At 39.1% G+C, this 144,179-nt stretch overlaps 5 protein-coding genes across 5 annotated transcripts; 4 read left to right on the top strand and 1 right to left on the bottom strand.

Annotated features, from left to right (window-relative positions):
- The first annotated feature begins 13,082 nt into the window (after window positions 1-13,082).
- FRG1 (FSHD region gene 1) lies at window positions 13,083-20,415 on the top strand. The gene is made up of 9 exons (XM_054383052.1): window positions 13,083-13,198; window positions 13,508-13,575; window positions 15,595-15,717; window positions 16,690-16,747; window positions 16,902-17,016; window positions 17,406-17,510; window positions 18,244-18,335; window positions 19,348-19,458; window positions 20,323-20,415. The coding sequence occupies exons 1-9, from the start codon at window positions 13,137-13,139 to the stop codon at window positions 20,357-20,359; spliced, it is 771 nt and encodes a 256-aa protein (XP_054239027.1). The 5' UTR covers window positions 13,083-13,136; the 3' UTR covers window positions 20,360-20,415.
- Window positions 20,416-24,891: 4,476 nt separating this feature from the next.
- On the top strand, window positions 24,892-40,672 carry ASAH1 (N-acylsphingosine amidohydrolase 1). Its single transcript, XM_054383031.1, has 14 exons — window positions 24,892-24,987; window positions 28,853-28,899; window positions 29,092-29,182; window positions 31,388-31,474; window positions 32,460-32,538; window positions 33,371-33,445; window positions 34,279-34,324; window positions 35,635-35,779; window positions 37,216-37,270; window positions 37,473-37,554; window positions 38,167-38,298; window positions 38,532-38,655; window positions 39,200-39,256; window positions 39,934-40,672. The coding sequence occupies exons 1-14, from the start codon at window positions 24,910-24,912 to the stop codon at window positions 40,021-40,023; spliced, it is 1,188 nt and encodes a 395-aa protein (XP_054239006.1). The 5' UTR covers window positions 24,892-24,909; the 3' UTR covers window positions 40,024-40,672.
- Window positions 40,673-53,520: 12,848 nt separating this feature from the next.
- On the top strand, window positions 53,521-56,933 carry LOC128968596 (general transcription factor IIE subunit 1-like). Its single transcript, XM_054383149.1, has 4 exons — window positions 53,521-53,968; window positions 55,292-55,493; window positions 55,959-56,179; window positions 56,551-56,933. The coding sequence occupies exons 1-4, from the start codon at window positions 53,521-53,523 to the stop codon at window positions 56,931-56,933; spliced, it is 1,254 nt and encodes a 417-aa protein (XP_054239124.1).
- A 2,233-nt stretch (window positions 56,934-59,166) lies between these two features.
- Window positions 59,167-96,548, bottom strand: PCM1 (pericentriolar material 1). The gene is made up of 38 exons (XM_054383310.1): window positions 96,453-96,548; window positions 95,605-95,850; window positions 94,238-94,510; window positions 93,516-93,686; window positions 93,228-93,344; window positions 89,831-90,008; window positions 89,009-89,118; window positions 88,368-88,584; window positions 86,976-87,159; window positions 86,524-86,700; window positions 85,647-85,804; window positions 85,266-85,477; window positions 84,210-84,361; window positions 83,999-84,128; window positions 83,191-83,325; window positions 81,539-81,729; window positions 80,818-81,015; window positions 79,294-79,516; window positions 79,020-79,165; window positions 77,240-77,430; window positions 76,071-76,254; window positions 75,098-75,453; window positions 74,408-74,566; window positions 72,230-72,402; window positions 72,027-72,155; window positions 71,318-71,438; window positions 70,849-70,986; window positions 70,442-70,575; window positions 69,283-69,417; window positions 68,564-68,761; window positions 66,531-66,590; window positions 64,772-64,910; window positions 63,897-64,042; window positions 62,872-62,947; window positions 61,537-61,787; window positions 61,243-61,335; window positions 61,001-61,124; window positions 59,167-59,421 (listed from the first exon to the last, which is right to left on the bottom strand). Exons 1-38 carry the CDS (start codon window positions 96,546-96,548, stop codon window positions 59,396-59,398), a joined length of 6,147 nt encoding a protein of 2,048 aa, XP_054239285.1. The 3' UTR covers window positions 59,167-59,395.
- Window positions 96,549-110,289: 13,741 nt separating this feature from the next.
- FGL1 (fibrinogen like 1) lies at window positions 110,290-122,145 on the top strand. Its single transcript, XM_054383130.1, has 7 exons — window positions 110,290-110,355; window positions 113,551-113,731; window positions 116,086-116,245; window positions 117,367-117,464; window positions 118,409-118,497; window positions 119,007-119,194; window positions 121,986-122,145. The coding sequence occupies exons 1-7, from the start codon at window positions 110,290-110,292 to the stop codon at window positions 122,143-122,145; spliced, it is 942 nt and encodes a 313-aa protein (XP_054239105.1).
- The last annotated feature ends 22,034 nt before the right edge of the window (window positions 122,146-144,179 follow it).

Here is a 144,179-nt window from a genome sequence, read left to right as displayed (position 1 = left end):
CATAGGTTGGCATTATCCTGTTTAATCATAATGTGATGCACAAAATTATAGAGCTAGAAAGTTAGCTACACCGTAGGCGACAGTCTTCTGCACGATCTTCCAAAATATTTCAGGAAACATTTCTTTGCCTTTACAACTTCTCTTTAGGAGAAAATACAGTCCTACACAAAGACTTCTCTTACTCATAAATATGAGCAATACTAACCCAATCACATGCCATCTTTTTCCTCATTTCTATTTCAGTTTGAAAGGTTTTGCCTGAAGATCCATGTCATTTTTACTTGTATGACTAAAGGGCTGAATCCTCTCCATGTGATGTTCCAGTTAAGTTACTAGTATTTCCCTGGAATATAAACAGCCCCATAAACTATACCTTCATTAGTATTCACATGACTTTGTTTTCCACTTGCTCACTGACTTCAGCATTTTAAGTTTGCCAATACCGTCCCCCAAAGACAAAGCTGGTTTCATTTTGACATGCTGTTTCCATGCCCACTTGTCCATCACATTCTATGGTGATGGACAGGTGGGCATGTGTACACACAAAATACACAACCTCTCATAAAGAAACAATACCATTTGGTGTGTATGAGACACAGTGCCCGAGGCAATGTGATCCCAGAACTAGGGGATCTGTCTCTCAGCCAGACAGACACATCATATTCTCCAAAACTGGCACAGAACTGAGGAAACTGCCTGATTACATTCTCAGGATTGTAACAGATTTAAAAGCCATGCCAAATTAACGTTATAAAATAGAGAGATGTCTATAGCTTTTTTATGGGATATAGGAAGAGATAAAAGGCATAACCTCCGTAGCTTGAATATGCTTCAGGGATGAATGTAGGCACCATACAGCACACAGCCTGTGTACAGAATCTCACTGCCCTTCAGAAGGAGGAGGAAACAGGATCAAATCCTCAAGACATCACTTGACAAGATGGTTACATTGACTTTCTCATGCCAAGAGCAGGCTACAACCCCAGCAGTAGCCAAAACCATGTCACCAGACAGGATTATTCTCTAGCCTCTCTTCTAGTAGGTGCTTTGTGGAGGCATAAGACAGTGCTGTGTATGCAGACAATATGAGCACTCTGTCACTAACATCAAAGGAGGCATTTGAAAGAACAGATGCCTCCAGCTTTTCCTATTTCCACCAGCAAGGAACTCACAGGTTACCTTTAGGAAACCACTTCACCTTCAGATGACTTTCCTCTGAATTGCGCTCCCACACTGACATGCCCCTCTGTGAAGGCATCACTGGTACCAAGACACAGACTTAATCTACCCTGAAGTTCACCACTTCAGAGAAGAGCAGAGCATGGTACAAAAGCTGGTAAATACTCAGGCAGTCAACCTGTTAGAAGCTGTAGTCACGGCAGTAAGTTTGATACAACAAACCCAGGATGAACACAGACAATGTAAATTTGATATCCAGTCTTAAAATGTATCTACCTGCTGGAGGGAGCAGAACTGATCAAATGGATGACTGCTTCTCAATCTAGCATCACATTTGAAGCCATAACTGCTTTTCAGATGTTCTTTCAAAAATACACATCACTAGCACTAAGTCTGGCAAGTCTTGTCACATGCCTCCCTGAGGAGAAGAAATAAGAGATGGCACCTGCAAATATTCTTAGCATCTCTTATCAACAGCCATACCCCAAGAAACAGAGGGAAAAAAGACCCAGCACCTTCAGGTCAAAGGGGTGAGATAGTTGCCAGGGAAAACAAGGAAACAGGTTTCACACAACATCCAGGAACCTGACAGCCCTTTTTCCATCTTCCCCTTTTTAGAGTTGTCACTGTCATTTGGTAAACAAATGCTCTATTTGTATACAGATAAACTGGGTCACACTCCTACAAACCCTTGATTTTTAATAGCTGCATCGCCTTGGACTCATGCTGATTCCACAGGGGGCTTTGTTTCTCATTGCCTTTAACAGTCAGGTCACAATGTGGTCAGTGTGTTTATGTTTGTTGTCTTCCTGTGAGTAATCTGTCTCAGGCCATAACCCAAGCAAGACACAGGAGTACAGTCAGTCTGAACTGACGCTGAAGCCTTCCAGACTGCTGCAGTAAACGACCGTGAACAGTGTTTCAAACAATATCTGAAAATATTATGTGGTTGTGAACTTTGGCTATTATAGACCTCTACCAAGAAGGGCTGTCCTTTACACACTCCATCAGTCCCTGAGAAGATGCCGGACATGCATAAACATCCTCACTTCTTTTTAACATCCCAGTGCAGCAGAGGAGTACTAAAAGATAATAAAGGCTAGCTTGCAGGACTCACTTCTTGCTTCACACCACAAGAATACCAAAACTGGGTTTACACTAAAAATTGTTCCACTTAAACCACATACAGATTCACAGATTGCACTGGGTTGGAGGGGACCCTCAGAGGTCACCCAATCCCCCTGAAGTGAGCAGGGATACCTCTGACTAGACCAGACTGCCCAGGGCCACATCAAGTCTGATCTTAAAATGTCTCCAGGGGCAAGGACTCAAACACATCCCTGGGCAACCTGTTCCAGTATTTCACCACCCTCATTTTCAAGAATTTCCTCCTATGTCCAACCTAAATTTACCCTACTCCAGTTTAGATCCATTGCCCTTTGTCCTGTCACTACAAGCCCTTCTAAACAGTCCTTCCACAGCCTTCCTGTAGGTCCCCTTCAGATACTGAAATGCAGCTATAAGGTCTCCATGGAGCCTTGCCCTCTCCAGGTGTGATGGTTTGAAACTGTTTTTTTAATTTTTCCTTGCAAAGACACACCAGGCTAAACAACTCCAATTCTCTCAGCCTGTCTTTGTAGGAGAGATGCTGCAACACTGATCATCTTTGTGGCCCTCTTCTACAGCTGCTCTAGCAGGTCTATGTATCTCTTGTGTTGGGGGCCCCATAGCTGGGCACAGTACTCCAGGTGAGGTCTCACCAGAGTAGACCTCTCTCAACCTGCTGGCCACACTTCTTTTGATGCAGCCCAGACCTGTTCCTGAATTTCACATCGCTGTTGCGGGGGCAGGGGGGGAATAATTGTTCTTTTCTTTATTCACTCTAACTTCAGCCAGCTGCACTTGCCATCTCTTGCATCCTTTCCTTGGGTGAGGGGGCCTCCACACTTGCTGGGACAGACTGTTTGCCTTGCTTAGAACAGAGGGAATCTCTCTGTTACCAGGGAAAATGAGGTGCATGGCTATTGTGTGCATAGCCTACATATCTGACCACAGATCCACAGACTGCCCATTGCTACCACTGAGGCCCTGTGCAGAAGAGTATTTCTTTTAATTTGAATACTTGTAACTTTCCACTGGATACTGGAGAAAAACACACATCCCATTCATGGATCTACCAGAACTAGATATCTGGCACCTTCTTTTCGTCATATCTATATTGTCATATCTATGACAAATCTGGATACCTCAGTGATGAAACCTGAGCTAGATTTCAGTCATCTGCAGCAAATACAACAACAATGGACTTTGCTAATGCTGAATTATTTCCCTGGAGCCCAACATAACCAGAGCCAAGGATGATTCCTACCCACTACAGGACTAAACAACTGAAGCAGTTCCGGGAGAATTTCAGGTCTTGTGCTCTGGGCAAGTAATAGCAGATCCTCAGACGCATTCCTAAGGACTCCACCTCCTCAACAGACCAAAGAACAGCGCTCTATTAAGAAGTTAATTGTATAAATTACACCCTAGCTATTTCACATACCAGAAATTCTGCCTGGATTATTCCCGAGGACTCTGCTCCAGCCAGCCAAGACTCTGAGATGCACTGAAATACCTTAGCCAGTCTCATAGACCTCACCTTTTAAGATGTAAATCAGATTATGCCTTGTCACAACATAGTTTCATGAAGCTGTGACAGCAAAAAGACAATTTTTATCTTTGACAACTTAGATTTGGAATTTTCAGGAGCAGGAGAGACCGCTTCAGCAAAATAAAGCTTAATTGAGAAAAAGTAGTTCACGCTGCACCTAGACTGTAGGAAAAGCACTGATGCACACCAAGGGTTTGTTGTGGGGAAAACAGCCTGAAAGTAAGTGGTGCATACTGAAATATTCCCTTTCCTTTTCTCAAAGGATCAGAATATTGGAAGATCAGCAGTTTCAACACCCACTCACTCACCTGCTCTGACAGGACACAAGCCAAAAGATGTTGCCAACTCAAAGCACTCATTAGTCAGGCTAAAATAACTCACAATAATGGCTTTTAAAACAGTATTTGGGAGGGGGGAAGGAAAGAAAAGAAAAAAACCCTTGACAACACAATAGATGTGGTCTTTTGTTCTACCTTTCAAACCTTTAAAACCTTACAATCAGGTTTCATGTCTCTTCTTCATAACCATGAGGGACAGGAATTCTGGATTGCATTGTATTTTTTTCAGTGGAAGCTAAAAATCTGACTTTATTCATTTAAGTTACTGAAGCTTTAAAAAATAAAAAGGTCAATCTGTATTAGGATGGTGAATGCTGCCACCTCTGGCTGCCACGTTTCAAAAGAGTTTTCATGTAGTATGCTATGGGTTAGAAATTTTATATCCTAATGTCAAGATGGATGGCTCTAAACTCAGAGTCTGTTTTTTTCTGCTTGTGCTGATTTTAGAAAGCATATGGAAAAATCCCACACAAACTAGATTTACTAGATATGTGATGGGCAAAAATAAAGACAAAAGTACAATGAGGTGCTGATGATATTCCTGATTAAGGTGAAGATGAGAAAGTTCTACATTTGCCTTTTATCTCTTTAACTGCCTCAAAATCTAATACATATTGCCATCATTTGGAGGCCCTCTGGATGAAAGAAAAAAAAATAGGATATTCTGAGTCAAGTACTCACAAGAGTTCAGTGTATTTATTTCTCTTTTGTATTTTGTCCAAGAAAGGGGAAAAAAGTCCCAACAAGCAGAACTACTGTCACTTAGATTTTACACATGTACAAGGAAGTGAATGGACAGAGACAATAAACAGTTCGGAATTCCCTCCAGAGCAAAAACTCTTTTCTATCTTTGCCTATACTATACATATTCTATATCCAATAGTCTACAGGTCTCCCTTCCACCTCCACACACAAAAGCATTGTTTACAAGACATTCACTGCAACTGCATTAGGAAAATTTGCCTTTTTGTGGAAGAGCATCTGCATTCAGGCCAAGTTACACAGAATCAGGAGCTATGGAGGATAAGAGAGAAAAATCACTTAGAACAGCTCTTCAGATTCAAATGGGCAATGAAAACAATCATAGCAGGTAAATGCTTCAATCCTGTTGGGGAAAAAAAAAAAGGTACAAAGAAATTACATGACAATCCTGAGGGAGAGGAAACATAATTTATAAAGTACAGCTTTATGGCCAGGACAGCAGCACCAAAAATGAACACCTTGCCACAAATTCATTCTCCTTTTAAGTCCTGCCAATTCATATCTCATTGAAATTATAAAGGACTCCTGTGTAGTCTCAGAGGACAGGAAGAAAATTATATAGCCCAAAGGGAAGACACACACTCTGGGGGAAGGATGGGGGAGCTTACCCTCTGTAGACCATTTCTCAGAAGGAATGCTGTGAAGGTGAGTACATCCTTCCTAGACTATGCAAAGCAACCTGTTTGCTCCTTACTGACTCACAGGAGAAATACAAAAAGGAAGAAGTCTTTTAGAAACACACAAAAAAAAAAAGGCACTAGTTAGAAACTGTATCTAAATTAAACTTGATTATAAGCTAGCAAGGAACAACCACAACAGTGCTGCACATACATGAAATGGCAGATATTTCCCTATGGATCTTGTGGCTTTCACAATAAGATAAACAAACTCAACCATATGTAACAAGGGAAATGAGGTTCACTGGAGACAAGAAGAAAGTGTGTCCCAGAAAGGGAAACGTCCACATATAAACACATGGCACAAAGCAGGTAACTCACCACAAAAATTCTGCTGTGTTTAATTTATAGTTGAGTTCATATTGGCCATACAGTACCAGTAAATAAGGGAAGGGGGTTTCAATTATATTTGCATCGAACATGTTAGCTGTTTTGCCAGGAAATGTCAAAAATACATCAAATACACTCAAAGAATCAAATTTCCATCCCATAAAAACTGAAATTACAGTACATAGCAATAGGTTGCTGCTTAAGCGCTGGAAGTAATGCAGTTTGATTTTTCACTCATTAGTGTCCAGTGATTTACTAGGAGTTGCTCCTCAGACTCATTTCTGCGTGAGGGTTCTCTCCCATCTCCAGTAAGATTGGAGTTCATATTGCAACCCTTCCCTCCATCAGGAAAGTTATAGATCTTTTTCCTACTTACAGGGAAGTTATATATCTTTTTTCCTACTTACCTAACAACAGTTTCAGAACTCACTAGAGTTCAATTATTGTTGTGACCCTCACCTGTCTGTTAAATTGGAACAAAACTGGCCAGTTAAAATAACAGTGATAAAGAAATAGGGACTAATAGGCAGAAACAAATGTGGTCATATACTTACAAAAAGTTTCCCAAGTACATCAGGATAAAAATCAGGGTAATCAGTGCAAAAGAATGACATGATTTGAAGAAGTACACATGATAAGGCATTTGGGATGACAAGCAGAAATCAGAAGGCCTTGGTCCAAGTAAACACTGTATGTGTTGGTGTCTGCACGAGTTGCCTTTTAATTTCTCTTGCATTCCCTCAGTGTCCAACAGAAAAGGACTTTGGTGTGTGCTCTGTCACTCACTGCCAAATTGTAGAGCAGGGTCTCAATATCTGGAGAAGCAGATACTGAGAAGATCTAGCCAGCCAGAACAACTTAGCCACAGCAACTTTACAGAGAGACAGGAGAGGACAACGAGGCAGGCAGAAGAAGCCGAGAATCCACAACCAACACAGGGTCTCTAAACTAGGGATGTTGAGGACTCAAGGAATCTGAGCTGGGGCTCCATCCAAACCCTGACAGGCTGAGAAACCCCTTCAATTTTCCAAATACTGTAACTACTATACCATAAACTGAGTAGTAGAAATGCCATCTTGAGAATATTTACTTACCTGTGCTAAAAATCTAACACAAAGATAATTTTAGGTCACATTTAAAATTTAGAAGTTATAATAAAAGCATTTTCAGCAGGCAGTATTAAAAAAGCCAAGAATCAAATTAGCTTTTTGTTTACATTTGTCATGTCACTATGGTATGCACCATTGCATCCTGGGGATGCTTCAACACTCTCACACAACTGCCACCGAACTCCTAGTACTCCAGAGAGACATGACAGACAACACAAGAAAGACATAAGCCTGCTGGAGCAGGTGCAGAAGAGGGCCACAAAGATGATCAGAGTCCTGGAGCATCACTCCTACAAAGACAGGATGAAAGAATTGGGGATGTTCGACCTGGAGAAGGCAAGGCTCCATGGAGACCTTATAGCTACATTTCAGTATCTGAAGGGGACCTACAGGAAGACTGGGGAGGGACTGTTTAGAAGGGCTTGTAGTGACAGGACAAGAGGCAATGGATTTAAACTGGACATAGGAGGAAATTCTTAAAAATGAGGGTGGTGAAATACTGAAACAGGTTGCCCAGGGATGTGTTTGAGGCACTGCCCCTGGTGACATTTAAGATTAGACTTGATGTGGCCCTGGGCAGTCCGCTCTAGTTGGAAGTATCCCTGCTCACTGCAAGGGGGCTGGGTGACCTCTGAGGGTCCCCTCCAACTCAATGCAATCTGTGAATCTGTGAGAAATCACTACAACATTTCAGTGCATGTAGTTTGTCCCTCAGGGGAAAAATTAAAATATAGTTGCTCTCATTGTAACTCGCATCAAATTTCACTCCTTCTGTAAATGAGTAAACAAAACCACATCAGTCTTGGCTGTTACATCAATCAGCAGCTTAGATATTTCACAAGGGCACCATACTTATAAATGAAAGCCAACAAAAACCCCATATAAACTATCTGTCAACTCTGCTATCAGCAGAGCTAATTCAAATCTCTCTGGTTTGAGAAGGTACTTTTCTATTTCCCAACATAAATAAACAAGACAGAAGAAAACTCAAGTGCCCAAGTTTTGTTCCATGCTCTTCTAACACTTGGCTATATTCATGGACACTCATTCTCAGCTCTCCATTTTCATCAATCCCGAGTGTCTATAGGAAATGTTGTTTGTAATGATCCCCTTCAAACTTGAATGATGAAAGTGCACATTTTGCAAATGACACCTCAGCCAATCTGCCCCATCTGCATGAGAGACAGCAAATGATTTCACTCTTTAGGCATTCAAAATAAAATGCACATGCGGCAGATTCCAAGCTGGCAGGAAAATCCAGTCATTAAAAAAAGTGATTTGTTTTCTACATTTGCAAACATAAAGGCTCCATTTATTTCCATTGCCATAATGAAAATGAACTGTTAGATTTTTTTTAAACAATCATAGCCAGCACATTTTGGAAATGTTTTAATTTCACAAATACTAACTAGCAAATTAGAGTTTAAATAGCTTTTCTAAAGTGTACCATTTTGGATACAGTAGTCTGATTTACGGCATTGCTTTGCCCTGTGGAAAAACGTTTTACTGTCTTCTATATATACTGCAGTGATGCTTGGTTGTTGCTAGAGTCACTAAATTAAAGAAGACATCTAAACTATGTGAATTTTAAATAAAAACACATTCATTAACAAGAAGATGTATTTTACATTATGGGAGCCTGAAAAAAAAAGTCTAATTTTCTTTTAAAAGTAGAAATGTATGGTCTTTGTCCTTCCCATCTTTCCCTCTTTTTCTTTATAATGGGGAAAACAAAATAGCAAATAAAGAATATAGCAAACATAATTGATACAGCCCCACCCTAAGAAAGCTTATAAACCTGTTTAACTTTGCACAGAATGGGTTGCTTAACTAAACTCCCTGGGACTATTCCCAATGCAAAAATATAAGCATGTGTGTAATTCTTTCCAGGATCACAATATGTGGAGGTGATCTGTAATGAAAATAAAACTGCTGGGTTTTTTTTTCAGTTTTCTTAGCCTGCACTTATCTTTGTGGCTATAGCAACACCTGGTGGACAAATAGCAAAATATAAAGCCCATGCACTTCCATCAATTTTAAAACACAAACTAGTTTTGCTTGGATTTGTTTTTTTTCAAACTTAACAAGAAAAAAACAACTATTCACCTTGGATAATTCTTAATAACTTTAAAGTTATTAAGTATTAAGTAATGCTTGATATCCTTAGACAAAAGTGGTCAAGGCATCTTTCACAGAATCAGAGAATCGGGCTTGACAAAGCCCGAACAAGAGGGCTGGCAAAGCAGAAGAGAAGCAACACCCCAAATACTTCTCTTCCATCCTCCCTAATCCAGATCATCTCCCCACTCCTCATGGGGGCCAAAGGAGTCATGGATTCAAGCCACATGTTTGACTCAAGATATCTTTTAACGTAAGAGCCACGAGGATGCTTAGGGGACTTGAGCATCTCCCCTATGAAGAGAGACTGAGATCCCTGGGGCTATTTAGTCTGGAGAAGAGAAGACTGAGAGAGAGGGGATCTCATCAATGTGTGTACATATATGAGGGGTGGGTGTCAAGTGGAGGGGGCCAGGCTCTTTTCAGTAGTTCACAGTGATAAGACAAGGAACAATGGGTTCAAACTTGAACATAGAAGATTTCACCTCAACATGAGGAGAATCTTCTTTACAGTGAGGGTGACAGAGCACTGCAACAGGCTGCCCAGGGGGGTTGTGGAATCTCCTTCTCCAGAGACTTTCAAAACCCACCTGGATGCGTTCCTGTGCAGACTACCCTAAGTGATCCTGCTCTGGAAGGGGGGTTGGACCTGATGATCTCTTGAGGTCTCTTCCTGTCTTTGATATACTGTGACACTGTGATACTGTGAATCAATAAGGCTGGAAAAGATCTTTAAGATCATCGAGTCCAACCTTAATCCAAGTACCATGACCACTAAACCATGTCCTGAAGCACCACATCTACACACCTCTTGAACACTTCTACCTTCTCCCTTGGCAGCCTGTTCCAACACCTCACCACTCACTCTCTCAGTAAAGAAGTTTTTCCGAATGTCCAATCTAAACCTCCCCTGGCACAACTTAAACCCATTTCCTCTTATCCTGTCACTTGTTACTCGGGAGAAAAGACCAACACCAGTCCCACTCCAACCTCCTTTCAGGTAGTTGGGGGGAGCAATAAGATTTCCCCTTAGCCTTCTCTTCTCCAGACTAAACAAAGACAGCTCCCTCAGCTGCCCCTTGTATGACATGCCCTACAAACCCTTCACCAACCTCGTTTCTCTTCTCTGAACACGCTCCAGGACCTCAATGTCTTTCCTATACTGTGGCACAGTGCTCAAGCTGTGGTCTCATAAGGGCAGAGTACAGGGGCACAATCACTTCTCTACTCCTGCTGGACACACTGGTTTTGATAGAGACCAGGATTCTGGTGGCCTTCTTGGCCACCTGACCACACTGCTGGCTCACGTTTAGCTGGCTATCCACCAGCACCCCCAGATCCTTTCCCACCAAGCTGCTTTCCAGCCACTCTTCCCCAAGCCCATAGTGTTGATTGGGTTTGTTTTGACCAAAGTGCAAGACTCAGCACTCAGTCTTGTTAAACTTCATTCTGTTGCCCTCAGCCCATTGATTTAACCTGTCCATATCTGTCTGTCCAGACCATTGCTTCGTAACATACTGAAATATTACCTTTTCTCTGCCATTCTCCTTTTCAGGCAAGTGCTTCTATACTTTGAAGAGCTGGTCATGCTGCATCAACATACACCGGCCCTCTTCTACTAGAGTATACAAATACCGCACAAAGCTAAGGTTGCACAGTTAGGCAGTCAAACAGTAAGATCTATAACAAATAAAGTTCGGAAGTTAGGGTTAAGACAATAAAAAATGCAGGTAGGTATCTTCTCCTTAGAAACAAAGCCTAAAAAGAAATCAAAATAAAAACCCACTGGAAGACAACTTAACATGAAAGGGTGAAGCTGAGTGATCAGCATGCTGACAGGTGTTCTTTTTGCTTCACTCATTTTCTCTGTGCTTTCTTTTAATTCCTACATAATTGCTCTCTCATTATCCGTATCCCCTTTGCTAAAATTTTTGCTTTATAGGCACATCTGTTTAGAACCAGAAAAAAAAATTATTTAATGATAAAATAAAGCTCAAATACAGCTACATTTCTCAAATTTGCTTGATGCTGAAATTAACTTGAATTAATTTCCAAAGGGCTGGAGATGTGAGAATGTAGAACAAAACAGGAATATGTTAATAAAAATATTTAAACATGGAACAGATCTTGTATTTACCACCAAAAACAAGGAAGCAAGCAAGCTAAGGAACAATCATTCTATTACTGGTTGTAAAATTCTAAGTATCAAAAGGTTTCTAGAAGTCAGGCAATAATCTCTAGAAATACAAAAACTGAAAACAAAATCTACCTGAGGGTGAAGTTTAAATCAGTGGATGGATTGCTAGAGGGATGTCTAGGTATCATGATCTTGTATTTGGAAATCTGGATCTTCTCTGGTCCTTCGCATACAGTAAGATGTGCTGAACCTTCACAACCTAACTAGAGACAAGACTTGGCTAACACAGTATTTCCCTGATTGGAGCTCCATCAGGTGGTCAGCAAGCTGTCCATCACTGCCTGCAGCTTTCTGTACTGCCTATTTTTTCAGCTTTTACTGGAAGAACTAATTGCAGGATGCAAGTTCCTGAGACTGGTACATCAATAAATCAATAAAGCCACATATGGTCTACTACAGCAACACACTGCTTCAAGTTATCCACTTCCCAAACACTGATCAAGGAAATTACTGTCTTTCACTAACAAACTGCAACACTGGCAGGAAAGCAGCGCACCAGAAAAAAAAAATCATATTCTGAATTTACATGCACCAGCAGTTCCATTCAAGCATTGTTTTTGCTGACAAGCCCACACCTCCTTCCAACCACCTTCTCCCCATACCTCCAAAATGGGGGTCTTGCCAAAAACTCCTCAAAGTCCATTACTGTGGCTTTCACTTTACATGGAAGTGTAACCACTCCAGCTTCACAGATGGAGTTAATCATGTTAGACATGTAGACAGAAATCGGAAGCGTTATGGTGCGAAGTGGCACGGTCCTGTGTCTAGACAAAGTATCTGTGGAAAACACCTGCAGTCATCCACAAACTCCTGGGACATTACACGTGAAGAGTTTTATCATTTGGCCATGATTTCAGTGATTGTAAAAGCCTGTGCCATAACCACATACAAGACTCCTTTTACTTGTAGAAGATACCCTTGAGGTGCTGAGAACTTGCAAGCATTGATAGGTAATTACATCAGAAACCAAATGGAAGCAATCCAATGCAAGCACGTCTGCATGTGTACATGTATAACAAGATTTGATAGCGACAGTATCTTTCATTTGACCAGATAATATATTCCTGGCCAGCAGAGCCAGAGAAGTAATTCTGCCACTCTGCTCTGGTGAGACCCCCACCTGGAGCACCGTGTTCAGCCCTGGGGCCCACAGCACGAGAGACATAAGCCTGTTGGAATGGGTCCGGAGGAGGGCCACAAAGATGATCAGAAGGCTGGAGCAAGCCTCCAATGAAGACAGGCTCAGGGTGATGGGGCTGTCCAGCCTGGAGAAGGCAAGGCTCCAGCAAGACCTTGCATTTCACTGTCTGAAAGGGACCTACAGGAAGGGCCGGGAAAGGACTGTTCGTAAGGGCTTGTAGTGATAGGACGAGGGGCAATGGTTTGAAACCAGAGCAGGGCTGATTTAGGTTGAACATAAGAGGAAATTCTTAAAAATGAGGGTGGTGAAATACTGGAACGGGCTGACAGGCTTAAAAGAGGAGGGTGCAGGGACACATGCTTTTAAATGTAACTTTAAACTTTCTTTGTTTTAATTGTACCCATCAAACGCTGTCTCTACGGCCCGCAATATGCGAGCAGAGAAGCCGCCAGCAGACGCTGCCCTCCTGCTGCCCGCCCACAGCGTGTGAGCCTACGTGCCCCTCACAGGAGCAGCGGGCGCATGCTCAGAAAACAGCGGAACGCGGCTGGGCGATGTTTGTCACTCCAGGGCTTCCGTCCGCTCGGCGGGGCGTAGCTGGATGTGTTGTTCTGTTTTTCTGATAGCCCAACATGGCGGAGTACTCCTGCGTTAAGTCCACCAAGCTCGTCCTTAAAGGGGCGAAAGAGAAAAGGTAAGGAGCGCGTTGTTCGCTGCCACCACCTTGGGCTCCCTGCTTCGGTCGCCCTGTTGCCAGTTGGGTGGTGCCTGGAGCTGAGAACTCCGGCTGGGCTTCCCACGATAGAGTCGGGTCAGGCCGGCCGGCCGGCCGGCTGCGATATGCCTGGACATGCCGGTCAGAGCGAGAGCTTTCAGTTTTTCAGCCTCTTCCTCTCGGCCGGTGTCCGTGACCCGCTCCTATAGGTCTTAGGTGCGAGACCGTGTGAGAGAGCTAGCTTTGGAAGGGGCAAGCACGTTCTTACTTTGAACTTTTCCTTTGCAGCAAGAAAAAGCACAAGGAGAAGAAAAGGAAACGGGAAGAGGATGCGGCAGAGCAACTTGATATTGTTGGTGAGCTGCTTTCATAGAATCTTAGAATTGTTTCGGTTGGAAAGGACCTTTAAGATCATCGAGTCCCACCACCTATCTTATTCTACCGGTCTGGTGCTAAACCATGTCTTTTAGCACCGCATCTTTGTGCGTCTTTTAAACACCTCTAGGCATTATAATATAACTGCCTCCCTGGGGAGCCTATTCCAGTGTTTGAGAACCTTTTCAATGAAGAAGTTTCTTCTAATAACCAAACTAAACGTCCTCTGGTGCAACTTGAGGCTGTTTCTGCTTGTCCTAGAATTCTTTCCAGGAATTACGTGACAATGTGGGAACTGTAAATGAAAGCAGAAGCTGAGAAATTTGATACAGGACTTTGTAAACTGAGGGAAGTTTTATTAGAGATTTGTAATTGTTTCTCATATGTTTGGTGTATGTTGAGATCTTCCTAGACTCCAGATGGAATTTCTGACACCAGTGGAATGGATTTTCCAATTATCTTTCTAGCTAAAGTATGTTCTTTTACAATCTTAAACTACTTATCAGCTTGGATCTCTCTCTTTTTTCCCCATTCCTTTTCCCCTTACTTGCTTCAGCAAGAGAGACTTTTTAGCACTATAGCTGTTACTGGATAAGTGTGTTTCTGTGTAAATAAGTTAGGCCTTCTGTTAGTGTTACGTTGAAAATTAGTGGTTGGGTCACCTGTTCTTTCTGTAACTATTCTGCCACAAGTTACTTTTTTTGGATTCTTTAGTTCAGTCAAACGTTGTATCTCTTCAAATGGAAAAGAGTTGATTAGTTTGTCTGCTTTTAATTTGATATGCTTGTTTTACTGCTTTCATATGTTCACATGGTAAATTTGTTACTATAACTTGAAGCTGAAGACACAAACATGAACTACTAATAACTTATAACTTTATTTCTTCCTTTTTCATAAAATAAAAGGATCGCAATATGTATGGTCATGAACAGTAACTTGACAGACCTGCTCTTCAGCACTCTTATATCCTCAATGGATCACAGTTCATTTCACAAACAAAAACAGCTAAAAAATAACCACAGTCATGAGAAATGTAGGTGTATACTGTAGCACAGCACGTTACAGGATAAACATTATTTTCTGTTGCATGTATATAGATATAAGCTAAGGGAGTGCAAGAATAATCGTCCTTGCTCCAATATTAAATTATGGTATGTGGGAAAATGGGCTGTTATGTCTAGAATAATGTTAAATATGTTTCCCGTTCTTTAGGCAAAAAAGTGGGAGAGATTTGGAAAAATCATAGATGGATCTGTGAGCACTGACTGTATAGAATGAGACAGCTCCATATACTGTATAAAAATCAAGGAAGATTATTTGTGCTCAAGGTAGATTCACTTGCCAAATTTACAGTGTGGAAAATAGATACTGTGTTCAGATTAATTAAAAATAGTTATTATCTTATTCAAGTAGAAAAATATTTGTAAGGCAATATACAAGGAGAAAATAGTTTAAAAATTTGACAAGTCATAATTCTAATTCATGCATGTGGATAGGGCTACCTTTAACTTTGGCAGAATTCTGTAGTGCTCAAATGCTCAAACACAGACTGGCTTGAACTCTTAAGGATTGCTGCTCACATGAAGTAGTTTTACAGCAAGATAAGGTGGTTATCTGTTTATATTGGAGAATCTAATAATCAGTTATGAGTCCAAAACTGCACGAGGCTGGTCCAGAGGCAAAAAACTCCACATTTTCTTTGTAACGTGTATCTTGGCTGCATCAGCTGAATGGGTCAACTTGCCTTATGGCAAAAAAGAGATGAAGTACAGGAACCTGTAACCAGGGATGGCAGGGCGGGTAGAACAGCAGAACTTTGATTCAGTGTTGCTGCTGAATTATGTTGGCTCTGACCTATAAAGTAATGCACAAAGATCTGGAGATAGCAGTAGCAATTGCACCTTCAGAATTTCAAATCTTGGACAAGGCACAAATATTATCTCTTGGACTACTGTAACGGCAGTTATAATTACTCCTACTGTCATGCTTTTGTATTTTAGGAAACTGGTGGGCTGTCAGTAACTTCGGTGAAATTACAGGAACTATAGCTATAGAAATGGACAAAGGAGCTTACATCCATGCCCTGGACAATGGCTTGTTTACACTTGGAGCACCACATAAAGGTTTGGTTTAGGAAATTTGGAAATAAGCACTTTCAGTAGTAAAAGATATAAAAGCATAAAAGTAGCATCACTTAAAGACAAGCAGTTTTACAGCTGAATGCAGTTTATTACAAATAATGCAATAATCCTAGCTGTAGCATGCAGATGACTTAAACCTAATGACTACCAATCAGTTTCACTTATCTAGTTCCTTGCTGGTTTATGTGTGCAATAAATTGAACTGCATTAGAGAGGATCACCTGTTAAAGACCATGCCACTTACTGAATAAAAATTATACTGCTTCTTATCAAATCCTATAAAATCTTTATGGTGTCAGTTGAAGAGAGAAATTCGAGGCAAATGAGTTTCAAGGTTTATTACAGCATCCTCATCTTGATATATTTGTTTTGTTGCTGCACAAGTGGGCTGCTAATGTGGTGGGATAATTATCTTATCCTTACTTTGCACTTGACATCCATCAGTCAGCCAAGGCCTGTTCCAGAACCCTGACAGTGTGTTTCACCTCCAGGGTGAGATCAAAGCAATAATGGCAATAGTTTCTCATTTAGGTTTTGAGGGATGGAGAGGCTAGTAGCTTAGGATACTGAATTGTGTTACCATACCTGAACCATAATGTATTTTCTAATGGAAAAATAACTTCACAAGGTTTTCAAAGCCACCTGAAGAATTACAAAACATTTTCAGGTGTTCATTTCTTCACACAAGGATTTCCTTATTTTTACTTTTGTCTTGTTTTAAACACTTGAAGTATACAAACATAGATATGAATGTAAACCTGCATTTTGGGATTGCTTTTTTAAAGAGTGAATATTCAAAAAGGAATTTTAAAATAAATTAAGTAGTACAATTTTCCACACTCTTTAGCAGTAACCATTGTTTAATTCTTCAGCTTCAGAAATTGTAGTGTTAACAAGTTGAACTATTGTGTGTTTAATACCTCCTACCTAATTAGTGAAAAACTCATTCCTCAGATGACGAAGGCCCCAGTCCTCCTGAACAGTTTACAGCAGTGAAGTTATCTGATACGAGGTAATTGCAGTAACAATGTTACTGTTTTTGATTCTTGTTTTAATACTCTCTTGAAATACACTGTCTGCTATTAATGTGTTTGTGATGTGCTGGGTATTGTCAGTTGCTTGATCTAAAAATATTCTTTATTGTTTTCCTGCATTTCCTCTTTGAGGATCGCTCTGAAATCTGGTTATGGCAAATACCTTGGTATAAATTCAGATGGACTTGTTATTGGACGTTCAGATGCAATAGGATCAAGAGAGCAATGGGAACCTGTCTTCCAAGATGTAAGCTGTTCAGTAGGGTTTATTTGATGTTCCTAGCATTTGACTGTATTTTGAACTGATCTGTATTGATGTTTTTAGGCAGTAAAACTCTTTTGCCATCTCTCCCATATTGTAACTTCTAATCTGCTGTTTTCCCAACTCAGTGCATTAATTATAATTGGAAGTTCTTAAAGTACTATAAGTTACTGCATTTTAGCAGCTATAAGAATCTTAAGAATGAAGAAGCCAGCAAGTCTGCTGGCTAACTATTAAAGAAGTATACAAGAATGTATACAAGAATAAAAGGCATGTACATAGTTTTCTGGTGTATTGTAGAGGATAAATGTTACGAATCAAGGATTATATATATAACCTCTTTTTACTAACAATATCTGATACTATTTCTGCAGAAGAAAATGGCATTATTAGCTGCAAATAGCCGTTTCATTAGATGCAACGAAGAGGGAGACATAGAAGCCAAAAGCAAAATTGCAGGGGAAGAAGAAATGATAAAGGTAAACTATACCTTCTACAATGAATACAGGATTGGCAGGGGTATTCAAACAACCAGGTGCCTGTGTGCTACATTTAACTGCCAATACAGTCTATATTGGTTTTCTGTAAGCTGTCAACTGATTTGGCCACATGAAAGGTAAATGAGCTCCAAGGCTCATAAACTGAGATACTTTCTGTAGAGATAGAAGATATTTTACCACTATAGAAGGGCAAGACACCGTAGAGTAAGACAGTCTGTGTGATACTCCAGATTCTTCTGTACCAAACTATTCAGAACTGATGAATTATGCCTGAAGCAGGGACAGAGAAGTATTTACCAGAATAATGCAGACAGGAAGATCTTGCAAGTAAGGGAACACATCTTGACTTCATCTGGGTGTGGAAAATATGTGCCTGGAAAGAGAGATAGGTGTCTATTAGAGCAATAATACTTTTAAGTCGGTTTCTGAAAAAGGCACTTTACTCCTGCTAAAAATAAGGACTAAGTGCTTCTTTGCAAGTCTTGCAGTGGTTTTAGGGATTACACTTAATATTTCCCATACTTCAGGCACCTCTTGCTTTTTTTGCAGTTGTCTCCAGTTGCTAATTAACCAATTTGAAAGTTGTGAACTTAACAGAATTTCTGAGTCACAATGATTTTATGAAGGGTACGTTGTTGTTTTTTAAACTGTAACATCTTGCTGGTTATCTTTTGTTGTTGTTTTGCTGCTTTTTTTTCCTCTCCATGACTAGATTCGTACTTGTGCTGAAAGAGAAGCTAAGAAGAAAGATGATGTTCCACAAGAAGACAAAGGAAATGTTAAACAATGTGAAATCAATTATGTGTACGTAGTTTAGAGCTCTTAACAGATTCAAGTACCTTTCTTTCACTTCTCTTTGGGGCCACCTTTGGTGAGAGAGACAGATTCCCACCCAGCCTTTCACTCTTACTTCCCCTCAGCAGGACAAAGGAAGAAAACATGATGAGAAAGCTCATGGGTTGAGATAAAGACAAGGAGATTGCATATTAGTTACCATCACAGGCAAAATAGACTCAATGTGGAAAATTTAATTTGTTGCCCATTGAAGTAGATTTGGGTGGTGAGAAACAAAGACAAAACCAACATCTTTTTTCATCTCCCAAATTCAGCTTCATTCCAGACTCTTCTACCTGCTCCCCCAAGCAGGACTGGGATGTGGGTCAATACATAGTAGTTTCTCTAGTACTCCTTTTCTCTGCTACTTTTGCTCTGCTCTGGCATGGTTCTCTTCATAAGCTGGAAAGGAATACCGGTGCCTGAAGCACCTCCACCCCATCCTCTGTTCTTGATATTTACACTTTTTTTTTCCTCTCCTCTGCCTGTGTGGCATTTTGACCTTCCTTAAGCACATTTTTACAGAGGTGCCACCAGATTTGCTGATGGACTTTATTGTGTCCTGTGGTGGGTCCATTGTGGAGCCAGCAGTGTCCGTTATGGGGCAGCTCCTAGCTTTTCCTCACAGAGCCCACCCCTGCAGCTCCCTTACCAGCACCTTGCCACCTACACCCAATATACTTTCTCTCCCTGACTTTGTTACAGTTGTAGTTGAAAAAGGACTCTTTACAACTTGCAGCTGCATCATACTAATCATGTAGGGCTCATTGGCACTTAGACTGCCAAAAGAACCCTGACTAGTTTTCCCCTACAGAAATCTTAGTGCAGTATTGGATACTATGACAGTTTGCTGGATTTTCATTAAGCCAGTTGTCTAGAGCATAATGGAAGAGAAGATTGCTAACACAGTTGATATTTATTGAAACACAAAATTTCACAGAAGTTACACTTCTAACATTTTACATTTACCACCCCCTTACAGAAAGAAATTCCAAAGTTTTCAAGACAAAAAGCTTAAAATAAGCAAAGAAGATACCAAAGCCCTCAGAAAAGCCAGGAAAGAAGGCACTTTCCATGAAATGCTGCTTGACAGGTACATCACATTACAGGAAATAATGTACTGATTTTAAAATTACTGGGAGGTGGAATTGGAGTACACCTAGGATACAAAAAAAAGCTAGATTTCAGGGGTATGGGGTGTTGAGTGTTTCCTCTCTGGACAGTATTCTGCCACAGTTTTGGGGTTGGCTCTTTTTGTTCTGGGTTTTCACTTTAGCTGAAGCTTGCAGGTTTGGATTTACCTATAAATGAATTCTTTGGGAAATCTTTAGATAGGTTCTTCAGTTTGTTTAGTATGGATAAATATTTTTAATCACAAAAATTAAGCTAACTTTAAACTTTTTTGTTACCTATAGCACAAGAATGTTTTGGAGAGGAGAAAGCTGCATTTTAAAGAGAAATGGAATTTATTAAGAACAGCCTTCATGTTACCTAGTGGGAGTAATTTTTATACCCCATTCCTTCCCCATCCTAAGGATACAGAAATTGTCTTGAATTTTAAAATATTTTGTATCACTATACATTATAAATATTTGCCTTAATTTAGTGAGTGGAATGCAGAAGACTATTTCTGATAATTGCAAGTGGTGTGGAAGCACACCTAGGTCCTCACAGGTTGAGGGTTGGTTTCAAATCACACTGAATCTGAATTCCTTTCCTTAGAGTGGACAAAATGCCATTTGTGATGATTGGAAAGGAAAAGCAAGGTGAACTTTAGACACCACAGTTCTAGCACCTTAAGAAAACGATTAAATTGAAAGTGGTGTTATGCTTTTATATGTGCTTTGAAGTGAAGTTTAAGAAAAATGTCTTTCAGTGCTTTCTTAATGCCTTGAGGCAGATTTGGTCTTGTATTTGGTCTTAATCTAAATCTTGTTTCATTACTGTTTCCTTACAGGAGAGCAAAAGTGAAAGCGGATAGATACTGCAAGTGACACAACCAGCTGGTCCATTTCCTTCTGCTTCTTTGATGATGGAGTCAAATTTAAAACAGGAGTAAAATCTTTTATAATTCTTTTTATTTGAGGTGTTTGGCTGATGTTTTTGTTATGTTATTTCTAAAAGATTGGCTGAGAGCTATAATTAAGCATCAAACTAATGTTGTCTTTCAGTAATGAATGGTATTAAGTTTACTGTAAGACGTGCTATTGAGATAAATTCTTCACTGGAAATCATTGACCCCCTGAATCTTCTGAGACTGATGAAAAGAACTTGAAGTTAGAGACAGGGCAGAAGACATTAAAGGCAGAACAGAACAAAGATGAAGTTTGAAAGTAAAATATTGTTAGCACATTGAAACATTAAGAAATACATAACTGTATTGAACAAGAAGTAGCTGAAAATCCATGTCTTACAATATCCTACCAGATCTGAAGTAGGATGTCTGTGGAGTCATTCTATACTGTACCAGCTGAGGACTGGGCCAGAATATTCAGGCTTCATAAAACAATATTCAAAATTGACTCAATTTTCAAGTTGGTAAGTGGTATAATTCATGTGCTGGAAAAAGTGTTAGCAAGTCACAAGAGTCCTATGACAAATGAAAATGCAGGTGCTTCATATGAGGAAGGGATGTCTCTGTTGTGTTAGCAGGGCACTTATTTTACAAGAAGGAAAAATGACTTTGCAAATTTGCTCATTTCTCTACAACATGGACTTCAAAATATTTAATAAAAAACCAACAGGGACTTAAAAAAAGAAGAGTCATAGTAGAACACGCATTTCTAGTGTCTCATATAAAGCATGGTTACCCCTGTCTGCTCTGATTGCCAAGAAGCTTTTCAGTAACAACATCTCCATAGGAACTACCTCAGAACAATTTCCCTCTCCATAGCTTCTGTAATATATGTCATAAAGATTACTTGGAAAGAATGTTGAGCATGTTTATGGTAATAATTTGAATTGTCTCTATGGAGCCTCATAGCTGTCAGTTTGAACTGTACACTTAGTACAAAGCTGCAAGCTCATGCAGGATAAAGATGTGTCTGAAAAGAGCACAAGCACAGACCAATAAACTCTAGTCAGTAAAAGCAATTTATATTGGTCTAATTTCATAGGCAGTTGGTCTTGCTGAAGAAGCACAAAGAATTTAAGTACATTATAATTGTTCAAACCCTTTATTGATATTTTCCACATGAAAACAAACTAGAGCTGGTATGTGAGAGATGGATAAGCTTAGCAATAAAAGCATTTAGTTTTCAAAACTACAGAAGAATGTAGATATAGGTCATGCAAATTTTATGGAACCAGAAGAGGAAAATCTCCATAGGCTGGGTACATTCACAATTTGCTCTCAAATACAAATAGACACCCTTCCAATCAAAGAAAGCCATGTAGGCAGTGTGTGGCTTGCTTTATACCAATAGCAGAACAAGCAGATAAAACCAGTTTTATATGTAGCTTACAGGCTTACGAATCTCAGTGTGTGTGTTCAGATGCTCTGTGACTCAACTATTGGGAAGAAGGAGGCTATGCTGAGCTTTCCAGAATCTGTAAAAGCCATATTTTGAGTTATGGAAAAGATACATTGTGCATGCTCAGGAGGTCTGATAGAAGTGTGAGTGTGAATTTGTGGGAAGGCCAAAAGCTGGAAATAAATAGGGGATTTTCAATAAATGTTCCTGGCTGGAGTCAGGAATTCTTGGATAAAAATGCAGCATAGTTGTGGGTTCTGCCATCAAAGGACAAAATAGTTTTCCCCTGAGCTCCTCAGTTTGGTCTAGGACAGGGCATTATGGCTCACTAAGTAGTTGCGTTGCAGGTAACACGTTACATCTCCCTCTCCAGAAATGTAAGTAATCCCATGTACAACCATTGCAACATCACAGACCTGGAAGTGCCCTACTGCCAAAACTACTCCCAGAAATACAGGAGAAGAGACAGCACCCCAAGGAGCAGGCTGTGGGCCAGAGTATTTATTAGGCAGTTCATTGAAGGTGTCATTGACCCACAATCACTGAATCTTAAACGTATCTGAAGTGAATGCTGATGGTTGAAGTAGACTGATGTTACAGCATCTGTTTTTCCTTTCAGGGATGTATTGTTTAAGCAAAATCCTGTCTGGTAGATCCTCATAAAAATGATCAGATGCACCTAGAAGCAGAAATCTGCTGTGCTGGTGGGAAAGGTGCTGAAAGGAGTACTCGGGAGTCTGAAGAGTAAGAATTGTCTGTGGAAAGGAATTTCCCATTTTGTATCTGTCAATGTAAACAGGAGAATGCAGGGTATAAGCACTCTTAAGGAGCTATAAGGAGTAGTACAGGTAAAATGGAACTGAGAGGCATGCTATGGAGCTAGGAATGGGTGAAGCAAAAAGAAATTTGTAGCCCTGCAGAAATAAGTAGAATATTGTAGTAGCAGTGGTCAGAGGAATTAACTGCAATTTTAGTCCCAGGAAAAGGGAAACAAAGGTTGATAAAACAGTGAAGATCAGTATGCATATTGAACTGTTGGTATATAGAGTACATTGAGAAAATACCCCAGTGAAGGTATTCATGAAGTTGTCTTGGTGATAACTATGTCCTGGCAGTAACATTAGCACAAAGAGCATTCATTTAACTGAAACAGGGAGAAAAGGGCAAGTAATTTGTGCAGCATCTCCTGGAGGAAGGAAAAAATCTGCGGAGTGGCAATACGGGACTGCATAGATGAGGAAGTAGAAGAGAGGACATGAAGGACTAGGTATCAGGGATACCAGCTGTCTGATAGTACAGTTAATGATTAAACTATGTAACTTAGGTTTTTGGTTTTTTTTCTTCTGACTCAATTAGATTTTTTGAAAGCTGACAGAAGAAACATGGACAAGAAAATGGAGAACCTAAAGTGCTAGTGTGGACTCTGGAGACAAGGCATTCTGATAGGAACAGAGCAGAATAGCCAGAGAGAAACACAAGTATGGGAAAATGTAAACTCTTTTCTTTAAGCTCGGAATTTTTTATTGGTGAAAAACTAAACCAGAAGTACCAAGAGGCTTCAGAAAAGTTAAGTTGTGAATGTGTAATGTGATTATGGCATTATTTTGTCTTCAGAGCGTTCAGAAAGATATTTTAATTTTCCAGAGTTGTCACTTATTTTCTGCTGATAGAAAGTCCTGACGATACTAAAGCACTTCAAAGCTGTCTGCTCCAGAAATAAAAGCTGAGCAAAAGGGGCTGCTGATGTTTAGAAAATAACAGGACCAACTTAATCTATTTCTTACTATAGGCCATAATAGCATGTTCAGATACCTGCAAGTAAATACAGTATTGTCTTACACATTGTTTTCAACCCCCAAAAAATGGCCTTACCTTAACAGAACGTGCCTGATTCTCTGTTTGTGAAAGACTCCCACAAAAATTTCAAGGTTTCTCCCGTTACACTGTAATTTTCCTCATTTCCTAAATCCCCTGATCTGTTCTGGATCTTCCTCCATCAGTGCTTAATGCTTTTCTGCCTTTCATCTCTGAAGCTCGGTGCGATTCCAAGCTTACCTTTTGAGCTGATTCCTTCCTACACCCTGCTGCATGCCCTCCCTTTGCCCAAGGCTTTCACACTTTACAATGAGTTTCTTCTATCCTGTTTCTTAGTTCCTGCAATGCCATACAGCTTTCCAATCAACCCTCTGCCAAGGGCTTCCCTTCCTTTCTCTTGCCACCCCCATTTTGTTTTATGAGAGTTAGTTGCACAGCTAATTAAGTCATGATATTGAAGACTATTTCTCTTCCAGATGCCTAAAAACACATCTCAGGCACTGCGTAAAGCATGAGGCACAAGCTAAAACCCAGGCATCCTAGAAGATTTTTAATATTTAGTCTTGCTGCTTCCAAGAACTTACAAATGTATAGACTCATGGTATGTTCCTTTGCTCACATGGTATGTTGTTTTGCTCACACTAAAATACACCTTTTAATGTAAACTATTTAGATAACACACCTAAATCTGCTTCTGTCTTGCACTTGATATTGCAGCAAATATAGCACATAGGTATAGCAGGGAATAAAGAGGTGGCATGCTTGGACAGGTGCAGCTCATGCCCTGTGTTTCTTGTTTTGCTGTCTCTTCCAGTCGCCTCTTTCCAGCACTCTGAAGCAAGATGCAGAAAACTTCCTACAGAAGGCGCCTGCCTTGCGTCTCTCATTACTACAACATCTGCCTAAGATCTCCCCAGGGCACAAAGTAATTAAAACTCACAATATTTATGAATCAAAAACTGGTGCTACAGGTTTACCCTTAGGATTGCCTAAGAGAGGCGATTTTACTGCGGAATTTCTTGTGTGGAGCTTTCTTCTTTTGGAAGTATGACTGAAAATCGGTTCGTTTGCTATATTAAAAACGAAAAGGAGGGCCTGAGCGGCGACGGTACAACCCGGGCAGCGGTCGTCGGGCGCTGTCGTCGCTGCCGCCGCTCCGGCCGTACCGCCCCCGCCTCCCTGCTGTGCCCGGTGGGGCGGGGCGCTGTCATGTGGGCCGCCACACCGGGAAGCGCCGAGCAGAGCCGGGAAGAACGATGGCGGACTGGGGCTGGGCGCTGCTGTTGCCCGCCGCTCTGCTCGTCCTGGCGCAGCTGGTTTGGGCGCCGGACCCGGTGAGCCTGACGACGTGAGGGGAAGGGGACGGTGCGGGTCGGATCGCCCCCAGCCCTCTCCGGGGCAGGTGGCGGGCTGGGATGCGGCCGGCCCCGCCCGAGGAGCTGGCGGGGCTCCGGTGGGCCGGCTGGGCGTGAGGGGAGCTGGCCTTTGCCGCTGCTCCCCACGCAGGAGGCCGAGCGTGCCTTCATGTTCACCGGTGTGAGCTGACGGAAGCGTCTGGCTGCCGACACAGATTGGTATCTTTTAAATGGCTCCTCTGGCGATCGGCGCGGCCGTGGCTGCGCTTGCAAGTCTTGGTGTTTATCGGGTGTGTTTTGTAGGTCCTTGCTCGTTCCTGCGTTCAGTTTCATATACGTCTATAATGTAAATATTGTAATGTTACGCCAAGGTAATGATTTTCCAAGGGGAGGTTGAGGAGGGCTTGTTAAGTGCATAGACTCTCGAACCTGCCGAGTGTAGTGGTCATAGCTTCACCCGAGGGGAGAAGTGTAGAGCAGGTGGGCTGAGGATGTCACTTTCTGTCTTTGGTTGGGGTTTTTTAACTGAAGAGTTGAAGTCGGGGCGGGGAGAGGGGAGCTGGAGCAGACTGGCTTCCATCTGCTGCAAGCTGCTGTTCCTTCCTGAAGCAGCAAAGTACTCTTTGATCTCTTCAGTTTCTGAATATCCTCCTGTGAAGAGGACAGATTTTTAAATATCGCTGGATTTCAAAATATTCTTTTACAATTATAGAATCATATTTCATAGCCCAGAGAGGCGATTTAAACAGGAAGATGAGAAATACTGACAGCTTGCTAGCGATTTGGTTCCTATTCCACCCTATTTCTTTTTATTTTTCATTTCTATTTCTTTTAATTTCTTTTTCATTATATAAATGTTCTGTGGGACTTTCATTTTTTTCTTACTATATCCCTCTTTCACCATAGTACATTTTCTTTGCTGTCCACTCTGCTGTGTTTCTTTCAGTCTTTTGATACTATGCTGCCACACATCCATTTTATGTCTTATTGCACAAATGCAAATCTGAAAGTCAGAAGTCCATCAGATGATCAAAATAGGCAACCTGCTAGTAGCAGATGATTTAAAACAAAATAATTTTTTTTAAAAAGAGTAATCACCATTCAAGAATTCTGTATTCTTCCTAGGGAGTTCCATGCATGTTTGAAAAGCAAATTGGTAGTAATGACCTTCTATTTGGAGCCAGTCTCTGATAGCTCTTTCTAGGAGACTACCTCTGTCTTGTCATGTTGGAAACTTAAGGTGATCCTCTTGTGCTGGAAGGCAGCACCTGCTTCTTTCACACTGCATTTATTGTTACTCTTTCTGTGTCAAGCTTCTGCAGTGGGGAAGATATCACTGAACACAGCATTAACTTTATAGCTGCTTATTTCAGTCTGGTGATAGAATGTGCCTCGTGGTTTTTCCTGTTGCTGTAAGAAAATTCTTTGGGTATCAAAAGACATTTTTCTTTTTCTTTTTCTTTTTTTTTTTTTTTTTTTCATTTCACATTGCCAGAAAAGTTAGCAGTTAGTCTTTAGCATTGCAGAAGGGTAACATTTCTCTTCTTCCTCATTAGAACTTTGTGTAAAACAAAACAAAAATTTAAAAAATCCCAACACACAAAACTAATGACAAAAAAACCCCCACAACCCAAAACACTCCTAGTTTTCTGATTGACATGACATCTTTTAAAATTGCTGCTTATGTGGTAACATGTAATAGTATACTTAAACTGTTAATATTCCTTGCTTTCTTCAAATATCTCAGTCAATGCTAGCAGTTTTGGAAGATGTATGGGTTGTTTTGGGAATTATTGGTTTCTTTAGCTTGCTATTTTAAAGACAGGTGAGAAGTCTGAAATTACTGATAGGTAAGTAGGGAACGTTTTTTCTGTCTCTCCCTTAACTCATCCTTTAACTGTCACTTTCTTCACCTCTTTTGTGGCTTAGGTTGCAAAGGGCTGGGAAGATAAAAATAGCTTCCAATACAAGATTAAAATCTCAAGAGAGAGAGCACCAGGAGTGACATAACATTTAGCACCTGAACATCATTTAAGGTCTTCTGAAATCAGTTTTGCTTGGTCACCACTCTTTCCTCTGTGTCACTATAGTGACAGATCAAGTAAACTTTCATCCATTTCAGATAATTTTTTGTCACGGGCTTGATCTGTCTTTTGACAGCAGATAATTTCCAGGAGGTCCAAATCTCTGCATCCATTAAAGGATGTATACATAGTGTCACTTTTTCTGATTGATTTTAGTATTTCAGGGTGGAAAATTTCACAAGACAATTGCATTCATACTGTTAAGTATTTGCTTGGCTTTGCAAGAAGATGCTGACTTTTGTTGCCTAATTAGTCATCTGATGTCTTCCCCTGTCCTCCATGTTATGAAACTTCCTCATTTTGAAAAATCAGTGGCCTGTTGTGTTTGATCTTTTGTTCCAGCTAAGGAAAGACTATAACTGCAGCACAGAGAAATCTAGGAGATGCGTAACTGATGGTCCTATACCTTCACCTTGTGTAGGAAAACCAAAATTAATCTCATGCTGTCTCCCAGCTATTGGAAACAATGTAAAAAGAAAAGACCTGGTAACACTGAGAAGCAATCCCACTACAAAGTTCCTGTTTCCAGTTGTAACAAATTATGTCAGTGTTTAAAGTCCATGGCATTGTGTAAGGCGTGGTGTTTTCTAGCTTAGCGCATTCAAAACAGATAATGTGATTAGTCCAAAGAGAGCATGGATGTTGTTTGTCCCAGGTACACAGCTGCTGGAGATCACATCATTTTTAGTAGAGCCAGAATGCAGTGCAAGAAAAGCTAGTAAAATAATCTAATCACTATGGCCAAATAACTATTACAAATTGAGGGCAGAAAGTGGGGGAAGTGATGGAGGGATCCCTACATATTTTTGTTTCTATTTTGACTCCTGAAAACTTGGGCTTTGGGAGCTTCTGTCTGGCCTCCTGGGGTAGCATCTGTACCTTTCCTTTTCTCTGGTGGGACACACAGTGTGTCCTTAGGAACTGTTCTTGCTGATCTGCTCAAACAACGCAGGGACCACATCTGGTCTACTCTCAACTGGCTGAAAGCACAAGTGCAGCTAGTAGGCATTTGTATTTCGCTGGGTAGAACATGCAGTTATAATTGTGGTGTGTATGTCTTTATGTATATATATGCATGCTTCGTGTAATTGATGGGAAAACACCCTTGCACTCACTTTCAGTATGCCTAAATACAGTTCTCAAACTTTCATTTTTAACTAGCTATGCTTACAAGAATGCAGGTAACCAGTTTTCATCTATGTTCCAGAAATGCACCTCTCATCATGTCTAGCACCAGTTCAGCAGCACTTTTCTACAGGACGTAAAAAAAGCTGTGCTGTGGAGCTCAGCTCCTTCCTCCCACTGAGTAATTTGCCCAGAGTTCAGTGTGCTTTCTCTTCCACAGCTTAATGCTAAGCCTAATTACGAATGACACTACAAGATTATGAATTGAGTGGCACAAACTGGTCCGTACTGAGATTAAAGGTTTCTGAACTTGTCTAAAGCATTTGCTTTGGAAGTTCTTGTTGAATCCCCCTGAGTAAATATGAGTTTGTGTATATATCATAAACTTGTGCTTGTCTCAGACTGCATTAAGCAAGCTGACTGAAGGTCTGTCAGACAGCAAGGAGAGGTGCTTTTGTCCTCTACCTCATGTGTTCTGTCCACTCTTTCCAGAGTCCCAAGACTTTATCGTCCTTTATCATCATGAATTGAAGTACCCAACTAGTCCTTAAAGGTTTAGTTCAAAATTAAGTCTGCTAGACTAATGAAGTGTTTTAAGAAAGGAGCTAAACAGTAATGTTTCACTGTCTTTACAGTATGGAGAAGAGTGCAGGAGTAAAACATATCCTCCTTCAGGACCAACGTAAGTAGTCTGATTCAACTTGTCTAACAAATTACAGAAAAGCAGTGATTTGCAAGTCTGAACAGGGTTGGGGGCTTTTTTGTAACTTGTTCCTGTTACAAATCTAGAAAATGCTAGAGGCAGGAAGCTCCTATTTTGTCAAATGTGTTTTCAAGTCTTCTTTATGTCTGAACACTGGTATTTATCTTTCAGGTTCAAAGGGAATGTACCCACGTATGTCATAAATCTTGATTTACCTCCCAGCAAAAGATGGGATAACTTGGTGCATGACAAAAAGACAGAGGTATGAAACACAGAGCTTGCTTTAGCCAGTATAAAACTAGCATGTGGCCTTTTGTTTTGAAAAAGGGGTTGGGAAGGAATACCTGTACCAAAAGTCTCTGAAAGGGATAATATTTCTAGCTGCCTTTTTTAATATCATTCTAGACTAAAATAATTGCTTGATTATGTATAACTTTTTTTTCTCTTCCAACACTTGAGCTAGCAGCAACTACCATAGGGGCACTGATGTTTGTGATGTAGAGGAATAAAAAATGGTGTGGCATGTGGGTTTTAAAGCTGCGTGTGGATCCGGCACTTAGTGTTTAGTGTAACAGTGTGAGAGCTGGAATCCCCATTCCACACTGACAATGACCAGGCTAGCTCAGTCTGGAAGCAAATGAAAGCTGTATTTACAAGCAAATCTACAATCTGTGATGAAATGCAATGAATATGTACAAATAGACACCATTCACAACATTTACAAATATGTACAACCAACAGAAAAGCACAACCAACCTCCCTTTGCTTCCCCCAAGGGGCCTTCCCCAAGGGGTCTCCCCCCCCAACCAGAAGGAATCCCCGCAGACCACCCTGGCAGAAGGCAGAGAGTCAAGAAGCAGAGAGGCTGTTAGACTTAGCTTGTCAAGGTCAGTGTGTTATCTTCAGCCAGAAAAGAAGCAGCCAGACAGAAGCTGAGCGAGCAAGCTGAGTCCCAGACTGCCCAACTCCCAAACCTTGTTTTGAGTAGTGATTCTTAAACATTTCTATCTCTCCAGTGGAAGCGTTTAGAATAATCCCTATTTTGCTTTCTTACACCCAGTGGTGATTTATTTACATTCTTTCACTTTCTCTGCTTGAACTTTATGAAGAAAAATTAAAAAGACAGTCTTAAAACCATCACATTTAGTGTTGGCTCTTCAGTGCTGGGTCGAAGGTTGGACTTGGGGAAGGGCTTTTTAGGATATCAGGTAGTGGTAGGACTAGGGGGAATGGAATAAAGCTGGAAGTGGGGAGATTCAGACTGGATGTGAGGAAGAAGTTCTTCCCCATGAGAGTGGTGAGAGCCTGGAATGGGATGTCCAGGGAGGAGGTTGAGGCCCCATCCCTGGAGGTGTTTAAGGCCAGGCTGGATGAGGCTCTGGCCAGCCTGATCTAGTGTGAGGTGTCCCTGCCCCTGGCAGTGGGGTTGGAACAAGATGATCCTTGTGGTCCTTTCTAACCCTGACTGATTCTATGATTCTATGATCTTTGAGGTCTCTTCCAGCCAGATGTATTCTGTGATTCTGTGATAAAACAGGCTTTCATTTATCAAAGCTCTGTCATCATGAAATAATACAGAATGAAGGGGGAGGTGTACACCAAATGGTCAGCCTCAGTAAACTGACGTGAGATTTAAGAGAGCATTACTTCTCCAGTGCACATCACTACTTCTCTCAAAACACTGCATAAAATGGTGAAATGGCAAGGGGGAAATGAAGAACTTCCTGCCCATTTCAGGGATGCTGGCACTGGCATTTACATGGCAGAAATAATTTTTAAAATACTGAAGCCTATTCCAAACTACTTAGAACAGCTGTTCTGAAGGTTGCTGAAAATTCAATTCGTTAATGCTAATTTCTCATAAAAGGCCAAGGATTTTTGCTGTGTCCCTGCTGACTTTGACCTGTCGACTCTGAAAGCCAGAAAAATTCAATTTACACCATAGGACTTATTTTAGAAGTGTCATTTAAGCCAGTGTGTGTTGGAAGCTTCAGGTTGCACCTTGAATTCTGAAAGGTTTTCTTTCTCCTGTATTTTGGAGTTAGATCACATAGAGTGGACCTCTGTTTGTGGCCATTCCTGTTGCAAGTGGAAAGCATATATTTTTAAAAGAAATTATTGAGTCTTGTTGGCTTCAAGATCAAGCAGAGTTTTTAATTAAGATTTTTAAAGATAGAAGTGTGTGATCAAAGGAGCAGAAGACAAGGATATTTTTTTCCTGTGACTTGTTTTCTGTGGTAAAGGAACACATCAGACCCAATCTAGGAAGTTACATGAACAAAGATTGAAGAGTGACTCTTTAATGGGGAGCTGGGGATGTTTTTCTCACCAAGAACACCACATTTAGCACTTTCCTTAAATACATATTTTCCTCAACAGAATGGTTTTTTGAAAGGTATATGAAGAAGTTCTGTTAGTGTTCTGTTCTCAAGATTCTTTACTCAGCAAAAGCTCTTGTTCTTTTCAGCTGAAGGTTGTGGTCCAGAATATTAAAGACATAGCAAATACCTTCTTCCCCAGTGGCAAAGTTGTTGACATAGTGGATCACGAAATAGTAAGTATTTTCAGCTTAGTTATTTTATTACTGTATATTCTGACTACCAGATTTGCAATGCTATTTAATTTGCCAATTAAGACCTTTGTAAGTGATAATTCTTCCAGGCCAGAATTAAAATGCAGTTTTGAAGAGTTACTCTGAAATGTTGCCTTCCTGGTGAAATTTTGCCTTCTTGCCTACTCTGAATTACTCTGAAACCATTAAACCTAAATGCATGTGCCTCTTGCTCTGATTTTTTTCTAAGATCTTTACAAATTCAGATTAGTCATGCTAGACCTGTATGCTACTGACTTTCTCACTATAAGAAATCACTTAACTGAAATTCCCTTTGCTGTGTTCAACTCCTTTTAAACAGTAGAATAAAATCAGGTATTCAAAACTACAATAAATGTCTTACTATAGGGGCAACTTTGGCCAAGCCTCATCTTTAAGAATAATTTGGTTCTGGTTAAAATAATCTTTGGCATAGAATCAGGACAGGGGGGAAAACGTGTGGCATGAGAGACAGCATCAAATCAAATCTGTTCCGTCTTCATTTGCAGCAGCCTTAGGTCATGCTGGCCATGCTTCATTTGTATCTCTATGTGTGTGAGTGGGGTGACATAAAGGTAGCATATACAGGTACTCCTGTGAAAGTTGGGGGTTCCCTCAAGCACTGACGTCAAGCTCAGTTCCAGTTGAACTTGTAACATGTAAGAGTCCTACTTCACTGTTCTGTCTATTGCTGTTAATGGTAATTAAGATCCTGTGCTAATCTCCATTGCTCACATGTCAATATTTTGATAAGCAATAGTTTTTACTTCCCCTGAGTATGTACTTGTCTTCCAAGTACTTTACAAATATCCTGAAGTTCTACAGGCTGCAGAGGAATTACATACTCAATTTAACAGTTGTGAGAAGGACAGAATTATTGATGAGAGGGTTATTTTAAGTAAAAAAATAGCTTTAATTTACACCAGCAACGTATAACTTTTGCCTTCAGGCTCATCTGACTGCCACGCTTCCTTATCCTTTCAATGAAGAACTCCGAGGGATCGCAAATTCATCTGGGATTCCTTTGGGTAATAGTTTCCAACACTTTATTAATGTCGTGGAAAACTAGGAATCCAGACTTGTTTAAAACTGATGTGTATCAGTCTGCAGGTATAGTTGAAGAAATCTATGACTTAAATAGATTAAGTAGATAAAGCTTAAAATTGCACCTAAATGAAAACAGTATTTTAGAGGAGGACGGCAATAAATTACATAAGTCTTTCGTCATGCTGGAATTTCTCTGTAGAGCTGTAGCTTCACACTCCTGAGTTTTGGGAACTGGAGCAAGTCTCAGCTCCTATGCACCAAAATTTGGGAAAATCCTTGATTCTCTGGGTTTCCCATTCATCTGTGTGGCTGCTGTTGACACAACAAGAAGGCAAGGCTCAGTTTTATGCTGTGCTTTCTTTCCCTTGTGATCCTTGCCACATCCTCCTGCCATCCTAAAGGCATAAGAACACAGTTTCCGGTGAGAAGGAGACTCTGAATTCTTCTGGAATTGAGACAAGATAGGTCTGTGGACCTTCTTCCACTGTTCCCCTCATAAAGGAGCAGGACACTTTGTATTAGTCATGTACATGTACAGTTAGAATTCTTCTTTAAAATGAATTTCACAGCTTCTTTGCAAGTTCCCAGAGGAGAAAATAGCAATGATTCTCAGTCTTCTGCATGGTAAGGCCAGGGGATTCTTTTTGCCTTTCAGGAAGATTTTGATGAACCATTCATTGCAAAACCAAGTGAGATTTAAACAGAAATTATTGAGAAATATTACAGAATGCTAAAACTTGCAGTATTCATTTTTTAACCTTTTTTTTTCTGTTCATATTTCAAACTATTGAACTCCATTTCTTTTTGTTCTAGGTGAAATTGTTATTTTTAACATCTTCTATGAAATTTTTACTGTATGTACATCCATAGTGGCAGAAGATAAAACAGGTAATGCAACCCAGAATACTGTTAACAGTTTTGTCTTATGTAGGAGAGAGTCTGCCTCTCAATTACACATAATCCTCAACTGCAGGCTACAAAGTCTGGCAGAAGAGACTAAAAGCAGAGATAATAAAAAGGTATTCCTTGAGAAGGGAATTAGACATCACTGGTTACTTACATTGAAAATAAAGGAAAAAATACTTTCAAAAGATGGCTTGGTTTTGTTGGGGTTTTCTTGTGGTGTCTAGGTGTTTTGGTTTCTTTTGAATAGGTGGCATTTGTTTTTCCATGGGTAGAGAAACACTGGCCAGACACCTGATACTGTCTCAGTGCCATGAGGGATTCCAGTGCAATTATTTTTGCATCTAGCTTCTAGCTCTCACATGTGCATGGTGCTAGAGAAAGTGGATAGCCCACTTGAAGAGAAGAGTTGTTCTCTTGTTCTCTTACTCAGTTCTGCAGCCTTTATCTGCACTTGTTCCATCTTAGGAAATTTCTGAGGGTTTCTCAGAGGGCTTACAAACATCTCATTTTTCGAGGAAGTTTAAGGTGTTACCACGACATTAAGATAATATGGAAGGCCTCTGAGGTTGAGATGGATGGCAGTTTACAAGATTACTTGATTCTACTTATGGCAAACCAGTTCTCTGATCGAAAAAGAAACCACTGTTTTTCTGTGCTTATATAAAGGGCAACTCGACAGTGTTTTGTTGGGGTTTTTTTCATGCTTACTTTCCCAGGTATTCTTCCTGCTTTATTCATTTCTTGGTTTTCCAAGCTGAAATTTTTTACTCTTTCTTGAGAAATTTTTATTTCTTTGTTTGTTTATTGTTATGTAGGGAAACTATACCATGCCAGAAACTTAGATTTTGGACTGTTTCTTGGGTAAGTACCTAAATTTGTGCCTTTTTTTTTTAAACCCAAAGAAAAAGCTATCTGGACTTGACATTTCTACATACAGTCTGTGAGTCTGAATGATGAATTGGATGTTGGATTATGATTAATTAGACTGTGACAAGGAATTCTGCATTGCATGTTGTAAAAAAGAAAGCTAAAAGGAACAAAAGAATTGTTCTGCTCATCTTCTGTCAAACTACTTCAAGCATGTCAGGAATGACTTTGTAAAATAGTTGTGTTCAGTGTTACTCAGTGTTTCCTCAGCTTGAATTTAAACTGTCTTGAACCAAAGAAGGGTCCATGTACCATTATCTCTGAGATGTGATACATATCTTGTTCTTTATATGATGGGACAGTATCCGGTTTAGTGCATGTAGCAAAATCTGGATTGGATTGGGGCATGGGTTTGTGGTTGTTTTCTTCCAAACTGTCCCCCTAGTTACTGTACTGTGCTCTGCTGGCACTTCCCACCATTCCTCATTTCTGCTCAGAAGCCAGTGATTTGTATTCCAATGATCTAACAGTATCGTTCCTTTGGATACAAACTCTGTAGTTTGTTGCCCAGCACTAGATTCTCCTTTGGTTCTCCTTTCATATCTCATCAGCTGTTCAGTGATTACATTTATGATCCCAGTATACTTAGTAATGTCACTCATCCAGGTGACTCTCAATGCCCAGATGGAATTTCAATGTCCATCTTCATTTCAATTCTTGTCTATCAAAAACTCAAATGCTGTCAGCTGCGACTCAGCCTGTTCCTTTATTTGGTTTATGTTGAACTTCACCCACTTGACAGAAGTACTGGAAAGGTGCTCCTGGAAAATCAAGGCACAACTTTCAAAGCTGTCTCCAGAACCTTGATGTTTCCAGAGAATTTAGTGTTCTTTAGCACCCTATTGCTTATTTGGCAAAAACTCCTTGTTCTGGCTTACCTTACAAAGTAGATTTGGAGCTTCCCTTCTTGTGTAGCAAATCAGTATATGTGGTTTGTTTTCTCTCTTTTGAAAAGGAACCAGCTCCTACAGCAGAACAAACTACACATGCTTTCAGAATACAGTAGGTTTAGTGTCACGGGCTGTTCATTGTAGCAGCCTCCCTTTGCCAATAGGAGTAGAACAAAGTTGTATGTGTTCAAAACAGACCAGCTGTAATGGTGGTGCTGCTTAATACTGGTAGTGGCATTGGCTGGCATGAGTAAGAGAGAGAACAGGCATCACACAGAGGAAATCTGCATGCTGTGAAGGGGAAGCTTTAAAAGCTACTAAGGGAAGTTTCCAATGCTGTACTGTTTTCTGCAGGTGGGATGTTAAAAATAATTCCTGGACTATAACTCGGGAACTGAAGCCTCTGGTGGTAAACTTGGACTTCCAGAGAAACAACAAAACAGTATTTAAGTCTACAAATTTTGCAGGATATATAGGCATGGTGTCTGGAGTCAAACCAGTGAGTATGAGGAGGGGGCCTTGTGAATTTGTTAGTAATGCTTCACACATTCCTTTAAGATGTACATTTTCTTGGTTTCATCCTCTGCCTTGGGATGTTTTTTAAGAAAAGAGCCCTCATTTGTTTGAGTACACAATATAGATGTTGGAAGAGTAGCAAAAGAAAAATAATGCTGCACTTTTCCTTGCAAAGGAAGATTGCCTAAATATTTATGTTTGGACAATTCTTTAAAAAAAATACTGAATTCTGAATACAAACAGGAGTGAATCCAATGTGCTCATGTGGTTGGAGTTTCTTGCTAGCAAATAGATACTGCTGTTATCTCAGAGTACAGAACTATTCCAGGGTCTCCAGCTTACCACAACTCCTTTTCTACATGCTCTGTCTTTATCCTCTATTATAGGTGTCCCTCTTTTATTAGTAGAGCATTTCTGGCATAAATCCATTGTATCCATTTATTTTTGTCTTCTGGTCAAATAAATTGGGAAGAGTCCATTTGGAAAATCACAGAATCACAGAAAATTAGGGGTTGGAAGTGACCTCAAAAGATCACCTGGTCCACCCCCCCTGCAAGAGCAGGATCACCTGTAATAGATCACACAGGAGCATGTCCAGGCAGGTTTTGAATGTCTCCAGAGAAGACTTCACAGCCTCTCTGGGCAGCCTGTTCCAGTGTTTTGTCACCCACATAGTGAAAAAGTTTTTCCTTTATGTTCATGTGGAACCTCCTGTGCTCAGCCTTGCTTGTCCTATCACAGGAGATCACTGAGAAGAGCCTGGCTCCATCCTCTTGACACTGGCCCTTCTCATGTTTATAAACATTAATGAGGTCACCTCTCAGTCTTCTCCAAGCTAAAGAGACCCAGCTCCCTGAGCCTTTCCTCATAAGAGAGATGTTCCAGTGCAGCTGAGTTCCATTTTTCCTCTGAAGGAAACACTAGTTGCAGAAGACTGGGATTTGAGTTTGAGTTGCATGTTGCAAGTAGTGTGGAGTGAGCTGTGTACAGCTGCATGCCCATGTGAATGGCAGTAACATGTCAGGGTGTACTTAGCACTGGGACTTCACAATCTACCTTCATACTGGGATAGTATTCAGAGATCTGAGAAGAAGGTTACATACAGCAGGGGAAGGAAAGCTTGTAATTTGGTGATGCAAGAAGGACCAAGAGAAAAATGGCCATGGGCTTGACTTGCTTAACATACAAACATGGTTTGCTGGATTGCTATGCCAGGCCAAAAATTATCACTTCTACTTACTGAAAAGTGATAAATTAGATTCTTCACATGGGCTTGATCTTGCAGCCCGTTACTCAAAGGGGAAGAGTCTACCAAACAAGAAGCTGGATTGGCATGTAAACTGCAGTGCTGCCTCTGATTTGTTACTGGGTTTAGTGGGCTGCTGGTGAATGAATGTTGACTTACTTAATGTTTTTCAGGACTTGTTCACTCTGACAATGAATGAGCGTTTCAGTCTGGATGGTGGTTATATTGGTGAGTAATGCTCATTTCTTTCTCTCTGCACAAGTTTTCCAGAACTTGGGTATACCAGTTACCTTCATAAATAGGCACACAAATGGTGAAGAGATTCCAGATAAGTAAGATGAAGCACAGTGAATTTTAGAGGCTGTGAAAATTAGAGTAGCATGAGTGAACCTTCTGAAAACAAATCATTGTAACCAGTGGTATTTTGCAGGAATCTTCGAATGGTTCCTTGGTAGAAGAGATGGTATGTGGATGGGCTTTCTTACCAGAACAGTATTAGAGAATGCTACAAGGTATTCCCTTCCCTAAAATATTCTGCTGCTCTGCTTTGCTTTCAACTAGCATGAATACTGTAGATGGATGTTTAGTACCTCAGTGATACAGATCTCTTCCTAGAAGCCTTAACGTTAAATAGTTCTGGTTTTGCTGATACTCTGGTGGGGTGGAGGCATCACACATCATCCCTTGAAAGTCCTCAAATTGTTTTCTCAGATTTTTTTTGTGTGTGTGTTTTTTTATGATGAACTTATCTGAATGCACAACAGCATTCTGCATCAAGACATCCAACAGGTAGCAGTATATTACAGGAAGTAAATAGAAACAAAGCTCTCATGCAGTAAATAATTAGGTGTAATACAATCCAGCCTGTCCCGTTATTATTCCTGTTTTAAATGTAGTAAGAGTGCAAAGAGTATCTCTCAGCAGCTATACTTTAAGTACAGACTCATGAGTGCAGGAGCTTTGCTTAAATGTGTTCCTTCATTGTGATACAATCTTCTCATATGTGTATGAAAGGGCAAGAAAGCTGTAACCACCCAAACTTTTATTGTGTCTGTGAAACTCATTCTTTTGTACCTGAACCATTTATAGAGTTTAGTAGCTCAACACTATTTTGTTATCTGCAGTTACCAAGATGCAAAAGACAGACTGGCCAAAACAAGACTGCTGGCTCCAGCTTACTTTATACTAGGTGGGAAAAATTCTGGAGAGGGATGTGTGATAACTCGTTCCAGGACAGCAGCACTGGATATCTGGGAGTGAGTATGCTTGACCTGACACCTGACTCAGCCTTCCAGAAGAGGACAAGTTCCACCAATAATTGTCTTATGTTTCTCGTGATTTCTGTTGTGTAAGAACTCACTTCTTTAGCATCATTGAAAAATACCACAGCAAGCCTAAAATAAACAATCTGGCTGTATACAGAATATACTATATACGTACCTGCTGTATACTTAAAGAAGCAAAACACAACTGTCTCCTTATTTTCCAGCCTTGATATCAAGAGAGGCACGTGGTACGTGATAGAGACAAACTATGATCGCTGGAAGCCTCCTCTGATCTTGGATAATCGTAGAACACCTGCAATGAAATGCCTGAACCAGACAATGCAAGAGGTAAACATCCTCTGAAAGCCTCATCTTCCTGTTTTGAAACTCCCAGGTGACAGTGCTTATCTGACACAGCCAGGAGCATTCAGGGCATTTGCAGTCACAGCCATAATGCCCAAAGTGGCTGACAGTTTTGTGAGAGTTCATCTGTGCTTCTGGGTGATAAAGTAACAGCTGGCTTTTTAGTTTTAGGCTTTCTCTTCATCTGGCTGGGTTTCCTGCAAGCATTTGTTCTGGCTGCCTGTAGAGTGATAAACCTGGAGATACACTGAGAGAGATTTTCAGTGTTTCCAGGGCTGTTTTATCACCAGTGAAATTCAGACACACACCATCGGGCAGCAACCACTGACACTCAAGTGTCTCATGCTGTACTGAGATTGGTCTGCTCAAGTTTTTGCAACCTATGTTCTTCTGATCTCAAGATGTGTGTCTATCACATACCCTTAAAGCTTTATCTTGCAGTCTAATTAAGCAGTAAAATGGTTACAGTTCTCAGTATTTACACTAAAAGGTTAATGTCCATTAACACTGATGTATTATTTTCTTTCAGAACATCTCCTTACCAACCATTTATGATGTTCTCTCCACAAAGCCTGTTCTCAATAAGGTAATGCTTCTATTTTTTCGGAACGATAGAGTTGGTGTGAAGACCACTGACTACTGTACATCTAAGGAGGAGGTCACGTTCAGGGTGGTACATTCAGGGGGCTTTTAGGTGAAAACATGTATGGAAAAAATTAAATAAATTCCACATTACTTTGTAAAAGCAAAATGTAATTGCTGGAATAGCCATTTTCCAAAGGCTCTACAGCTTTAAAACTCCAAGTAGCTTGAGCCCTTTCCTCACAACTGTCTCTGGCTTGAGGCAGCATTTGACCTACAGACATCTCGCAGACCTTTCTAACCTAAATTGACCTGTGATACCTGTGTGTCTTCACAAGTAGCATGAAACAAGTTAGTATACTTAAAGGTTTGGGCATACTTAGGCACATTCCTCCTGCAACAGAAGATATTTAGCCTGAACTCAAGATTTTTGTCTCTAATTAAAAGACTAAAGGAGTGAGAAAAGTTTTTCAAATTACAAAGTTTAGTTACTGTATTAAGTGGAGGCAGCATTCTTGACTGAGGACACAAGCTATTCATACTTGTGTGTTGTTGACTAAGATAAATGCTCATTTCAGTTGACCTGCTAATATCAGAGACAGATTTTCACTAATTGTTGTAATGAGGCTTTTTTTTCTCTCTCTTTTTTTTTCATTCTTCTTCCTCCCATCTGCCTGCTAGCTGACTGTGTGCACAACGTTGATGGAGGTGTATAAGGGCCATACAGAGACTTACCTGCGGGAATGCCCAGATCCCTGTAGTCCTTGGTAGTCCTGTACCTTTCCTGTGTTGGAAGCTGTTTGTCTGAATTGGAAATCCTCCAAGAAAAAGTACTTCTGGAAAAAGATTCCTCAGTCTAACTCCTTTCTTCAGAAATCTAATGGCTAAACAAAAATGGCAATGAGCTTCTAACAGTGGAGGACCTTACCTCAGAGTGGACTTTCTTGCTTTCTGATCAGCAATTTTGCTGACAAGAAATGTATACTAATGAATGTCTGCTTTGATTTCAGTCCATTCTGCCAAATGAGTTCAGCACTTAGGTCTAGATCTCTTCAGTCTTGACAGTATTCCTGGTTTGGTTTGTGATTGGATTTTTTTTGTGGTTTGGTTTGGTCTTTTTAGATAAAATACTTCTAAAGCACACATGAGGTAAAACGGCACCTACCAGGCATGAAAAAGATCTGGGTATAAGGCTGCCACCTAGAACAGTACAGTTCTGTTATTCTTTTCTAAGCACTTAAGGTGAATTGCTAATGTTCTGATCCAGTATGTCTAAGATGCTTTGTTACAACCTACCAGTTGCAGAAACAAGGTCTTGGGGAAATCCTAAAATGAGATCTAAGCCAAAAAAAAGTCTTTTCACTGATTAACAGATCTTTTGCTGAAGCTCACTCTTGGCCTGTTAACAAATTATTTTTAACACAGATTTTTCTGTTGTCTCAAAAAAATAAATACTAGTACAATAAATATTGTTAAGAATTACTTTCTTTGACCAAAATACACATGCAGTGATTTCTTACCTCAGTAGATGCATGTTATATATCACATGGCAGAAAGGTCATTCACTTCCAAATAGACTGAATCGAAGTGTCTGAAAACCTGTTTTCTTTCTTAAACTGGCAGTTAAAGCTGTTACTGTAATGGGAAGTGGCCAACTACTAATAGTGGTTGGGTTGTTCAGGAGAATTTTTGTTGGAAGGTGGGGGAGGGAAGCCAAGCTAGACTACACCATTGGCTGGAATTCAGACTAAGAAAGTTGAAGTCCTTTAGAAGTACAGGCACCACAACATCTAGGAAGCACATAAGTAGGAGGCAGTAGTTTTACCTCTGTCACTGGCTGCGTTGCTGGGACCATGTCAGCAACTGTGTTTTATAACACACGAAAAGAAGACACTGCAGGTTCTTCATATCCAGTCACAATGGGATTCTTGATAGCCAGGATATGCAGAACAGTATTAGTGTAGAGCAGAAGCTCAGAAGAGAGAATACTACAGCTTTCTGGTTTCTGTGCCAAACAGTACAGGCTACTATAATTTTTTTTTCCTAATTCTTGCAAATTTAAGAAGTCTATACAGAAAGGGAAACAAGTTCATGCCCATTAATCTGAGATGGAAATAAACTTTCATCCAAGGATGACTGGTAAGGTTTCATTTAGTATTGCTAGCTTTTAGAAAAGAAATACTAGAATCTTTCTAAGGCTTTCAATAAGGTTCCCCGCAGCCTCCTGAAGAAACCAGTGCATTATGGTCTACACAATTGGTGGGTGGAGAACTGTCTGACAGGCTGCACCTAGAGGGTTGTGGTAAATAGTTCCTTTTCAAACTGGCAACTTGTCACAAGTGGGGGGCCCCAGGGATTGATAGAGGGTCCAGTGCTGTTTAATATCTTCATAAATTATCTGGGTGATAAGTGTACCCTGATGAGGTTTGCTGATGATACCAAACTGAGTGGGAAAGTGGGGACTCCAGGAGGCAGAGCTACCCTGCAGGAAGACTTGGACAGGTGGAAGAGTGGGCTAACATGAATCTTATGAAGATCTTTGACTTACAAGGACAAGTGTAAAATCTTGCATCTGGGAAAACATAATCCAGGAGTGGAGCAGAGACTGGGATCTACCCAGCTGGGAAGCAGCTCTGTGGAAAGGGACTTGGGAGACTCCAGTGGACAACGAGGTCAATATGAACGAACAGGGCGATGTGTGACAAAGAAAGTCAACAGGATGCTGGGTTGCATCAACGAGGGCATCACCAGCAGAAATAAAGTCCTATCTCACTCAGGGCTAGTCAGGCCACGCCTAGAATACTGTGTTCATTCTTCGTCCCTGCTATATAAAAAAGATGCAAACTGATGTGAAGAGGAACCAGAGAAGGACCACGAAGATGATCAGAGGACTAGGCGGCCTGCCATGAGAGGAAAGGCTGAGAGCTGAGTTCAAGCTTTGAGAACTTTGAGTCAAGAAGGCTTAGGGCAGACCTTATCCCCCTGTTCCAGTATTGAAAGGATGGTTACAAAGATGGGAGATTCCCTTTTTACAAGGAGTCCCATGGAAAAGACAAGCAATAGTGGAATCATTTAATTTGGGAAAAAGCTTTGGTATGTTACTCCTGGGGAGATTCCAGTTGAACACAAGAGGAAATTGTAGTAATTTTCCCAGGAGTAATCAGACATTGTAGTAATCTTACCAGGAAAGTAGTGGATTCCCCAACATTGGACACTCAGCTGGACAGGGTGCTGGACCATCTTGTCTAGACTATGCTTTTGCCCAGAAAGCTTGGACCAAGTGATCCTTGAAGTCCCTTCCAAGCTGGTGCTCTATGTTTAAAGATAACCTTTAATCATCTCTTGTTTCAGTAACTAGGTTAATAGTTTACAGCAACTCTGTTCTTATTAGAGATTCTCCATCCATCAACACTGGAAGAAGCAGGGACAAAAGGAATGGTATTTCCTAAATAATTTTAGCAGATGATAAAGAAACATGACTTCTGGTTGAAGGAAATGAATCACTGATATTCTAGACCTTAGAACATTGCCTGTAGTCACATAGCAAGAAGCGACTCAAAGGGGTGTAGAGCAGTGACAGGCGCAGAGCACAGAGAAATCAGCATCCCACTATTTAAACTGACATACAAAGAAGGAACAGTGTACCTGTACATCTAGGTAATTTTAAACTGAAGGATGTAAGCAGAGCTGTGTTAGCATCATGGCATTACCAGAGAACACTTTTACATCCCAATCATGAATGTTGAACATACGTAAGCCAAAATCAACATAGCATGAATTGATCAGGGCAAAATGCGTGTATACAGAGATGGGAGCACCTGTCAGATAGCACATGGGGTGACAGAGCACCAGAACAGACTGCCCACAGAGGTGGTGGAGTCTCCTTCTCTGGAGACACTCAAAACCCACCTGGATGTGTTCCTGTGTGACCTACTCTAGGTGATCCGGAGCTGGCAGGGAGGTTAGACTCAATCTTTGAGGTCCCTTCCAGCCCCTAATATTCTATGTGTAATATTGTGAAGTGCAGTTTCTGGGACATTTGATTGATACAGCGATTAAACCAAGTCAGCAGTTCCAGTCTGGGCCCTGTCATATTCTTCCGAGTTTGGTAGAGGCTTGTTGAGATTTATTTGGAATTAGTTGCGTAACAGGTGTAATCAAATTGCTTTGTCATTTAAAAATAATTAAGTTTACTTGCTTAATTAGTCCTGTCCCACTTAAGCATATGTGGAGCAGTGCAGACTATTTACGGTCATTAACTAATGAGCTTTTGGTATGTCCCTTGTGTAAGACAATCCACATTTCCACACTGGAAATCGCTTTACAATTGCAAAAGCACAGCTAAATCCCATGGATGTCTGTCCAGAGCCTGATTGCCTCTGCCTGCTACTGACTAAAATAAACAAAGCTATTTGAAAACAAAAACCCCAACAACCATGTTTTACTGTGGCTGCCTTAATATAGGAAAAGCAAGGAATGTTATTAATTGCTTATTGATTTAACCTTTATCTATCACCTCTGAAAGCACTTGTTAGGAAGGTTTTCTCAAGCCTGACAAGAAGTTCCATTTCCTCATTAGAGACACCTATTTTAAACGTCCATTTACTGCCCTCCCCCTGCTTCTGATGTCCTAGGTACAGTGGTAGAAGCTCAGACCAGTTCACTGAAGAGATGTATGCAGCTACTTGCAACATTGGGAGTAGTAAAGAGGAAGACACAAAGGATGAAAGTGGGTGTATTCCTTCATTTACCTCACAAACACTCAGAGAGTGGTCTCACTGAGGCTTTTTTTTGGGGAGGAGGGGGGGTTGATTATTTCCCCAGGTCAATTAAACAACCATATGTATTTTTCTCTTTTAAGCTTAATAGATTTACACAGCTTTCCGAGTTCTGTTGTGAAAAATCATCACATAGTTGGGGAGAAAAAAAAGTAAGCAACAAACCAAACATACTTTACCGTTACTGCACAGTCTAGTTCTGAGAATACCCTCAGTATTTTAGCTTCCAGCAGATTTTTACTGTTAATGTAAGTAAAAAGAATTAATAGACTTTGTTCTGAACTTGATTAAAGAAGGTGTTGCAGTAAAGACAAAGCATTTGTTTGGGTGCTGGCATTTAAATGCAAAAAAAATTGCCAGTTTCACCTCTAGAATTTAAGAAAGCCATGCAGTGAAGTCCCATACTATTTCAAAAGGGGAAGAATAGCATCTCCCATGTCAAAAAGCAACATGTTGGTAGCTACTGACGACAGGAGAATCCAGGAAGAGAATTTGATTCTATCAAAATCAAGCAGTGACTTTGGGACACACATGCAAGTGAGTTTGCATTGGCATCAGTTAGAAGTTAACGCTTTGCGTTTAGAAGCAAAACTCCAGAGCAGCACCCACATGTGTCCTGGAAAGTATCTGCTGGGGAAGCAGAAACAGTTAAGAGAAGACCTGAGCTGGAGCTAGGAGACATGATGGAGAGTGGACTGACAGGGAGCAGACGAGAGCTTTAGGCAGACACAACTTAAACCACGATACTCTTCCCTCTCAGCACAAACACCTTTCCCACCTTCACACAGGCAGCTCTTCAGGCTACTGGTGGAAAAAGAAAGAAACATGAACAAATAGCTTAAAAGCATGAATTTCATCTTAGTGACAACAGCAGAGAAATGACCTGCTCATGTCATGGATCATCATACAAACTCTCTTCTGCTTTTGGAGGACCACAGGCATTTGTGAGAAAGGCACATCCAAGCTTTCCAAGCAGTGAAATCTCTCATCCTTGGCACCAGAAGAACAAGATGAGCCAGAAAGAGTAATAATCAGCCAAAGCAGTGGCAGAAACCACAGTTTGCCTTGGGAAGAAAACTCTAGATATTTACACATTTTATGAGAAACATCCTTTGACTGTTAAAAGACTCTGGAAACACAACATACCAGTTGGCCAAATACTGTGAAAGAAGCAGACCATGCAGCTGTTCCCTTTGGGTCTGCCTGCCCATTTTTCAGACCATCATAACTTGTGGTATCAAAGATTTTAAAGGTCTTTTGTAGCTAAGTCTGCTCCCACACTGTTACTTAGAAGAGAGGACAGTAATTAGAAAGGAGCTAGTCTGTTTACATACTGAGAAGCACTGCGCTCAGTACATTTTGTGATCTACAGTGAATCAGCTCGGAATTATATTAATTGTATATGGCCTAGTCTCTCTCAGTCTCATTTGTTTTGCAAAGTTTTTTCTTGTGGTTCAAGAAAAAGAAGAAGAATCCCAGTAGTGGGGCTGCCACTGGGGGCTGTTCTGTGTTTGAGGTAACTCCAATCATAAAACTTGCTGAAGGTTTTCCACTATCAGTCTTGTATTTCTTTTAATTTTGCTAAGCTTTCTCTGTTAGGCAGACACCAAACCTAGAAAAAAAAATCATCCCTAGACATTTCCCTCTTTGTAATTCAGTGAAAGTGGATCATCTTGTTAAGAAATATAAACCAAAAGGGTTTTTTTTTTTGGCCTGTAATAATAAAAATAGATCAAAGCACTGAGCTGTAGTGAAGTGCTGGACTGGGGTCTTGTTTTTAAAGTGGAACTGTAATTCAGGTACCTGGAGGTGTGTGGCTTAGACATAGCCTTTTCTCAGGCTACACCTACTGTCTGAATTACACCACTGTTTAAACCCTTAAGTAGTTACATATCATTTGTATAAACTGAGTTCCCAAAATGCTACATCTGCACTCCTGCAAGAGGTGCACATGCACCATGCTCTGAGAGCTGGAAACAGTTTTCTGAAGATAGCCACATTCAGGTGCAGAAGGTATGCCTTCTGTGGGGAACCAGGTGGGGAAAAGAAGACACTGGAGTGGGGAAACAAAAAAAAAAAAAACACACAAAACCAACCAGAGAGGAGCAGGAGCCAGGGTGTCAGGAGATAACAAACAGAAGTAAAACAGAACAAGAAGACAGCCAAGAGAGGGGGGCTATGAAGATCTAATAACTGCAGTATACTTCTCTAGTGACCCCATTACTCCTCAAATTAAGTCCTCCTTGGCTGTCATCTGAAACCCCAACCAAACTATGCCTCCCTACCTGCATCAGCCTTGTGGTTGGTAACTGCTGGTACCACATTTTTTCAAATTATGCTGAGAGATGGTAGATCTAAATAGATTTCCTAAGAAACAGATATTGACATTAAAAATACATATTAGCCTAAGCAAACATTCTTTAGATTTAAGAGAAAGATAAGCCACACTAAATGTATACTAAGGCTGTAAAGTGTCCAGATGCCAACAAGCACAGCAGCCACTCATTCACCTTCCTTTTCAGATGGGTTATGGTCTCTTTGTATGGTCTCAAAATTCCTTGTACAGAGATCCCTTGCTTCACTCACTGCGCAGGACAGGTTGCAGTTCTTGTTATGAATAAGGATGGTATAATGAAGGAGAAAGTCTTCTGCTTTGTTCCAGTTTTCATCAGTACATCAGTGCCTTGCAAGAGAAAGGAGGGTGTTACAGACCAAGCAGGTCTTAAGTACCAACTGGGACAACTTCTTCCAGGTGATGACAGGCGGCCCAGCAGGTTGTGGTGTTTGGTGAGTACTCAGTCTCCAGCAGTTTTATGCTGGAAATACTGATCACAATGGCAGTAAAGACAGAGGGAGCTATGCTGCAATCATATAAGGTACTGTAAAATGTATCCTGATTTTTCACATCTCAGTTCAGGCTTTCAAAAGTGTCCACCAGTCTTGGTTTCACATCCTGTACCTCAGAGCTCCATATGTAACACATATACACAATATCCTCTATCTTTCTACAGATCAGGAAGATTATGACATAAACTAATCCAAGAAAAGGTCTAAAGCCCTCAGACAAACTTGACGTAGTTTGATACCAGCATGCCTCCAAGGATTGTGGAATTAAATAATACAAGGAGAGCACCACAGGAAAACTGTTAAGAAAATGAATCATCTCAATGCAAGGTTTGGATGGTTCACAAAATAAACAGGGCTCAGAGACCAATAACACCCTGAGCAATAACCCCTGACATGGTGGCTGAGGCAGAGATATTGTGAAAGGGCCAGCATGGGGAAAAAGAAGAAAGCTGTGATTGTGTGATTAAGCACTCTTCATGTACAGGGCAGCAGCCTACATCTGGGCATCTATTGTAAGCCAGGTGTTTCTTTATTTTGCAGTGCTTGAATGCACAAGCTAGATAGCTAGAGACTTTGTTTTCTAAACTGAGGGCTCGCTATCACTTGGTGTGGAGAATGTAAGATATAGCAGAACTTAGGTTCCACATGCCTGTCCAAGGAAAGGCAGAACAGCAGCTGTTTGGCCTGGAAAGGATACTAAAGCAACTTATAACAGCTGCATTTAGCCAAGATGCACACCACAACCTCCCACCAGGCCAGGTACACCAACTTCTGCTCTGCCAACAGGCAAAACATGATCCATTTACTCTGTGAGGATCTTGACTTGTGCCCCCCAAAACCAGCAACACACCCATTTTTCTCCTTTAGCCTCTGATCAGACTCTGTATTTATTTCTCCCCTCAAGACTGTTCAGTTGGTTATCTACCTCCTTTTCATCAAGTAGCCTGTGAGTGCAGTGCATGCCCATACCATTTGAGATAAACACCCTAGCCACCCAAATGGGTTTGAAATGAAGCCAGGTGACTTTGCCTATCTCCACCTCAAGCTCCTGCTTTCAACAACGTCTGTTACACAACATTGCAACAACATACCAGCAGAAATGGTGCTTCCCACGGCCCTTGGTGCCAGGGCAACCTGCAGTCACACATAACCTGCTCAAACTACACTTGACTTTCTTTTTTTGGGGGGGTTGTGATTTTCACTCCAGCTCTGAGGCAGCACAGCGTGAGCCCATACAGAACTGCCTCTCAGCCACCAAACAGGCAGACACCTGGCTGAGCAACGCCTTTGCTGCATGGAGATTTACCTCTGCTACATGGAGGTTAACTGTCCTGGCGAACAACTCCTAGTGTTGTCAGCCACGGCTTGCAGAGGTGACTGTGATTTCCTCTTTCTGAAAGTGGTGCTACCAGCCAGACCATCCCTCTCCTTAATTTAGAAAGCTGTTTGGTGTTCTCTGGTGATCTGCTTCCACACCTCCACACAGGCTGAACACTGCCATGCACTGAGGTTACAGACACTGGCAAGGAAACCTGTAGGTATTATTACTGTTATCATTTCCCACAGACTAAACACAGCAGGTACCAGCAAGTAGTCCTGCTCCTTTGCATTTTCTGGTGTGACAAGATGACAACAAAGAGGCATACTCAAGAACCACAGTATAACTCACAAGCAAGAGCAGAGCTAATCTCAGGGATATTTTTATAGTCACTTGTTCCTGCAGTTGCTACACTGCAGTCTCAAACCTTTGAAGTATTTTCAAATCTAAATTCTTACTACAGCTACTAAAATAAGAGGATGATCAGAGGCTGGAGCACCTCTCCTATGAAGACAGCCTGAAAGGGTTGGGTTGTTCAGTCTGGAGAAGAGAAGGCTCCGAGGAGGCCTTATTGTGATCTTCCAGTATCTGAAGGGTTATGAGAGCTTCTAAACACAAGTTATGTAAATTACCTATACTAAGTATTTGTTTTGCAATGACAACAAAAAGAGTTATGTTACTTTTAGTCTTCTAAAGTCATGCTAATGAAAACATTAATCAAAGATTGCAGTCATATTTTCAGTTCTTGCCTGTTGTAGGTGGATTTCATTGAGCAATAAGATTTAGAACTTTATCATGATGCAATATATGTAAGGCTGAATTCATTCAGTTGCTAATGAAATGTGATTTGGGGACTGTTACACTCCAGCTGGGTGCTAATTAGGGCTTATCACAGATAGGTCTAGGAAAGGGCTGGGAAATACTTAAGCTCGTTTTGCAGTTACTTTTAGCTCTTAGGAAAGGAGCAATTCTTCTACCATTCCAGCCTGAAGTTTTCTGCCTGTACAGGAGAGGTAATGATAAAGTTTCTAACTTATTTGCAAATGATATGGTTGTATGAAGTCTGGCAAAAGACTAATAAATCTTTCTGGTTTAGTGTCCTTTAGGTGTGAGATGGGTAGTTTGCCTTTCCAGGCAGCTCAAGCAAAATGTTAATTAAGTAACTGGCCTCAGAGAAACCTTGCAGAACTTGCTCTGTGTGATGTCTGTTAATTTGAAATTCTGCTTTTGCTAGTTGCTTACAATAAGCAACTCTTCACAGGTTTGCCAAAGCAAAAAGAAGATCCTAAAGGTAGTTCCTGCTTATGAGGAAAACCAAGTACTGCATTCTTGTCCTCTTAGCGAACAATAAAATAACTTCATATAAGCTATAAGCAAAAGGGCCTCTTGGGCATCCAAGTTACTGAATAATCTTAAAGACGATCAATGTAATAAGGTAGCTTTTGCTCTCATGAAAATAAATAATTTAAAAGCAGCTCAAGGTAGAGGCTAGACTGTAACTTGTAAGATAGCTTGTCTGTACATGCTAACAGCTGGGCAAAAAATTAATGAAAAACTTACATGAGTAGCAAAATACCTGTGTTCTTCATGCAGACAGCAGCTTTGCTGTGGAGCCAATTTCTGTTTAAAGCCCCCCTCTCTCTCTGCAGGAAGCTGCTCCTCTTCTTCTTTCTTTCCTTAGTATGGGTGGTCATAAGCTGCTCTTAAAGGAGAGCTACTGTCTGAAAAATCCAGACCAGCTTTTAGAAACCAGTAGTTTTCCTGAACTGCAAGATTTCAGATTTGGTGACTACAACCCAGAGAGGTTTTTCCAAATGGGCTGGGAAAATACCCCCTCCAAACATGCCAAAGCACTGTAGAGAAAGCTTCCCCCCATTTTGATTTTTATATAGTTTTTACTACATGTACAGTTTTGGTTCTTTTGCAGCTTATAGGAACACATCTTAAAAGGTTTGATTTCCCATGAATGTTCTTTATTCAAGGGAAATTTAGCCATTTTTGTAAAGAAAGTTATTTCTTTTAAATTCAACCAAAAGTCTAAATCTCTAAATGTATCTAAATTTCCACTGCAAATGGACAGTGGGCCGTATGGATTTGTTCTTGGAAAAAACTTTTCACTGGGATATATTCGTGACACAGTATGTGTTCATGTATGGCAGCAGAGGTTCTGGTGGGTGGGTGGGTGGAGTGAGGGTGGTTGAGTTTTTGTGTGGTTTGTTTTTTTTTTTTTTTTCTTTTTCCTTGAATAGTTTATAAGGCTATAAGACTCTGGACCTGAAGAGCTTTAAACATCAAGGTGCTTAGAAGCACTTTGGTGGACTCCAGACTTCCTAGCTCTTCAAAGTATTGCTTGCTTTAGAGATGCAAGGCTGGGATAAGGAGTCATCCAGAGAACTGATAGGTCAACAAGCTTACAGTTCAGGTCCTACTTCTTTCTTAATGATGTTATCTACTAATCACAGTCCCTATGAAATTGTTTTGTTCTGTATTTGACTTAGGGTAAGAAAAAAAGTCATGAGACTTGGTCCTAATCTAAGTTCTTTAAGTGTTAGAATTCTGCCCCTGTTAGCTAAGGACAGGATGCAGAAGTGTTTTTGTTCTTTTGTTAAGTGGCACAATCCAACTGGCATTTATATAAAAAACTAATCTACACAGAGGGCATCCTGGCCCTTTCTGAGATGACAGCCCAGACTAATGCCAATTACTGGTACCATATCTGAGGTGGATGCTGGGGCTATGCTCAGTGCTCCTGTGGGACTGGACTGGTTGCAGACATACATGATGGCTGCTTTCCTTTGGGCCTCTTCTGGAGCCTACAGTGCTTCCATTTGTGGGCTATTTGCCCACAATGTAGAAAGACCAAGTCCAGTGCTCTTCAGAGCCTGAGGAAACTCAAAGCCATGCTCCTAATCTCTGGAGCTGGCTGAGAACACTCTCTGTCCATCCTTCCTGCTTAGTATAAGTTACTGCACAGAAAGAAATTCCAAATTTGGGAAGCCAGAAAGAGGAAGAAAGTGCAGTCGTTAGCATACTTTTCTGTGGAAGAAATTTGATGTTTGTCTGTGTTCCACAAGATTTGTGGTTTACTCAGGTGCCCCTAGGGTTAAAACACTGGAGACTCAATGTGGGAATCCAGCCCACAGCCTTGAGTCAAGAGCAGTAAATTAAGCAGTCCTACACACTGGTGGCTTCTCTGCTGTTTGAAGCTTCTTGGCTGTTCTCCTCCACATACCCTTATCTTAACATCAAAGGAAAGCCTACTTGGCTCTAAGTGCAAAGAACCCTTGCTGTGGGTGCAAGAAAGGAAAATTGTGTACTGAGTGCAGCTGGAGCATGAACATGGTCACTGTGTTCACTAACTTGTTAGCCACCAGGACTGCATAGGGTTTTATCTGGCAGAAAATGCACTTGGCAGCTTGAGGTAGCTCATCCACCAAGGAAAGAGGTGGAGTAAAAAAAAAGATTTTTGTTAAACTTCTATTCTTCTCTCAGCAGGTGGAATTCCTGACTCTTGACTAGAGTATATCCCTGTCCCAGCACAGATACCTCTGCACCCACATACACAGATGGTGTGCCATACCCTTGCTGGGAGCAAGATCAGGATTTATCTTCTGGGAGACATGGCTGAAAACATGCTGTTTTCCTGCCTGTGGAAGGGAATGTCCTGTCATGGCATGAGTTACACAGCCCTGCTAGTGTGTGGCAGTTAGATGCACTGTACTTAAGCTTGTGTTGAGGATAAAGGCAAAGGAGAAGTGAAAGAGTCAAACAAAAATTAAATTGCTCCTTCCTCAGTGCTTTTGTAAAAAAGCATAGAATTGCACTTCTTATGCTCTGAGGACTGTCAATGAATTGACTTACGTTCCCTAAAGATTCTCTCCTTACTGTGGGAAAACTTAACACTGTTGGAACGCAGCAGAAGAATTTAGGTTAGACAGGACTTCTGAAGGCTGTCTAGCCCAATCCCTGTTCATGGCACAACTCATATCAAAGCAAGGTCAGGCTGCTCAAGCTTTTGTCTAGTGGAAGTAGAGAGACTCAGTCTCCTCCCTGGCCAGCCTATTCTGCTTCCCTTGCTCTTCCTGTGGGATATTTAGATCAGTGTGGTGCTACTGCCTTCAGGTTCCCAGCCTAAGAGCAACAGGTTCACATTTGACTTAGGCTGTCCAAAACAGCCTGTGAGATGCAGATTTAATTATGGCTCAACTACCAGGCTACTGCAAATAAGTTTTGTTCATTTAAGTAGGATTTCTGCTGAAGGTCACTTGGAAGCTCTATGTAGCAATACACAATCACCTGAGCTTGAGCAAGGACTCTCAGCAGCGGGTGGCAGTGTTGGCAATGCCATCCTACTACCCACCCACCTTTTGATCCTGTGGCTGCACCAGCACTATTTGGCAGCACATCGCATGGTTCTCTGCAACTCAGTTTGGCCAGAGGCTGATGTATTAGGTATTACTGTAGGATTTGAACATGCCTCAGACAAGGGAACTGGGATGCAGTATTCAAACATCTCTCCATTTTTTTCCCTTCTCTGTTCCTTACAAACAAGAAACAGGGTAGCTGGACTGATTAAAATAAGTCACACTCTAGTTAATGGGATTAGGAACTGGTTATTGACAGAAGCCTTATCTCTGCAAAGGAGAAGAGTATTTAAGGAGGAAAATATTCTGTTACAAATGTTCCCTGATGTTTTAGTGTGGTGGAACAAGCAGGCTCAAGCACAGCCCAAAATACCCTGTGCTGAGTGAGGGCAGTGCCAGACTAGATGGAGCATCCTGTGCCCCAGCTTTGCTAGGCCTCTCTTTGACCATGGCATCCAGCAGAAAAATCACATAAAGCAAGCCAAAAGGTGCTCAAACCCCTCTTGTGGCTTTGAGATCTATTTCCATATTTATGACCTAAGCTAAGGATTTGTTGCCCAGCTTGTGTCCTAAGCTTTATTTTGAAGGAATACAGTGTTCACATCTTACCTGACTGGCTGTGAATGAAAACAGTTAACTCTGCTGTCTTCTGTGAAGAGGGTTATTACATGCTTTCTGTAACATGTTTTCCTAGATGTCTTCCATGAGTTTTTACACAAGAGAACATGAATGTGTCAGCCATAATTGCTGTACTATAAAGATTAGGTAATCTTTGATATCTATTGATACCTTCCCATCCCCGGTTGCAGGTTAAGTACTTTGCAGTAATCTATGCAGTGATAACTCTTGCAGAAGTGCAGCACAGGAAGTGCTCTGTATGTTCCTGCGAGCACTAAGGTTCACTACAGCTCACCTTCCTTCCATTTGCTGTCCAGCACTTCTGACAGTCCTCCAGCTCCTGATGGAAGAGACAAATGTTATCACAGAGGTTCCAGCAGCCCTGAAGCGCCTGGCCAAATACATAGTGCGTGGTTTCTATGGAGTAGAGTTCTCCCTGGCCTTTGATGTGCTGCTCCGCTACCCCTGTGTGAAGGAGGAAGACTTGTTGCAGTTGCTCAAGTACGAACGCAAGCAGCTGCGCACCATCCTCAACACGCTCAAAGCAGAAAAGTTCGTCAAGCTGCGTATGCGAGTTGAAACAGGGCCCAACGGGAAGAGCACAAGACACAATTACTACTACATCAACTACAAAGTGCTGGTGGATGTGGTAAAATACAAACTGGATCATGTACGCCGGAAAATAGAAGCAGATGAGCGGGATTCAACAACCAGGTTCTCTTTTAAATGCCCCTCTTGCTCCAGCACTTACACAGACCTGGAAGTCAATCAGCTCTTTGATGTACTTACAGGTACGTTGTTTACTTTTTCTTAGGATGTTTATCTTAGGCATGTTTGTTGGAATATGCTTCTTGTTTGTGGGTGGAGAAGGGCCTGGGAAGGAAGCTGAGAGGTGAGGGTAAGAGAAAAGCTGTCTTGGTATAACAGAAGCAAGAGGAAGAATCTTGAATATACAAGATGGGGTTTGGAATTGGATTTCAGGCCTGAGCTTTGCTATGAACAAGACATTTAACTTGGTTTAAGATTACTCATCCAAGTCTTGTGAGGCTTCCTCATATGGAAAGGATAACATAGTACTCACTTTGTTTTGAATCTATTAGTTCATGCATTTGTGTATTCACTTTTTCTGATGGAGGAGTTAGACAAGAAGGATAAACCTGTTTGCAGTCATCTACTGCAATAAGCATACTGCAGCTTGGCAGCAGAGGAGGCATTCTCTCATTCCTATGCTGGAAAAAGAGATGTTCAGGCTCCTCCAGGGCAAGAAGACAGACCCACGGCAGAAGTCGTATCAGAGCTTGCAGGTTTCTCCTCTAAAATCAAAATGCCTAACTAGAGAGTGCTCTTTCAGAACTAGTTAACATGGTCTCACATTGCAATACATTACTCTAAGTGCAGCTGTTGTTTTAACATCAGGATGATGGTATCCGGAAAAGATGCCCAGAGCCAGGGAGGATGAACTTTAAATGACTAAATTGACTTGTCAAGGGTGACATTAGTGTACTGTCAGATCACCCCTTTGTTCTAAATGGAGCGACTTTGTGAGGTTGCTCAAAAGCACACATTAAAGCTGGTGATGTATTTTGACAGAATATGCTTTCACTTTTTTGCTTTAAGAGATAAATACAGGGTTTTAGTATATGTATTGAATCTAAAGGATTTTTTTTTTAAATTTAGAGCTCTGAACAACTAAAACCAGACACTACTTAGGCTTGTGAATGCCTTTTTTACCCACTTACATTATGAACAGAAAAGAAAAAAAAAAGCTTATGGACTATCTGATGATACCCTATGTATCCCTGGAGATATTTAAAAGATGTGCGGATGTTGTAGCAGTAGTGGTGGGATTGTGAGCCTAGTTGGACTTCATGATCTCAAAGGTCTCTTCCAACCTCTAGCCAACTTAACTTTCTCTCTTACATAGCAAGTGTGTGACTATCATCAGTCCTTCTCAATAAAAACAAACAAAAAGCTTGCCTTTAGTTTGCATTTCCCTAATCAATGTAAACAAAGAATATTTGGGCAGTTGTTCAGGCTGTGGATTTCTTAACAATGTGCTGCTGCTCTCTTGCGTCCCATGAACATGAGAATTTCCAATTTCAACGATGCTTCAGAGACTTTCCGCTGCACTTACTGCAACAGTGAAGTAGAGGAAGATGCCTCGGCACTGCCCAAGCGCAACGCTCGAACCTTGCTAGCAAAATTCAATGAGCAGATTGAACCCATCTTTGTGCTGCTGCGGGAGATCGAAGATACTGTCCTGCCATACGACTTGCTGGAGCCTCAGCCCACAGAGATACCAGAATTAACTGAAAGGTATGAAAATAACCCCAGAACATCTACTAATCAATACAAACCCTCCCACACTTTTCCAGTTGTGAAACTTTTGAAATACTGAATTTTCATCCTACTTTCTACTCCTTTCTGCTTTGTTTCTACTATTGTTAGCTGTTTAATGAAGCCTGGAGTAGCTAAGGCATTCTAAATTATCATCGTGCATTTATAGTTCTGTGAGTTTCGGATTTCTTGCTACCTTTTTATATTTGAAGTAATTTTCCAGACTACTTAGGCTATTACTCATAGCCCTTTCTGTGAGAATGTAGTATCTACTTATCTTATATCTTACTTAGTGTGGGTTTTGGGTTGTTTTTTTTTCCTGGAGTTTGTTTGGTTGGGTTTGTTTGTTGTGTTTTTTTCTTGGGTTTGGCTGGTTTTTTTTTTAAGGGAACTAAGGTGGGTTTTGCCTGAATTCAACCTGTCCAAAATTGGGCAACTTTTCAGCTTTAATCAGATGGGTTCAAGCGCGATAGAATCTTGCAGCCAATTTGAAAAATGGACCAACAGAAGTTCCTCTTTTGGCAATATGTACACTCAAAACTTAGTTATCAATGTCCAAGACTCTGAGCCCAAGAAGAAAAGAGAGAAAGCAACAAAAGATCAACCTATCTGGATGTCACAGAGCACCATAGAAGGACCAACACCAGCCAGCAAGAGTAGCATTGGTGAGTTAAATTCAGCAGTTTTACTGCTTTTATCTTTCCTATTGAAAATGTAGGTGGTTTGGTTTAGAATATGGAGTAATGCTTCAATTCTGTACTAGTGGTTATCAGCTCTTAACTTCTAAAAAGTAGCCTCCAGGCTGATGTAGGTAGTATTCCTAAAGGTAGAGGTCAGGTACCAGGTCCTGAAGGCTTTGGCTCTAACCCTGCAGTAGCATTATTGGTAATCTTTAAAGTGGAAAGCCCTTGGAAATGTCTACACTTTCAAGAAAATTCTGAAGTGTTAGGTAAAAAAAAAAAAGTAGAAAAAAGACATTTATGCCTGTGGTAACTGTAAACTATTGCTACGTCTAACACTCTGTATCCTATAGTAGGAGTAAATGCTTCTGAAGAAAGCATTAAAGAAACTCTCACTGATAGTGAAATCATCAAGACTCTTCTGATGCATGAATTCAAGTCATCATCAAGCAAAGACCCAGCTCCTGTTGTCAAGAGCCAACTACCTGAACTAGTCAGTGACACTAGTGAGTATGAAGAGGCCAAGCACTCAAGTGCAGCAGGAATGCAAGTAGCAGGCAGCAACTTTGATGAAGAGGAGGAACATGAAACACTGGATCCTATTTTAATGGTAGGTGGTCAGCCTCATTCATATGGTGAAGTCTGTGAAAATCCAGAACTTGTGTCTCTCATGACAAATGAAGAGAGAGAAGCTTACATAAAGGTAGGGCAAGAAATGTTCAAGTCTGTCTTTGAATAAATACTGCATGAAGATGCTAACTTGTATAGAATGAGCAAAGGCTTCTTTTGAAGTAAACCAGTTAGTCTAATAGTTTAACTAATGTACCTCAAAGCTTATGGCTGAAGAGTTGTTTGAACTCCTTGCTGTTATGCAAGGTAATAATCCTGTAGTAGGTAACTACAGTTCAAAATACTGTACTATAGCAAAAGCAATCCAAAGTTGCTATGGGTTTTCTGTTGTCTTAATGCTTCAGCTTTGTGAATGCTATAATTTGTTTTGGACTATGAATTGCTTTGAGGTAAAACGGGATCTGATTAAAGTCAAGTTTCAAAAGCAATGTTGCAATTTATTTTAAGAAAATAATTATTCCACCCTTCTCGTCAAAGTAGGAGATACTTCCAGTAGTGGAAGCAAGTCAAAGCTCAACCTGATTTGGTTTCACTCTATTGCTAAGTCATTCACTTCACAACAGACAGGTGTTACACAGCAATCTCCATTGAGGGCAGACCTATTACTGAATTGTCTTTGCTGTAGAAGAAAATCAGTTCTGGCCTCTTCCATCTTAAAAATAATTAGCTGAATTCTTTGTAGTCATTGCTCCACAGAAGTGTCTAAAGTGATGAACTTGTGCAATGGATATTGGACTGGTATCAGAAGAAGAGAGCTTAACTCCTGCAGCAATTCTACTAGAGCAATGGTTAATGAGACTAGAAGGGCAGAAAACAGAACAGAGGAGGTTCCATCAATGTTAGAAACCACTTTTTTACTATATGGGTGACTGAGCACTGGTAGAGGTGGCCTGGAGAAGTTGTAGTCTCCTGCCATGGGCATATTCAAAGGCTACCTGGGCAGTCTTGGGTGACCAATTTTTAGTTGCTCAGCTTGAGCAGGGTTGTTGGACAAGATGACCTCCTCAGGTCCCTGCCAATCTTGTCCATTATGTAAACAACAAGGAGAGAGAAAGTATGACCCTTCCAGGGCTAGAATGCAGGAATTTCTTGAACTGTTTAACAACTTACCCTATCATTTAGATTTGTCTGAAATGCACAAATCATCTTCTTTGTGAAAATGTCCTCTTTTAAGACTTACGCTGAAGTGACTAAACATCTGTTTCACTTTCATAGGCTTGCCTTGGTCACAATGCTTTTGCTATGTCCTCAAATTTGTATTTTTTTTCTTCATACACTATCACTGAGTTTAAAGCCTGCACAGTAACTAAACAGTCTTCAAACCTTTTGAGCTAATTTTGTCTTTGGAGATGAGATATGTGATTGTAATCTGTCATTTCAAAATTCATTTATAATGCCTGGGACAAATCAAAATGAAATCCATGTAAGAATCACACTCATTTTATTCAAGCTTGTTTACTATTCCCTGTTCCTAGACTGTCTCCCACAGCATATAACCTGAGAGGGAAGACAACCCTGAATGATGATTGCTTTAACTACTTTGAGGAAAAGCATTGTTGTTAAGGTAAATAGGATCTCTAGAATGCAGCAGATATGCTAAATAAGCTATTTCTAGCTCAATTTGACTTAATGTTATTAGCAGCTCTGAAAAAGTGAAGAAACTTTTTGTTCAGGTTTCCCAATCTACTTTTCCACAATCCTAATTCTGCCATTGTCACAAGACCTTATTAAGTGCTGATTTTGACTTTTTTAATGTTAACTTGAATGTCAATTTTCTAGATTTCTTCCTTCCTACATGAAAACTCTTCACAAAGTCAAATATTTTAAGAACAGATTCTACAGGCTTTCAACTGTAGTAATTTTTAGTGTTACCTGTGAAGATAAAGTTTTCAGACAGGTTTATACCACTGCAGACTAAAAGTGCAAAACAGGAAATGAATTAAAATCCAGATGGTTTCTGCAGTTCACTACAAACCCAAGGTATTTACTTCACCTCAGATAAGTGTGATGATAGAAATTAATTCCACAGGCCTGAACAGAAACAACTTTTTCACAGGCCAGCTATACCCTAGGCTATAAAGACAACATATTAAGTATGTACTGTGTCTACACCTCATTTCTAGATGAAAAAACAGTGTGACAGGATTTTCTTGTCCCAGGACTACTAGCAGTATTACTTATTTCTCTGAAGGGAAGTAACAAACTACTACAGGCACACCAAAGTCTGTACTCCATTTTGTAAACCAGAGGAAAACTTTTTTCAAAGACAAATTTACAGACAAGTCCAAACTTTATTTAAAGCTACCATTTTGAACAATTTTAAAATTACTAAACAAGTCACAATAAAAAAAGATTAAGACAGAAAAAGAACAGTGCAGCAAAACTGAATAGATGATTCAGTTTCAGCTGTTCAAACTGCCACAGGCAGAAGTTAGCATCCCTATCCTAAGAGGCAGCGTGTAAAAAATTTTACATTTTTATACACTTCCAGAATTCTGGGAAATTAGTGATGATCTTCCATATGCAACTGAATATGTGGCATTTATAAATGCAGACATCTTCAGGTTATTTTCATGCATTTTGAGCTCCAAAGGTTTCTGAAAAATAAAAGGCATACTCATTATTGTCTAATATTAAACTACAAGGCATCAAACACAGCTCTTGACTATGCTTCCTTGGAAGTGTCCATTAAAGCACCTTGATTAAGTACTTTATCCTCAATTTTTCTTCACAGGCATTTTGAGCCATAGCTTACTTGAACAGATACAGCCATCCTTCATGAAGGTTAAGAACAGCTTAGTTGCTAGCTACCACTTTTGTAGAGCATGGCATTCTTAGCCAGACATTTCCCACATCAGTAGTAACCTGCTCTGACAAGTGGAATGGTGACAGGCAGTGAATGAAATGGAAGAAAAGATGCACTTTCCTTCATTTTATTCTGGAAAATCCTATACTGACACTACAACTGCATTAAAAACACAAGCATTGTTATCAGTTTATACTGCTTGAGGAACTGGAACTAGCTACACTAGCATCAAAATATCCAGTTTGTGCATGCCACTACAAGCATAATGATAAAGAGAGCCTCTTAATACTGTAACTTGTGTCACAGTATGAACATATGTTAAAAGTTTCCTTGACCTGATCTACCATTAAGTGTGTGTGACCACATAAGTACTGCTTCATGAAAGTGAGAAGTTTTTATTGCTATCATACACACTGAAAGTTTTTTCTACCTCATGTTATGCTTCATATGAATAATACTTTTCCCTGAAGAGATATTTTACTATTCTGAAATCTCTTGAACATTTCTATTATAAAAACACCAAGCAGTATCAGCAAATTATATTGTGCATTATTAAATCAGATAAAAGCAAATAGAATTTACAATATTATTAAATCCAAACCTGCATAACGAGAAATGAAAATACCATTCCATCACAGTAAGTTTAAAACCCACTATATTATAACATCTGCTTTATGTTTGTTAATTTTTATGACCTTATTAGCCACAGAATGTAACAGAAGTATATAGAGGGTGGTAGGGTTTTGGGTTGGAAGGGACCTTGGAAGGTATCTAGCCCTATATCCCTGCAGTAAGCAGGGTCATCTTCAACTACAGCAGGTTGCCTAGAGCCCTGTCCTACCTGATTTGGAATGCTTCTAGGGATGGGACTTCTACCACCTCACTGGCAACCTGTGCCAGCGGTCCCACCACCTCATTGCTTCCTTCTACCGAGTCAAAATCTCCCCTCTTCTAGTTTAAAACCATTACCCTTTGTCCTGTTGCAATGGGCCCTGCTTAAAAAGTCTGTCTTCATCTTTCTTATAGGCCCCCTTTAAGTACTGAAAGGCCAGAATGAGGTCTTCCTGAAGCCTTTGCTTCTCCAAGCTGAACAACCTCCATTCTCTCACAGCCCTTCTTCATAAGAGAAATGTTCCATCCCTCTGATCATTTCTGTGGCCCTCCTCTGGACCTGCCTCAAACAGGTCCATGTCTGTCTTTTGCTTAGAATATATAAAATACATCATTTTCAAATGCGTGGTATCAAAAAAAGGATATTCTTTCAACACCACAATAACTGCTTGCTTCAGTGGTGACAAGATTATTTAAAGTCTAGACCATTCCAGAATGTTTTCCCAATAGGTGTAGAGAATTTAGAAAATAATCCTTACCAGGTTCTTTCAAAGTTTGGGCATCTCCTACTAATTCTTGATCTTGAGCTCTACCTCCATCCAGTAATTCATCAGACAAACTGTTGCTTTGAGCCTCCACTGCCATTTTCTTCATTAAATCTGCCTTTGTAACAGATAAAGCAAAACTCAAATTTCTGTATAATTCTTTTAGCTGTCTAGGTAATTAAGACACTTAGGGTGTGCTCTCCTAAACAACCACTCCACAAACAATAGCAAGATACCTCTGAATATACTGCAAGTTTAAGGGGCAAGTCTTCAACTTTCACAAAGTCATCTTCATCAGATTTTTGGCTTACATTTCCAGACCCAGCCTCCTGTTAAAGGAAATGGTGACATTTAAGAAATTTTTTCATTCCAAACTGTATTTTAGATCATTATAATAAAGTACAGAAAGAAACGATGCCTAGATCTGCAGATGAAACCTGAACCAGACTGGAAACTAGAAATAACACTGAAATATAAAAAAAGCTTCTACTTTCTCTGGAATGTATAATTTATAACTGAAATATACGCACATCTTCGTTCACTAACACAGGTGAATCTGTATCAGGACTACCAGCCATAGAGCTGTCAGAACTTGCAGCAGATTTGTTTCCTACACACGTTGCATCTGGTGTTTGAGTTTCATTTACTGGTAAAGATGAGCTCGATTCTTCTGTCTTCATACTTGCTGTTACAAAGGACTCTGGGGAATTAACTGTTAAAGGTGGTGAAGGCTCCATGACATTGACACAATGGGGCAAAAGTGCAGCCACATCCTGTTCACCTAAAATCACAAAACTACATTTTAACTGGGTGGAGATAGAAAAAGATTCTAAGCATACAGAAATCCTGCATTATTATTTTACAAAATATAATCCAAAGCTACAAATGAGCAATGAGTTATGGCTTCTCAGATTAACACAAAACTCACTGAAATAAGACAGCAGTTATTTGTGCTTTTACACAGTTAAACTATCAGCAATTATCAGAAGATAGTATGAAACCTCAACATTTCTGACTTGGTATGGCTTTTTTGTTGTTATGTGGGTTAGGTTTTTTGTTTTGTTTTGGTTGGTGGTTTTTTGCTGTTTGGGGTTTTTTTTGTTTGGGTTTTTGTTTGGGTTTAAAAAAAAACGATAAAAACCAAATGGAAATAAGTAAAACCCAAAGCCAGGTTCTAGAACTATAAAGTATTAATTCTAGGTATAAGGAGATAATACAGAACAATGATTTCCTTAACACTGTGCCACCTTCTTGTAGAAACACAGGATCTATTAAAAAATCCTCCTTTTTCTGGAAGAAGACCAACAACATAACTAGTACTTGCAACAGAAAAACACAGCAAAAGCTGGCAGTAACATCGGTGAGAGAAGTAACATTCATACCACCCTCTAGTCTTTCTGACAGAAAATGATTTCTCAATTCTTAAGCAGTTACAACACAGCATTATTTACAACCTTGAAAAATAGAACTGATTTCAATTGCTAGTAAGTGGCAGTAGCAGAAAAAGCAGGCACTAGAGAAATCTAAACCTCTAAATACTGTAACAGACAAATTAACTTTGCTGCAGCTGTGTGCCAAGGGCTGCAACAGCCAGCTGAAATTTATGCTATTATCAAGCATCTAAACCACATCTACCCAGATAATATTATTCCAGGTTTCCTCTTTAAAAATTTTGCTGTGTCTATAGCAACACAGATCTGTCTAGTCAACTGATATGGCTCCAAGAAAAAAACAGCCCAGTAAGCCGTTGCAAATTTGATCATCCTTTTCATTACATGTATCACAAGCAATGTCCAAGATAATTCTTGCAGGACGCAAATTCATGTAGAAGTGTCAATCTCTCAGTTACTGCACACAGGGCTTACCTTTAACATTAACAGATTGTTGTTCTGGTAACAAAATCTCACTGCTTTTTGTCTTACTCAATTCTTGGTTTGAAGCCTATCGAGGAAGGTGAAAAGGAGTTAGAACAAATTCTACTTATCGGTTTTACAGCTTGTTGACTAATTCACTCTTCCATGCTAATTAGAGATACACTGTGCACTGCCCACTAGAAAAACACTGTGCACTTGCTGCAAGTTTCTGTCTTTTCAACTAGTTTGGAATAAAGACAGCAAGCTCTACTCTCTACTCATCAGCTTGTCACCAACACTTTCAGAAACTACTAACGCTGATACATGTGTTTTATCTGAACATTTCATTTTGTTTTCACTATACCAGTTCCCAGATAAAGTCTTTGGTTCCATGAAAAGATTTACTGGTTTAGCCTTTCAAGTAAAATATTCCAGTTACATCCTTGCCTAATGTTAATAGCTGTTGAGCAAACCAGAGTTCCAGTTATTTATTGAAATGTATAGAATTGACAAGTCTCCAGAACCAGGCCACAGACTTCCAAATGTTTTTAAGCAAATCAACAGTGAAATGACAATAGCAGCCAGTAACATTTCACCATTGTTCCAGAAACAATTACAATGTGATAGAGAAAAGCCAAACCTAAGACATGCTAGAACACAAGAGGCAAAGGAAAGCCCATTAAGAACTTGATGTAATCAGAAGGAGAACCAGTTAACCATTTAAAACATGACATGTTTTTGAAAGCTTATTTTTTCTACTGCAATTGAACATTTTTTCCTCTGTGATAGATTTAAACATTAGTTTTGCCTGTGTCTGTTCATCCATTCTGGTGTCAGACACTCCAGTAATAAATTCAGGTAGGGAATGCTGATTTTTTCCTGTAGCACCTATTACCTCAATGTAATTTCTTGCATCATTCTTCTGCTTTCATTAGCATGAAAACAGTGCGACATGAAACACTAAAGTATGTACAAGTAAGTACTGAAAAACTGTGCACTGCCTAAGGTTTGTTCTACATTTACAGCTTTGGTGATACCTGCTCATTTTCAGTTGTTGTGATGTCAGCTTGTAACGATGTCTGCACATCAACAGGTCCTTCCTCAAATTCTATTTCTTCATCTTCATTCTCATCTTCCCCACTGCCATAGTTAGTCAGAGCTTGAGTTTCTGCTTTTGATAAACCTGAAGGCAAATCAATATAAAACCACCTTCATATGAGATTTACATATTGATGGAGCCTGGCAGAGTAAAAGTCATGCTGAGAAATCCAAATCTCTTTTAGGAATTTACTGCAATGATCAGTCACAATTCTTACTTCAAAACATTATCTGACATTAAGATACAGTGATGACTTAACTTCCAAATATTCATATGCTCCACAAACTGTATTATGAACGAGCACCACTCTGCTGGTGTGAAATACCTAAGTTTATTAAACAAGCTATCATGAAGAATGTAAATATAAGGGAAAATAAGCCACAAGTAGTTGGTGTAAGCTAATGAACAGGGGAAAAAATTATGAAAAAATATGCAAGCTTAAGCAGCATATTAAAACCATCACCATTTAAATTAAAAACTGTACAAAACTTCATCAGCATTCACATCATCCAGGTTAAAGGCTGAGAAAACTGAAGTTTAGCTGAGGCAGGATATGTAACTTCAACAACGAACAAATGAAACAAATGTTTTCACAGATCTGTGATTACAAAGAGAAAAAGCTCCTCTGATTGCAACGTTTAATCCTTTACACAGTAGTAGTAAATACAGTACTGGGAAGCTTTCATGGAAGAAGACCTCATTAGAAAATCTGTGAGAGAAAGCATTAAAGAGTGGTGTTTGAAATCCTGTTGTAAAATAAGTTGATCATAACGACAGTGAAAGGGCTGAATGCGCTAAATAAAAATCACTCACTTATTGCCACTGGACCACTGTCACTTTCCTCATCCTCCTCTTGATCAGACACATCAGATCTAATGCTTTCAGGAACTCCATTACCACCATACATTTCCGAGTCCTGTACTTGTTTAACCGTTTCAGTCTCATCCTTGTCCTAGGAAAAGAAGGAATACTTTGTAATTTCACACTGGTTTATCTAAAGATGAAGTTATGGTTTCTGCATCAAGGATCACAAGTTTTTTCCTCAAAATTAAAAGTTACAGGCTAATAATTCATATCTAAGTAGTCCTTAAGGCCTTGAAATGAATACTACAAAGCTACTCTGAAACAAACCATCCATCAGAACTTACTACAAGAGATCGTTTGATGTTCAAACATCTGTTTAAATTAGATTTGTCATTATCAAGAGGAAGATACATCAGCATTAATACCTTCTAGCAACTTCCCTGCTTCTTCTAAACCATCTCTAGTAAAAATTACAAATATTCCTGCATGCATCTTTTAATTTCCTTAGCAATAGCTACTCATCAGTTGTTTCTCTGCTGAATGACTTGCTAAATACTGAGTGATAAAATTCTGCTGAGCCTTTATGAACTCCAAGTAAAGCCCTGAGTTTGGCTGAAAGGACTCTTCTGTGCTACAGCAACCATAACAAGTGATATAGAGCTTCCCACTTTTATTTCCAAAGCAGTGTGACAGAAGCTCTAAGCCCTAGAACAACTGACTCTATGCCCATACATGCCTACACTTAACGCCTATGCCCATTCAGGACGACAATCAACATTCTAAGTTAGTACATTACCTCCCTCTCCCCCTCGGTTGGAAAAAAAGCTGGAGTTGAGCAGAAAATACAAAACCTCATATACAATCCCTCTCCCCAAACAATTGTTTTAGTGGTTTTCAAAACCACTAAATATTTAATACTCAGAGCACACACAGGCTTTGACTCCGAGGATTCAAATACCATGTGTCCCAACACAGAACATCTGTCTTCTGCTTAAAAGGAAACAAACTTATTCCAGGCCATTTAAAAGGAAATTGTTAATTCTTAAAATAGTTAGCTGTCCTTGTTATTTAATTCTTCAGCGAAGGACGACATTCTCAGTGCTCTGAGCTAAGAATACAGGCAACAGGCCCAGACCAAGTCCCACAAAGATCAAATCCCATAAACACCTTCAGAACAGGTCTTTTTACTTTAAAATACTAAAGATAAATACTAAAAGGAAAAGCAAGATCGTAACCTAAAGCTGCTCAGCAAGTATCACAAATTATTCTATTTCAGCTGCATACCATTCAACACAAACTTTGCTGGTTTTAGACTTTCAAACTGTCAGTCCGAAGCAAAACTCAATCTATGTAAAGGTAACCAATAATAAATAGAAAAGCATCCTTAATTCTCTCTTTATTGATAAGAATGCAGGTCTCGGAAGAATCGCAACAAGGAATCTTTACATCAGTAAAAACAAGAACAACCAAGGCATTGACATTCAAGTCATGTTTACTGAATGTATGTAATAAAGACTCACTGATTAGGGCAATTTTTCAGGAGTTGTTTCCCAGACCATCATTTCAAATTTTAAAATGGAAACGATCATTTACTTTGTTACTTTGATACAGTAACTCACTGAAAATAACAAAAGGTAAACCCCATGATGTTTGGTAACTTCATAAACACTAGAATATGGAGTGCTTACAGATACTGCATTTCTATGACACAAAATAGTTAAGACTAAATGATCTGAGGAATAAAGACAGTTGAGAAACATAAACATACTTTGTCCTCATCGACATCTTCAGCAGATGAACAAACATCCACTTGGAGACCTTTTTTTGCCTAGAAAAAACACAAACTGTCTTCAATTCTAAACTGAAATAACTTTGAAATACTGAACCAAACCGGGATTTTGTGAAAGCCTGGCTGAAATGCCGAATTTACCAGGAACTACTACCTCAAAAGAGCAGTAAGCCACAGGGACCTCTATACTACCAAAGATGTTGATGCAGATGTCTTCAAAATTTTACTAGAGTTGCAAATTGTTACAAAAAATTGTGCTAACTTTTCATTTAAGCAATTATATTTACACAGTCTTATTCTCCAGTCTGTGACTGACTCATACTTAAGACATAGAATTACATACAGCAGCTCTGGACACGACAGTGAACTGTGTTTTTCAGCACAGAAGCTAAAAACAGCTTATTGGACTTAAGGTAGCCACAAAATCAAGCAATACCGGATATGCCTGCATCAGGATCCCAGCGCCCAAAGCCGTGAGAGGATCATACAGAGATAATTGTGCAGCTCTGAACAAACTAACTAGGACCTACCAGTTCTAGCTTATCTCTAGCTCTGCTAAATCTGAATCTGTTGTTGCTGCCACAACAACAAGGCAAACATTGACCTTAACCCTAATTCTCTGTCTTCTAGAAGAGAAGAAATGGTGGATCTAATTTGCTCCATGCGTTTGCATAAGCAGTGTATAAACCATTCTTATGTCACAAAAATCCAGTGAACAGCTTCAGATGAAAGAGAAAGTCATGACCAAATCCTTCTGGATGCAGAGAGTTTCTTTGTCCTTGTTACTGCACTCTGCAGTCTCTCTCATACTAGCCATATTACTGGTATATCTGAGTTGAACTATCTTGAAAAATAGCTCATGATATGCTTAAAACTATTCAAAAGGACATTAAAGATTAAGACAGAATAACAAAATATCTTCTGTTGACATTTTAAAGGAAGAATGAATTCAGGATTTGCTTTGGTATCTGTGTTTCTAAAAGAAAGCTTAAGGGACAGTTATGCAGCGTCTTTAATAATCTAAATGGTGCAAAAGCTAACAAAACTTGCTGACAGAGCACAGTATGTGCTCCAGTCTGAAATACTCAACTTAGGGAAAGATGGTGCCTAACTAGGCTACTGCAAAAAAAAGCTGTAGGCATAACTGGAGAGATGAGTAACTGGGACCCCCCAATGTCAAAATACTTAGCTGAAATAAAGTTAGATTTCTTCACTTTGGATCTGTGCTGAAAACTGTTGATAGCACAGGGATATCTTAAGTTAGTTCTGAGCAGTGTTTACACAGCAACAAGACCTTTTCTGCTCCTCACACAACCTCACCAGCGAGTAGGCAGGAAGCCCACAAGAACTTGGGAGAGAACACAGCTGGTACAGGGACCAAAGGGATATCCCGCACCATATGGCATTATGCTCAGTAGTAACAGCTGGGGAAAGGAAGGAAGCAGGGAATGCTCACAGCTAAGGCATTTCTCTTCCCAAGTAACTGTTACACATGGAGCCCTGCTTTCCAGGAACTGACTGAACATCTGCCTGCCGATGGGAAGCAGTGAGTCCATTTCTTGTTTGCTTGCATGCATGGCTTTAGCTTTATTTGTTTAAACTGTCTTTATCTCAGCCCATGATTTTTTTCACGTTTACCTTTCCAATTCCCTTCCCATATCCCACCAGAGAGCAGTGAGTAAGTGGTTGTATGGTGCTTAGCTGTGTATTGGGGTTAAACCACAACTACACAATGTTAATACTATTTCAACACTTGACTACTCCTTCCTATGTGTACATAAAACCATTGAAACACTTTCTCTGAATTAGAGTCTACACAATTAGATATCTGTAACAGACACTCATTACAGAGTTCGAGCTTGTACACAAGCAATACTGTAACTACACAGCTCTTATTTGCAAGAGTAGTATATCTACAAAGTCTGAACTAAGGTAATCAAATCAGTTTAGAAAACAGAGGTATTTAAGAATCTCAGAAAAAGTACATTTTAAGAAAAAATAATAAAACAAACCTCTTTAGCATAAGACTGTATCGCTTCAGTAGTTCCTATTTTTCTTTTACATCTCTGCTTTACAGAAATACTGTTGTTGTCCAAGTCTTGCATGAGTTTAAAAAAGGCTAATTCATTAAATAATACTTCAGAGATCTCCACAAGAAGATCCTCCCCACAATCCTTTAGTTTTCTACCAGCAAATTTCGCCAGTGAATCCTGTGAAAAGAAATAATTCTTCAGTTTTTTAAACAGGCTTTCAAACGTCAAAAACTAAATATTTGTCATATTCCTAATAACTAAAAATTAGTTATAAAATAGCTCACACTTTCAAAAAATGTTTTAATGTCTTGAACAGATTTTAAGTAGTATCTCTACTCACAAAACAAAACTTCTCATTACTAATCTAAATTTTATACCGGGGGGGATGAAAAGAGCAACCTATTGAATTTCAGGAATTTACACAAAATGTTCATAAAGAAGATCATCAAGAACTCTGTCTGAAGTCATCTCCAGGCAGGAGATACTTCTCACTGTCTGGCAGCGATGGAAAAGAAGTTCTGTGAATGCTAAAGCTTTCGTTTTAGGAGGTTAATACCTCATCCCTCTGTCAAAGCTGAAGAAGAACAGCAGCTGTGCTACTGAAGATGTAGAATACAACCTCAGGGAAGCTGGTTTATCTGTTGCTCGTTATCCACGTTGCAATACTGTTACAAAAACATCACTGAAAAACTACTAACCTGAAGTATACTGGCAAGCTGCTTATGAAAGAACTTCACAAATTCTTTACTTTCATCATTTTGTTGCGTAAGAGTCAAGACCATTCGTCTTACTGATGTCAGTAATTGAGAAGAGCATACTTCATCCATGTGTTCCTAAGCAAGTAACATAGAATGAACTTAGCTACCACTTCAAAAAATTAGCCATCAACTCAAGCCCTAAAATTAATTTTTACATATATATATTTTAAAAAAACCCAACGAAACAAACAAAAAAAGTCCCAACCCAGAAAAAAAACAAAAAAATCCAGCCACTGAAAGAATAGCACCCCACAAAGAGTCCTAACCCATCCTACAAAACAAACTAACTGGAGCACAGTTATGGCAGATCCCGTAATTCATTAATGACAGATTAGCCATGACACACAAAGCTTCACCTCACTTTTCCAATACATTAGTACATGCCACCGTTTAGTATTTGGACAAACTAGGAATTGTTATACAGTGTGGCTGGATATTCAAGTGTATTAAATTCTACGTTAAGATGTTGTAAGCTTCCCTAAAATTGCAAACAAAACAGAATTCTTCGGGCCCTGAGAGTGTGGCAGGTCAACAACACACGCGGCTTTCAAACCTACTGTCAACCAAGTATCTTACTGAACAAACCAAAGCTCATACATTGTGTGTACTATAAAAGGAACAGGGAGGCGGTTTAAGCATCTTACAACTCAATCTTCTCTGCTCTTTAACCTTGCACAGAACTGTGACTACTACTTCTTCAAAGAAGCACACTTCTCCACTGTATTTACTGAAGTTTACAATCTCTCAACAACTTCAAAGACATTTATGAACAAGAGAAAAAAATGCTAACAATCAACAACTCGGAGCTATTCTTCAGAACTATCGCAAGTAACACTGTTTGTAAAAGTTTTAATGAAAATTATCTCGGTTGTCTTTGCTAGAAGGCAGAAAATATTTCAGAAGTACGTTCTCCAACATTAACGTTTCTGTTGGAGTATTTAATTCTTACTTTGTCCTCAGTAAGGTCTGAAACTTAACATATTTATTGGCAGCTGTTGCCAAAATGCAAGTTATCAGTTTTCATTAATGTTCTTTTATGCAATTACACAGGTGCTTTTCCTATCCTTCTAATTCCCCCACTATTGAAGAGAGTTCTTACCTTCAGAAAAGGAATGACCTCCTTCATAATTGCTTTAATCTGCCGGTCAAGCTGCTGAGTATCTATATGAGGACAAGGAACAGCAGAAACTTCACCTGACTGTGGCACAGGAAGACATTCACTAGTGCTTGGACCTTGTTAGAAAAAAAAAATGAAACAACAACGAAAAAACCAACAAACCCAAAAACATTTAGTCACTGAACATTACTGCTAAAGAAATATCAACTTTAAAAACACAGATTTTTCTGTTTTAAAAATAAATAGTATTTACTTAAGTATGCAAAGATCCTTTGAAACATTGCTAAGTTTTCAAAGTAAATGAAGAGGAATGCAATTCAGCCAATTAAAAGATTCTTGATAGTTAATTATTTTCTAAAACTAAGAAAAATATGTATATATGTGCATACCTTCTAATTTAGCAGCAGAAGCACCCTGAAAATTACTAGAGCAGCCCTCAGAGTCAAGGGTACTTTCAGCTTCAATTTTCATACGCTCATATTCCCTCATCCTAGCCAAAGCTTGATCTAAGTGAATCACTGTGTTGCCTATATTTAGAATAAAAACATCTTTTAATCTAAATAAAAAGTTTTCAATTGAGAGACAAGTAAACAATGATAAAAATGAATGCAAAGCCACAAGATTTGAAATCTACATATAACTGTAGTTGAATTAGAATATTCTATTACACATTTTGATCAATACAAAGTGTTCAACAAGTGGCTAATTTCTCCAAGTGCTATTTTACAAAACATGATTACACACTTAAAAAAAAAAAATCAAAGAAGATACTATTTAAGCAGAGACAACTGCAGACATTTTAAAAGGGAGGGAGGGAGGAAGGGAGGAATACAATACTGTAAATCACATCGTTCTTACCAAGGTCATCAGTTTGAAAGGGTTCAAAATTTGAAGACGTAGACATAGTACTCCCATTGTCTGCATCATTTTGTTCACAATCTTGACATGCTTCTGTAGAAAAGTTCTTGACAAAAGTTTCCTAAAAAACACCAGACAACTGAATATAAAGCAGAAATACAACATACTCTGAGGCTTATCAATAAGCCAGCAATTCTTTTCAGCCTTATGCTGCGGTATCAAGACTTGTCACCAGACTGCTTGATTGGGGAACAATGTTACTTCCAGGATATAAATCCATCAAATGATTCTACCATGTTTGTTTCAAATATTTCAACTATAAAACATGCAAGAAACTGTACAGAGGCATCAGTGATTCCTTAAATACAAAAAAGCAAACATTTGGGGGAATCTTGTAATCAGCACTTACCCTGGCCTTACTCACAAGAGGATTCTGAATCTTTTACAATATTAGTTTCTGATTTATGCCCCTCTCCATGTATTATTGCTCCCTGACACACCATTCATTTCAGACACCAAGAATACCATATTTAACCACCTTTACATTAGTATTTTCTTGCATTTCTTTGCTTTGAAATGTCTGGGTAAGTCAATATTAATTTTAGAAAAATTCAGTCGCTTGTACATTTCAACACAAAAGTAGGCATGTAAATTGAAAAAACAGGAAAACATGACAGTAGGCCAGCTTCTGAACTTCAAAAAAACTTACATCATCTGTAGAAGCAAGGCTTTCACTGGGAGTGAGTTCAGAATTTGATGCCATCCATGTTGCAGAACTCAGTGATTTTGTGTACTTCCCTTTTTCATTTTTCTCAGATAAATGTCTGGTCACTATATCCTGGAAAAGATAGCCTACATTGTAAAAAAGGGTCTAAGATTTCTTTGATGCAAGATCAAAAATTTTGTGCATACCTGCAAAGCATATAGAGCCCGTTGCCTTAGGTAATCCGTATTTAGCAGCTGAAGCTCATGGAAAAGTTCAATAAGAAAGTGGGGCCGAGACTCATTTTGAGAAATAAGAGTTGCCACTTCAGAATAAATTGTGTCTCGCAACGCTTCGAACATAGAAAGATCACTACCAGTTTCTACAGGAAAAAAAAGGAACCTGTTAAGTCCTTGACATGCATCCCATTGAAAGAGAACTGCCTATTAGGTATGCAAGTTACAAACACAAAATTAAATGCTTTCTTAAAGCTTACTCATTTTGTGAAGGGTAAAGATTTAAACATTCAGAAATAATATTTTATGCAATACTTTATATACAAAATAGAATCTAAAAACTTGCTTTACAATTCTAACACCACCTTTAGAAAACATTAAGAATATTGCATACACCACAATGTTGCTATCAGAACAAGTGCTCAACACTGAAAATAGTTTTGACCTATTTCAAACAAGATCAAAGGTCTCCAGTTTCCGTAACGCAAGTAGTCCACACTTTTACAAAAGCAAAGACATTAGGAAAGTTCTAGACCAAATTCAAAAAAGCCATTCCTCCCCACACCTCCCACACAAGCATAAATTCTTCATTCTCATATATGTCTAGCATCACTTCTGAGGCTCACATGAGACCTCTTAACCTTAAACCCTATTACATATGTATGAGAAGACAATGTGCTCCCTATTAATTTTCCTATTCCTTTGAGAATTAAGCATTGTCCTTGCATCACAACAGCTAAACTATTGCATACATCTTTTGGCAAGTGTTAAATGGAGAAAAAAAAGTTTAATTTGGAAAACTCAGTTTAGTTTAACAGATGCATAATGTTAGTATTCAAGTTAAAGAAGTTATTAGCAATACAGCATGTTACTGTATGATTTGATTATCTGCAAATAACTCAGTGTTTTTAAACAGAGGCAATTTTTTCAACCTTCAATATGCCACCAGAAATCACTTTCCTCCTTCATGAATAAAATGTAATAGCAACTTTTAAATATACTGAAAATGCTTACTGAAAGTAGTTTTTTGTTTTATCATCTACCTGCATATTTTCTGCTAATAATTGTGGCTACCCAAAACATGGTAAACCAATTCTCCACAATCATAATTCAACGTAGTTTGCATTGCTGCCTTTCATGCAAATTACAAGTAACTTCTTTTGCCTTGTTTGCAGAGAAGGTGCTGCATTAGTACTAATTTTGAACATCTGCTAAACAGTCTGAGTTATAGGACAAAAGCTAAGAGGAAAACAAACAAAAAAAAAGTAATAGGACATTGTTGAAGCTAAGCAGTGAATGCATTACCTGGCGCTTCAATGCATGCATTTCTGTTAGACTGCTGCAGAATTCTCCTAGCATGCGCTGTAGGAAAGTGGGGATAGACAGTGATAAACACAAAACGCGCACCAGAAATCAAGACAGGGTCTATACAAAACAGCAGGGGAAGGCTGCTTAGTCATCCAAACAACAGCAAAGCTGCTTATTGTGGGAACTTGACCCGTGAAAGTTTATTATGTATGCCAATAAACAGCTCTTAGAGTGGACACAGCTACATTGACAAAGCTGCACATTGTGCTACAATGACTAAAATTTCTGCATATTTTGAACAAAGGATTCTAGCAGAACCTAACTAGACACAGAGGAGAATATATTTATGATCTAGATGCAAGAAAAGCAGTGCAGATAGCAAAAATGTAAAGGTTTATGTGATGTTACAGGACTGAATTTAAATGATATTTGATAAGAGTTCCTTTTAAGAATGAACAGAAAGAAAACATGTATGTAGTACAGGATGTAATTGAAACACTAAACAGTTTCATCAGTTGTGCATACTTTCACATAAACACCAACAAAGGGTCCAGGCTTCTGGTTGGCTGGGGTTTTGTCTGTTTTACAGTAACAGGTTTGTTTCTGAATTATTTTCATCAAGTACCTCATCTACAGAAAATACCCAAAAGCAAACGATAGCCAACTTTTTACACACTTCTATGTTTACAGCATACTGAGAAATTAAAAAGCAAAATCCACATGCTAAATATACAGTATTTCTCCTTATAACACAATGTTTTTAGGTAATATACTAGTAACTAAGTATGGAGATACTTTATGCAGAAGTTCACAAAGTAATTACTGACATTTAGAAAAGAGTACCTGAAGACATTTCAGTAGATCTACTGTATTTAATTATTTTTTCCAGTTGTTCCCGATTCCTTTTGCTGAACACCTTTGCATGAACAACCTCTTCAGAGTGTTTGCTTTTATTACTCTTGCAGGGTTCACATGCACTAGAAGCACTTGCACTTTCATAGCCTAATGGGAGGGAATGAAAAGGAAGAAACCGAAAAGAATAGCTTAGAAAGTGTTTTATTACTTGCAAAAATTTGTTCAAGGGCAATCTGAAAGATGCTAAACACCAACGATGTTTCCTAGTCAAAATCCTTCCTCTGTACACTGAAGCTGTGCAGCACACTTAATCCTGTGACTGGAGTAGTACTACAAATCTAGCACCACTCCTCTCACTATTTTACTGAAGCACATCTTTTAGTAAATCATCCAGTTTGAACATGAAAACATAATGAAGATTCTCCTGGTGGTTTATTCTAAATCTTCATGTATTAGCATCCACTATCCATTCAAATCATAATGTCCTCATCAGTTATGCTTTTTATTCACTGAAATACTAAAAACCTTACACAGTTACATTATATAAAATGAATTCCTATTTCAGCAACTTATTTTCATTATTACAAATACCATCTGTGGAGAGTAAATTCTCTGCAATGGAGTTGTTATAATCCAAGCTGAGTTTGCCATGGTGCCTAAGACTACTTTGCAACCTACCAGTATTTTTAATTCTGCCTTTTAGCTGGGAAGAACTCTTCCTCTTATTCTTTGATTTGGGCGTTTTATCTTTTGATGCCAAGCTTGCTTGCGCTGATGCTTTTCTAGATTTAAATGTCTTTGTCACAGTAGTTGGGTCTACAGGATCAGGCATGCTACTAAAACTTTCCAAAGACTCTTCATCAAAGTCTCTTCTCCTGCTCATATCAGACTGACTTCTATGGCCAGAAGCAGTACTCTGTGCCAAAACTGAAAAGCCTGCTTTCTGCTGAGACTGGTCATCGTTTTTCACTTCCTGGCTATCACTAAGCCAAGTTGATCTTTTTTCCATTTCCTCTTCAGGTTGTCTATGACTCCTTCTGCCAGAAAGAGAGAAACAAGACCACAATATATCATAACCTAGTCTCTCAGATAGAAACAGCATCTATTACCTGGAAAATAGCTTTATCTACAACACAAGTGTTATCTGCCCAGTTACTTAGTTATTAATAAACACTGGCAAAAACATACTAATAAAAATAAGTATCTAGTAAGACTCCTTCCAAATGGAAAACTTCTGAAAGAAGTCCAGATTTATTGCTGATTTAAATCTGAATATACTTACACAACTTTTGCTGTGCTCAAATAGTACTACTGGACCAAAAAAAAAAAAAATCTTAAAACATCGTTCATTACAATCTACTGTAGTACAAAAAAAAAAAAAATTAAAAAGGCAAGCATTCATTGAGATCATGTAACAGCTCAAGTTCAAGAAACATGCAGTTGAAATCTTTCTCCACTAATGACTAATGAAATGATACACTAATTAATACACAGAAAAATCAGAACGGGAAACTGCAAAAGTAAACCTCAGCTTGAAATTCTACTACAATAAAATTCCTTAAAAGAATGAAGAACTCCCATATGTCCCATAAAATAGAGGAGAGAAGGAGGAAAAACGAGTAAAAGAGAGTTGCACTGTAACATTGAATACCTTTGTTTTTCTGCTCCATTAGAAGAACTGCTTTCAAAAGGTTTGGGGAATGCCATATACTCAGTCTTCCCACAAGCATGGTGATCTTGAGGATGTTGTTGTTGCTGTTGCTCACTGCAGTGTGGGGAGATATTGTGTGCAAAATCCCCCAAACCAGATGGGAATACTGGATTACAGTTAATACCTACGAAGTAAACAAGAGTCAGAAGATACTACCTCATTTATCTGTGTGATAAAAGTCAAATTTCAGACACACTATGTGGCAACAGAAAACTATGAAGCAAAAAACCAGTGTGGAAGTAAGCAAAATCTGCTTTCATCTTGAAGCACCCCAAATGGTTGGAATTTATCTTAAATGCATCAAATATTACTACATGTGCCACTACAATCCTGTTAGCAGGGAGATGAAGGTACTTCAAGAAACTCCAATAAGGGGCTCCCAGAAGTGAAGGTAAAAATTATATTGGTTCCAGGTAACTGAACATGATTATTCTTCTGTGCAGGTTCCATATAATTTCAAATACATTCTTCAACAGAAAAGAGGCTTTAGAACCTGAAAGCTGCAACTTAGGTCTATGCCTGTTTGCTGAAAAGACAGCTTTAACAACTTTTAAGGATGCAGTAAAATGCCTACTTCTTTTTCCATTTCAAAGTAAAAGTTGGTTTGGTAAAGAGATTAGAAACACTTAAAAGTCAACAGTTAACCTGTATCTCTAATGGGAACAAAAATTAGTAACATGCTTTATTTACAGGCATTTAAAACAAAAACAAGTGCTGGAAGTTTAAAACAAAACAAAACAAAACAAAACACAAACAAACAACTGAAAACCACCAAACCAAAAAATCCCAAGAATTACCACGTGCCACCTTAAAATAAGAGGATTCACTTAGAACACTATTAAATTGCTGAAGGTATGCCAAAGCCTCAAACGTTGCTTTTCACGTGTTGCATGAAGAACATTTAAAATGTTAATTTTATGTAGTGCATACTTGCAACTATAACCAGCTTCTTACTGAGACAATATGGACTCAAGCAAGTACTGGTTCTGAACATTTCACTATGAAGGAAAAGTCATTGAGTTTTCAGCAAGTTCACATTAAGATACCAATTCAGTGAGCAAATGAAATATGAAATTCCTATTGCTTTGCACACCTGCAGAAATACTCACTTGGAGCAAAGGAAGAAAAATTAGTAAATCCTGGTACATTAAACAGGTTCATGGGTTGTGGAGGAAAGCTAAACGGACAGAAAACAGGAGATGGAGGTGGTGGTGCACTACTGCCTCTTTCCTTTCTTGATGGCTTCTCTTGACATTGTTGTTCTTGCTGATGCATAAGATCATTTAACATTTGCTTCAACCTTCAAAAAAAAAGTAAAAATAGGTACTTGAGGAAAAAATAATGCTAAGAGAAAGCTGCAATTTTAATTCACATCATTTCAGATTTGTATTTCACATGCCCATGTGAAAAACTGCTCCATTTTGCTAGTAAAAAAAATACTCGAGAAAACCAGCTTGGATTTAAATGTGAGCCATAGAACACTTTTAAAACCAACGACTCTGTACTACTGGTCATGTTTACAGAAGCTAAACAGCCCTGAAAGAACAACAAAAACAAAGAAATAAAAGAAAGGCAGGCTGAAAAGGAAACTTAAATAGAAACAATTGAAGATACAAAACACTTGAAGTAGTGGCATTAAAACTACTTCACAGTATTATATGAGACCAACTATATTTACTACAAAAAACAATAGAGATTAAGAGCTTGAACTTCCATGCAATGAAATAAATTGACTGTTACACCTTTCTTTATGGGATATCACTGCTTGGAAGGTAAAAATAGTAGACCCAAATTCTGACTGACAACAGTAAGGACAAAAACCTTTTCCACTGTATTTCCATAACCGTTAGAATCTAGAATCTTAACAGGTATCCTAGCAAAGACTAAATACACAAAATTATATTCGAGGAGAGCAAGTCTAAATCAAAAAGCCAAATAAAGTTATTGCAACTGACCTTTGGAAGAGATTACAGGATCACAGGATGTCAGGGGTTGGAAGGGACCCAAAGAGATCACTGAGTCCAACCCTCTTGCCAGAGCAGGACCAGCCTAGCTCAGGTCACAGAGGACTGCATCCAGACAGGCCTTGAAAGTCTCCAGAGGAGACTCCACAACCTCTCTGGGGAGTTTGTTCCAGTGGTCTGTGACCCTTACAGTAAAGAAGTTCCCCCTTGTGTTGAGGTGGAACCTCCTCTGTCGCAGCTTACATCTATTGCTCCTTGTCCTATCACAGGGAGCAAGTGAGAAGAGCCTGTGCCCTCCCTCCTGACCCCCAGCCCTCAGATATTTATAAACATTTATTAAATCCCCTCTAAGTGTCCTCTTTTCCAGACTAAAAAGCCCCAGGTCCCTCAGCCTCTCCTCGTAAGGTATGTGCTCCAGGCCCCTAATCGTCCTCGTAGCCTTCCACTGGACCCTCTCCAGAAGGTCCCTGTCCCTCCTAAACTGGGGAACCCAAAACTGAATACAGTACTCAAGATGAGGTCTCACCAGGGCAGAGTAGAGGGGGAGGAGAACCTCCCTCGATCTACTGGACACACTCTTCTTAATACACCCCAGGATCCCATTGGCCTTCTTGGCCACAAGGGCGTGTTTCTGTCCCATGGATAACTTGTTATCTACCAGGACTCCCAGGTCCTCTCCAGAGATTGCAACTTTTGATTCTCTTCACTAAAGATAACTCAAAATGAACCAACTCAAAGGTGTTAAAGCAGTAGTTAAACAACCAACCAACTTAAAATGCTGTATACTATTTTAAAAGCTTGTAATCAATGCACAAGTTCAACAGTCTCATACTTAACTATTATCTTGTATTCTCTAATTCTCATATCCATTTTCTCTATTACTGAAGCATTTAAAATTCCTCAAACACTAATAAAATCAACAAACCTTTGGACATTATTCTGCTGCCAAGCCAGTTGAGTGTAACACTGGTTTAACTGATGCATAATAAGATATACTTGTGAAGATGCAACATTATTTGGCATCATACCATAAGGGCCCGTAAGCAAAGTCTGCAGAAGACAAGATAGGGTCTGTGGAAAAAAAACAAACCACATGACAGTGACCAAAGTACCAAAACCAGAAGTCATCGAAGGAAAGATTTACAGGGAAAAAAAAACAAACCAAACGAACAGCAAAATAACTTCTCTTCTTATCTAACCTGCTGATCCTGCATCAAAGTTTGACAAATGCTGACACTAAATTCATGCTGTTTCTTCAACTGATTGATCTGCTCTTGCCATTGCTCTTTTTCTTCCACATACGATAGCTCAGGCATCCACCGAAGGTTCTCCTGACGTCGCATACTTATGTTTTGCTGTTGCCTTGCCTTAGAGAATGGCCGGTAATTCCCATCTGCTGAAAGAGGATGGCAGTTTTTCCACCTGGATGAGAGAAGAAAAAAAAAACCAATGAGGACAACAGCTAACATTTCAAAACTTCTAATGATACGTCCATTATTCAAATTGTGTTTCAGTTGTATGACAACAATTCACTTGGCCTAGGTCATTTCAATGTGCCAGCTCATCACCCATGCACTTGTCAGTCCAACATCTTGAACAAATGGAAAACTACAGCTATCCAACTGAGAGGCACCATCAAAAAAGAACTGCTATGGACTTTTCTGGATCTTTCTATTACCCACTACTGATATATGATAACTACTCAGATGAAAACAGAAGCCACTAATATAATACACTGAGAATTCAGAGGTGTGTTTCCTAGAAGGCCACTACCAACTAGAATTATTTTGGTGTCAAAAGAGAGAAAATCAACTCAACAGATACACATTATGTTGTTTAACATCCATCAACAATGTACAGAGTGGGATTCAGCAAATCTGCAGATTGACACCAGGCTTTTTAGTACCTAAAGAGAGTTTGTAACATGAGGGCAATCTTTTTAGAGAGCCTGTTCCAACTGAACAAGTGGTGATGGCTTTAAACTAAATAAGGGCAGATTTAGACTAGATATAAGGAAGAAATTATTTTTACAAGGAGGGTGTTGAAGCACTGATTCAGGTTGCCCAGAGAGATGGTAAAAGCCCCATCCCTGGAAACATTCAAGGTTGGATTGGATGGGGCATTAAGCGACCTGCTCTAGTTGAAGATGTCCCTGCTCACCGCAAGGGGAGTGGTCTAGATGACCTGTAAAAGGTCCCTTCAACCCAAAACATCCCATGATTACTTTCAACTTGTTATTTCCATCTAGTCACACAATGCTTATTAAGGTAAGCAAGACCTAAAAAATATTCATGCTAAAAATATCTAGTAAGAAATAGTTTTCAAATCTGCAAAAGCCAACAATTTGAAAGCAAAACTTCAGTGTTACTCTAATTCTCTAAATTAGTTGTTTTGAAGAGACTAAACAACAGCATGGCAAAAAACCTCATATATATTATCTTTAAGCTCATTAAAGAAAACATGAGAACATAAAGGAGCTACCACAACACAGCTGGAGTGCTCAATGGCAGACATTTAATATGCCTGAAAACAAAAGCAGTAACTGAATTATACACAGTGCAGCTGCAGAGACTCAGACAAAAAAGGGCCACTACAAGCAGCTCCCTACCAATCAGAAAGAAATTCACTTCACTTGTACAGAAGGATGCCTTGTACACAATGCTTCTTTCACCCCTTCCAAATATCCTCTGACAAGCATCAGATCAACAAGTAATGTCACTAACCTATCCTTGTTGTCCTTAACAAAATATGCGGTTTCTGGCATGTTGTTATTGGGATAAACAGACAAACTGTCATTCAAACTGGATGCATCTTCTTCCTCTTCTTCTGCCTGACCAACTCCATCAGAAAGATAACCATCTTCATCTCCATTCTCTTCCTCTAAAGCACACTGGGTGGAACCTCCCCAGGTAGCCACTGTCCTAGTGAACATCAGAGAGATGGACAAAAAAAATGGGTGTTTGGGAAAGAAGCAATATTTTTTAACTTTATGACAGATTATTAAAATGCTGACAATTACTAGTCTGCCTTCAATTAACTAAGCTGCACCAAAATTAACATAAACATCTTGCCAATGCAAACTTCAACTAGTATTCTTCTGATATTGGGGCTCTCTTGGAAAATCACTACTTTACTGTTGTTATAAATGGCGTATAGATGAAGAAAAATTACTCTTGGGCCTTAGGTATTTTCCACAAATTCTCCTCACTTCAGGCTTTTTTTTTTTTTTTTCAATAGTTATGGAGCAGAAGAGAGACTAAATATGCTGGGAATTCCCATAAAACTGTCAACCTGCTAATTAATAGTCAATGCAGAAATCAAGAAGTTAATTTACTGCTCTATCATCATATTCAGTGATGAGATAAAAATAGGAAACTGCCTAGAGACTGGAATCTCACTAAACAACAGAAGCATCCACTGACTAAGACTGACTTGAGTTCTTACTTTTCAGTCCTGCTCTGCTGTGGAGTATGGTGAGCTTCTGATCCTTCACTTTTAACAGATGCAGCAACAGTAGATATTGTTTCTGCAAGCTCTCTTCTCCTCTGATGTTCAGCCATTAAGGCTTCAAGTTGCTTTCTCCTCTGCCGCAATTCTTCTCTCAAAATCTCATGTCTTCTCATCTCAGACCATAACTGTTTGCAGTAAAATGGAAGACATTGGAATGTAAACAAAATTAATACTATGTAAACTAAAGCACATTAAAATTCAAAATTTCTTATTACATGGATGTTATTTTACTTTTCAGGTTGTACTGTAACTGAAGCCACACCACAGAAAGCTGTAAAACACATCCCTTATTAACTATTTATCCCAAATACTACAAAATCTAAGAAGGTAATTAAATATTATAGGGCAGAATTTTTAAAGAAAAAGTGTGTGTTTCATTCAACACTGTTTTTATCCCACAATGTATGCATTACAGTTGGCTCTTTAGGTAGCATGACAGAATACTACCCACTGAAGAAATATGAAAATTTTGCCAAGCACTTCTTCAATAAAGTAGAGGATACAACACAATTTTCTGCAACCCACAGAAACTTCACATTGCAGTCTATGTGGGAAGGAGGTTTAGGGAAGACAGGATTTACAAAGAAGAGCACAGAAAAGGAAAGGTACAGGCCTGCATCTGCCTTACATTAGATCAGCGAAAGCACAAATGGCAAAATGCTTTTACAAACACGAACAGTGTAACGTAACAGCAAAACAACTGTGTAAATGAAGAAGACTGGAAACCATAAGACTTCAGAAAGACAGGCAAGTGACACTGTACTCAAGCCTGAAAGCAACTGAACTACATGGTGGTGCAAGAGCCAAGATGTTTGCCAAAAAAACAAACTATTTGCATTTTGATAACTAATAACCCAGCCTGTTTGTAGAGCGCTAGCAAATGCATCAGTACATTTCTTTTTGAGAAGAGACATTATCCTATAATATTTATTTGGAATATGCCAAAGTTCTGAAATTCTCTTCTTGGTAAAGGAAAATTTGGCATTTAATGACAACAGCACAGGCATTGCCCAATCAGTTTCACCTAAACTGTTAAAGGAAAATTTTACAAGGACACTAAAGCAGCTCAGAGAAAGTTTTTTTAAAAAAAAAAAACTTATTTTCCAGATACTTTTTTCAGATCTCTAGTCTAGCCAGGAAACTTTTCATCACACATCCCTTCACCTCTACAAATGCTAGAATAACTGATATCCAGATCATTAAGATGTGAATTTGGGGGGGGAGAAGAGAAGGAAGATGCATAGAAGCTTGACTGCATTTCAAATACTGCCATCATTTGTTTTATGGATGACTTGCCTGTGGTATGTAGATTATCAAATGTTCACAGTAAAAATTAAAAATTTTTCAACTTCCACATTAACATTTAGCAAAAACTGCTATACTTGGGGAAAGACTTCCTGCCAGTTTAGGTCAATATCTACTTCATTCCATAAATGAAAAAAAAAAAAAAAGAAATTATATACACTCTGTTAAGATAGTTACTACTGCACTCCCCCTGTCAAGTACTTGAAAATGTGTCCAAGTTGCCTAGAACGTTTTTCCTTTCTAAACCTTCTCCACGTCAAAGAATATCAAGTATGAAATACCTCATTGCCTACTGGTACAGATTCATCAAATGCAAGCAAAGGTTTGCCAGCTGTGTTACGCTCATTCATGGCTGGAGTTGAGGTTGATGGTGAGGTCTTCCTTTTTGCAGGGCAGTTAGTGAGGCCAGGTGACAACTGCAAGATAAAGTAAAACAGCAAAATCTAGTACAATAGCTTTCTAAAAATTACCTGCTGGTAAAATCCAACACAGTTTGGGTTTTGATATAGGATAATTAGTATTCAGTGAGAAGGGATTTTCAACTCAAAGCTAAACACTTATTTCAGAACAGGAATCAATTAAACTTAATTGTATGTATTATAGTATTATATAATGTTATTGATAATTTACTGCTCACTTCATGGAAAAATAGTTCATCTTTAAGGAGCATAAGAAACACTACAGCACTGCACCGTTAAGTCTGAATACAACAAAATGTGGATCATGCTTACAAGGTGCAATACTGCTTCAAATTACCAGACCCAGCAAATAACTACCAAGAGGGGTGAAGATGCAGTGACTAGTGGATATGGATAGACAAATTTCAGGCTAAATAGAAGACAGAAGATTTTTGAGGACTCAAAGTGAAATCAGAACTTGATACAGAAATCACTGAGTAAGAACCTACAGTGGAATGAGATCATCAGGGTTCTCTACATTTAGAAGTCCAGCTGTTTACAGTATACAACCATTATCAGTTTTAAGTTTGGATGTTTTTCAGTGTTTTTTTCATAGTGAAAAAAACGGTGTGAAAGATATTTTGTTTTGTTGCTCATCACTTAACAGAGCAAAGAAATACATTCTACCTACTTCAAGGTCAGGACAAGCTTTCTGTAACACTTGAATTTTTTCCTGAATTTCAATCAGTTTTCGTCTTTCTTCCTGTAACTGCTTAAGCTCCCGTTGCTGCTGCTGAAGTTTAGCTTCATAAAACTTCTCTCTGTATAAAGAGATTATCCACACATTACTTGGCAAGAAATTGCCTAAGGCATGATTCTACTATCCTTTGACAAAGGCATACCTTGCTTTTTCATTCAGTGATACATCTTTTTGTAACTTGTTGGTGCTAGCTCGGACGTTGTTTGGTTGTTGCTTTGTCTCTTCCATCTCACCCAAAAACAAGTCACCAGTATTAGATGCATTTGCAGTTGTGTGAGATTCTGGATCATCACCCTGAAAGGATGTCAGAAAGGGAGTCAAAGCTACTTTCACTTTGACACAGAAAATATAAGAAGTTTAGCTTGTCAAGCTAGTTTTCCAGAATTAAACACTTTGAATAGCATCACGACTTTAACACAAATTAAGTTAATGAGAAAATCCAAAATTATGAAGTTAACTATACTGGCATTTTCACTAAGTGTAAGATAACATCTCACTCCAGAAGTGTAAACCCCTTGAACTGTATTCTACACTTACAGCTACATGGACAGATACACAATGGCATGTTAAGAACAAAAGGGGAGCCAAAAGACAAATAGAAGGAGACTGAGGTGAACAAGACTGCTGAATTATTGAAGTCACTAAGTTAAATATCACTATTAACAGCTTAAAACAGAAACAAAAGTACTCTTTAAAGTTAAATCTGAAATATTTTAGTAAGTCTCCTACATGGTACTCTATTCCACTTTACTTATTTTCACAAAACCAAAACACACAGACCCCAAACCAAAATGCTGCAACACCTGAAGATTTTAATCAAAACCAAGTAGTTTTTTCCCCAATGACTAAAGGATAATGCAAAAATCTACAATCGAGAAACTAAAACTGATTGATATTCATTATAAGCTTCAAAATGTGGATCAAAATCACTTTAAAAGTATTAGGCTTCTTGTTTCTTATTTTGTAATCCAGTGCTAAAAGGTAAGCATTAAAGCCATTATTCTGTTAGGTTAGCAGCCCTCAAGAAAATTTCAGATTTGAACTTCAGAAATATCACCCCTGATTTCAAAAAAACTCCTTGTCTTTTTGCCACCCTGCAAACGAGCATTTTAAATTTACACTAAGCAGAGTACTTTTCCCTATAAGAAGTTATACATTACAGTAAATAACGAATGGAATGCAGAGATTTGCAAGATACCTGCACCATAGCAGCAAGGTTTTGTAACTGTCTAAGTTTCTGTTTTGCAGCTCTAAGCCTATTGATCTGCTCAAACTCAGCATCTTCAGCAGCATCACCCAGGCTGCTTCTGTGACTAGATACGGAATCTTCACTAGCTCTATCTTCTTCTACTTCATCATCTTCACCTTGGGGTAGGTCAATGTCTTTGTCATCCTCCCTGTTATGACAATCTGGAAGTGGAGAGGAAGAAACAAAACAATATCAATGACACATTATTGAACCTCTGAAGTCCACTGTAATTACTGGACATTACAAAAGTATCATCTTAGGCACATTCTGTGTGGACATCAGAATCATTTGCACTACGACTTAAACTTATTGGAAGATTTTAGAACATACCTGGAGTAGAAGACATTTTTAGAGTCCTTATATTAGCAGTGGATCGGTTATTTATTTCACAGTCTGTATTAAGCTGTCTTCCATCTCTGTTATTAGTTCCACACTGTATATTTGAGTTGCTGTTTATTTCACTCCAACTACTGATTCCTTGAGGATTTCTAGGGTAAAACACATGACTCACGTTAACTTTTAAACAACTGACATTGATGAAATTTTGCCTGAGACATTTTATTAGGCTTCCATATGAATGTGTCCTGACCCTAAAAAACAAAAGCAAACAAAAAAAAAATTCAACAACATAAAAAAATCAGTCCAGCCATTTAAAATTTCTCAATATTCATCTCTCCAATAGATTTTTTTTTAAGCAATTATCTCCTGCTAATCTACAACCATACAAGAAGCTTTCAAGATATGTCTATATTGCACAGCTTTTATATGATTCATAGCTAAATCAGTATTCATTTTTGCACAGTGAAGACCCCTGATACACACAGTTGCCCTATCAATACTACAGCTCTAAATGCCTCTCTAAACTGAAGATTGTTTTTATTGCAATTCTCTAGTCTAGATCTGATAACCTTCTAATGGAATTCCACACAATTCAGTGGTTCAACCCAAAGGAATTACAGACTCAGAGTCTGTTTTGGAGATTTTCTAAATGTCCAATCTAATCTAAATTTTTCTATTTAAATAACTTACCCAGAAAATATTATTATTAACCATCTCTATAACAAAGCTGCATCAAATTAAAAAATTTTGGAAGGTTAATGTAATCCCAGAATTAAGTCAATTTATGATGGACTGAAATAATGTATTGTTCCAAGAAACTGATAACAACTTAGCTAGAAAGATTTAGGATGACAAAAAATACAACAACCTAATGTTTGTAACAGGTTGTGGATCCCCACGTTCAGAATCACTTTCTGACTCTTCCGTTTCCTCCTCTTCCTTAGTGTTTTCATTCACAGCATCTGTCATCATATCGGATGTTTGCTCATAGTAGTGAACTAACTCGCGTAACTCATTCAGCCTCTTACGAACTTCATTTAGCTTCCTGGGGAGAAAAAGAAAATACGCTATGTCTTTTGCCATAGCAATCAAATTTTATAGAGCTGAAACAAACACATTCAATTGAAGGTTCTTAAAGCTGTAAGAATCTACTGCTTGAAGCTCTAAACCATTTTAACTGTCTTGGAACCATTTACTAAAAGGTCTATAATAGTAAAAGAAGTAAATTAAAATGTGAAATGGATTCTTAATATACAACTTAAAAATGTAACACTCAAACTCATTAAATCACATTATGAAAAAAAATTAAAGAACTTTTACTGAAGTTTTTCTGTTGGATTTAGATTGTCATCCTCTTCACTCTCATTCTGAGAAACCAGGGAATCAGGAGGATAGGGAGCTGACGCCAAGCTATTTGATTCACCATTGACCACAGTTACTATGCCTACAGGACCAGAAGCAGCTGACGTTGTACTTCTTTGATCAATACTCCTTTGCGGAGAACCTGAAGAAGGAAAAACTACAGAAAAGACATAGAGCTCAATAGAACAACTTGCAAAAAGGAACATGTTTACGAGAATGATACTAAAATTATATTAAAACTACAGGAAATATTACCAACAGACAAAACAGCAGTTAAATTTTCTTAAAAGAATGGAAGCTTTTTTCTTAAGTTTCATGGCATGCAATGGCAAGAGGCAGAGAGTAATAAGTAGCATTTTTAAACAAGACTTCAGTCAGTTCCTTTTAGTTTTATTGAACTTCATATGGTGAAGCGTTCATGCTATGAACATGCCCACAGAGTTCTTTTAAAGGCCTATTTAATGCTAAATAGCTTTTTTTTCTTAAAAAAAAAAAAAACTATCAATCTCCTCTGCTGAACTTTTTTGTCCATATGCTCTTGAATGTAGATTTGAGATCTGATGTTTGGTTTTTCCAGGTACATGAAACACTAGCCAAATATAAAGATGTATGCCTTAAGTACATGTAGAAAGACAGCTTTCTACTGTAATGTAATGTAACTATTAAATTAGCCTGCTCCTCTCCAGAAGCACGTGCCTCATTTCTTAATGTTAACCAGAATATGCTGTAATCACCCCTCAGAAGTTTCCAGATATATTTGTAGTTCACCAGTGCAAATGTAGTTCTAGAAATAGAAAGCGAAAGCAGCAAGTAGCCCCCACATCAAGACTTCAAGAAGAAAAAAACATCTAAGGAACAGGCCAAAACACTGGTTCATTCAGACACTTAAATTTCTCCAGTATGGCCTAACATCAAAATGCCTGACTAGTGCCCGAGAAAGTCTTTTGGCAATGGACAAGCAGACAAGCAAACCAGCAAACACCACAGAGCTACTATCATCAGAAGGGCCTAGCACATAAATATTGTGATAGCAATACAGAAAGGTCAAGTTCATATAGTACGCTCCACAAGTCAGATGTGTCACAGGCAAGCCTATCACACCCTCACATTAGTCAACTTTGATAATCTTATAAACCGAAGTGCTACTAGCCAAAACCCTCATCATCATTACTTGTGGAGCTCTCCATTAAGCTAGAAACTTATACAGCATTAAAAGACATCTATTTAATATTGCCCCAGGACAGCTTTATCACTTGCATTTCATTAACCAGTTGCACATTGAAAGACCATGTCACACAACTATGTATATTAAAAAAGCTGTGTTCTTAAACACAGCTTATATTTACTTACAGGAGGAGTTATTTAGATGTTGGTCACGAAGTGTATGAAGTTCTCCTAACAGCTTGTCCATTTTTTGCTTTTTACCCTGCAGCACTCGCATCTTGCTAAAAAGCTGTGCCTTCTCATCTGACAGGCGTTCGGACACCGAAGAGTTTCTGCTTTGTGAAATCTCTCTGGTAAGCGAAAGACTTTCTGCTTGCCTTCTATTGTCTGGCACAGATTGTGTCTGTGGGAGAAAAAAAGGCAATTTCGTTTTAGAGTACTATGAAAAAAGCCAACGACATCGTAGAGAAAGCGCACCCTATTACAGGCTTGCTAGGTTCTACACCAGAACAAAGCACACCATAAAGGGATACAGAAAACACTGTCACAATGTCTCAAATTACATACTGAGTTCATATAGGATTATACTGCAATATGAAAACTACTTCTCTGGAATTTCACAGAGAACTCTGAGACACAAAGCATACATCAGTCAGCTAATTACTCTTAAGAACACAAAGACGATGAGCTATCAAGTTTTTGGGAACTCCAATGATGCCATTAGTACATGCACACAAATAAGGCAGACAAACATTTAACTGCATTGTTCAAAATGGTAATAAAAACAGACAATGGCAAAACTTACACAGTGCAGTCCAAGGACTGACCTGAGAATCATGAAGTTGGTTGTGAAAGCGCTGAATTAAGTCATTCAGTTCTTCATTCAGTTCTGATGTAAGGCTTACTCCTGAAACACTACCTGTAGTTTCCGTTACAACTGGGCACAAAAAAAAAAAAAAAAAGAAAAAGACTTTTCCACACCAATGGAATAAAGGCTCTTTGATGAAACTGTTTAACAAGAACACCAATACACTGCACTTCTTAAAATACCGCAATTATTTGTCATGTTACATCCTTCCTAACAACTTTACTCTTGAAAGATTACTTCTATTACAGAAATACTACCAAGCCAACTCACAGCTCCTTTGTGAAGAATCATACAAAAGGACTTTATAAGTCTATCGCACGTTTTGCTAAAAAGGTCAAAGCAATATGAAAATCACCAAGTTCTCTAGAGCTAATGGCAACATCTTTGTTTGTTAGAAGCAGAATCATTATTACTTAGCATAGCCAAACAAGGAACAGTGAATGGAATTGTACTTCCTTAAAATAATAAATTAGCAGGATATCAAGCTTTCACGTTGTGTAGGTTTTAATCTTTACAGCTGCAAATAGAGTCTTGGGGGTTTGTCCCCCTTTGTTATGAAAGGAATTAATTAGAGAGGAAGCTTTTTCAACTTCCTTGAAAGCTCAGACTCAAACAGCACTAAGATATGGAACTGGCGGTTGAGAGATCCACGTAACTCTTTCCCCAAACAGGAACCAACACTCATAAGAAAAGATCTAGCACAAATATTCCACAATTGCAGCTTATAATCATTCAATCAGCATGCTTGACATGCTATCAGAGACATCACCATTCCACATACCAGAATCATCCATGACAGCAATTGCTTGCTCTGCTTTATGCTGCAAAGCAAGAAGAGCTGCCTGTCTTCCTTGAAGAGCCTTCAATTGCTCCTGCTGTTGTAGCATCCTCTTCAATAAATCATGCTGCTTCTTCAAATTCTCCAACTCCTCTTTAGCTTCCTGTTGAGGATCTCTAGCCTGCAAGATGCAGAACAACATGACCATAAAATCCTGACAATTTATTTGTTGTGTACTACTGACAGAAGTGTCAAAACAAGCAGGACTTTAATAAAACCAAATAGCCTAGTTAGTATAAAAAGGTGAAAATGAAACTTCTTCATGTTTCTAATACTCCTTTTCAGTCTACAAATTTTAGACATTCAATAGAGGGCTGTACCATCAAGAGATGCTTACCACTCCTCACTCAGTTTTCTTCAGAAATCCAGTAAGCCACCCTAATGTGTCCCAAGGTCTAACCCAAATATTCTTCTGTCTTTTGAATCATAAAAGTAGGCACTAAGCTATCAGACTGGTAAAGTAAAGCAAGATAAGGCATAGTATCTTGGAGTTCTATATATATAAGAAAGCGTCTAGATTGATTTACTGACCTAAACCTCTTAAGTCTTCAGCAGACCATTTTGGGCAGTTATTCTACTCTAACCTACGATGTGTTTGGTTTTGTATGCTATATCTACACCATAGATACTAGAATAGACCAGATTTAAGTAAACCCATTTTAAACCAAAAACATGCACAGAAACAGATCTGAAGGAATGAAGGCTTATAAAATGTATTTTCCTTGTTATCCTACTTAAAAGATGGAGATTTGCTTCAATATTTTTATTCAAGGATTGTCAGCAAATTAATATTTTAATGAGACATCCACAGTTTGGATCCTGATGCTGTTTGAAGTTGGATTATCACACTATGCTGATGAAACCACAGAAAAATGTGTTTCAATTTTTTACGACTTGACAGGTACTTAAAAAGAACTCTACTAACTTAAAAGCATCCTCTTCACCCCACATAGTGTTCGTTTCCTGAAGTACAAAATTCTCAGTCCAACAATTCTGCACCAAATACCAGAATAGAAGTAGGATTATTAACTAGTTCTGGGTACCAGGGAATGCTCAACTTTTCAGCAGAGAAAGAACACAGCAAGAATACTAAACTTTGTAAAGTGTTACTAAAACACGCACTGCAACTGGCACTGATCATTCCTGTTAAAATTTCTTCTTATATATAAAAAACAGAGTAGAGGCAAGAGAGTACACAGTGAAATCAACACAGGAAAGAACAAAGGGAAGAAAGGGATAAAGGGTATGTGTGTCTCAGGCTCACTTACCTATTAAATAATCTGAACTTTACCTAAAATGCCAGATTCACTTGAGTTCATTAAAATCACATAAAATTTGCAAGCTTAGTTCTACATTTAGACTAAAAAGCTTGAAAAACCTTTTAACCATTTTATGAAGGAAAAAAAATTAAAAATTTAAAGAAAGCCATGAAAAGCTGGTAAAAGGTAACAAAGCAAATTTTAGTCTTAGTCTTCCCCCTTCCAACCAAGTATTTATACAAGCAGCTATGCAAAAACATCAGTAGAAAAAGCCAAGGCTACTTATTCTCTAACTTATTTTCTCTAGATGGTATTAGCTTAAATTTGCATCGCTAGACTATTGGTATACCAAGCACCTGAAATCACATTTACAGTATGTTTTCCCAGAGTATCTGCTGTACACATAGCACTTTCTCTGTCAGTGTTGACACTTCAGAAGAGAAAGCTGTCAAACATCTCCACTTCAAAAAAAACTCTAGGCAAAGAAGATTCATTCAACGAAAAGACAGCTGGATATAGATAAGCAGGCCAAATGGGAACATTAACTCTGAGCACCAAAGGCATCTGAAGTTGTCAACAAGAAAAACAAACAAACAAAAACCTCCCACCAAACAAAAAACTATCAGCACGTATCAACCCTATTTGAGGCTAAAATAATATTTGGAAGTGTACCTTTGAAGGCAATCCATGTTCTTGGTTATTAATCCTACAAGGCCATATTTCCCTGTCATTCAGAGCAGCTCTGTCACTTTTCCCTTTAGGGCTTGCTGTAACATCAATGTCTGTAACCTGTTCTCGGTAAGCTGAATTCCCTAGTTTGTCCTCAATGCAGGGCCGAATGCTCAAACTAAAAGATACCTCCTTTATTAAAGAGTTTAGTATGTTAGATTTTGAACATGTGCTCCAACATAACATGCATTTTTAAGATACCAACCTATCCACTTTTATCTTGTCAAATAACAAAAATTAATAGAAAAATGCAATCTACTAGAAAGCAAGGACAATTTTAGTAATTCTTAGAATTTTCGTAACAATAAAGCTCCATATAGCAATCAGCCTTAAAAGACCAGAAATACTCATTCTGCTTATAATATATTCAAGCTGCATGTAATGAGAAACTAGATTTAAAATTAACCCCCAACATAAAACTCTATTTTACAAAGATGAAGAAAAAGGCAAATATTTAAAATGCAAATATCTAAAAAAAACTGCACAGGTCCTTTTCTGTATTTAATTTCATTTAATTTAAAAAAAAAAAATTAAAGTACATCTTCCACGTCTATCATTTCATTTCTTTACAAGGACAGAAAGAGTTCTTAAAAAGCTAAAAATTACCACCAAAATTTAATGTTTCAGCTTCTGTTTTATGTCCAAGCATGTAAATTCTCCTCATATGGAGAACACTCATTGTATTAATCGGTTAAAAGAGTATCAGCTCTCTAGTACTCTTCCTCAGTCCAGCTTTTACATCTTTCAATATGACCAAGTCATTATTAAAACTTCTGTATAAAAAGCTTTTGCATCTACTACAAGAATTCTTTACCACATTAACATAAAAGTTTTTATAATTAAAAAGGAAGATTGCCTGAGTATAAGAGAATTCAGAACACATTTTTCTAAAAGGTACTAACCTATCCAAAAAAGGAGAGAAACTTCTGTGTTAGGTCAGTACTTATCGATCACTAGAAAGATGCTTGGGCAATGGCCTACTCCTTTGTAACCCTCTCTCCACCCAACACCAGCAAGTTCTCCCCACTAACAGAATCAAACTTATAAATGAAAAATTTGTATAGAAAATTATTCTTTCCTACATCAGCCCAGATGCATGCTGTGCCAAAATAAACATGTAACCTTTCATTCTTCTTTGAAAACAGGCTAAAGATTTTTTTTAAATTAATTAAGATATATTATGTCAGAATAATTTTTTCTCTACGTATTTTTACCTACACACACACAAACACCACCTGAACAGTGAGCATGTCCTATTTTTAATTCAATTGCAGATTAAAACACTATAATAACAATCATGACAAAAACAAAGTCTTCATTTCTAGCACCTTAATTACTAAAAGGCATCTTACCGTGGTATCTGAAGCCTCAGACTGCACATCAATGTTTAGCGATGTGCTCTCACCTATAGAACCAGATCCCACAGCTGAATCTACAGTCCGAACATCATCCTCCTCATTTTCTCTAGCCTGAAATATTTCATTGGTATAAATCAAGAGCTATATAAGGGGGCAGTAAAAATGAACTATGGAAGGTACTACTACATAACAAAACCAACACCCCCAGTAGCACCATCAAAACTCCTAAAAAAAAAAAGCTTACAGTGCAGAAAAAAAAACATATTATGTTCTCAAACTTACAAGCATCTTTTGCAAAAATTTCAGATAGGATTTCTCCTGCTCTTTAAGGTGATCTATAAGGTGTGATAAACGCTCAACATTGGCCGATCTTTCATTTTTCTCTACAAGATCATCCCGCATGGAGCTGGCCTTAGCAATATAGTCGCGAATTTGAACTAGTGTGCTCACAATCTGTAAAGACACTAAAGTTACTGAATGCATTCAGCTACAGCTTCAATGTATTTAATGCAAAAGACACAGTAACAGCAAAGTAGTAATTAAAGGGTGACATACTAGTACTTTCAATCCTATAAAGACACCTCTGTAACTGGTTAAAAGTCAACAGCTTTTATAAGGATAGACCAAAGCATGCAAGGGTTGCAAGACTGAAGCACAAGGCCTCTTGTCAACACTGGCTAAACCAGAATTGAGCTTGTTAACATCTGAAAATAATAAGCTGTGAAACTATTTTCTGGAACTATGCAAAAGAAAGCCAGCCTCCAAGATGAAAGTTAATACTGCACTTCTGCTACCAACAAGCAAATTTCTAAAGAACAATACACGATTAAGTTTGGTTTTCATATTTTCCTCAAGTTGCCTTTTAGAACAGTGGGAAGTATTTCCAATAAAGATTTAACAGTTACACTTCACAGAAATTTAGAAAGATGCTCTGAAAAGTAACAAGGTAATGAAAACCTAGCTAAGAATCAATACTCTGTAAACTTTATAGGCTATGTAAATACCTGGCTACTATCCATAGCTGGTTCTCCCCTTCCATCTTCTTGAGCAGAGACTTGACAATTTTGCAAGAAATCCTTGCTTAGAGCAGCTCCAAACAACTCTTTACATTGCACTGATACCCCACTTCCCTTTTTCTGGGAACCTGAGGCAGGATCTTTGCTTTTGTTAGTGTTTATCTGCAGGGACAGGAAGTTGAATGGTTTTTTGTTTTCATTAAGTTGACGTTTGTTGTTAGCAGCTGTTGCCCTGCCTTGAGAATCACTTCCAATGCTTCTCTATAAAACAAACAAAAGAACAATTTCTTTATTTTTTTTTCCTGCAATATACACTCAAAACTGATTATCTTCACTGCTTGGATTACTAGTTCTGCAGGATTATTAGACTGACTTTAGAGTTACCTAACTAGTCACCAACTGGCCAAAATTTAGCTAAAGACTTTGCCAGTGTTTTTTGCCAGAGTTTTCAGATAGCAAGTCCACCCTCTCAGAACATCTGAGAAGCAAAATGAGTCTGCAGTTCCTCAGAGCTTAGTTCCTCATCCTTGCTGTGGCCCCCACATTTAATACAATGAAAGGCATCTTACTTCTCCAGTACATTTGAGAGGATAACAAAAATCAAAAAAGCGACACAGTCACTTGCAGAATATGATACCTTATCAGTTCTTTAGAACCTTCTGAATAGCAACTTGTTGCCAAAACATACGTTTGGGGAAGAATCTATGCCTAATATTTATATTCTAAGTCAAAGCAACGAAACGCATTTGAAAGAATCTTCACAACACAAAGCAGTTAACAACAAACTTTGGCAAAGATTAATGAACCTCTGTTCTGAAGCTGTTAGCACAAATTTATGCCTTCTCAGCAAAGAATGCATCCCTCATACTTTTTACTGTTTTGGACAAGGGAAGAATGATGTGTCATATTCCCAAGGAAGCAGTTAGAGCTCAAGAATTCATGCCATACATTACTCTCAATCAAGGAGCAATTTTTAATGCTACTCTTCTGCTTAAATACACATGTATAATAATAATCAGAATCACCAAGGGGCACTTCAAGAACAAACTTCCAAAATAAGTATGATGAGTAAGAAATATTGATTTGAGGACACAGGAATTTGTTAAAGATAGAAAAGAAGAAAGTGAAGACAGGTAGTATACTCTCAAGCACAGGAAAGCTAGTCCTGAACTGCCCATAATTTTCTCAAGTTCAAAACCAGAATTTTGATTTGGCTCCTATGGCACCTATGAGCATGTGTATTTTTTACCTTAATCACTCACTTAAGCTTTCTTTACCCATCTGTCAAATTATTAACAGATGACTGAACACATTTTGCAGTCACATTTTTAGTGGGAGTTAGTATGCACACGAACCTGATCCAGATCACTGAAGTTTATTCTTTGTTTAAGCCTTTCCAGTTCAGCCTGCTCTGGAACAGACATCTGGGTCATGTATCGGGCATGAGGAAAACTATGGGGAGTTCTGGTCTTTCGTCGTCCCATTCCAGGTGAGGATTCTGGAGATATAGCATTAGTAAGCCTTGTTTCAGCTTCCCCACCAAGCTTTTTCCTGTTTTTTTCGGATGATCTGTTTGCTTTCTTCTGCTGACTTCTCCAGTCCTTAAGCAGAAGGAGAAGAAAGAAAAAGTCTTAGTCGCTATCCATACAGATAAAAGTAGATGTTTTAGTTCTGAAGTTGAAGTAAACTCTCTTACTGAAGTGAAAATAAAAAGTGATATCAAGAGTTTTCCAGAACAAATGTCACATTACAAAGCACAATTTTCTCTACTATATAAATTAAAAATAGCTTGCCAAGAAATTTTAAACCTATTTCATCCTACAGTACATTACTTTCAACAGAAGCTAAAATTGTAGTTTTTCTTCTTTACTGAAGACTTTTCAGCAGTTTAGAACTTTAAAAGTTAGTCAATTTCATGACACCTACAATGCTTTTGTGTCTATCTATTTTACTTACTCCAAACACTTCCTACAAATGCATCTACAGACTTCACCATCTCTGAGTTACACTCACTGCTTGCTTACATCAAATATTTTTATTGTTTGGGGTTTTTTTTTGTTTGTCTGGTTTTTTTTTTCCAGATACCTACCTGCAAAGTTGCATGGGCAAGGCTAAGGGTTTTGCATTGTTACCTGCCACTAACAGAATCTACCTGGTAATTCTAATGAACAGCATCAAATGGCAACTTAAAGATTAATTATACCGTGTTGTTCAGACGGTCATCAAGGCTCTCATTGCTCCAGCTAGGCAAGTCCTGATCATTCATGCTTTCTTCAAAAGAACCACCTCCTGTTGCCATGACAGGCAATCAATAAAAAGAATCTAAAAGAAATAATTGAAAGAAATGTGTTGTAGTAAAATCAGTTTATGCAGAATATTTTAAAGATTCATAACCTGTGATGGCAACTACATATTCATTATAATATACAAACACAAGGCTGCTTTAGGACACTAAACCCCTTGTTTACTGAACCATGTTACTTAAAATATAAGTGAGAAGAATACAGATACTGGTATGAAAAAATAAAAAAGAAGCAGTGGGTTTGGGGTCTTTTTTCTTTTTATTTTTTTTTAATCTCTGCTCTTATTATTTTCTACAAGGCTCCCAATTTTCCTCACTTTTAACACACACTGTACAGTCCTCGGAAAGACCAGCTTTGCGATTCATAAAGCCTTCAGGTTCAGCTACATGTGTTCAGTGTAAGTGACTTAGAAGTCTTACTGTGCCAAACTTCTGGCACTGGTGAGGTCACATCTCAAATACTGTATTCAGTTTTGGGACCCTCACTACAAGAAAGACATTGAATTGCTGGAGTGTGTCCACAGAATGGCAACAAAGCTGGTGAAGCATCTCGAGAACAGGTCTCATGAGAAAGAGCTTGAGGGAACTGGGGTTGGTTAGTCTGGAGAAAAGGCTAAAGGGAGACCTTCTCACTCTCTACAACTACCTGAAAGAAGGTTGTAGTGAGGTGGGTGTTGGTCTCCTCTCCCTAGTAACAAGTGATAGAATGAGAGGAAATAGCCTCAAGTTGTGCCAGGAGAAAAATCTCTTCACTACAAGAGTGGTGAGGCATTTAACTAGGCTGCCCACAGAAGTGAAGGCGTCATCATCCCTGGAGGTGTTCAAAAACCCATGTAGACATGGCACTTAGGGACACAGTTTAGTAGGCATGGTGGTGTTGACAGTTAGACTTGATGATCTTAGAGGTCATTTCCAAGTTTAATGATTCTAAGACAGCACACTGAAGAAGATATTTGATGCAATATATGGAAAATAAACATGAATTTTTACTTTCTTTACTACACTATTTAGATTTCCTAGAGCTTTGCTGCTCTCTAATAGCATCATTCTGTGCAGTATAAGGTAATCTATGCATTAAAGGCTTTCATTTTCAATTCTCTCTGACATTCATAATAAAAAAAATTATTGAAGCTGAAAGGTCAGATACAAAGTATCCTTTATAGAAGTAAAATTAGATTAGCCTATTCACAAAAGTGAGAAATGAGTAACTGTATATACTTTCCAGCTGCAATAAAAACTGTGTAGCCTACGTGCTGCTGGCAGTTTTACTGTGCAAAGCTAAACTTTTTTCTCTAAGAGCTATGACATTATTTTACAGATGCACAAGAAAAGATAGTTTTAACTGGAATGTTAGGACATGATCCTAGATTTTAAAAAAAAAAAAAAGGACCGTTTATTTTTTAAACGTTTCACTGCAACTATTAATTCTCATAGTGAAATTTCACAAAGTGCAGCTGAAGAAGTCACCTAAAATTCAAGAATTAAGAAGCTGGGGGTTTTATCATCAGTTCCAGAGCTAAGTTTAAAAGCTGTACTAGTACACCCATCTTGCTTAGCTATAGCCCTTAGCCAAAATCATGAAGTGCAGGCTTCACAGTAAATGCAGTTGCACAAACCAGTATTTTTATGCAAACACTTCCTATCACTATACCACTGAGGAAATGGGAACTACCAGGTATGCTGATTATACCATAACCACATCTCCACTGGGCAATGCACCAACCCAAGTCACCCTAACACAGTTAGAAGTAATTGAGCATCTGCATCTCACAATCAGAATCACAACAAGGGTATAATTAAGTACCTGCTGCTTTGGGAACTGGAAGGTCTGTGCCCTACTGTATTTGCACATTCAATTCATACTCTCTTCTTCATCCCAACAGAAAGCACCAAGTAGGCCACGCAGTGAGAGGGTACCATGGCCAGGGCACCAGCCAGCCAACAAACAAACTGGAATTATAAAAATCCAGGTGACTTCTCAACTGGATAAGCTCCTTGATCTGGCTAACTTTAGGACCATATAAGATCCGTAGGTTCAAGGAAGGCAAATAAAAGCCATGTCATCAGCAGGAGCAAAACCCAGACAGATCAGCTGTAAAACCACACCTTCTGTGCAACTTTTAACCAGATCAACTGCCAGATTTATTTACAAAATAAGAACAAAATGCCCTTTCATATTATGTTTTCACATAGAGGCACAAGCATTCTATTAAAAGTTCACAGGGAAGTTCTCCTGCCAACTCAAGGTAAACTTGACAGGCATTCAAAACAGATGCATAGTTATCAGTTTAACTTTAGAAAACTTTTTTCAATTACAGATGAACTGTTCAGTTTTGTAGACATGCAAGAACCAGTATTTCAACAAACACTCCATCATGACCCTACACCACTAAGTGTAATGAGTTCATCTTGGCAAGATTAAGGGCCATCTGGGTTTACAGTACAATTCAGTAAGCCGTTTCCTCATCATCATGTTACATAAATCCACCAAAACCACAGAAAATGAAGTTTTTTCCTGTTTTCCACAGTAAAACCAAGAAGCAACAACATTCATCTTTACATAATAAAAGTAACTATTCATATGTGTTTAATTTTAAACTTTGACAAAAGCTATCTTCAACTATCTTTGCTGTAAGAGTCCTGATGACCTCTGGAGCATTTATTACCACAAATCGAATATTCTGAAAAATATTCTCAAACAAGGCCACTAGGTATATGCCAGTGCACCCTAGTAACAACAATATCCTGATAACTTCAAGCAAGTACTCAAACAGAATTGTGACCTATCCAGAAGACAAGTGTCTAAACATTCATATTACAGTCTACTTCCAAATGAGTTATAGTCAGGTGAGCTTAAGATCAGAGCTTTGCTGATACTTTATCCCTTCAACTCTGTTAAAAAAATACAGACTCAGCTAACTTTTTTCTCAGTAAACTCTCCATGCGAAGCTGGTTTTCACTTCCCCTCCCATTAATTCATATTTTTCCTTGCTTGTCCCTTCACCAGCTGTATTCTATGCTGTTTCTGAATCCAGCAACCCATTATGAATCTCAGCTTCCTGCATATTATAGAATCTGTTATAGAACCTCGTATTTCAGCATGTGCATACTGCCTCTCCCTTTCAACATTTACTAGGCACTTGAAAAAAAGAAAACCTTCAAGTCTATTTTCTACTAAAATAACTTAACATTCAATCCTGTAGCCAGAGTAAGACAGTAGCAAAAACATATTCTGCACATGTTTCAGCAATATGCAAATTGCTCAAAGTATCACTACAAAAATGCTAACAAAGCTTTTACCAGTCTTTAACAAATTTTTTCTATAGCATTCATGTGAACCGCAAGAGCTTTGAATAGCACCTAATCCAACACACAGAAACTTTTAAAAATTGAAATGAAAACCAAAAAGTTGTAAAAAGCCATCATAAAGACAGAAGATGGGACCAACACTTCTTTAAATCTAGCTTTTTAAGCTATGAGCTCTTCACTGAGCATTAATTCATTCAATGCCTAGAGTACTCTCGTCCACACAGTATCATCAAACAGCCACAGACATCGAAGCAAGTCCTGTCTTGCTGCACGGACAGCCTTGACATGAGCAATGCGCTAGGAGAGCTACAAACTCTTAACACCGGGCACAAGGAAGGTTTGTCCAGCACTACCAACTCGCGCAGATGGAGTCGAGCCGCGCACGGCCCCCAGGCTGTCGTCGCGACCTGCGTCACTTCCACGGCGAAGCGCCCAGCCCAGGCCCGCGGGTCCCAGCACAGGAGCCAACAGAGAAGCGCGGTCCCTCCGCGACTCTGCCTGCCGAGTTGCTATGAGAAGCGGGCGAGGCGCTACCCAGGCCACGGGCAGTCAGATGGAGCGCGGGAAGCCCGCTCCTTCCCGGCGCCAAACGCCGGGGCGGCAGGAGGAGGGGGGGCGGGGAGGAGATAGGCGGGCTCTGCTCAAAGCGCCTCAGGCAAAAGCGCGGCCGTTGCCACAGTTCCGTCAGTGTCTCCTTGGAGAGCGAGTAACGCAGCCTTACCTAGGGCGGAGGCGAGCGTCCTACCCAGCCTGCCGGTACTTAAAAGCCTTCCTTGGGCCCAGCAGGCCCGGATCCCTCGTCGCCCTAGCCCCCTCCTCCCTGTCGCGCCGAGCAGCGAGCCTAATCCCTTCTCTTTGCCGGCCGAGTGCCCACCCACGCGGGCCCACAGTAGCGCAAAGCCTAGGCCGGGCCGAGCGGCCCTGCCCCATTAGCGGCGGCCCCCGGCTCTCTCCCCGCTCCGCTGCTGGAGAGATATGAGGGGATCCGGCCACGCGAAGGGGAGGATAGGGCGGCTCACCCCGCGTCGGAGGGGAGGTCACCCAGGCCTGGGTTCTCCTCTGCCGTCCACTATCCGCGGGGCCCGAGCTGCCCGGCCAAGCGTTTCGCCTTCCGGCAATGAAGATGAGCGACGGTCTCGCTTCGCTCAACGCCCCGGAACAGTGCTGGCAAGGGGAATCACAACCCCGCCTCAAGACCCACCGACGCCGCCATCTTGGCCGCCACTCCGCGGTGGTAGACGGGCGCTAGCGGACGGATACACACCGTTACCTAGTAACCTCCCCGCGCCGGTGCCCTTCCGCGCTGCACAAGCACCGCCCGCCGGCAGCAGAAGCAGCTCTCGCCGTGCTTCCGGGCAGCGCGGCGACGGACTTCAAGTCCCAGGGTGCCCTGCCCGCTCTGGAGCAGTGTGTCTGGGCAGCGGCGCTTTTCCTGCCAGGGCATCGCCCGGACCTGAGATAGGGTAAGCGCAGGCCCTGTGCTGCGCTGCGGACGGCTGCCAAGCGCGGGTCTCTTTTGCCCTTAAAATAAAACAGGAAAACGTGATGAAAGACTAGAACTAAATTTGCCAGGAGGACTAGTAAAGTCACGTCAGAACGTCAAATCCTGTCCTCATTTGGAGTGGTGTGGACTTGCAGAGTCCGGTTCTGCCTGTGTTTGGTCTGCTGTAAGAAGTCACAGCTGGACACGCAGCGATGGAAGGTGGAAAGCATTGCAGTCTGTTCTGCCTTGTTTCCTTCTCCGCAATGCCAATGTTGCCGTTGCGTCGATGGAATCATGGAGTTGTTTCGATTGGAATTGAGTCCCACCATTATCTAACTCTACAAAGTCTGGTGCTGAACCATGTCTTTCATCACCATGTGTCTGCATCTTTTAAACATCTCCAGGGGTGAGGATTCAACCACCTCCCTGGGGAGCCTGTTCCAGTGTATGAGAACCCTTCCAGTGTGGAAGAGTCTTCCAATGTCCAACCTAAACCTCCCTTGGCAGAACTAGAAGCCGTTTCCTCTCGTCCTACTTGCTACTAGGGAGAAGAGACAAATCCCCATCTTGCTACAACCTCCTTCCAGGTAGTTGTAGAAAGAGAGGAAGGCTCCCGTCAGCCTCCTTTTCTCCAGGCTAGACAACTCCAGTTCCTTGAGCTTCTTCTCATAAGACCTGTTGTTAACTTGCTTTAGTGCTTGGAGTTCACAGATCCAGGTTCTTTAAACTTTCTCTTGGGAAACCCAAACCCACCAACCAACACCCCCCTCCAGCACCCCCCACACACAAAAGAATAAACCAAAACCAAAGGAGAAAAAAAAAAACCCAAAACAACCCCAAAAACAGACAAAACACAACAAAGGATTTGACATTTTAAAATATGTTTGTGGTTAATAGTCATTCTCTGGTTTGCTGTTATGCTCCAATTGCCCAGTTGTTCCAGGGAAATAAACTTGGTATTTAGCAGAAGTTCTTGTTATTAGGCCTAAGAAGGGGACTGCACTTGTATAATATACTCAGGATTTTTTATTTCCATTGCAGTATAGCTAATATAATTTAAATTTCTTTCATCTAAGGGGTTTGTCCCTCATCAGAATGGGAAAAGTGGTGTACCATTTTCAGCATTTCCATTATACTGAGTTTCTAAGTAGAAGCATTAAATATTTGCATAGGCCTCTCAATTCATCCCAGGTGAGCAACATTCTGTTGATTCTACATGGAAATACCTCCTCACCTCTCCCAAATTAATACTTACGTCAATATATTTTGCTCCACAAAAAAGAAAAAAAATTACACATGAATCCTTTTCAATGATACATTAATGCCTGTAATTTAGAAAAGGAACTAAATGATTGGAAAACCTATGAAATAAAAATGTTTGAATAAAAATATCACTGTTTTCTCCAGCAGATGCCCCCATACCAAAGGATAGTTCTGCACAATATGTAGTGCATGGAAGAGGTGAGCAAAAGATTGCTTATTAGAGCAGCATTTTTTTCTGTTTCTCCCATGGGCTACATGACTTTTAAAAAGAACTTGCAACATTTTGATGGAACCTGTGTAATTTATATATGTATACATACACACACACACATATATATATGTATGTATGTATGTATATAATTTGTATTCCAACTCTGCAGGTAGTAAAGAAGTTCATTTATCAGCCTTTTTTAATTACACTTTTCGCTAATGACATTTTATCATGGGCTGGGGTACCATGTCTGGATATTCAGAACAACATTGGCAAAGTTGCTGTTGGAAAGGTGCTTTCTATCATAGTGGCATGCCTCCCACTGCCCGGCAGGTGGAGGCAGAATTCAAGAGAAAATAATGCCTTAATATAATGGCGATCGTGATTTTTTGTTGCTGTGGTTTATTCTTGAAATACATCTCCTTCATTTCTGTTATTTCCTCTAGGAAAAAAGAAACTGTTGTAAAAAGAAAACTAATAAATACATTTTAGTATGTTTTAGTAACAATGTCTTTACAGCAGGCTCCTATATGTTATAATTTTGTATTTTCCTTCTCACAGGATGTCATATATTGGTATGTTTCTCATAGGAACTTACAGCATTATTATTCTGATTCCAAATTGACATTTGCAGGATAATATTTATTTTTTTTCTTGTTTTCTGTTCCTCTTCCAGAAAAGGCTGCCAACTTGTTTTGTGCTCCAAAGAAACAAACCAGTGTCAGCTTCTCAGTGCCATTTTTCTAGGCACAAGGCCTGAAAAAAGATACAATAAGCATTAAAAAATCATGGATTTCACTGGAAGAAGCATTACTTCCAGTAGGTGGTTCTCCACTACAGTTATAAAATAACGTCACAGGATTTGGGAATGACTGTGAGTCTTGTCTTGATAATTAAAATAAAAATATCTTTTGAGGGAAGTTCTATATCAACACTAATGAGCCTCTAGATAGACAGTAACTAATTCCTCCTACAAAGATCTATGTGGTAAGTGCTTCCATCAGCAGACATGCTAATGAATGCACTTTCACAGAAACTGAATGGATTATCTTTGAGATAGCTCAGTTTAATTAGAATTGAAAGCTATGTCAGAGACGTGATGATTTTTAAATTGTGCATCTGCTGCCTATATCTTATTAATTTGATTTTATTATACAGGCTTGAAAGGAAAGAACACACAAAATACAGGTTTGTAAGGACTAAAGGCAAAAAGTAGTGAAGGATGAAAATTTTGCTGTGGCAGAGGAGATGTGAGGAGTAGTTGGGGAGAGAGATTTTTTAAAGGCTCAGAAACAACAGCAGTAATTAATATGGTGTTCAATTGAAATAGTAGTTGTCTACATTTTGCTAATTTTGTGACAAAGAGTTTTTTGCTGCAAAAATGGAACTGATCAAAAATGACTGGTCTGCCATAATATGACTACACAGTGATTACTAGGCTACTATACTGAAGGTAGTTTTTCCTTCTTTGTATGACATTAGATTGGAAAGATCTTTAAAGACATTAACGAAGAGTCTTGAGTTGATTTATACGGGAAGATAAAGTGTCTACATATCTCTGTGGAATCTGATAATAAATTAGGCAGGTGTTGGGTGGAGGCACAGGTGTTTAAGTCCCCAAAGCCAAGCATTAGGCTGGTTGAGGGATTAGCTAATTCACTGCCAGTGAAGAAGAAAGCAATTTTCAATGATTCACTCAAGTATAATGGCCATCAGAAGCAATAAAAGAAGGAAGAGTAATTGGGAGATGGGTATTAGCTATCCTGGCTGGACCCCAGAGAAGCACCTGAATCCCAGCTGAAGAATGGACAGGGTCTCTGTTGTAAACCATCAGCACATCCACAAGGGTGGGAAAAGTAATCCTCCTGATACTGCTGTCATCTCATCAGTCTGTAATATTTGATATAATACACTCAGGGTATAACATTTTAGTAAAATATTAGCAACTGGTATCTAACCTATTGCTAAGAAGGGATAGAATGGAGCTACAAGGAATAACCAGCCTTGTTTTATTAAGCATGCTTGTTTCACAAATCAGAAGTACTATTGTTGCACTGTCTAGAAGGCCTAGGAACACGTTTTCAACGTTGTCCCCTTTGAAGCAAAGCTCTGTTAAAGCTGAGGTTGAAAACCATTTAAAAAGAATGCTCTATAGCAAGGCCATAAGTGCTATTACACTCTTAAGCAATTAGAATGCAATTTCACAACCAACCTGCAAATATGGTGCTTAATCTGGATGTCCCTCTTTGCTTTTTATTTAGTTCAACATTATATTTCATACACTGCACTTGTAGCTACTCAGTCTCATCTGGTTATTTTTTTTCTGTTTCCACTCCAGTAATATTTTTATTTTTATTTCGCATCGCTTCTGTGCAAACTCTCCCAAAAGCAGCAAATCTGGGTGAGATTTGTATGAGCCTCCAGGTCTTTACCAGTCGTGTTAAGGTCTTATGACATTTGCTGTTTCAGTATTGAATGTATATAACAGGTCTAAGAAAGCTCTTTCTCTTTTCTTTCTGTGCTTATATGACTTTCATCTGTATACTCTTGGAGAATCTTCTATTTATCATGTTCATTCTTGCATAGCCTATGGACTTCTTGAATAACACACACTTCTGACTTGATGGTGTATGTAATCCTTGTTTAACTGAACCACAGCCATACATTTTGACCACCTTGTCTTTGCTTAAAGACTTCAAATTATGAAGAATCTACTTGTAATCCTCAACAAATTGTTTAAATAGTTAATAAATCTGAGTTCCAAATGACATGCCTTTTTTCCACTTTCTAAATTCAGAGCCCACCCACTGAGTAACAGTCAGTTAGGGGTCACTGTATGAACAGGTATCGCCCTCCTTGCAAATGTCATTAGCCATAACAAAATTCCCAGTAAAAATCACTTGTTGAATGATTTTGAATTTTTGAGTGATTCTTAGTGTAGGCTACTCAGGAGAAATTTATTTCAATTATTACATATTTGAAATTCAGAATATGAAGTGAATTAGTTGATGTAATTAATAAAGATAAATACTGCCACATAACCAGATTCCAAATAATATACCAGAGATTATTCAGAAGAATTGTACAAGTATTAGTCTTCAAAAGGAAGTCGAGGGTGTGAATGTTTGTATTGTGGAATGTAAAACTCCTTTTACTGCTTTTGTTCGGTATTTCCTTAAGAGTTCATTTCTTCCAGCAGCATTCTTTTAAGCATACTCATTTATTGAAGTTTTTTGGGAAGAGCCAACATAGAAGGAAGGCAAATAGCCAAAACAAATGGCATTTTAAAATATTCTTTGATGTATTCATCTGTCTCTAAATTGCTGTCACTTAAATCATGTGCTTCTGAGTGCCTTCCAATTTAGCTAAAACATACTGACGTCAAACAAGATTCTTCGTCCTTATTTTCTTTTTTCCTTTGGCTTTGTCTGTATTGTCTATTACTTTGTTTTGGGTTTGTGGGGTTTTAACTTGTAACTTCTAGTCTGAGGGATAATGTTTTATTTCTAAATCAGTTGAGACAGTTATGTACTTTATGTACTTCTGAAGCCCAAGACATTTAGATTCTGATTCGGGAAAGCATGTGTTCAGCTGAATATGATGCTGAGAGCAATTTTCTGGATCAGAGCAGTGAAAGGGAATGGATGATCCTTTGTTATATTTGTTATTTTTATTTCAGAAGTGTTGTGTTAGGCACAGAATTGCCATCTTCTTATGTTGCAACATAGTCTTGATAACTGCAACTTCTCAGTAACATTCCTGTCTGGTGACTCATAGCAGATGTGAGCCTTAACTCTTCAGAATTTAATAGCAAAAACAATCGTGGCCTGGGAAGGGCTCTGGAATTCTTTGCATCAGCTTAAGAAGATTTAACAACTTTTGAGTTCTGTCCAGAGGGTAAAGGTAAACATTTTAGGTACCTGTGAGGAAAGAAAGGAGAATTTGGGATAATTGTTATAGTTCTGGTTTAAAAGCAGTGTGTTTTTGAAAGCTGTTTAACTCGTACTATGTTGCTAACGATATATGAATGTTTTAGCAGGATCTAGCTATTTTGCTATGACATCTAGTTAATAGACCTATTCAGATCTGTAGTTTATAAACTTACAATAACAAATGGCTGTATGAACAAGAGTGCTTTTCAAACCTGAAAGCAGATAAAATTACAAATTCTGTCCATTTTTGTAACGCTACATAACTAAAAGCAAAATTTGTTCTTTAATTCAATCATTAAAGCCAGTTTGAATTTTAAGAAATCAATTCTTATTGTCACTGTTCAAACAGAAACAGGCATGTGAATTCCATCTAGTTTGCTGTGTCTAGAATTCAAGAACAAGAAAACAGGCTGACAGTTCAGGATTTTAGTAGTACAGACTTTCTCTAATGTCATCAAGTCTATTTAGTAACTTGTTATTGCTAAGCATCAGATTAGGGGGAATTTGAATGTAAAATCAATTGAGTAGCCTGTAAAGAAAGCCTAGACAGAGCAGGGAAAAGGTACCTTTCTGGAACTTTTATCCCATAGCTTTGAAGAAAGCTTTCTGCACAGCTGTACAAGTGCACATTCCAGGTATAATCTTTGAAGAGTAAATGAGTAATCTCATATCGATAGAATTTCAAGGTTTCACAAGAGCTGCCTTTAAGCTTTTATTTTATTAAAACAAAAAGTGATTGGTTTTCTTTCTTTTTTTTTCAGCTAACTTTTAAGGGCTTGTGTTTTCAACTTGAAAATATTACACAAAGTTTTTCTCACTCTGTCACGGTGTGCAATAGTTAATACACATGCCTACTGTCTGAGATTAAGATTTTCCTGGAAAGGGATCTTCCCTGCACAAGTTTTTGTTTTTGTTTTTGTTAAGTCAACACAGGTGTTCTAACAAAAGACTTGGAAGTCTCTCAGCACTTATTAACTCTTTGTACTCACTAGTATCAATGACACAAAAATATTTGCTAAATTACGTGGTTGTTTTCATCTCTTGCATGCATTCTTCTTGAGTATTTTTATTGCATTGTGTATAAATGTTTATCAGCAGTTGTATTCTCTCCCTACATTTTAAATTATTCTTTATCCTCCACATAACATTTCTGAAAATGGTAAATATTTAAATGAACTGGGAAATTAGTTTAAGAAACTGACTTTCACAGCTGTCTTCCTAGAGCAAGATTTTAAACTTCCTTTGAACAGAACTTTAGCTTTTCATACTACCAAAGAGCATGGATGTACACTTTCAGAGAACTGTTACTAACTCAATCTTTTCTGAAACTTTCTGTAGAAATGTGAAAAAATAAACAAAGAGCTACCCACATTAATTCCAAGACTGAATCTGTTGATTCGTTAGTGCATGCAAAGCACTTTGAACATATAAGGGGTCTGACCCTATTTACCACTTTTGTTATCATACAGCTGACCACTCAGTCAATCTCATGCCACTGCAACTCTCAAATCAGGTAAACCATAGGAGTTTGCACCTATACAAGGTACTTCTCCTCCCAGGATCAGCACTGCTCACTGTCTTCTACCTTGTCTGGGTCTCCCCACTCCGGGTAGTAACAGAGGCAGAGTAACACCATGAGGTCAGCCATGTCCTTTCAGAGCTTGAGTTTTCACATTTCTTCCTAGTCTTGCCCTTCCAGATTGGGAACACAACAGTACAAAGATTTTGGTCCTCCCAACCCTCGTTCCTACTTCAGGGCAACTTTGTGGGTTTTTTCCTGTGTCCTTTCTGTTTCAATGTCATCACCTTAATATAGTGCTTTCCAAGTTACTGTCACATGCTGCATATGTCCAAAATGCTTAAAAAAAACCTTCTGAGCTGTCTTGTGACATCGGTCAATAGGTAGAGTACCCTCAACAATTCCTGCAGTGCTTCACTGCAATGCAAGAAGTGGTATAGTGAGCTTTATACAGATGTACCTGGGCTTCACAAATCTGTGCTTTCAAGTATGATGCTTTCAAACCAGCAAAACTCAGAACTAAAAACAAAACCAATTTTCATTACTTATTTAAGGTAACTGTAATTTACAAAAGCATCTTACGTATTTTATAGGTAGGTGTTCAAAACCTGAAGTCTGTCTGGGCTGTAATTCGTTCTCTTGCAGGAGATTTTCAGATATTGTTGAAAATAAAGTTGGTCATGTCCAATTTTACAAGAACTTAAAATCATTTTTCACGTAAGAACCTTGCTTATCTTTGTACAGTAAAAAGCACAGTCTGCCCATGTTCCATTAGTCTTCTATATTCATTCCTGTAGAAACGTGAGTGGAAATTTCCATAAAGTTGTTGTTTCAATAAGCACAAACTGGCATTGGTTGATTAATCATAGGATCAGAGAATGGCCTGGGTTGGAAGGGACCTCCAGAGGTCATCTGGTCCAACCCCCTCTGCAGGAAGCAGAGGCATCCTCAACTAGATCAGGTTGTCTAGAGCCCTGTTGAGCCTCACCTTGAATATCTCCAGGGATGAGGCCTCAACTACCTCCCTGGGCAACCTGTTCCAGTGTTTGTGTACCCTCATGGTAAAGAACTTGTTCCTAAATCCCTATTATAGGTCTTATGCTTTGTCTAACCACAAAGGTTTTAACATGTAGATATCTAATTTAGTTTAATAAGTAGAAAAAGAAGAGTGGACACCTATTTTGGCTTAAACAGGCTTTACCATCTACTAAATGAAAATATTTTAAGTTAAATAAATAAATTTTTAAACCCAAACATTTTTCAATTGATAGCTTGCAGCTGTTTAAGCAATTTAGAATTGGTTCATGTACAAACTATGTAAATATTCTAGTAATTGGAGGCCTTTTTGTCTGTGAGCTGAAAAGTACAAATCTACCTCATAAAATTTTATCAGCTAGTGAGATACAATGATGATTTTTTTTGCGTATAAAATAATTTTCACATGAAATAAAAGGATTTTAAATACTATGAGTGATACAGTACAAAAAATGCATAACTATCAGTTAAAAATATTATCCTTGTCACATCTGGAATAAAACCTGGTAACTACTATGCTGTGCTTTTTTTTTTTTTTTTTAGTAGTAACAAAATTATCTCCATCCTCTTCTGGCACATACAGGTTGCACAAATCTTTAGTTCAAGGGCAACTAGCCCAATTGAGACTTTAGTTACTGAAATACAATAGAGTTTTCTCCCTTTAAAGGGCCAACAAGAAATAATGCCCTGCCTTTCAGAGCATTTTAAAATTATGTTTTGCTTTTGTCTTTATGTGGGTTTGAATCTTGAATAGCTGTCCTAAAATACATGGAGAGTTCTGATACAAAGTGGTCCAAAAGAATAAATTCTGGTTTTACTAGGTTTTGGAGCTGTACTTGATCAGACTATTTTAGACAAATGTAAGAAAATAATTACAAATTAAATCAATTATTTTGGATAAAATTGAAGATGTCATGTATTAAAACAACATTTCATTTTAATATTTAACTAATAGTTTTGTTCCTCTACTTCACAGGTTTCAAAGCATGAAGATTTTGATACTGATTGACTTTGTTCTTGCAGCTAGCCTGATGGATGCCATTGGCAGCTCTGTAAGTTGTAGTAGTTAGATTTGCCTATAGAATTTATTCTGAATGTTTCATGCCATGTCCTTAGTGTCCTTAGTGTATCTGTGTCCTGGTCTTGCTGGGACAGAATCCCAAGTCAGTCATGGGCTGCAGGCCATTAACAGTTTCGATTTAGCCAGGACAAATGACTTTAGTTGGCTCACAGGTGTTATCTCAGCCCATGCTGTTGAGAGTGGAGTTTTTTGGCTAGATTTTTTTTCCTTGGTCTTCTTGCTTTGGTGATGCTTCACCCCTCTCCTGCTCTTGAGGACTGCCTGCCTGCATATTGTGACTGCTGCAGTTTTGCTGAGCTAAATATAACTTTGTATATTTTGTATTGGTACCACTTTGTTTCATCAAATGTGTTTTGTGCTTTTATTTCAACCTGTGGATCTTCTCTCCTTTTCCTGATTCCATTTCACTGCTGGGGAAGGCTCATTGGGTGATAAACTGATGTAACTTAGCCCCAATTACGGGTTAAATGCTTGACTCTGTTGGCTAGCAGAACCTTTTATGGAAAAGAACTGAACTTGAAGGGTGTGAAAATAACATCACATGATGTTTAGTAGGGACAATTTTCTGACAAAGAGGAAACAAATACATAAATATACAGTGGAATGACTAGGCAATAGAATCATAGAGTCATAGAATCAGTCAGGGTTGGAAGGGACCACAAGGATCATCTAGTTCCAACCCCCCTGCCATGGGCAGGGACACCTCACACTACATCAGGCTGGCCACAGCCTCATCCAGCCTGGCCTTAAACACCTCCAGGGATGGGGCCTCAACCACCTCCCTGGACAACCCATTCCAGGCTCTCACCACTCTCATGGTGGAAGAAAGTGATCAGTCGGTTTGTTACTCTATCTGACACGAAAACGAAGCAATAGAATATCTTTGCTTAGAAAAGGTATTAAATAATGCATTAACAGACACATTGCACAGAAGACACACAAGGCAGTTGTATTATCATTCAGGGATAATGCAACTCAGAGTAACACCTTTAGTTTTGAGTAGCATACTTATAGATGGCTAAATTCAGGCACTCCTAAAGCAGTGGCTGTAGTTCCAGTCATTGCCACTCGAAGAACATTTCTAACATTTTTTACCTTGCTCACTTGCTGTACAACTTTTTCTCAAATTGGATCCACAGTTTCATATTCTTTCTTGCTCCCATATTACTGATCAAAACTTCTTCATTCCTGGTTCCCAACCTTCTGCTGTGTATTTTGCCTCTCCAAAAGAAAAACATAACACAATCACACTTCCTCCACTGCTAAAAATACTTCTAACTTCCCCAGTCCCGTGCTGCCTGTCTGGGCAGTCATTCCTAGTTTGATATTCAGGTTCTAACTAGCAGGGATCTAGGAGATTGCATTGTTAATTCTTAATTGCCTAGGTGGAAGTGGTTGCTGAATTTACAACTAGGCGAGCATCATTGTTTGTGACATTATCTTTTGCTCAGGTAAGTAGCTTTATGGGGGCAGGGTAGGAAGCACCTGCCTCTGCAATCACTTCTGCTCAGTGAAGAAAAATACTACTACTTGCTGCAGAAGCCTACTGAGAAAAAGACAATGAAATGTATTTGCTTTCTTTTGATTATTCATTTAGCATATTCTGGGCTTTGGCTGTCCCTGTGAATAAAAATTAAAAATGCTCTGAAGTTTATCTTTAAGTTTTCATACTTTAATCTCATTTAAAAAAACTAATTTCATTACAGATTTTTGGGAACTTATTTAAATTCTAAAAACGTAGGAAACAACACCTCAAATTTTGTATTTTTATAGTTTTCATGAAGTATTCAGACTTCAATTTATAGCATCAATTTTAATGGAAGGTCACTAGCTGCTAAATAATTCACAGAATAATGAGATGAAGCAGCTGGTTAAACATGGGACCACATGTCCAAAAGCAGGGCTGTCAGCATTAGACATTTTTTTCTCAATGCGTAGTGCAAACAGTTGCTACACTGAAACAGAACAGGTTATGTTCAGTCTGGCTTCAGTCAGTGGCCACTACCATTGACTGGAGATAGGCACAAATTGATGTGTTTTTTTTGATATTCCAATAGTTTAATTTTAGTCCATATCTAACAAAAGGAATAGGAATATGCTGTAGTTGCTGATGCTCCTAACCCTAAGTTACATTTTGCTTCCATATTACTCTAGCTGTGCACTGGTTTAACTCCAATGATTTAAGAAGAGTTATATCCCGTGGAAAAATTCTGGTAGCACATTGGAACAATCTGGTAACCTGCAGATCTAAAAGCAACATTGATCCACCTTGAAATTACTCATCGAACTCGTGATTGTCCCATGGTAAAAATAAGTGTGGAATTCCGAGTATGAGAACTGTGGGTTTGCTGTGCCACAGCAAAGCTTAATGAAACAAATCTGGAGTTGACAGAAAGGGAAATCAATGGGGAGGCTGGAGTCAGGGAGATAATACAAAGAATCATATGATACTACTTCCTTAGGCTACTTTCAGAACCACATTTCTGTTCAGTCATTTGTTTCTTATGGTGTAGTTAGTCAGTATAGCTGGTGATGCCTTGATTGTCACTTACTCTTTACCAGCACTGTGACCTTAAATGCATTTCATCAGGAAGTTGTTATGTGTAATGTAGATATGTTCTTGGCAGTGCTAGGTTAACAGTTGGACTTGAAGATCTCCCTGGTGACAGGGGCTGCCATTTCCAGGGTCACCCAGGTCTTTCCTATTGTATTTTACCATATTCTTCAAGGTGGTGTGTAGTGAGTTAAGACTGATACAGGCTGACATTGTGGATGAACAGATGTTGCAGTAAAACTGGTAAGTGTGGCATGATGGCTTCTTTCTCACTTTTAGGAGAAAGGGTTAGGATTAATGTTTGGTCTGACTGTCAACATGGGGTTTTACTTCTATAGTTAGCATTAACTCATCAGAGTGAGCCTGCAAATTTTTTTTTTTTAACATTTTTTATTCACTCTTCCTCAGCCTACCTATGCAGCTCCCCAGTTCTCCATAACTTTCTGTTTACATTTAGGAATAGCCTGAGAATTTACAGAGACCTGTCAAGGTCACAAAAATATTTTATTCAAGTAAAATTTTATTTATGGGTTGGTTGGGGTTTTTTGTGTGTTATATGTTAAATGTGACCCCAAAATGTTGATTTACAGTGAGACATATTTTCCTCTCTAGGATCTACAGAACTGCTTTCAAGAGCATATACAGCTTCAGGGCCAGGTGAGGCTTCTGGAACATCGTGTGAAACAGCAGCAGTTAAAAATTATACAGCTTTTAGAGAAGAAAGAGATTCAGTACAGTGAGAGAGGAGATGAAAACAATGTCATTGACTTGGGAGGAAAAAGACAGTATTCAGGTTAGAAATGAAGCTATTCTTTTCATTACCATTCATTGTCATGATACCCAGAAGCTTTAATACAACTGGGCCCATTGACTTGCTGTTCTAAAAGCTCATAGAATATTGTTCATTTAAAATGTAGTTTTCAGCTTTTACCTAGGCCTGCTGCCACAGGGTAAAATTGCTGATCTCACAGGGTATAAATCAAATGAAGATTGAAGTGGTTTGATTTATTAATAGCCCATAATTTAAAAAGTAACAATAAATTCAGAATAAATTTCATCAATAAAACAGAAAAAAGCCAATAACAGATATTTACAAAATGTTAATAAACAGCTACAGATTTCTAAACACCCTTCTTTGACTAATCTCAAAGTTCTAACCCACAGGGTAGGTTCACATTCACACATTCAGTGTCATGTGGGTTACAAGCCATACTGACTCCGTTCCATATATACTCATAAGCTTGCCATAATGGCATCTGCATCTTACTGTAATAATATTCTGTATGTTGCACAATTTTGACTGAGTTAGGATCATTTCAGGACGTGACAGCTTCTGAAATACTGGTTTAAAGTAGTTTCTCATCAGCATTCTACTGGTGATTTCTTCCCTCTGCATTGGAAGATGACTGTGTTGACCTACAGCAGCTGGAGTAAGGCCCAAACTCTTAAAATAATAAAACACTAATCATGGTTAGATTGAAAATACAATTTTGGGGTCTGATTCTTGGATGCTGTGTGTTTCTAGCTGTCCAGTGCTAGAGTCTAATCTTCTCTAATTTTCAATAGCCTTGACTGAACATACTTGTGGTGTTCATGCTGCTGGAATAAATCACAACATAATTGCAGTGCATCAAATGCAATAAAGTCCTGTTAAAATTAAAAGCAGCTGTAGGTCTGACTTTAAATTTAGCTGTACATTTATGTATTCAATGTCCTGGAATACTTTTTAAATTATTATTATGGCTGACTCATTTATTACTGGAAACGATCATTAAAACCGCATTTAGCTGACAAGTATTTGTCCTTTCTTAGCATATGCCCAAGTTTATTTTCTTTGAATGTGACTCTAAATAACAGATCTAAGTTGTTCCAGTTTCTGATTTATTTATTTTTTTCACCCCAGTTGTTTGTTTTTTTTTTTTCACCTTCTTTACAGCTTGGGAAATGTGTTTGTTGGGAAACAAACATTATTTCATTCAAATTGCTGTAGCATTTTTATGTCAACAGAGCTGCATAATTTGGAGTTAGATAGTGAGGGAGATATTCCACACTATATTTGCTTCCTAAAAAATTTAAACCTTTAAGTGTTTTGTTATCCTACTAAGAAAATAATGGATAAAAATAGTAATTTTCTATAAGCTAATCAAACATTCTCTACAGAGGAAATTTAGGTACTATCTAAATCGTGTTTTCTATTAAAGTTTATTCAAATCCTGGTCTAGCTATTTGTTTTCAGTATAGACTGTTTATTTTCTGTGTCTGATCTTGACTGATGCTTTCACTGAGAAGAAATACAATAGTTCAGAAAGTTATAAAGTGGCCTGGAAGTTCAGCCAACATGTTCGTAAATGTCTTGGAAGATCTTGCAGTTAATCAGCCCTACCTTTGCCAGGAAAAACAGAAACCTTGACAATTATACTGCTTTCCTGTATGACTGCTTGATGGTAGATAGCATATAAACAAAGAACTCCTTTCATTTCTTAACTCCTAGAGGAAAAAAGATGAGATTATACAATTACATTGCTGTTATATTTTCATGAGCTCTGAATTTTGCCCTTGGTGTAAATACTGCTTACTTGTTAACACCAATGCAGACCAGACTGTAAACAGCATCAAGCCAAAGTGTAATCGTTTTGCACATACACTGCACGTTTGGTACAAGGGACAAGGGTACAAGAGTATCCCTTCTCTAACACTGCTGATTCCAGATTCTTTTGGCAATTCCCTTGTGAATTTTCTGAACATAGAAATACATGTTTGCTTTTAAAACTCAGTGTGTTTAATATGTAGAGAAATTTCATGATCGTAACAGGATTCTAATGGGATGTGGTACTGTTTTAAGTTAAAAGTGACACCACTTAAACCAGAGCAATTATTTTGCTAGTCAAATTAAAACAAAAATTATAATATTTTGTGGTAGAAAAAATATATTATTTTAAAGAAATGTCAAAATAAATATAGCATAATAAAGTTTTAAAGCAACACAAATAGAAGAAAATGCCAAAAAGTCGTATAAGTGTTAGCAGAGATTTCCTTTGTAGTAGCCTGGTCCATAAGTGACTCTTACATGATATGACTTGATTTCTGATTTTGACAGTAAGTATAGCACTAAAAGAAACCTGTGTCCAATGAATATTTTGTGAACAGATTGTGCAGAAATCTACAATGATGGCCATAAGCAAAGTGGATTTTATAAGATGAAACCTATCCAGAGTCCTACTGAATTCCTTGCCTTCTGTGACATGTATGAAGGGGGTGGTTGGACTGTGTTTCAGAGACGTTCTGATGGCAGCCAGAATTTTGATAGGTAAGTGCTAGTCATTAAAGTTGGAAAACGTTAAACCAGAAGAAGCTAAGTTAAATCTTAACTTTATAATTATATGAATAAGTTGTTATCCCAGATAACAGGGAAGATGGTTATTCTGTGGGACAGCCTCCAGATGAAATAGCACTTCTGGCTCTGGCTCTTTTCTGGGAGACATCTGGTCTTTTTCTGACATCTTGAGCATTTTACATGAGGACACTTCAATGTCAAAGGCATTAAAAATTGTTGGAGCAAAAACTCTTAATGACAAATAAAGGACTAATTTGTCTTTTGCAAACAGTAGAAATCTAAAACAGTAAAAAATAAGAGTAACCTGCTTGACCTGAAATACTATCAGCAAGCTAGTATGAAAGAAAACTACCACAGAATAATTTGTAGCTCATAGTAAAGTGTCTCCAGGAAAGATGAGATGGATGAGAACTTGATTTGTGGACAACTAACCTCTGTGCCTTTGCCAGGTCTCAAGATTTTTTGGGGGAAACATTCAGAAGTTAAATTTTTGGTGCTGTAAGACATGAATAGAAAAACCCACAAATATTTCTAGATATTAGAAGCAACAAAAAATTTCCTAGAACCTCTGCTTTGCTCAATTTGCTTTTCACATATCTGCAGCCTCTGTTTATAACTTTACAGTACCTTTATGGAATGGAAATGCAATCCCTAGAGAAGGTGAAAAACTGCAATTCAGCTAAGAAAACTTTGCTGTCCTTTACTTATAGAAGATGGTCAGACAACCTGTAGCAGCAACCTATAGCATTTTACAGTTGCTGCCACCATAAACCTTCTTCCCTGCCAGAGGCTGCCAGCTATTTAAATCACATGATCTGCTTTCTCTTTGCTGGACTACTTTCTTCTGGTCTTAAAATCTATTAGTCTTAAACCACTTTGAATGTACCTCTTAGGACTATTATTTGGAGTAGAATTCAGTGTATTATGGGATTCAACGTTTCACATGTGAGGAATATAACTTTGGACTAGATTGCCTCCTGAGTTTCCTTCTAATTTGAATTATTCTGTCATCTATGACTGTATGCTAAAATAAACATCCCAGCAACTGGGCTTTTTTTTTTTTTTACTAAATTAGTAATTTATACTCTTTTCAGGGTCTGGGCTGATTATGAAGAAGGCTTTGGAAATTTTGTTTTGGCAAATGGTGAATATTGGCTTGGAAATAAAAATCTTCATTATTTGACTAATCAAGGTAAGATTCATATTGTAACAATAATTGTAACAATAGTCTTCTGTTTATGTTTTTCCAGGCCATTTTTGGTACCATTTTTGTTAGGATGAATCCTGAGTTCTGTTGTTACTCTACATGAACTTCAGGTTTCAGAACAAACATATTTGAATATGTTTTCTAACAAAAGCTTCAAAATAGTCATTGGGCCAGTGGTACGCCAGGAGCTTCTGCAAATCAGGTAACAATATAAGGGAGTCTACCTTAAAAAAGAATTCTCTCTACCCATTTCATAGTCAGCACCACCAACAGCCCAGAGTCAGGTACCAATTCATTTAGTCAGGGCTCTACATGGCTGCATAGGCTATTACATGAAGGTAAATATAGGCCTGGTCCTGTAGATTAGACTAGTCTTAAAAAGCTATTTCCATTCTTCTGTCAGTCAATCTAAGACAGCCTCTGCTTTTCTGTAGAATGCTACATATACAAAACTTACCCATTGACTTAGCCAGCTAATTCATATGGAAATCAATATCACCAGGATGTGGTCCTTGCTTAACTCTTCTATTTTTGGAGTATAAAAATCTAATTTTCTTAGTTGTATGCTTATTGATCGATTGATTCTCACTATCCTTTCATTACCACCTCAAATACTTTACCAAAATATTAAGCCCATAAGGCCTTTTTTTTCCTGTTACATCCTCTTTGTTAAATATTTTTGTCTGCCTTTGAAAATCTATATTGGAATAATCCTAAAATTTTCTAAGCTGAATTAGGTGAATAAAGACAAAGAATATCAAGATAGGCTTTAATATGCATAAAGAAAGAAGATAAAACCCCATAAAAGATGCTGTGAAGTAGAGATTACTGATAAAAACACAGTTACTATTTTAATATTTTACAACAATACTGTTTTGAAAAGTCATGATATAGTTTAACCAAAATAATTTGTTTTGTTGTTTCTTAAGGGAACTATACTCTGAGAATTGATTTAACTGATTTCGAAGGAGAACGGCGTTTTGCACAATATGCAAAATTCAGAGTTGCAAGTGCAGAGGTAATAAAATACTAAATAATGGAGAGAGATTTTAATTAAAATGTGGATTCTTGGAGACAGATGTTAAACATGCATTTTCCCTGATTTTCATAAAGGCTTGTGCAGAACCTTATTATCATATTTTCCTTCTTATGCTTGGAGTTTTCAAGTGGAATAATAGTGGTTTACACTGATACATCAGTTTTACCCTTTCTGTAAAATGTATGCATTGTAACAGCAGTTTTTCTGGTTTTCTTGGTATTATGAAATAATAATGGTACATGATGTTTTGATTTTATATGTAATGCAAACTAACATCAGGTTATTAACAAATGTTAGCCCTGGTAAGTGTTTTTACAGCCCTTTATTATCTAGTGCACAGTGTTTAAGTGGCATGACATTTCTGAGCACAAAAATAGTAGCAAGTGGAGCAAATTTGTTTCCACTTTGTGTTTTCATGCTCTGACATGCTAAAGGTTAAAGCCATGTTGGAATTTTTTGTTTGTTTGTTTCTTCACATTTTTCATTAGCATGCTTATGAGATGAGTTGTGGTGAATATTCTGGTACAGCTGGTGATTCCCTTACTGGTGGATTTCATCCTGAAGTAAAATGGTGGGCTGATCATCGGGGAATGAAATTCAGTACTAGAGACAGGGATAATGACAACTATGAAGGGAATTGTGCTGAAGAGGAAAAGGCTGGCTGGTGGTTTAACAGGTATTTTGATTTTGTATTGTCAACTATTCTCCTTTATATGTATTCATACAACAATGACAGACAGTAGAAGATAGGATTGGTAGTGTTTATTATATGCAATCTGCTATCAACCCCTGCTAGAGATCTCAGTGCTGGTAAGACTGAGACTCGCCTTAGAAGGGACAGCATCTACTCCACAGCTCAAATTGGTCTGTAATAATTGTGTCTGTTACAGGCTTTGTTCATTTTTATCAGACAGTAAGGAGAAGACAATTCCACCCCTTTAAGGTAACCAATTTTCACACAAGTAGGTCATGCAGAGTTTGCAGATGTATCCTTATTGTACTTCATTCTTCCATTTCTCCTGCATTACACATTGACCAGATATGGCAGTACTGTGGAATATTTGACAAGTTAAACTAGTGCTGGGTTATTAAGCCACATTTTTTTTTCACCTCAGTTCACAGCATCTCATTTGTTTTTATTCCTTCTGTATCAAATGTGTCCACTCAGTTTCTGTCAGTGAGCATAGCTGGACTGAGAAAAATTTTATTAAAATAGGATTCAGTAAAAGAATTGTAAAATTCTACTTGCATACAAAATAGCCATTAAAAGAGAAAATCTAGAACTGGTAGTCTTAGCACTTCTGTATATGCAGCTATGTTCTTCACCTCAATTAGATAAATGTAACCATGAAGAAAAACTCTGCAATCTAGCTGTGTAATAAGAGACGATTAAGATAAAACTCAGGGAAGCACACTGCTCTCTCACTGTGATCTCAGTTCACTTGGCAAGAGCTGCCAGGCTGGATCAACTCCATTGTTTCTCTATCGTGTAATTCTTTGTTTCTGCTTTTTTAACTCCTTACTTTCCAATTTCTGTTTCCATAAGTAGTCTGTGACCACCTTAACTGATATGATGTAGCTATTAGCCCAATGCTTCCCAATTAATTATTTAGATATTTGCACAGATAGTGGATCAGCAAAATGTTTGAGTCATATGGAAAACAAATTGCATGTAGACAAAGGTTTTTTGCAGTTCTCATAAAAATTAAGATATAAAATGGAAAGGCAACTGTGTTGGAGATCTTTTTTCCCATGAAATCAGAACTTTTGGGGATATCTAGACCTCAAATAGCATAAAACTCTGATACCCTGTCATGGAGTTTATTAAGAGGGAATAACCAAATGCGTTTAGTCAACTTGAGTACATTTTTTTGTCTTTTAAAAACTTTTTTAAAAAATTGGATTAGTCTGGACAAAAGAATGACCTGTTTGCATAAGTAGCTGCATGGCAGAACTTGACAGTTATTAATACCTTGTACTTGCTGCTACATAACTACTAAAGATAGCTGACTTCTAGAAGGCTAGTTCCTATTATGGCTGTGTAGCTCATGCTTTTAAAGTGACAGTCTATCTGGATAATGAAAATGAGATATGAGCTCCTTGTAGTGTTATTCCACTGCCTTGCTACTGACTTTAAGCCTAACATAAAAGTGAATACTGTAAAAAGTGCAATATCCTTAAATCCTAACCGAAAGAACATTACTGGCAGAGAAAGGAAAGCACTCAGAACACATCTCTGTCATGCACAGATTAGCAAACACAGAAGGAATTAATGTTCTTGGCTGCTTTGTGTAGGAGCTCCCAGCTATGAAGGAATTTTTTTATAGCCAGCTCTATGCTATCTGGACTAATGAAATTCAGAAACACCCAGATAATAGGAATACCAGGGGATGTGACATGAGACGCCACATGGAAGTAGCTCGGATCTAGTTTAAAGCCACCGGTCTCGCTCCCACACAGGAGTTGTAATTATGGACTTGTGCAGAAAAATGGCATCTGCATACTTTGATAAGCAAAGGCCTAGAAGAGATTTTCAGCTTGGATCAACATCCACAGAACTGGGTTCACTCTGATACTACACCCAGGTCAGCAGCTTTCTTGCATCCAGGGCATTGCAAAAGTCAGTAGGTTCATAACTGGTAAAAAGAGCTGCTAAGTGTGGATAAACCAAGCCTATTCATTACAGTGTGCTGCAGAAGAAACAACCATTCACTCTCTGGTCACATAATGTTCTAAACTTCTTCCCTGTAGAAACTGAATGAGTATCAAGGTTGTGCTAGCACCCATTCAAGGCTTTGGGCTTTTCCTAGGGTTCCTTTGTTTTGATCACTGTATTTAATAAACCATAACAACATTTCTGCCTCAGTGTATTAAAGAACAGAAAAAGGACAAAAAAAAAAAAAAAAAAAGTACTTTGTATAGCAAATTAAAATGGCAGCTCTGATGATCCAGAGAATTGCTATACATATGTTGAGTTGCCTGTCAGACTTGATCTCTTTCTAAGTAGAAGTCCACAGCTGAATTGGTGGTATTCAAGTGTTGTCCTAAGAAACACCACATGCTGTGAAATTTAAGAGAGGTTACTCTGGAACAATAAAACCCAGAAGAGTATTTCTCTCCCAGAGTTTTGCTTGGTGTATGCCCTGTTGCCACACATGACCCAAACAACTCTGGAATAATTCTCAGATGAATCAGATTAACAGGCAAAACTTGGAGAGCTAGTAATGTCAGAAAACGTGTGGAAAGAACAACAAACCTTTGGTTCAGAGATGGGAAGAGCACTTGCAGATGTGCCCTAATTAAACTGTTATTTTTAGGCACACTGAAGTCCACAAACACACATTTTTACAGCTGTCAAACTGGGTTGTTATCAACATGGCAAAACCTTTGGCTCACACAAAACCAGCAAATGCTTACAACTTTTCTGCAGGAAGCCATATTTCTGTTTCCCTTTATTTTTCCACCAGGTGTCACTCTGCCAACTTGAACGGTCTGTACTACAAAGGCCCCTACGCTGCAGAGACTGACAACGGCATCGTTTGGTACACTTGGCATGGGTGGTGGTATTCTCTGAAATCCGTTGTCATGAAGGTCAGACCAGCAGACTTTGACCATAACATTGTTTAAGTATTTTATTAAGACGATTTATCTAGTTAACCTCTTAGCAAATCAATCCGAGTTAAAACAGATGGTCAGACTTTTGCTCTCAGACTTCTCATCTATGCATACATAAATCTGGAATATTTCCTCTGCAACCAGTAGTTTCATGAAATGTAAATGAGAAGATAATCTGGCCTATGGATCTGTAAATACAAATACCAGTGCTAATATGTATACAGGACTTTTAAAACAAAAGGCAGGCCTTCACCTAGGAATAAGGACATCATCAGTACCTTTAAAATAAAAATTAAAACTATTTTAAAAACCAAACTGAAACAATATTGTCACTGTGTTGCCTCAAAAATGAAAATGAATTGTACTTATTACAACCAAGAAAAGGAATTACAAATGTAGCTCTGGTTTAGTCAGTGGATGGAACATACTTTATTAGGAATGATTCGAGTCTTTAGAAGTGAGCTGCCTGTAAATTCCTCTGATCTGTTGCTGTGTACACAACACATGCATACATAAAAAAATAAAAAGAATGAAGAAGGGAAATAAAGGAAGAGAAGGGATGAAAGCTACAATCAGTTCAAGCCAGCATACAGCAGTAGATTGTCTGTTACTGCTGAAACATTTCTAGGGCTGGTCACATCATTTTACAGAATCACAGAAAACATTCAGTTGGAATATACCTCAAAGATCGTCCAGTCCGACCCTCAACCCAGCACTGGAGGGTCAACACTAAACCATGACCCTAAGCACCAGGTCCACACAGCCCTTGAATACCCCCAGAGATGGTGACTTCAGCACTGCCCTGGCCAGACCATTCTAATATTTGATAACCCTTTCAGTGAAGAAGTATGTCCTAATATCCAGCCTGAACCTCCCCTGGTACACCAAGGAGAAGAGGCTGCCCCCTCCTCGCTCCAGCCTTCCTTCAGGGAGTTGTAGAGAGCGATGAGGTCTCTCCTCAGCCGCCTCTTCTCCAGACTGAACAACCCCAGCTCCCTCAGATGCTCCTCGTAGGTCATGTGCTCCAGGCACTTCACCCTCTATCTGCCCCTCCTTGCCTTTCTTTCTAACATTTTTAAATGGTCAGTAATTATGTCTTTCTGGGTAAGCATTTTGCTTTACCAACAAAAGAAACTAACAAAACATAGAGTCCAATGTATTGACATCTAGTGTTTATGAAAAGGCTAAATAACAAAAGTTACCTTATTTCTCCAAATTCAAATGCCCTGTTCAGTCACTTCAAAGAGGTTCTGCTTCTAAACCTGTTATGTTCTTTTCCTATGTCCTTTTCTTGGCTCCCTGGGCTTTATCCCTTCTCAAGCTGCAGATTTATGTTTTTCTTATACAAGAAGAATTTTAAGAGAGACTGTGTCTATCCTTGGCTTTGGTGGCTAACTCCACAAACTCTAATAGCCAGTAATGAGAAGAATTCATGATGAGTGCTTGTGCCATGGAGAAGACAGGCACACTCTCTAGAAAACAATCTGAGAAAAGTAATGTAATCAGTTTCTGATGAACAGATGCAAATTTAGATTTTTAAACACATGGATCTGAACCAAACTTGGGCATGTATATGTTCTTGCTTTTCTAAAATAATTTTGCTTTAGCGGCTGGACTGCCAGTCTCTCTGTCTGTCCAAATGCAGTTTTTGAACCCAGCAGCCAGTTTCAGTCAAGCATAACAATTGAAACTATCAGCCAAATTATAACTACATTAATATGAACACAGGTCAGCTGAATGAAAACTCCATGCATGGCCATTCTCCCTTCCATTTCCATCCTCCAACACCAAAAATCTGGCAAGAAGCCTTGAACGAATTGCAGAGAATAAGGAAGGAATGATGTGTAGAACAACTGGGGTTCTAAAAGAGAGGTTCACTCTATAAGATAAATTAGATTACACCTAAAAAAAAAAAAAAAACAGAAAGGGAATTAAGCAGAGAAAAAAATGGGGTTCAGGTAACTAAAAAGAATGTTATCATGCAAAAATGGTGCTGATAAAAATCTGCAATAGAGATTTTGAGGTCTGTGCTTTTTGTGGTGATAGCAGATATTCTAGATAATCCAGTCTTTTTCTTGATGAACCAATAAGGACTCAGAGATTTCTAGACTTTAGCACACCCCTGTATCCCTTGCATGAGAGGACCAGTGGATAGCTCTAGGACTGCTTATTTAGAACCTTTGTTGATCAGTTAAACCAAATTAAATTCTGTATCTGACAGGAAGGCCTAGCTATGTGTGTGTATGAATATATGTTTAAACTTATACACATATATATATTCAGCATTCACCATTAAACCAGAATATTTGATGTGTATTTTTATGCAATTTTATTACAGAATTTAAAATAGGTTCCTGTGTGACTCTGTGAGTATATGTATAGGTATGGGACATTAATCCCAGAATCACAGAATGTTAGGGGTTGGAAGGGACCTGTGGAAATCACAGAGTCCAACCTTCCTGCCAAGGCTCAGCTGCATATTCATGGTGTGACCATAGAGAAGTCTCTCAAACTTGTCTTTACTGTGCTTTTCTTTTTGTGCAACGTAAATTTACGCAGCTTCTAGAGCCTCTGAAATTCATTATTTCTAGTTTTGCAAAGTTCTCTAGTATTCTTTGGTAGATTTAATTTTTTTAAAATGCACATTTTAAGGTATGCACAATTTTAAGGTTACACAGATCACTAAAAACCTCTGAGTTACAAATGGAGTTTTCCATCCTCTTACCCAAGGACAGATGTTCTGTGTCTCACTTGCACTGCCTGGCTTGTGATGTGCAACCAGGAGACACTGACTGTCCAGCAGCAGCTGCTGCTGCACGGAACAGGAGTACCACATGTCAAGCTTCTTCGGGTGGCTGGGCAGCTCAAGGTTGAAGATTATTATTACACCATGAGAGTCCTTCATCACAGCTGGCCAGCAGGTTTCAAACTTTTGATCACCACTGCAATCCTACAGCTCAAATTGACACCCAGCTCCTTTGCTGTTATATTCAGGTTTGGCTTCTCATACTCCAGGATCCTTACACCTTGTGTGGGGCTGTAGCTGCCAATCCCTTCTATGCTCTCTGAAAGAAAGTTTGCCAACACCAATTTCCCAGACTCCTGGGGCCCCACCAGCAGCACCTTTGCCTTCAACATGGCTGCATGCACTCATTGCCCTAATGATAGAACTTCCTGAGTAGTTTATAAAAATGTTTTAAATACAGTACTTCTCATAATGATTTTCAATTTCTTTTGCTACTCTTAGAGGAGAAGAATTTTAACTTCTTTGCAAAACCATGGATAACATTGTGTAGAAATTGTAAAAACATCCTTAGTTTTCACAGGAAAATGGAAAGATTACCTCATACATTTGGAAAGTATCAAACCAGATCATATTCCACATAATTTAAATAAAAGACGTGGAGGATTTAACTACAGCAAAGCCTGATCTCTAGCACACAAAACACTAATAGCATGTACAGACTGTGCTCATAAAATCTACAGTAATTTTTTTTTCATTTACTGCAACATAATTCCATGCTTCTGGACTTATGAGAATGCTAATGAAATCTTTCAGCTGGGCTAGAATGCTTTTGTCCTATTCTGATGTAAAATTTTACTCCCTTTCTCCACTGGAAATCATAAACCAAAGGATGATCCAACTTGTCTTTGTGCATCTTTCAAAGCATTTATGTTTATTTGGACTGAATGCTCTTCAGAACAAGGACTTTCATATCCTAGCTGTTTGAAAAGCATCTAGTCTACTGCTAGCAATATGCAAATACAGTATTTAATGCCCATCGTCATTAGATGGTCTTTCTTAGTGTAATAAATCTTCTGGGCCACAAGAAAAATGTCAAAGTATTGCAATTCAAAATGGTCATAAAATTATTCTAAAAAAAAAAGTCTTTATTTTCAAAATGCAATATTACATAGCCTCTAGAAAAGAGAGTACAGCTTGGAAGAAGATTAATTTCTCTGCCTGGCCTGTTCTTGCTAATTTATTTCCTCAACAGGTATGACCGTGTTTTGAAATAGTCCTTATTCTTAGATAGCAGAACAAAAGCCAGTTTATTTGTTCAGGCATTAGACAGAAAAACGTAATAAAGCTTAAAATGAATGCATGCCATTTGATACAAATCAGGTAACCCAGCAGAATAAGAATAAGAATCAAGGAGATAAGAAGAGAAATGTTTTGTCAGTCATGATTTGATAAGACAACAATGACAGCTATCAGCAATGTGCAATCAAAAATGCCTGGGTTGTTAGTATTAGTGGAAGGGAAGCACCTTCATATTTCGTTGTCTATTTTTGTTTTCTTCTATTTGCTAAACACTTTGGAGATTAAAAGAATTAAAACCACAGACTCGGTGCATTAAGTGATCAGTAAAAGAGCCTTATGCTACCTTTGTTTTCCCTAAAATGTCTAGTCTGCATTAACAGAGCTGAAGCACTGCAATCTGGCCTAGTGCTTTCCAGTGGAGTCTTCTCTTCAGCTCCACTGCCTAGCTAGAGCTTACCTCTCCTCAACATTTCCAAAACAGTTACTCCTAACACCAATTCTTGAACCCCTTTTGTAAGTATAACATTTTGTTCTGTTGAAGCTACTTCTTGCTGTTAATAAAATGGTATACCCAGGAAGGGGAACTGAACTACAGCTTGCCAGGTCTATGAACATTCCTATCAATTTCCTTTAGTTTTCTCCTCAGTTAGTTCAAACAGAATGAAAACACAGCTTTTTATACTCTTTTTTGCTTTAGTAGGTTCTCTTTGGCTCAGTTGTGAAGAGGTAGAGAAAGTATGCAGGGAAGTGTTCCGTATACAAACTTTCAAAAATTGCCACTTAGTTCTGTCTTGTGGGGTTTTTTTTCCCTCTTTTTGTTTTAATTGTCTATTAAGAGGTCCACATAAAAAGCAAAAAAATAGAGCATTTCATAACCAGAAGGTACTTTGAAATTAATATGAGCATATGCTTACTGTTTTCTCAGAGTGGGTCTGAGGTTTGGGAAATCAGCAAGGTGTCAAGCATTCAGCCAAAACCCATATGCGACATGTGGACAGAGAGAGACAAATTATAATTTTCTATTGAAGTGCTTGTTCAAACAGAATGTAAAACTTCACAGTGACAGCATCTTTTTGGTGCTTAATTTTTTGTTGAGTACACAGTGTTCATCCAAAAATCATCTTTTTCCAAGAATCTGAGAGCCATCTTAACCTTCATTTAGTGCAGGATGTTATGCAGCTTGTCATGGCTACATAATCAGTTAACTAAGACAGTTCCTCTTAATCCTAGCTTGACACTAAATAGATTGCATCAGAAACATAATGTTGCTATCCAAACATTGATTAAACAACCCTGGGGTCAAATTCATATGTTTGTTTGTTTGCTTGCAGAAGGACTAAAATATACAGCTTTTGCAAAAAAAAAAAAAAAAAAAAAAAAGCCCCTAACCCTGTTAGGGTTTCACCCTTCCTCAGCAACTCATTCATGTGTATACCTTTCTTTTACCTGTCTCCTATTGAATCTGAGCCTCCTTCCTTTCTTCTTTTCTTCCCTCCTTAATGACAGTCAGATCTTTAATCTTGATCATTAGTCATAGTTTGCATACCTGTGAATGCCTGGCTTAAGGAATTTGGGAAGCTCTGAGGTCCTGCAGAAGCTGACAAATGCCTCTGAGGATATAAATGGTGTACTTAAGGTTTCTAAAATGGCAGTTGGATCTCTAAATCTTTGTGAGAATCAGTGTCCAAGCTAGTTCATGAATCAACTGGATAGAATAATTGTAACAAATATACACCCAACAACTGTGGGCAGGAAGATAAGCAGATGCCTCTTAAAAGTATATGATTCTTACAAATGATTACCTGAATGTAAGCACATTCAGTCTTGGTGACCTTGCAAAAGGACCAGAGTAATTTTCAATCCACAGGCTCCCATCTAATTGCAAAATTTTATTGCCACAGGAGCCACTGGGCTGGCACTTTCTGCAACATGATAGTTCATATTAAATTAGCTAAACACAGGATGAGAGGAACAGCTTAAAGTTGCACCAGGGGGGGTTTCGGTTGGATATTAGGAAAGATTTCTTCACTGAAAGACCTGTTAAGCATTGGAACAGGCTGCCCAGGAAAGTGATGGAATCACCATCCCTAAAAGTGTTAAAAAAACTTGTAGGGACATGGTTAATGGTGGGTTTGTCTTGGAGGTCTTTTCCAACCTTAATGATTCTATGGTAAGAGCAGAAATGCTTTTGTGTTAGTGACACCCTGCACTAGATGGTGCTCTGTACATGTATTTTCTTAGGAAATACTGCATTTGTAAACTAATACACGTTTCACCTGATTAAGCTAATTATTAATTGACAGAAAATAAGTTAAAAACATTTACATTAATTCAGTCCTTAACTCACTTTTGAAATCATACATGACATCCTAAGATTACCTGAATCCTGTTGAAATTCACAGCATCTAAATATCTTGAGGTATGGCACAGTTAGGTAGTTAAATTGTGGTCTCTTTGATTTAAAAAGCCTTACATTACAACAGTACTTCATTTCTTCTGCTGATTAGCAACCAGAAACAGAAACATGAAAGTCCTAAATGCTACCTGAACATATCTGCACTACTGTATTTCTGTTATGATTCCTCTACAGCTCTTCTCTGATGGGACCTCTTTCTCTTTTTTACATCTCAACTACCTTGAAACTCAAGGGAAGTTTATTGTAAGGCCCATCTTTATATCCTAACACAAATAATAAAGCATTTGAATGTTTCTCATGCTCAGGGAACTGATTTTGTGGACACACGTGGTGCCAGCAGGATAAAGTTAAGTGCTTGTGCCATAGCAAATTCACTGCAGGAAGAGAAGGAAATCCATCTTCTGCCAAGGTGTCATACACCCATCTGGGAAAAGCACCATTCCTGAAATCAGTGGGCTATTTATGTGGTAATGATAGAAAGCAGCCCTGTGGAAAAGGACATAGGGGTGCTGATGGATGAGAAGCTGGACATGAGCAGACAAGTGTGAGCTTGCAGCCCAGAAGGCAAACCACATCCTGGCCTGCATCAAAAGATGCATTACCAACAGATCCAGAGAGGTGATTCTGCGACTGCTCTGGTGAGACATCATCTGGAGTACTGTGTCTGGGTCTGGAGTCCTCAATATAAAAAGGACATGGACCTGATGGAGCAGGTCCAGAGGAGGGGCATGAAAATGATCAGGGGGTTGGAACAGCTCTGCTACAAAGACAGGTTGAGGGAGCTATGGTTGTTCAGCCTGGAAAAGAGGAGGCTCCGCAGAGACCTAATAGTGGTCTTCCAGTACCTGAAGGGAGCCTGCAAGAAGGATGGAGAGAGACTGTTTACAAGTGCCTGTGGTGATAGGATGAGAGGCAATAGCTTCAAACTAGAGAAGAGCAGATTTAGATTGGTGTTAGGAACAGGTTCGTTATCATAAGTGTGGTGGAAGCCTGGAGCAGGTTGCCCAGGAAGGTGGTTGTGACTGTAGAGAATGTATGGACTTTCTAAGTGAACAACACTACCACAATGATTTCAGCAGAAAAAATACAATTTATATGAATATTTACCTTTGTTTCATACTTGATGGGCAACCTATTCACCTAAGATATCTTTAAAAAATTAATGAAGTCTGTATCATAGCCTTTGCTCATGAAAAGCTCATACCAGAGAACACAAAGGACTACCTGTTTCACAAGGAACCAGGCTGCATGAAGGTTCTTTATAATATTGGGGAGGATACAGATATTTCTGAAGAACACAGTGGAAGCTGATGTCTAGTAGCTGCCTTGTCTCTGTTATTCATCTCCTTTTTTTTTTAACACCTATGGTATCTCCTTTCAATTGAATAGTGCTGGAACCAAAAATGTAAAATGAGACTCGAGAGAAGTCAGCTGCTAACAAAAGGTTCCACTGTCCTTTCTTGCTGACCCACTAATTTAAATGCAAGCAACTCTGATGTGATACCAGACAAAGCCTCCACTGGGGTGTATTTATGTTTATTCATTAAAAACAAAGAAGCTTCAGCAGACTGCTTCTTGGAAATGTTGTGGCATAAATCTTCATCTACAACCATGTTTCTTTGATTCTATGGTAAAAATAAATAGTTTAAGCAAAGCTTGTACTAGTCTCTGAAAGAAAAAAGAAAAGTACTTTAGTGCTATTTAATTGTTTCTTTTACCATGAAGGAGTCCAATCATATTGGGAAGAGAAAAAGTGACTAAAATTAAAATCCCTTCTCTGGGACATACAGATTTTTGAAAGGCAGGGAAAATTTGGAACCCTTCTGGCTCATGGATCTCATTTTGCTAATATGAAGAATAAAAATCAAATGTATGCACTTTCAGTTTAAGAAGTGAAACCTAGATGTAAAAGTGAGAATGAATGTTTCCCCCCATCAACTCTGATTTTCTCTGTATCACATAGCAAATGATGCACTTCAGATATCACTGGACTATTTGATACTCTCCTGATGTATGAGAGAAATATGATTTAACCATTTCACAGAGCACTTAGAAACCCCCTCAGGAAATACATAAATCAAGGACTATGTTTAATTCTATTACTAGCCTAGGCTACTAGTTCTGTCTGATCCATGTCTATAATTAGGAATCTTCAGGTTTTTCACTTGGATAAAACCTTATTAGCAGCAGTTCCTAAACTGTATAGAACATAGGAAGAGAGGTTAAGGCTTTTGTGTGGTGTGTACTGATTTCAGGTAGCAGAACAGCTCGATTTCAGAAGCATTTACCACAGTGATGTATTCAGTCTCTGGCAGAGATGTACTGTGAAAGTATTTCAGGGTATATTTAAAATACCCAGAGTTCTCCCTAAAAGATTACCTTTGCTAGCTTACATTCAAGCTGTGTATTTAAAGGAAAGAAGTGCTTACTATAGCAGAAGGTTCCACTAAGCCCTTATTGTCTTTGGTTTCTAGACCAACATGATTAATTAAAGAAGTCTCCAGCTTAAACTTCCACAGAGACAGCAGCATTGAAGAGCAGGAAGTAATCGGGTCTAGTTGGCACCACCATCCATTATATCAATATTCAGAAAGAAGCAGGATCAGTAACTTTTAGTAAGAGCATTGCCTGTTATAGCCATTTTAAGCACTCTGAGACCCGCTTATCCTAAATGGCAAATGAAATCCAGAAGTCCAAGTTGATGTGCACAGTATGGTATTACAGTCAGTTTTCTGTGATATATATGAAGCAGAGAAAAAAAGTCAAGCATACAAGGACTCTCAGAGAATTCCATTAATACAGAGGGGCTTAGAAAATACATTTTTTTTGCTACAGTTTGCATTTCAGACTGTGGAAAATTATAAAAACTGACAAATGCCACTAATAGGAGGCTGAGCAAGAGATTGTGGTTAATGAGGGCGCCATGTGGGCCAGCAGGGATGACTACTCTTCCGCTGCACATTCCAGCTGACTCAGAAGCTCGTCACAGTAGAAAACATACATGTTTTTATAATCCCCTGGGCAAATAAACTGACTTCTGCCTTCAAAAGATTCCAGCACTGCATCTTGGTTGCTTACCTACAAGCCAGCCTTAAGTTCAGCTCGGAGGAGCAAGAGGCTAGCAACAAAGAAATTAACATGTTCATTCTTACTCCGCTGTTTCTTTTCCTCCTAGTATCCAGCACTACAGGTCTGTCACAAAAAAGGACCTGAAGTAAGAAAAAAGAATAAAACTGATTTCCCAGACTGTGTTAATGATTTTGTAACTTTGTATGTCTGGCTTTTTCTTTTCTTGTTACAGTTTATTATACTTCAAATTAATCTTATCCAAAATAACAAATCTAAAGTATTCATTCAGCGTTTATCTGGTTTATTAATAACTTCATTAGTTCACAATGCCTTTACAGTATGAAATATCAACAATGCATAATTTCAGAGATAAATCCTATTGCATCCCAGGTGAAAAGTGCTTGCAGACAATACATGCATGACCTTTCTCATTTACCTGCAATTTTCCAGCAAAAGAATCTTTTTCTTATTTCAGAAGCACTTGATTCAACAATAATTTTGTCCATTTTGTAAAGTCAAGGGGTTTGATCCATAGACAGGACTAAATTTTCTTATGTAAGGCCTGTCCAGCCATTAAAATTGTGCCAAAACCAACGTTCTTCCAGGCTGCTGCATTTAAGTCATGTTTTCTTTTCCCTAGCAAAGCTTCTTTGCCCAGCTAGAGTAAGTATCAGGGGAGGAAAAATAATACACCAGACCTGTTCTAAGGAAAATAACGATCAGTTCAGACATGAGTTCATGTAAGACTTCTAAGTGATCTATGCTGCAGTGGAAAACATGGACTAAAATTCATTAAGTGTAAATATGAAAAACTGATTGGGTTGGGGACTTCTCGCCCTTGGATTATTTTCACCCTAAATTCCATATGTTTTTCTCATCTTCCCTTTCCCTTGTGTTACCACCCAGGAGACAAAAATCCATACTAAATTTACATTAATTTTCTTGCTCCTGTTGGTTGCATACTATTTCTTAAAATGACAGAAATGGTATCAAGCTGCGCCAGGGGAGGTTCAGGCTGAATGCTAGGAAATACTTCTTCACAGAGAGGGTTATCAAACATTGGAATGGTCTGCCCAGGGCAGCGGTGGAGTCACCCTCCCTGGAGGCATTTAAGCTGCATGTGGACCTGATGCTTAGGGACATGGTTTAGTGTTGACCCTTCAGTGCTGAGTCGAAGGTTGGACTGGATGATCTTTGAGGTATCTTCGAACTGGATGTTTTCTGTGATTCTCTGACAAGCGGAAAAGACTTGGTTTGTGTTTTACTTGTTTCTAGCCCCCACCTCCATCTTACTGTCCACTCACTAACCTTTCAAGCATACAAACCAGCAGTCACTTCAAACCACCGAATCAAAAGCACATGCTGTCCCTTCACTGATGTTGCAGCTCATCTGTCCATATTAGAGAGGATGGGGAAAGAGAAGCAGAAAGGTTTTCATTCTACATTTATCTACATTTACACCTTCAGCAGTCTCCTTTAGAGCAGTCAGTGCTCAAATCCTGTCATAGGCTGCTGCAGCACAGCTTCCTCATAGCATTGTTTTGTTCCATTCCATCTCAGTGAGGCTCTAGTGAGGACATCTTGGTGCCACATAGAACCAATTTCAAGCTTTTCCTTTCTATTTTGTTGGTGCAAGTTTCTGTTTAGTACCCAGTACCTTTATCACAATTACTCCCACTTCTTGTTTCTGTCCCATTACATATACCATACTTACTTCTAAATAGGGCTCCTCCAGCCAGTGTGAACATTGGCATAACTTGCAATATTAAGGTGCTGTGTGTCTAATGCAATACAAATTCGCATACATAGAGGCCTGACACCCATGGAAGCCTACTGAAAGGCCAGAAAAATCCTATTACTGATAGAACAGGGTCTAAGCAAAAAGCAACATGGTACACTACTATGTGGCACACATTGTCTCCTGAGCTCGCAAGCACCATCAAGTTAGCACCTATTAACAGCTTACTGTGCATCAGCTGGTCTTTACAAATTGTCAGCATGTATTACTTTGCATTTACTATAGGCAAACGGTGTGCACATTAGCTTAGCTTTCTTGCATGTCAGAGCAAGTCACATCACCATGTATTTGCTGCTGGCTAAGAGCCTATTCATCCTCACATCCGCGTTTGCCACTGTTTAAATGATACTTGCTAAACCCTGCTAACTTAACCTCATGTCCAAGCCTCACACTGGGGACATAGCCATGCAATTGATTTGTTCCTTAATCACAGAGAAGTCAGAGAAGCAAATAATATTTGGTGCCATTTAAACAGCTGACTTGCTGCAGATAAGAATGGGATTGGTTTTGCGTCAGCAAAATAATGTTTCTTCAAAATGGTAAGTCTACACTGAGCTACTGATGAAACCACTGGAAAAATAGGAAAATAAATTGGTTGTGTAACCTTTTCCTTCTATTAGTTTCTCTTAGATAAGTCTTAGTGCTAGCAATTCTTCCTCCATTAACTACTCTTTATATAGCTGAAGGCAAGTATCTCTTGGAGCCGTTGCAAAGGCATAGCCCTTAAAGGCTCAGGAGAATGTTTCCTGCAAGAAACACTTTCAAGTAGATCTTTATAAGCATCTTCTTGGAATTTTATCTTTACCTTCAATTTTTTTTCTCACAGATAGTTCCCTGAACAGAAAGATCTTAAGGAGGTATTTTGGAAGAAAAAGTGTTCTCCTTTAAAGAAAAAAAAAAAAAGAGAGAGAGAGAGATAAAGAAGCAAAGAAACAATCGGTAATAGACAAAAGTAAGAGTGTATGGTGCTGGATGCTTTTCATCCTGCACTCAAGACTGAAAGTCTCCATTCCTGGTTCACTATCTCTAGTAGCTAAACATCCAAGATTCTAAAGTTTCCTTCCATTCAGTCATTTCTTGTCATCTACAAAGAACACCACTGTTCTCCTAGAAAGTGAGCAGGTTTGACTGGAAATCTTCACATTGTGGCAACATATGGATGTCTCAAACATCATCTTCACATGATCTGAGATTTAAGCTTTCCTAGCAGCCATCCTCCCAGTCAGTATACTTGTTCAAGGTTTAGCCACCTCCCTTGCTGTAATATCCCTCCCCCACTGCCTTGGCACAGGCAAATTCTCAGTTGTACTCAGATGGCTTGAAAATACTCTTTTAAAGACAACTCTGCTGGGCCATCATGTCCACTATGCAATCTCTTTTCTTTCCTCTCAGAACAGTCAGAATAAACCAAATGTGTTTATGTAAATGTTAGCTTAGGAAATGGCAAATCTGGAGAACACCAAGGGGCTACACCTACACGTGCAGAACAGTAAAGTTGTCATTCTGCATATGGCTGTGTGAGATCATTGAAATGACACTAAAGAAGGGGGAAAATCAGGGTGTGGGGTTTTTTTTTCCTAACTGGAAAAATAGAAAAGTAATTAAAATAGTTTGGAAGACTACAAATTCTCAATCACTAATATCAGGAAGAAAGAAAGCCTTTTGTCTAGATTTCTCAAGATATTAACAGGAGTGAAATGGTTAAACTAGTATCTGAACACCATAGAGAATGAAACTTACTGTTTTCCTAATTACTTTATTTACTGTAAAAAATGCTTTCAAAAGTTTTTCTTTTCTTACTAATTGTGCTAGAAACCATAACCCAATCTTTAATGTGCATTTAAGAATAATGGAAGGAATAAATAATTAATACCACATACAATGCAGGGGTTTATCTAACAGATAATGGCTCACAAAAAAATTTTATTGCATTATGGAATCTAGTGAACTATAATTAGTCTAATGGGTAAAGTGTTAAGAGTATTTTCCAGAGCTAGTTGTAAGTATAGGCCTGAACCTTGGTTTAGCAAAAGGCATACCCCCCCCCACCGCTCAAAAAAAACCCAACCAACCAAACAAAAAACAACTTTAGGGATTAATTTAGCCCAGAAATCTGTGATTTGTTCACCAGTAGTTTTTGTGGGAAGAAGAAATAGCAAGGATTCTTAGAATTATTTTACTCGTACCCATTACAGATAAAATCACCAGTAAAATTACAAGATTAAGCCCAAATTACCATCTGAAGACATTGTCAACATTTTCAGCAGGACTACTAATGATTTTCTCTAGTGTACACCATCAGTACATTGTCAAAGCAGGAAATATACAGTTTTATTCAAATAGGCCTTGGGCAAAAAAAAGAACTCATATGAATGTGAAGTGTGTGGTAACAAAAATTAAAGAATATTCATTAGTAATTGAGCCTCAGAAGATAGAGAAGACTTTCAACTGTGTTGCTATGCTTTTCTTTAACCGAAGTTGGCACTGGCCTCCAGAAAGGTTCACTTTATATTATGCAATACTTTAAACACATTCTGCATAAGCAAACAAAGGGGAACAGCACTTAACCACTGCTAAATGCAGTTATCGACATTCATTGCATGTCTCCACTAGTCCTCTCCTCACCTCAAAAAAGAAAAGAAAAAAGTTAAAAAACAAAGAATCACAACAGAGTATGTTAACCTCTGGTCTGCTGGAATTTTATCTGGCAGAAGTCAGCCTCATGAAGCTGAGAAATACCCATGAACACACCACTGTGTAACATGAACAAATCTGCCACGTGGTGTTTTCCCAGATACAGCCAAGACAGACATATCACAGACTATATATCTGCAACAAGCCAAGCTGTTCCAGGGTTAAGAGCTGCAACTGCCAAGTTCTGGCACCACTTTCCTAGGCAGGTGCTCCCATTCCCTACCACACCAAAAGCATCCCTACCTTGGACTAGAATCTCTAACAGCCACTGTGAGAAGCACCTGAGTTACCAATTACTGACATTGCCACTTACATCTTCTTGCCATTCAAAGCACTTAATCCAAAGCTGGAGCAGGGGCTGAACTTAAAGTCTGGCATCTTTTGAAAGCATGACAGGTGGAAGGAAAGGTCCTCTTAGCAGCTAAACAGGTAGAGCCTAGACCTGGAGAGTCCTTAGGACAACACTGAATTTCTCTCTGGCGCTTCCCAGGAAATTCCCTTCGTCACCAGGCCAGAGGCTAGCTGGGAGGAATGCCTTTCATTGTGCCTGCCGAAAGGCTGTTATTTTGAACAAACTAATCCACATTCATTGGGCCAGGGAAGCAAGGTATCACTTTGCAATGCAACAATTAAGGTATCTACCTGGGAGCGGGAAAATTTGAATTTCAATCCCTGTTACAAGACTGCTTTTCTAGGCAATTACCATGTAATATTAAAGTACATAAGCAACCATTAAGAGTCAGGAGCAGAAACTGAGTGAGTTCCCTAATAACCTATTCAAAACTACCCATTACCCTGGATACCAACAGGACACAGACTCAGCCATCCTGTGCTGCTGCATTTTTACTGCTATTGATACTCAAGTTACCTGGTACTATTTCAAATGATTTACACCTGTTGCATATTTATTATTAAAGACAGACATGCACCCATCTCAGGGTAGTTTTAGTTTTCAGCCCCTTCAGAGGCATTTATGGAGCCTGCTCCTAACTACCTCCTATTGACAAGAAAAAAGGAAAGAACATAAAACCTGTCTGCTACTCCATTTCTTCCCTTCCCATCTACTGTGAAATTCATTCACCTCTTTCTCTGCCCTCTAATTCTTTGCCATGCCTTATTCTTCTCTGTGGTCTTGGTTCTCTTCCCCTTTATCACCCTTTGTCTTCCATTTCTCTTCCTCATGTAATTTTTTTCCGCATTCCCTCTTCTTTCTCTTTTCCTTCCTTCCTTTTCAACATTAAGTGACATGATACTGCAGCCTTCCTCCTACCTGAGTTTATGAAACTCAAAATGCATGGGCCAGAAAAGCTGAGGAGGAAGTTAAAAATGCAGAGAAGCAAAAGTAATTTAATGGGTACTTAGCAAGAGAGAAAGAGCTGTCATGAGGTTTTGATCAGAACAACTGTTTTCCTACTGGTTTTGATTAGAATCCCAGGAAAAGGATTTCCAAGAGTAAGTGATGAAAAAGAAAAAAGAAGGGTATTATACAGACCTCAGTGGCCTGTCCAGTCATTTTCCTTCCTTGCATTGGGAATCCATGACTACTGCGAAACCCTCTTTGATAAGATTTGACGTTTTCCACAGTGTAGGGATTTCAACTATTACCATCAACCTGAATATAATCTTCCCAGGTGGGAAAATTTTAAAGGAATGCCAGTGCAACTGTTCCTGAATTCCCTCATTATAATCTCATTTTAAAAGAAAGAATCCAAGTCTCTGGCTTTCAAATTGATTTTCTTCCTTGATTGCTGCTGCATGAAAAGGCCAGACAAACAAGAAAGCCAGGAAAAACGAAAGAGCCATCAGAGTGGAATGGTTCAGCAAATGCTGAATGAACTGTGATCTTTGGTGGGATAAGATCAACATGACAAGCTTACAGCTGTAGTGATCAGTCAATACTTTCCAGACCATCCCATCAGTGATAAAGACAGAGGCATTTTTAAATTGTAATTGAGATTAGCCTTGATACATACAGTTGGAGCCATGCCGGTGAACTTTGCTAAAAGGCTGGGTATGCAAACTATCTATCACTCAGTTTCACATGAGCAGTAATCTAATGACACCACAAAAATCTCACAATGTCCTTTGCTCTACACGTCCAGCCACAGCATCGGACTCATGCCAGGGTGCTTCAGCTGTGCTTCTGACCTCCCAAGGTCTGGATTACTGTATAGATCCTCACTAAAGGTTGGCATTATTCCCTCTCAAGATGTTCAAGCCTTGTACAATGCTCAGTCTTGTAGCCCAAAAGCACTCTTGCTCTAATTCATCTCACTAGATTTGAAGTCGTATGAAAACCCCTGCGTGATACCACTGAACCCAGCACGCTTTGGATGAAGCCCATAAAGATGGGCAAGATTGCTTGCCATTGCTTTTCATGGATGGGAATAACATATTTTGTTTGTTACTACTAAACTAACCACAATAAAAATAAATAGCTCCCTTTCATGTGGTGATGAAACAAAGCAATCATGCTGTGTTCCTTTTCTAATTATTAGGTTGAAAGATTCAGTGTCTTCCTGGCATGTTTAATTCTGAATCATATTCATCACATATATAAACAGCCAGCAACTGTATATAGTAGCGGAGGGTGGAGGGGAAGATCAGAGAATTAGCTTGATGTCGAGAAAGCATTTCCTATGGAGTCACCAAATCTGTCCCGGATACAGACTCCTACATTGGCACACAGGGAGCCTGAAGGCTGCTCTGCCTTTATGCACCAGACACACCAGGTAAATGTCTCCAACCTTGCTGACATTTGAAAGCATCTCCTCCTTCAACACTGCATAGGCAAAACTTGCTTTGGGGGGATTTATAAAGATCAGCAAGTGATTTTCCCTCATTGCCTCCTGTCCCAGGCAGTGCCACCATCTGAAAACACCACTTCAGAGTTGAATCTCCAGGAGCTACTGGATGGGGTCTGGGAAACTGACATGAAATGTGCCTTGCCCATTGAAACCCCCGAGAGAACAGATCCTGGAGGAAAGCATTAGGTCTTCTAATCCTCAAATTCAGGCTGTCAAGCACAAAGAAGATGCAGCAAGTAATACTGCGGACAGAGTGCTAAAAGGCAAACCGACTTGTGGCCAATCGCTAGAATCTCAAGCGTTTTGTATGGGGTTTGCATTTGTAATCTATTTTGCATAAATGGGAAGATTACCACAAGTCCAGCACTGAACAGCACCTCTTGGAATTTTTTGTTATTATATGCTGGGCATTGCTGCGTGCCATTATGCTAACCTCAGACCCGCGGCAGCTCTCAGCTGACTTTGCATGAGCAATCTGCATTTTCCATGCTCCCTCGCTGAGGATGGCAGCAGTGGGCACCCCGGGGCCAGCTACGGCCCCGCCTGGCCAGGGCACGGCCGGGGGAACGCGGCCCGCCCTGCCCCGTCGCTGCCTCGCGCTGGTCAGTTTCCCCCTCCAGCACGGGACGCCTCGAGACTTCTCGCTCCTCGCCCTCTGTGGGGGCACGCGCTTCAGTTATTCAATCAAGGAGAGGTTTTGTCCTCACAAGTTGTCATCTTAAACCAGCGCAACCTTGTTTAGCCGGAGCAAGGTCAGCAGCTGCCCGTAGCCACCTGCCCACATCCCCCGTCCGTCGGGTCCCGCTGCGCCCGGAAAGTCGCCGGCATCGCCCACAGCCCTCCGGAGGGGCGTCAGTTTTCCCGGGCGCCGTGGCGAGATGTTTCTCTTCGCTCCCGGGCGGTATTTTTAGTCACTGACCCACTTCCCCAGCTCGGCTACCTGCACCTCCCTCACCGCCCGCCGCAGCGCGGCCGGCCCCCCCCCCCCCCCCCCCGGGGCGGGCGGCAGTCCCCGCCGACAAAAGCACCGCCCAGGGGCGGCTCAGCCTCGCGGCCCGGTGCCAGGTGAGGGGAGCGGATCGTAGCACGGGCTCGCTGCAGGACAGGTGCGGTCGGAGCGCACTTGTGACGCCTCATTCGGGACGGCCCAACCCAGCCCAGAAAGGGGGAGCGGAGGGGCCAGTGAGGAGCAGTCCGGGAGGGGGAGCCGTATACACCACCGCAGGCTGCTGCGGGCAGGCGGGCTGGGCGTGGAGGCGGTGCTGCCGGGGCCTCCGTGGGGGCACTAGACGCGGAGCTGGCGGCTAAGCGGCGGTTGGGAGCGAGTGTCTCCTGCATAACCTAGCTACAAGTGAGGGGCGGCGTGCAAGTGCCGGCGTAAGTACCGACTTTATTTTATTTCTTTAAAAAAAGTATTAGTTCTTAACTCACGCTCCCCAGCCAGTACCCCAGCACCGGCTTCCCGAAGCAGTGCGCGGGGGCGGTGCGGAGTGGGGCCGGATCGGGTCTGCCCGGTCGCCGAGGTGCGTGACGGGGGAAGTGGGTCACTGCCGGCTGGCGCTCCGCGCTGCTCCTGCTCGCTTTGCTTTTCATTGGCGACCAACAGCGCACCCGCGCTCCGGCAAGGTGTGATCCAGGGCACGGCCTTGGAAAGAGCACAGGTGCAGCTGCAGCGAGGTCCGCACAGAAGGGATTTTCTCCTGGGTTGACGGGTTGAAACTTGAGGGGGTCGTTACTTCTGTGTATTTGTTTTTGTTTTTTTTTTTTTTTTTTTAATATATGTAAAGATACGGAAATTGTATGTTGCTGGCGTAGTTTTTTTGGCTAGTTGAATGTCGGTGTCATGTTTGAAATGCTTAAAATCTGATAGAGATTGCTGTCGTGTTACCTGGACTGCTGTGGTCCTGCAGTAGAAGCACTAACACTCTTGAGACTTTAAGAGTATCTTTAATGCTCGCTTCCCCCGCTTGGTGCTATTTATACCACGCAAGGTTGGCAAGGAAAGGAGAGCCAGCGTTTGAAAAGGACATTGAGCTTAAACTTGACACCATTGTTCCAAGGCCAAGGCAAGATCGCAGATGTTTAAAATAAACGACAACAACAACAAAAAAAGGCATCCAGGATACAACCCTCTCAAAACAGCCCTGCTCTCTCTGCTTTTCTGCTTTATTATCAAAGCAGAGAACTGGGCATCCCCTTCTCATTAGGGGTATGTAGGTTCTTGTATCAGACAGCTCTGACGGTCTGCCACCAACACTAAGGCTGTTCTCTGGTGGGGTTTGTTGTTTGTTTTATGCCTGTAATGATGGACGGTAGAGCTGATTAAACGCCACACTGGGGGTTTTCTGCTGTGGCAGATACATGACTTTCAGTTAGACTGGTAAAATAAATAGTTACTGGTCATTGCCTATGCATTGTAAGGTTTGGAACAGTCTAAAAGTACCTATAAAATATAGTTAATACTAAATTTATCAAATCAGGCAATACCTATGCTATTGAATGGATGTGGTTAATGATTTTCTTTCTCCTTTTTCTAAACTCAGTACACAGTAATACTTCTCTTTCTGAAGTGAGGAGAGGTAAGCTTTTCATATAATGAAATATATTTTGGAGCGGAACAGAAAAGCTTTAAGCTGCTTGATTTATTGTGTCACTGAGATTTTCAGAGTGGATGGTGGTGTCAGATATGACGAGTTCACAGTCTGGATTACTAAATAAGCCAGGAATTAAAAATTGCTTATTCCTCGTGACGTAACACTATGCTCTTGTGGTACTACAGCGATGCATTGTAGCGGCTGGCTCGTGTGACTCCATACCAGCTAACTTAGTTTTCCTAATGCTAATTACTGTGGGTAAGCAGTAGGTTGCTTTTTGAGCCCTGTTTTTATGGAGTATAATTGTACACGTGGTAACAAGACTGTGTTTAAAATTCCTATAGTCACTTTAAATTATTGCAGAGTTCTGATTTCTAGCTGCATTCAGTCTGTTTCAGGAATGGGGCTAAAGCAGTGACAATCGGGTAACTCCGATGCTAAAGCTTTACGTAGCATCACTTTCCATCCAGGATAAATAGGATTCAGGGTGTAAAGAATATGTAAGTTGAAAATATTTAACGAATGTTAAACTTTTAGTAGCTGGTACCTTAAAATGGGTTTCATGATATCTTTTTGAGCAATTTAGATTGAGTAAGCAGCAAGCCTTACTGTTGGATGAATAACTGTTCCTGCTTCTCATGTGTTTTATTTAGGCACTTCTCAAGGTATTGATGTCATCTGTAAGACTTAAGTCTGCAGAAGCATGATGTAAAGGCCTTGACGGAGTCAAGATGTGACACTATAAATATATTCGGGGCTCCCATTTCTGATTCTTGCATTTTGTGGTTTCAAACTTCTGTCAGCAGTCACATATGGAAGAAGTGTTTGGTTTGGTTTTTATTTTATTTTTGTTTATTTTAAGGAAGAGCCAAGATTCTTACACAGAGGGGAATTGTTATGAAAAATGTCAACTGCAAGGAAGCTTTTTTTTTTTTTTAACTTGTAAGATCTTGGCTCTAACATGTCAGGTAGCTAATGATCTCAATGATCTAGCAAAATAATTACTTGCAATAGGAACTGTGGAATGCAGATTGGCCATCTGATACTGTGAGACTGATTTTATATCTATAGAAAAATAATGTGTATTTTCTATACATACGTGTTTTATGCATGTATAAATGTGCACATTTTAGCTAGATCAATGTGATATGTTAGATGTTCATATAAGATGTTAAAGTATGCCACTGCTGTGTGAGTGAAAGAGGTATGTGGTATTATACATCAGAAGCTGCTGAAGTGATTGCCTGTTTCAAAGTCTTTCCCTCTATTTAGGTCATTTTTGTTCTCTTGATTCAATTTCATAGTATATGCTGGGTTTCTGCTTAATTGGGAAAACCAGGACCTTTTAAAATTGTCTTAATCCCATGAATTCAGAAGATTACCTGGTGAGTTTGTGGACTGTTCAGTCTGTGGAGTAATTTGGAGTTAAAGCTGGACAAGGCTCTTTTCTTCTGCTTTACTTGATTTCATGTGGAAAGGGAAAAAAGAGCTAGTGCTTCTTCAGTGTTTGTGAAGTTGAACTGACTACTGTAACTTTTGTTTCAGCAAACATAAAAGTGAGAATGATAACAGAAGCCTAGCTCTTTCTGAGGGAGTACTTGCACTGTGGACTTTTCCTCCTTTATGCATGAACTCAGCAGTTGCTGTAACAAAGCCATGTGAAGAGTCCTTTTCTGCTTTCTGGTTTCCTCTGTTGTCACAGGATGATTTCATAGAGTACATTGGCTATGCATAGGTATGTGTTGTTACTTGGAAAAAAAAAATCAGTGGGATTTGAGAATTTTTTGTCCTCTAAATAAAAAAAAAAAAGTCTTAGTTTTCTACATTAGTGGGATTTTTCTAGTACCAAAAAATTAAATCAAAGCTTGCCTTTCTACTGAACAGTACAATTTTCCTTCCCCCCCCCCCCCCCATTCCTAGCATCTATGCTAACACCAGTCTTATGTTGATTTCTTCTTCCTTTGGATGAATGGCATTAATCTTTAATGATTCTGATATTCTTCCACTTAGGTTACTTATCTCAAAGTGTTTCAGTTAGTACTCTGTTTAGTGCTTTTTTTTGGTCAGGAACAATCAAAGCAGCAGTTAGTGGATAGCTATTGATGTGTGTGTTGCTCACTTGTATAAACTCTCTGGTGTCTGTTGTAATTCTTTAGATGGTTCTTTTAGGTCTATCATTTTGTTTGACTTCGTCATAACTTGAAGAGCTAAAATAAATTTTATCTGAAATCTCTATTCTAAGTTGACAGCATGCTCTCAGCAATCTTAAAATGTTTGGAGATTTTGTAATTATTTTTCTTTTTTGTAATCTGAACTGTCTGTTAGTAAATAGACCCTGGCAAATTTTCGTATTTTATGTAAATGTGGCTACATGTTATTATGCAATATGGGAATCCTGCAGGGAAATGGAAGTATTACACTCAAAGCACTGTGAGGTAAGATGTTTTAACCCACATTAGGTTTTGATGAACTGGTTCCTACTGCAGCCCCTGTTCAATGTGCGTGTGCTGGTTGTCCTTTTGCTCAGAGTGATGGTGGTCATCACTTGCACAGCAGAATCCCTGAGGTAGGGTAAAACGCTCTGAATGTATGTGATGGAGCACTCTAATGACTGGTGTTCCTA

This window comes from Indicator indicator, chromosome 8 (assembly GCF_027791375.1).
Source record: "Indicator indicator isolate 239-I01 chromosome 8, UM_Iind_1.1, whole genome shotgun sequence".
NCBI lineage: Eukaryota > Metazoa > Chordata > Aves > Piciformes > Indicatoridae > Indicator > Indicator indicator.
This window is presented reverse-complemented; position numbering and strand designations above follow the sequence as displayed.

Excerpts from the sequence above, each read along its gene's own strand:
- PCM1 (XM_054383310.1), bottom strand. The coding sequence starts at position 96,548 with ATGGCAACAGGAGGTGGTTCTTTTGAAGAAAGCATGAATGATCAGGAC. Across the intron at positions 88,585-89,008 it reads ACCAACTTCATGATTCTCAG|ACACAATCTGTGCCAGACAA; the intron begins GTCAGTCCTTGG and ends TTTCTCCCACAG. Across the intron at positions 87,160-88,367 it reads ACATCTAAATAACTCCTCCT|GTTCTCCGCAAAGGAGTATT; the intron begins GTAAGTAAATAT and ends TTCCTTCTTCAG.
- FGL1 (XM_054383130.1), top strand. The coding sequence starts at position 110,290 with ATGAAGATTTTGATACTGATTGACTTTGTTCTTGCAGCTAGCCTGATG. Across the intron at positions 117,465-118,408 it reads TCATTATTTGACTAATCAAG|GGAACTATACTCTGAGAATT; the intron begins GTAAGATTCATA and ends TTGTTTCTTAAG. Across the intron at positions 119,195-121,985 it reads GCTGGCTGGTGGTTTAACAG|GTGTCACTCTGCCAACTTGA; the intron begins GTATTTTGATTT and ends TTTTTCCACCAG.
- FRG1 (XM_054383052.1), top strand. The coding sequence starts at position 13,137 with ATGGCGGAGTACTCCTGCGTTAAGTCCACCAAGCTCGTCCTTAAAGGG. Across the intron at positions 13,576-15,594 it reads AGAGCAACTTGATATTGTTG|GAAACTGGTGGGCTGTCAGT; the intron begins GTGAGCTGCTTT and ends TTTGTATTTTAG. Across the intron at positions 17,511-18,243 it reads GGGAAGAAGAAATGATAAAG|ATTCGTACTTGTGCTGAAAG; the intron begins GTAAACTATACC and ends CTCCATGACTAG.
- ASAH1 (XM_054383031.1), top strand. The coding sequence starts at position 24,910 with ATGGCGGACTGGGGCTGGGCGCTGCTGTTGCCCGCCGCTCTGCTCGTC. Across the intron at positions 24,988-28,852 it reads TGGTTTGGGCGCCGGACCCG|TATGGAGAAGAGTGCAGGAG; the intron begins GTGAGCCTGACG and ends CTGTCTTTACAG. Across the intron at positions 37,555-38,166 it reads GTATTAGAGAATGCTACAAG|TTACCAAGATGCAAAAGACA; the intron begins GTATTCCCTTCC and ends TGTTATCTGCAG.
- LOC128968596 (XM_054383149.1), top strand. The coding sequence starts at position 53,521 with ATGGAAGAGACAAATGTTATCACAGAGGTTCCAGCAGCCCTGAAGCGC. Across the intron at positions 53,969-55,291 it reads GCTCTTTGATGTACTTACAG|AGACTTTCCGCTGCACTTAC; the intron begins GTACGTTGTTTA and ends ACGATGCTTCAG. Across the intron at positions 55,494-55,958 it reads ATACCAGAATTAACTGAAAG|CTTTAATCAGATGGGTTCAA; the intron begins GTATGAAAATAA and ends GCAACTTTTCAG.